The sequence below is a fragment of the Dermacentor variabilis genome, chromosome 5 (genome assembly GCF_050947875.1).
Source record: "Dermacentor variabilis isolate Ectoservices chromosome 5, ASM5094787v1, whole genome shotgun sequence".
Lineage (NCBI taxonomy): Eukaryota > Metazoa > Arthropoda > Arachnida > Ixodida > Ixodidae > Dermacentor > Dermacentor variabilis.
This window is the reverse complement of record NC_134572.1, coordinates 36,578,697-36,722,875: the sequence shown is the minus strand read 5'-3', so window position 1 is coordinate 36,722,875 and position 144,179 is coordinate 36,578,697. Positions and strand designations below refer to the sequence as shown.

General features: G+C 45.5%; 1 protein-coding gene across 1 annotated transcript; it reads left to right on the top strand.

Moving 5' to 3' along the window:
• Nucleotides 1-94,634: 94,634 nt before the first annotated feature.
• On the top strand, nt 94,635-95,753 carry LOC142583499 (neprilysin-1-like). The gene has a single exon (XM_075693986.1). It carries the CDS (start codon nt 94,635-94,637, stop codon nt 95,751-95,753), a length of 1,119 nt encoding a protein of 372 aa, XP_075550101.1.
• The last annotated feature ends 48,426 nt before the right edge of the window (nt 95,754-144,179 follow it).

The following is a 144,179-nucleotide window of genomic DNA, read 5'->3' as shown; positions in this document are numbered from 1 at the left end:
CGTATGAAGCTGATGCGCCGTATGTCGACTGAGACGACTTCAGCGAATCAGAGTGCGCAGGAATCCTTCATGGTTTCTTACGTGCCGCTCTCGACGTCACACAGCATGAACTCCTTTAGCAGGCAGTTTCTAATCGAATATTTTCAAAGTGTGGCCCCTGCCCAAATCAACGTGATCAGGATCAACGCTCGAAAAACATCCTGACAATTGATGTGAAAAATTCCGCAATACTGGAAAAGTTAATGACCATTCCAGGGTTAAGCGCGATCCCCGTCCGCTCCTTTATTACTTACGGGAAGGAGACAATGACTGGTGTGATTTCCGACGTGGAGCTTGACATCAAGCATGCGGACCTCAAGGGTCTTTTGAGGTCATCGGTTCGCATTCTTGAGATTCACCGCTTGGGGTACTCCCGTAGTATCAAGTTAATATTTGCTTCTTCGACATTACCAGTGTCTGTCAAAGTGGGCTACGTGATACAGCGTGTAGGACCATTCGTTCCGAGGCCTGTTCAGTGCCGGAAATGTCTAAAGATAGGACACGTGAGCGCTGTTAGTAGAAGTTAAGCCACCTGCTCGCGTTGCGGCGGAGAACATAATACCACCGACTGTGATGCGTCTTCATTTCAATGTTCCAACTGTACTGGCTCTCACCAAGCGACTTCGAAGGAATGTCCAAAGATGAAAAAAGAAGTTCGTATTCTTCGAAAAATGGCAAGAGACCAATCTTCACGTAAAGAGGCTGCTCAATCTGTTCGCCAAAGTGACCAACGGTGTGCGCTCCAAGTTATCAACTCCCCTGTTGATAACTTGGAGCACTTGTCAACCTATATGCATTCATATGTAACGCGAGAAGATAAATTAATACTAACCGGAGATTTCAACCTGCCAAATATCGATTGGGAAGCTTTTTTTTCGTATTCAATTCAGAGCGCCGAAAATGTTATGACTGATATAGCTTTCAACTTTGATCTACTACAAATTGTGTAGGATTTCACAAGAATTCAAAATGATTCAAGGTCCATTCTTGATTTGTTTTTTGTGAGTGGCGCCATAAAAGACTGCATCTCATGTACAGTAACATCCGGTATTTCTGATCACAAAGCAGTTGTCCTGACGTTGAAGAGTGCTTTAATCAATCGAACCTATAAGTTTCAATCTTTTTTTCAAATTTTTCAAGAGCACAGGATGAATGTATAATAGATGAGATGGCTTTTAACTACAATCACTTTCAAGGCCTTGATTGTAGTGTACATGACCTCTGGCTTTTTTTCAAAGGCCTCATTTTTTATTGTGCGGAACGTTTCATTCCGAAAATAGTGAAGAAGTCCGAGTGCCGTAATCCATGGATTACGCGGGAGACGTTACAGATGAGGCGGAAACTTAAGCGATTAAAGAAAAAATGCCCTATTATAAAGGACGGTGAAGAAATACAAGCCGATATTGATAACTTGTTCGAAAATCTTCACGAAAAGATTGTCAAAGATAAAGAGTATTATCACAGCACATTACTACCACGTTTTATTAGATCATCTCCCGATAAATTCCGCAGGGTTGTGACACCGGCCTCTTCGTCTTCCGACACTTTTTTTTTCTAAACGGTGAACGTGTGCGGAATGAGAAAACTTTGTGTCCTGCTTTTAATAACCATTTTAAGAGTGCCTTCACAAGTGATGATGGCTGTTTGCCATGCTTTTCTGCTGAACTGCCTTCTCTTCCCGACATTGTTATTTCGGAACAGGGTATTCTAAATTTATTGTTAAAGCTTGACATTAAAAAATCTCCAGGGCCAGATGATATTCCGAACCGTTTTCTAAAGCGTTATGCAGAATGGTGTGCAAAATACCTGTACATTCTATTTGCGAGGTCAATCAACGAAGGATCATTACCAGAAGACTGGAAAATTGCTGGAATAAAACCTTTACATAAATCGGGGGATAAATCTCGCATAAAAAATTAGAGACCGATTTCATTAACATCAACCTCTTGCAAGCTCTTAGAACACATAATTCATAAACGTATAACCGGTTTTCTAGATGAACATAACGTTCTTACAAACAAGCATCATGGTTTTAGAAGTGGCCTTTCGACGACTACTCAACTAGTTGAAATCATACATGACTTTGCTAACACTGTAAACAAGGGAAACAAACAGACGCGATATTCATGGTTTTCAGCAAGGCGTTTGATAGGGTGTATCATGTTAAATTGCTTCAAAAGCTAGGAGCTGTGCTTAAATATCATAAAATATTGGCATAGATTAAAGCCTACCTTACAAACCGCCATGAGTTTGTTACTCTAAATAAAACAACCTCTGATACAGCTGCTGTCAATTCTAGCGTCCCACAGGGATCCGTTCTTCGCCCCCTTTTCTTTTTGTTATATATAAATGATATTGTCTCTAACCTCTCTGTTAAAATCAGACTTTACGCTGACGACTGCGTTCTGTACGATGAAATAACAACAGAAGAACACCAACTCAGGTTAGACAGGGACTTTAATAAGGTAGTTGAGTTGTGTAAACAATGGCAAATGTGCATTAATTTCGAAAAGACACTATATATGCGAATAACATTAAAAAAGAAGCCACTGCTATATCGCTATGGCACAGAAAACACTTTTTTTGTCAGAGGTAACACAATATAAGTACCTTGGCTTGTACATAACAAAAGATCTTTCCTAGTCAAAGCACCATGACACAGTAATAGCAAACTGTCGCTGCAAGTTGTTTTTTCTAAGGAGCGTATTAAAATCCTCCGCACCAACAGTACGTCTAACGGCATACAAAACACTTGTCCGCCGAGTTTTAGAATATGCTGTAGTTATATGGGACCCGTTCACCAAAAGCGATATCGGAAAGCTAGAAAACTTACAGAAAAAAGCAGTTCGATTCATCTACAATACATAGGGGCATAGTTCTGCTACTAACCTTTCTTCTCGGAGCGGCTTGTCTTCTATAAGTGATAGAAATCGTGTATGTCGCTTAAAATTCTTTTTTCAATTAATAAGTGGTCACTACAACATTGACACGTCTCAGATTATCACCTATACAACAGGCTACGCTACCAGACAGCAACACTCACAAGCTGTAACTCCATTTACAACACGTGTAAACTGCTTCAAGTATTCCTTTTTGCCTAGAACTATAGTAGATTGGAATAAGCTGGGCGATAAAACTAACACAGGACTCATTATCACTTTTCGAGACATATCTTTAATCAAAAACAATTTTTGCATTTACTGAGATTGTTAGTGATAGCACTGTTTGACTGTATGATTGGAAAAATCGCTGAAATAACGTTGAAGCGCTCGTTTTTTCACTTTCTTTTTCGCTTGTGTTAAGCGCTTATGTGGAGAATGTTTCTGAGTACAGTTCCCCATTTTTGTATTTATTTTGTTTTGCAAACCTACTCGTGTACCGCGCTGATAATATCTTGTTTAAGATCGCAGTATTTATAAATAAAACGCTCGCGAAAGAAGCGCCACAAAGCCATTTCAGAAGAACTACATAGAGCGGTACAGCCGTCACGACCACCTCTGACTGTACGTGCATCGAGGACGGTAACGGTGCCATCTGCTAATTCAAGATCGATGACAGTACGCGACAAACATTCAACTCCACCGTCTGATACATACACGGAATGGCCTTCGCTGCCCTCTAGGCCCACGGCCATGGTAGCGGGCCCTAGTGGTCCTCTGCGCCATGAAGCCAAGAATGATAGGGTCTATGAAACCGGTGGCACTATGGGCAACCAAGGAGATGAACACAATGAGAAGGCGAGCGTACAGGAAATGCTGAAGCACCTGGTGGAGTCAATGCGCGTGATTCTCGGTGGTCTCCAGAATCCGCCCGCTAAAAGTGCCCTGCAGCTGCTCGCCGTGCTGGAGCCGTTTATCACAGCTCTTTACATGCCATAACGCTTTTGTTTGGCGCTTGTGCTGCTCACGCATGGGAGGACCACACACCAGCTTCGTCCAAGTGCCTTGAAGTTCATTTGAATTGCTGACTACTGAATAGATACGGAACCAGATAGTGGCTTCATGAATGAGCTTTCTGAATGTTTATTATCAGAATGTTGAACTTGCTTACACCATTGCGCATCCCTCTTTCTACGTCATCATCATCCCTCATCACACCTTTATGTCCCTGTAACCCCTCCCCCTGTGCAGGGTAGCAGGCTAGAGCGCGTTAGCTCAGGCCGACCTCTCTGCCTTCCTTTAAATAAATTCTCTCTCTCTTCCATTGAATTTGTCCACAATAACTCCATTCGTTTTATATTGCCTAATTGTGACAGAACTGTGAGCATCTCCGCCATGAAAACTTCCCTAGCACTTCCTTCTTTAGCATCTCGCAGTAAAGTTTCTCGTTTAACACTGTTTCACAAGTTGTATCACCAATCTTTCCTACGTGACCAACCACTCGTTCGCCCACAGTACATATCCCGTCGCATCAATCGTCATCACAAAGTAGGTGTTCCCTTAGGCAACACAAAGACCTTCTTGAACTCATTTTTGCCTCGTGCGTCAAAGGAGTGGAACGAACTTCCTGCTGAAATTGTTACTATTAATGATAATCACAAGTTCCATGATGCATTAGCTAACATTGTATAGTTGCGAACTTTATGTTTGCGAACTGTACTGACTCTTTTGTTTCATTCAATTAATTTCGTTCAATTATTTCTGTGTACATCGTATAATTCAGCGCTTCATTTGTATGAATTAACTGTACTGACTTCTTCTTTGTTCAATTCTTTCTTGTATAACAATCCACTCCCCTGTGTAATGCCAATTGGCCCTGAAGGTAAAATAAATAAAAAAATATAACTGACGGGATACGGTCGTCAGATCTCTGACAGCTGAACATTGCAAGTCTGATAATTGTATTTTTCAACGTGACTTCCTTTTTTTTTAACAGCTCGGATAATGTTAGCTGACACAATCTCCGTGCCTGATTTTACGCTTGAAATGTGTGTGCAGGCGTCACGAGAAGCTTTCAAGCATGCATGTCTTCGATACCGAAATAGAAAAAAAAACGCCGCCATTGCTGCTAGCCGGAAATGACGTAGAATACAGAACGTCGAGAACCAACGCGGCTGCTCTGCGGCGCCTGCGATGCGTTGCGAAATCTTTGAGGCAACGGGCTTAGATTTACGTCGCAACCGCTACCCGCAAGCCGCAAGTAACGGCTTCAAAGGTGCTATTTAAAGGATCTTAATAAGGAAGTTGAGCAGTTCCAGCTTTAGAGTTTTACCACAGTTAACTGACTACATTTAGTAAATTACAAGAAAGGTGGTAGTGCATAGTAGATGCTCATTTATAACTAATTTATCAAAAGTGAAATTTTGTTGCAGTTTGCCTGTATAGGAGCCGGTACTATAGGATACGCTCTCTACATGCGACGCAAGTGTCCACGGAAACCTATTGACTGTCGATATCTAATGATCTAACATCGATTAAAGGACAAGTGCCGGAACAAAATGCTATACAATATCAGCTTTGTTCAGGTATTTCTCAGCAAACCAGCCTCAAAGTGCAAAGGTGCACATCTGCTCTTTGTAACAAATCAGTGGGCTATGTTTAGAACTCTCTATGCGCACATTAATTTTTACAGCTTTAGAAGTGTCCACATTCCGGTACCGCTTACCTCGACAACAAGACGTCTTCGCATAGTATGTTTTGCATCTGTAACTTCTCCCTCAGGAGTGTTTTCATAAACTATTATTTTTAATTCACTGTATCATAGCTTTCAGTGGCCTACGCGCCAGAAGCATCATAACGTTTCTACGTATGTGCACGCGCGAGAAACTAGATTCGACATGGGGGGGGGGGGGGGGGGGGGAGTCTAACTTTCAAATCAGGAAATGTTGTGACGCGCTCGACTTCAACGCCACTAGTAACATAGCGGTGAGCTTGACATGAAGTCGCTGGCGGCTGCTAAAACTTTTTTTCGGGACTCCTCAAATATACCATCAGCCTCATAGTATGATGCTGAAGTTTCGTGAATTCATCAAATCTGACGTGAGAGTTATGTACCCACAATTGTCCGGAACCACTTTCTTTCATGTGGCCCTAGGCAGCAAAAAAAATGACACTAATAGATATTTTGGTATTGTGAAGAAGATGCTACTTTTTGTGTTTTGCTTGCGATAGCGCGTTCTGGTTGCCCGGCATTGACATACGCTTCTGAAGAATTGAGGGCTTGCGATTAGCTTCTGCAGCGGTTGGCCGCACAGCTAAACGGCCGAACACAAAACGATCTCCCATTTTGAACTGCGCTTCCAAAAGCGCACTGGGATTAATATCGTTTGTTTCGTTCTTGTTGGCGCAAATTATTCTTCGTGACCCACTACTCCAAGAAGCCGGAAATATCGACAGACGCACACCTTGCGCACTTGCGCATATAGTTGCCGCTCTAAGCAATATTGCAACTGATTGCAGAAAATACAATTTTTGAGGTCGAGGTTCATGATACACCCCTCGAGTCAGCGTATCCTAAAGCAGCGCAGATGAGAAAAACGTGGTAGTAAGACCACGCTGACGATACTGCTACCAAGGACTCGGTGTTACAGTTCATGTGACATCCGCTTCCTCGTGTGGTTGCGCGGCCTGTCGCAAGGGTGACGCATGCCCTGTTATAGTGTTGCTTGAGTACAACTACTTGAAATAACTATGCAGTTACCAGAGCTACGAGGTAGTCATTGACTTGGTGTATCGCAGAGTTAAACAAATGGCATGAGATTACCAACACCGACGAGCGCTAACTTCCAAATGACTTCATTGGTATATTGTGCACGCAAGATATCGAAACCCAAAGGCCGTCACTGTTACTCGTTCTCAGTCATTTCTTTAATTGTGCGCTGCGCTAAGTCAATGAAACACCTATTAGCTCAAGCATGTGTGTACAGCTAGTACATACTAAAAGTGTTTTAACTATTTATCTCATGGGGAAACTGTCGCAGTTCTGCTTTGAGTTCACCCGCAGCGCCTGAAGAGAGAAGTAAATATGCGAAGCTCTACTGAACGAATTCTTGGGGCGGAAATTGCATCAGGCTAATAAGTACTCCTCTGCATTCATTACCAGCAGCACTATATTAGCCAGATGAAGAAGAAGCTAGGCATCTGCACAGCATTTACACGTTGGTAAATAATTGCGCAGAGACGACCTGATTATTGGCGTGCTATACCGGCTACATCGCCGCAATTTTGTCAGCCGACAATTTTTAGACGCTCAAGCTACTCGCCTCCTGGCTAATTATTCAATCTTCCTACGGCGGAGCCATGGAAAAAAAATAAAATAGTGTAGGGGAGGGGATATTCATAAGATAAACGGCAAATTGAGCACCAAATATCAAAATCGTACATCAAGGAAAGAAGGGCGTGTTCTATTTCGGGCATTTTTCGCTGAGTAAGAATGAAAAGAGCTCTTCACCACGTGATTTAGTCACGTGATTTGTTTTCTTCAATAAGACTGAAAGGCAGGGTAGTTGGTTTGACTTCATTGTGGAAAGTTTTGCGCACACTGAACGAAGGCAACAAGGAAAGGACACAAAGACCAGCGCAGTCACAACTGTGCTGGTCTTTGTGTCCTTTTCTTGCTGTCTTCGTTCAGTGTGCGCAAAACTTTCAACAATTAAATTTGTTCCCTTCCTATTTCATGTCACGGGCTACCGACATAACGCGCACAGACCTGCCGCATCAGCGCTGTGCACTTTCCTTTGCAATTCTAGCTTTGTTGCCCCCGTTACGTTCAACGCAACACGAAGCGCACGTCATACATCTTCTAGGAGCATTGACTCGGAATGCACTTATATAGGGGCCACGTTAAGAGTGCTCCAAGTTTTCTTTTTTCATATCTTTATGCGACTACTGACGGCACATCCTTGCATTTCATTTGGTTGCAAGACAGAAGCGTACAGGAAAATCGCTGTGTAATGGCTCTCATTAGAAGGTCCAATTTGACTCAGAGGAGAGCTCCACCTTCGGCTTCCTCTGCGAAATTCCTCGAAATCTGTGCTCGTCGAATTGCACGTGCGGCATCCACGTTTCGTGTTATTGAAGTTGTTGCGGCCCTGAACGACGCGGCGATACTGCGTATCAGGCTTCTGCAATGACGAGGTCACTTTGGCCATTGTGAAAACGCAATCACAAGCAGCATGCGCACCATCGCAACACGGTCACTCCGACAGGGCGGAAGACGATCTTGTCCACTTGAGGAGCAATTGGGACTCGTTTCGCAAGCGAAAACTCAAGCCGCCACGTGACATTGAACGGGCACTAGGCGAGCGGCGCAAAACGCAGCACCTGTGGCAGAATGGAATATGCGCGGAAAAATAGTTTTAAAGAAATAAATACGAAAGGTATCACTAACAATGAAAAGGCCAAAATAATTAACAACTAGGTGTAAATACGACTGTGTTAAAGCGTACTGCTTGTAGTTGCGGAATCAACCAATTATCCCACAAATAAACTTTTGTTACGAAATGACTACGAAGCCACCTAAAATTGAACAAATAAATGCTAGAGGTATAGCGAGAAGTCCAGGGGGTCGTACAGCTCTGTTGTCTCATAAGAATGTCGTTGACTGTCATTACTCACATTCCCTGTCCCCTGTAGTTAACGGAACATCGTTTATAGGTGCTGTGCAACGTATCTTAAGTTTTCTCTTTACCCGTTCGCTGTCGTGCACTTCCTTCGAATCACTCTCGTATCCAAAGAAAAGAAAAGAATTTCGTTACATCTCGCGAGGTGAAAGATCGAAATATTGAAACTGGTTCCGAGATTACTTGTCCCAAGTTAACACACGAGAAATCTCGTGGGTTATCTCTAATCCTCTAATCATTTTCATGTCCGCCATCGCCCTTACTGGAATCCCGAAATCCGTCGCGAGAAATTTCAAAATAAGAAAAAGAATTGCAGTCGATTATCCGGACCTTGTTGGAATTTATATACAGCGAACATTTGTTTAAATGCATAAAGAGTGCTGAAAGCAGTATTAGTTTCTGTGTTATTTTGATGTCAGCACCAGGCCATAGGAAAGGTCCTCGCCCAAATTCCATCATTCAAGTTACAAGCTGTCTAAACGCAGCCCCTTCGCATTTGCTCGAGTGCGCGCATGCCCTCTCGCGCACCCGTGCTGCGCAATGTGACACACGCGGCTATGATGTCAGATGGCCAGTTCGCGTCGGCGGAATAGAAGTTTACGTGCCATTCTGGCCTAATGTAATCCGTTCGGGCAACTTAGGCAGCGCCCTATTCCGGTAGAACACTTCCTATGAAATTTTCACGTACTGAGCGTACTATACATAAGTATGTATAACCTGCATACGCATTTCCATAAGATTGTGAAGCAGCGCAATTTCGACATAAGGCATTTTTATGGTATCAATTGGTAAAACCCCGCTGTCGTATGGATGGAGTGGTAGCTCTACTTTTCTTCAACAGTCCATTGCACAATGTCCCAATGAAACACTACGCCCCAGCAATGAAGTGCTTGATAACTTGGTTGTGTTGAATAAATTTTAATGCTGTTGTGTCAGTAAAGATAGACTGAGTGGTTTTATTAATTGCACTCCATCGTGGATTTTCAAAACAGCCAATTAGTAAAAAGCTATTATGTCCCAATGGTTAGTGCATCGGCCTCATGCGCCGGAGGGCGGGGTTCCATCCTACCATCAAGTACGATATATCTTTTTTTTTTTTTCGTGTGCAATTCGGCATAACTGCAGTGGCAAGGAGCTACGGCAAAGGAAATCAGGGAGGGTTCGCAATTAAAGTTATCGTTCTGCTGTGAAGATTCAAAACTCCAGACGAGCAGACTGCCCGTTGAAGATTCTACCTTTCAGTCCCCCCCCCCACCCCCCGTTGATGCGACCGCATTGAAGAATGCCGCACGTGGAGGGTGAGATAACGAGCAGCTGCTACAACTGTGTGATATCTGCTCGTCTTCAACAGCTGTGTACTGGGTAGAGCTAGTGACAGCGCCTGCTTTGTGTTATATCGTCTTGGTAATTCCCATCTGCGGAAGCCGTCTTGAATTAAGTTCTCCACTCTTCCGTGAAATGACAACTATTGCACGCCCGCGTGTCTGATTCCTTTTCTATATGCGTCTTCTAGTGCTCGCCAGGATAGGTAAGTGGAGGAAAAAAAGCAGTGTCTCTTCACTTCCATTCCGTTTACCCCTTTTATTGCTTTTGGTAAACTTATTCTCATTTTATTTTCCTTTGAAGGCGCCACCCGCTTCTTAATCAACCCCTGTGGTGGGTATATGCCATAGTCTAAAAAACACCATCATCTTCATCACCATCAATTATTTACCGGTGAATGCAACTTCCACAAGCGAATACGACTCACACTTCATTTTTTCTTGAAATTATATTGCTCGCGCACATTTGTGAGTGCTTATTCCATCCAACACCGCGTGAAACCATGCACGGCTTACGGACTGCGCATTATATTTCGCCAGCTATACATCACTGCTTCATACTACTGCAAAATGTCTTTTTTTTATGAGAGAAGAGGAAGGGCGAGGGCGCTATGAGAAGGGTAAAGAATTCCGCGACAAAAGATTTCACTGGATCAAAGAAGAGGTGAAGGAAGGGAGCTTTACGACAGCACTGCAAATCTGCAAATAGTTGTAACAGCAAGAAAACTGTCGTGCGTTTTCCACAACAGCATCGCGCATTTAGTCTTCTGATTCTTTGGTTGCGGCGTAAGTAATTGCATGACTTATGAAATGCTTACCTTTGTTTATGACGTTCTGGCCGTTTACTTAGCCTTAAGTGTATAACAGCCCCGCAAATTCCAGTTGAATAAATATATCGATCTTCCCATTGACATGGTGTATTGAAACAAAGCTATCATTGGACTCTACTAATGACTTCCTTTATAAAGCCGGAGTACTTGTTCTGATAAAGTATAGAAGCGGAACAACCCATGTATTCGACCATCTGGTTGGTTACAATATTCCTGCAAATAATTTTCTAAATAAAAGAGACGCAAAAAAACACATTCGTGACTAAAAAAGAACTCTGCAAGAGCTACCCGCCGTGGTTGCTCAGTGGCTATGGTGTTGGGCTGCTGAGCACGAGGTCGCGGGATCGAATGCCGGCCACGGCGGCCGCATTTCGATGGGGGCGAAATGCGAAAACACCCACCTACTTAGATTTAGGTGCACGTTAAAGAACTACAGGTGGTCGAAATTTCCGGAATCCTCCACTACGGCATGCCTCATAATCAGAAAGTGGTTTTGGCACGTAAAACCCCCTAATTAAGTTAACTCTGAAGAGCTACCATTTCAGAATTAGAACTTAGCACCTAGGTGTTATGAACCCAGTGCTTCGCCACAACATCACATCAGAAGACATCAGTTGCTGGAGATGTTATCATGTGAATCACAACACGCACTTCTGTGTTAATGGTTACTTTTCGCGCATTGACAAGGAAGGGGAGCTTTCCCTCCGCAACTACAAATTTCTATCTCTCTCAACCGGGGACAAGTGCTTCCGGTGCTCGTGGGTTCTTGAACGTTGAAAGAACACTATAAGGACACAACACCTTACTTTTACTCATCGTGGCTAAAACTGTACTCAAGAAGAATTTTTCGTTGTCGTAATTGCTTATGCTTGAGGTATTGTTTGTGTTAGCTGATAACAAAATCAGCCGGCACGCTAGGCCGAATCTTCAGTCGAAGGGAATTATATCAGTTCTAACTCGACACAGGTGGCTGGCGAAGGCGAAAGTCCGTGCAGTTACCCTCAGGGGCCTTTTGGTATTCATATTTAATACAAACCAAACAAGCAGACCCGTATGTAATGCTGCAGCTAAGTTTGGGGCGAGATAATTTTGATCATGCAGCGGCCAATTGCCCGAGGTTTGTTCAAACTATTATATTGACGCCATCTCTAACCTAAAAAAATTATCTTATTTAAACATCCACATACTCACTACCTATAAAAAACTATCAGAAACTGGGTCAATTTATAAGACATAGTACTTTATAAATGAAAAAAAATTAGATACATTAGCATATGCAACCACAAGTGATGAGTTCACCCGTAGGCACTGCAATAAAATTCATGCAGGTAGTCCACCAAGAAAAACACCTTGTCTTTGTTCTCATGTGGATGACATTCATGAAGTTAATGGTGAAACACCTCATGACATTCCGGATAAATCACCACACAAAAAGTATGCTTAGTTTCCTGCCAATTAAGAGAAACCTGTGAGAAGTATAAAGTGATTGCCTGTTGTGAAGCTAATGCGGAAACACGTCTTGATTTACCCATGATGCACCACACATACAGACTGATTAGTTCACGACCAAGAAAAGCTTGTGAGTATTCTCAAATGAGGGACTGTTGTGAAACTAATGCTGCAATGCTACATGCATTGATTCCCTGGTGTATTTCTGATTAATCATAAGGAGAGAATTATGAACTAACCAGAAATTCACAAACTATTTTCATGAGCGCAGACACTGGGAGTGGTGGCATCCTTGCACGAATTTTGGAGGTCACTGCAGGCAACATTGAAACACACGACGACGACGTTAGGTGCGTCTCGAAACAGTTTTTCTTGAGATGATGTCTTTCTCACATTTTCTTTTTTTGTGTGTGTGTGCATGTCTCTTCATAGAGTAGGTTTCTCTTAAGTTTCCTCCTGCCATGCAATTCTTATCATACTCTCCTAAGCGAGTAGGTGCTATAATTAAGGGTCATCATCATTATTACCATCTCTGTCATAATCAAGATTGCCGTGTCTACGGAGAGAGCCTGCCGCAGCGAGTGATTTGACAGCCGGAAGAACCACTGAAGTCTACTTGCTTCTCGCCATCCCTATCTTGCATTTCGCAGCGTCAAGCCTGCGAAGAGAGGATTATGGCAACAGAAGGTAAGGAACCGGCACAATTGTACCGCTTAAAATCCGCACGAATACCCTACCTTCAACATTCTAGCAAATGAAGGCCAGGTCATTCGCCGACATATGACTATATACTTTGGGCAAGGCTCCTATTGAAGACCCAGCCACAACAGCCCGTTAAAAGGGCCCGACGTTGACCAGAACCAAAAGCAGCGGCCGCAAGAATGACGGCTAGGAGGCCGCGCGGTTATATGAACTTAGTTTGACCTCTGTCCTCGCCTGACCCGGTTTGCCTTGCTCGTTTGTGTTATGTTTATTTTCATTTTTCTTGCCGCTCTGCGGACTGCGTCCGTATCCTTTTTTCGTCTCCCTTTTATTTACTGCTTACGTCGTTTGTGATCCGCGCTGTGTCGGACATAGCAGCGATGGAGCCAGGAGGCCGAGAAAGGCCATCCATCTTTTCTCGCTGCCACCTTGTGCCAAGAAGATGTGGCCAAGCGCGAAGCCGGTATGGATTACATGGCAATATGATTGTGTCACACGAGACCCCGAGGTTGACGCCGGTGGCACGTCCCAGAGGGCGCTGCTCTGTACGTGGTTCCCCTGAACGAATAAAGGCACTGGCAGCTTGGGGACGCAATATATTCGTCGTACGTCCTTTCTAGCTTTTTGTTTTCTTTGCGCCCCTTCCTTGTGTGAAAGCACAGAAACTGCTCCGTGTTGTGCACTCAATGCTTGGACGTGGCGGTCAGTGATGTCGCTAGAATGATAGGTTAATCCGTATTGATGGAGTGATTAATTGAATGTCTACGGGGCGCGCCTTTGCCCGTGTGCCGCAAGCACTGGACGATGTTGTCGCCACTTAGTTCCTAACTTGTGATTTTCATTTATCACTACCACATACCTCTGTTTCTCTTTTATTTGCCCGCTTATTGCAACATGCCAGGAAAATATTGCCCAATGAAAAAATAATTATTGTTATCGACTCGCGTTTTGTGTCACTGACTAGTGTTACGTCGTTACATTCCTGATACCACCTTTCACCCACTAAATGTTAAAAAAAAAAAGTAATCGTGAAAGGAAAGCAAATATCGGTTGAACTCGGTGCGCTGAAACCAGGCATGGCGTCGCGTACCTCCGCTGCCGCTCAGCGGCTGCAGTCGCAACGCCTTCGAAGCGAACTCTCGGCAAACGCTGCTCCCCCGAGCAGCCGTCAGAACCCGGGCGGTGAGAAGTAGCGCAGCACAAGAGTACCGACGACGCATAATTGAATTAGCTCTTCACTGTTCAGCGCCTCAGCAGTTAGGAAGTGTTGCGCCCATGGCACGATCCCAGGCATGGCACGTAAGTTGACCTCTCGAGCGGCTAATGCCCGCGTTTGTTCGCCGTAAATTTAATTAGGTTTACTTGTTAACGGCTGTCCGCGATCGGGCGGCGTTGGTCTGCTACTGCTCGCGTTTTTTTCCTAGAGACCTTCGTTGTCATGGTTACAACGAATAATGGATAAATACTTAGAGAGCGGTTGCTTCTAAAGAGCAATATGCGACACATTAAAAACAAGGGAAATCTTAAGAATGTGAGGAAGACGCCAGAAGATATTTCTTTTTTAGTCTCACGCCCAGCATTGAAGTCATCAGAAAGTAAAACTTCTAAGAACGTTCTGAATGGTAACAACGGTTGCACAGAAGTCCGAGCAGTGGTCCTGAACAGAAAGCCAAAGAAGGATATCGATAAAAGTTAAGGGGAGCACAAAACAAACTTCGGGGTACATTTCGTTGGCTACATTGCTTGAACAAAGAAAAACAAAAAAGTTCAACGTAGGTTGCATGTTCATCTGAAATAACTTCAGAAAAATGTCACAGGAACAGAAAGCAACAAAGATTAGAACATTACCCCGATAGTTCTACACTGTAAAACCTTTTACATCATTAAGGTGAATTGCCGCATAAAGTGTTCTTGACACGCGCTTACTTTTGTTAGCTTTTGTTTTTCAACTGTGGCGTAACAGTGAAGAAAAAAACCATACTGCACCCTTAAGGCGTTTAAACTTATACGGATGGCATATTTCGCGGGCTACGCTTGACAAGAATGCAACGACGTAGATGTTTGTTATTTTGGCAATGTAGTAAAGGTGACGATGATTAAGCAATGTGCATGTCAGCAATATGCATGTATCCAATATTATAAAATAATTTTTACAAACTTCCGTGTTCAGAAGGACGTGCTCAATTAGGAAGCCGCACAGGTTGGCTGGTGGCGTAACAGTAGCTCGCGTATTCACCAAATATAGAAAAATATAACCACTACAACATGATTAATCATGTATTGGGGTTCAATCAGCTCTTGCTTACATCAAAATTTCCTAATGATCAGCGCATTTTCTTTCCTTTTCGTTTCTGCAACATAATGCTCTCACACGCTGTCTACGTGTACAAAAGAAAAAAAAACATTCAGCGAGTTATGTGTCTGTGTTTCCATTGTGGATGCTACATGTATAAATTGATTGGTATAACCAGCAACTTGCAAGTACTTTACAATAGAATAAACGTCACTTCAGGTACGATCGCTGCCTAGAACAGGTTACCTGTGGGCACGCTACCACGCAGCGGGAAAGAAGGTAAAATAATAATACTTGCTGGTTATTTTAAAAATTCAGGAGCCTTCTTAGCACAAACGCCGACACAACCAGTGCTCCTATAGCACTCTGTGAAGTGCAACGTAGCATGAAACAACAACAACAAAAAAGCGCGATTATGGAAGGCTCCAAGCACTGATCTTTTTTCTTAGTGGCTTGGAAAACGGAAGGAAACAGACACACGTGTAGATATTATTGGATAAAAAATGCGCCTAATAGACACGTGCGCTGGAAAACATCGTCAATCTTCGTGTATATGCTCTCGACACTTTTTTTTGTCTTTACATGGGAGGGCCTTGAAGAACAAATGCGCACTGAATCCACTGTTGAAGCAATATATCTTCTGCTCCGAAACCGTCATTCTCCGCACTCTTGTCGGCATTTTGTTGTTTAATTCGGGGCGCTCTCATGAGTACGCCGAAGTGCTTCAAGAGCGAGGCATTTATTTACGACTGCGGGATAATAACGATTAAGGATAAGAAAGACAGCAAACACATCGTCTCCTTTGTACTTAAAATGTTGAACGGTAGACAGCTGTTATATCGCATTTTGTTAGAGCACTTGTGCTCTTCAAATGATGGAGATAGCGCACGCTTGCTTTGTGAAGACACTCACGCCGTAATTCATAACCTTTCTTCTGCGGTCATTCCAGAATAAAGGGCACTGCTCCCCAACGGTGACTCTTAAAGCGAAACTTTCTTTGCCTACTCTCCCGGGTTGCTGCTGCTGCATGGTTGCTGCTGCTGTCTATACTGTCTGCTCCTGGGTTGATCGGTACCTCGGCGATTATATTTGTATATACATATACGAAGTTTACGCGTGTGTCAAGAGCTAGCACCAGCTAACGTACTTATATAAAGCTTGTAAGTTGAATGACGAAGTATTCCGAGTAAGCGCACCTTTGTTTCGCGTAGTAAAAAAAGCAATAACTTTCTCTATATTATTTAACGCTGTAATGTCCGCTCATAGGTATCCCTAAAGCACATTGATCCCTTAGTAGAATATTGCATTAAAGTCAACGGATTCTATCATTCGCTTGATCTCCTTTGATTTATTCATTCGGTATTTGCCACTAGATATATGGCAACTCATGACAAAATGTTCTAATTTAATATGTGCCATTCTGGCGAAAAAAATGAACACAATTCTTAAATGTAGCATGACATGCGTCGTACTTCTCTGTTCATAAACTTGGAATCACCATTCGTCCATCGAAAAGCGCCACACATCACCTTCGTCATCGTGACATCTCTGCGTAGACGTTTCACACTGTGCGTTCCCTTCATTTCGTGTGCGCACTTCGGCGTAGTTTTTCAGCGGTATAAGGCATATGCATAAGAAACTGCATGGGAACAAGCTTGTTACCTATGTTGTGAATCAGCATGAACATTCCATAAAGTTGCATGCTGCATAGTATGAAAGTAAACACAATTGCCCGCATCGCCGTTTGCTGAATTGGATTTAATGCACATCACTTGACTAAAGGCTCGCTTAACATAGATTCCAATATCGGCGTTGGATCTGCACAATGTTTTGGGTCTAAATAGAACTAGTGTCATTTAATTAACTGATAGGAATCTTAAGCTGAAGAGCTTCCACAAATTTTAGCACCGTGACTCTTTTATTGTCCCACCTGTGCTCCTAGTGAGTCTGAGAACTGGCTAACCTCCCTGTCTTTCCGGTATTCCTGCTTCCTTCCACCTGTGCTCTATTTCTCTCGCTTATGTGACAACGGCGAAGTACACTTATATAAGATTTCAAATGAGGGAACTTTAAAAATTCAGAGCAGCCTGCATGTAGCTAAAAAATGCTTAATATGTCCAAATTCTTCTAAGATAATGTGCTGCGACAACTTTAGACCCTCCTATTGCATGAGTACACGTGCCTTCACATGGGCGCTTGTGCGCGCATTCGTGCATGTGCGTGTGGAAGTGCGATCGGGCTTGAGTGAGTGTGTATGCGCGTCTATGTGGTGATCGCGGTGTCCTTGAAATTGACGTCTTCTAATTTTCCAGGCGCACGAAGTTAATGATAAACCAAGCATTAGCTTCACCTCCTATATTAAGCTAGCTTGTTTGGTTGAGGCAAGAATTTAAATGTCTCAGATTATCTGACGAATCTGTAGGATGCAATAGGTGCAACAATGGTCGAAATAACAGAGCTTTTACTTCGTAAGCGCTGTTTTTTATTGGCCGACCGCTTTCTTTTTACTGGTATCTGCCCTTGCGAACACGTCTAGCGTAAAGGGTAAAATAGCTTGCTATGCTGACATTTATTGCGAAAACGGGCTCAGACCTACATATGAGTGCATAAAATATTTGTTTAATTTCTTTTTAAATTTATTTCGTTGTAACATTACAAACCGAAGTACACAAACAATTTTCTTTCTCTTACGGTCATTCTCACTGCAACTTTCGTTCTTGCAGCTGATGTTCATTCATATGCAAAATAGGCAGCAGCACCGAACACGTTGAAATTGCCCCACTTCCCGAACAATGCAGTAACCGAGTGCGACCAAGATTTTCGTTCGTAAAAAGGGTTTGTCCTTGGTTGACAGCATTCGCAAATATTATATACTTTCCACTTGGTAATTGGCATGTGCCTTGTTCCTTCGAAGTTCTCCGTGGCTTAGAAACTCTTCTGTGCAGCGCAATTGTGAGAGTTGTGCTGCCAGGCCATGTTAGCATACGTTGACGAAATTTGCGGACGACGAATACATTACGAATGAGGATAAACAGCATCTACCTGCGATTCAGGTTGTAAAATGCATTCCTTACACGCTGCCTGAAGGTTCTTGTGTGTAAAAATGCATCCAGGTGCACAGAATCTACATGTAGCAAGTGATAAAGTAAATTGCTTGAGGAGAAACCGGCAACATAATGGTTGCCACCGTTTCTCATTTCATCTAAATAGTCCTGCAAGTCGACCGGACAAACAGTTCACTAAAATTGGTCGAGTTCCGTGAAATGAATCAACATGGTTGGAGCAGGCCCATTTTTTTGTCAGATTGTACACATCCAAGAGACCGAGAGTATAATTTTTTTTTATTTGACTTCATCCGCGGAGTAAGTTCGGTCCAGTTCGATAACCTCCAGCTGCAATTGACAGGAGAACGAGGACAGCGTTATTATCCCAACAGCACCTAAAATCAGCGTCAGAAAACACTGTTAAAATTGCGTGCAAGGTCTCAGGCAGCCATAGGCAAGAAATTTGAAAAAAGAAAATGGTGTGCTTGCTTTCAAGCATTGCAAATACGGATGCAATTTGTTTGTGACAATCCGGACTTGGCGTATTTTTTCTCCTTCTGTACTAATTGACGTCATCCGGTGCTTGTTATTCTTCAAATAGAAAATCCTTCACAGATGTAGGCCAATTTGACAACTGATATCTCATGGCTTGGAAGTACTAGGGATCCGTTTGCAAGCTCACGGCTTCGCTTGAACACAGCAACTTCTACTGCGCACGAGTGCGGTTATGTCGGGCTGTTTATGCCATGAAGCTTCTGCGGCAAAGTTTGTTCTGCCTCCCAAAGATGCCACGATGTGGCGCAGTGTCGTTTAGAAGCCACTCAGCCGTCGGCGGAGGAGGCTAGCTTCCATATGCACGCGTATTCCAGCGAGCTGAGCAACATTACTTACTGCAGTGCCGTAGGAGAACGGAAAAGAAGTGGTACATTTATCTGAATGGACACTAACCGCACAATTTGTTAAGTTACTAACTGCTATAACCACAATAAGTACTTAAGTTTTGTTAATCTTTATAGCATCTATGTTGTGTTGGGGAACACTTGCTGTTCACGATAACTTGCTCGGTTTCTCAAGGAATACACATGTTACGTCGCTGTTGATAGTAATTACTAACTCGACTGGAAGTTTCGCACTTGGTGTACTTCCAACAGTTTGCTTTAAATGATTGTGAAATTAGTGGTATTCGCGTGAGTGCGCCGCTTTTATTGCGCCTTTTCCAGCACTGCATTTGGAAACATTGCGCAGCTGGCTCGAATACGCGTGCAAGTTAGTCTCATTCGCCGATGACCCAGCGTCCTCCAAACGACGCTGCCCCAAGTCGAGGCTGCCTAGGGCGGCAAGTCAAGCTCTCCTAGTTTAGAAAAAGTTTATTTCAACAAACGATGATGCGAACATTTTGAGTCACAATGACGGCACAGTACCACGAGGACGCTAACGCATACAAAGCACTGAGCATTGTTTGTTGAATAAAAGTTTGTCGACTTGGAAGTAACGGCTTTCAAATGGGCTGCGTCGCAGCATCATTGCATCAGCTTTCACTGCCCTAGCCGTACGAGCTCCTCACTCCAACGCGAAGCAGGTTTAGTGGGACGTGAGAAACAAAAAGTATGTGTTATGGCTTTAAACAAAGGCAAGCATATAGGCTGTTGTCTATCCAAACTAGACATACGCAGGCAACATTTATTATACTTTTACGATGGCCTGCGTTTATTTGAAGGTGAATTGATGGAAACAGGAAAAAGGGTTGCCGCGCTTACACTGAGCCGGTTCAAAGATAAGCACACTTGGCCTCCCTCTTCTTGATGTAGCTCTATAGCGACGCCCTGCTCCCGTCGCAAACGAATCCATATGGGCGAGTAACTGCTACGTGCACTCAGTGTCACGGGAATGACAGCGCTTCTGGCGGGCGACGTGAACGATTTGCGCCTTCTTGGAACGGTAGCCACGAGACACGAGACGTGCGTTCGCGTAGGTTACAACGCTTAAGCAATCGGTGATGAGGAAACGGGCGTACCGAGCCAGAAGCTTCTGGCACAGACCACGCTTACGAAGACATGTCCAAAGCCGTACTGTGCCAGCCTTGTCGTACGACAAATCCTTATGCCGTGAATTATAGTTGCGCTCCAGGCACGCCAACATATGTAGCCTCGCTATGTGATGAGCTTCCTCAGCGCAAAGTAGGCAAATAATGCTAGTCGTATTAAAAGTATGCTGATCTAATGTGCATGTCGGAATTCTTGTGAAGCGAAGCTTCAGTCAAGCAGTGTGCGTTGAATCATGTACAAATAATGACAAAGCATACAATTGTTGTTACTTTCATTCTGTACATTTTGTTTTTCACCCGATGCATTGTCAACGTTGGTCTTACGTAATGGTCACGACTCTGATTTCCTGCAATCTTTACGCTCCTTGCACTGCATGTTCACCCCCCCCCCCCCCAAGCTGTGCCGAAATTTAAAAAAAAAAGCAAATCAGACTGATGCACAGTGTGAGGCGTCTGTGCAGTGATGTCACGAGGACGGAGACGATGTATGACGTTTGTCGAGCGAAGAATGTGATGGCAGGTGTATGCACAGTGGAGTACGACACATACATAGCTACATTTAAGGATTGTGCACCCCTTGCATCATAGTGGCACATGTCCATTCTACAGGACTGGCCAACAATGGGCACACACCCAAAGCTTGACGCGCAAATTGAAAGAATAAGTGAAATAAAGTCTAGCAAATTGACGAATTCATTAAATATATTTCGCTATTCGATTAAAATGTGCGCTTACTCGCCCTGCTTTGTCACTCAGCACACAGGGATGTTTAGAGCCCATTTGTTGCTACTAGCATTAGGCGCACATATGAACTTCGCATGTACCCGCCGTGGTTGCTCAGTGGCTATGGTGTTGGGCTGCTGAGCACGAGGTCGCGGGATCGAATCCTGGCCATGGCGGCCGCATTTCGATGGGGGCGAAATGCGAAAACACCCGTGTGCTTAGATTTAGGTGCACGTTAAAGAACCCCAGGTGGTCAAAATATCCGGAGTCCTCCACTACGGCGTGCCTCATAATCAGAAAGTGGTTTTGGCACGTAAAACCCCAAATATTATTATTAACTTCGCATGTATATATTGACAAATGTAATCGCCGAGGTACCGGCCATCGCAGCAGCAGACAGCAGCATCCACTCCAAAGTCGGGAGGGTGGGCAAAGAAAGCTTCAGCTTTAAAAGCCACCGTTGTACAGCAGGGCCTCTCGACTACGGAATGACCACAGACGAAAGGTCATGGATGATGACGTGCGTGCTTTCGCAAGGCAAGCGATTGTCAGCGCCGTCATTAAACGCGCACGTGGGCTCTAACAAAATTAGATACAACAGCCTGTTACGTTTCAACATTGCAAGTGCACAGGAAACATTGTATTGGATGTAGTTCTCATTTTTGACTCTTTAATATCTAGGAAAAAATCTGATAAAATGTCTCGCTCATGAAACAATGCGGCGTACTCGTAAGGAAGCCGCGAATCAAGTAAAATCTTGACCAACCCACATAATATGATGCGTTTTAAACAAAACACTGATTGCTCCAACCACCGTTTCTAGGCGCAGTTTTTTTTCAAGCCTTTTTCCTATAAACATGAAGAAATGGCAAAAGCAATTATGTGAAGATTGACCATGTCTCCCACCACACGTGTCCTTTAGGCGCATTTCTTGAAATTCAATAATGCCTACACGTGTACGACGACACAATGAGAAATGCAACAATTGCGCTCTTGGCCTAGACTGCTTACAAACTTCGTGTAGAATAAAAGGCACCGTAAATAACCATTCCAAACGAAATAATAAAAAATCGGCTGCCTATATGAAAGACACCTAATGAACTAAAGTATTTATGAATTCGACCCTCGGAAACAAATAACCCAGTCGGCAAAGTGTGCTTTAGACTAAGTATGTATATGGCTTCGGCATGTTCATACCTAATCTTAGTCATATATTTCGTATAATTCTCTCCGTGCTACCGCAGGCCACTTAGAAAATTGAATACACGCGTAACTGTATTTCGGTAGTTGTTGGTCTCTAGCGCCGTTTACTCATCTTTCTGACATGATAATTGTGCTTGAAGCTATTATCATAACAGCAGCAGCGATTTAAGAACATATGTGGTGACATGGTTTCTACAGTTCACATATACAAAATGTAAATGTTCAAGCAAAAAGAGATGCATAAATTTTAGATGTGTTTTGGCAGGTCTGCACGTGTGTTGGCAGGTGGACAGCTGGCTCTTTATGCCACGTTAAAAGCACAACATACACGAACATCGCGAATACGGATTCAAGACAATGGAATATGTTCACTACAACAAAACGTTTATGGCTCTAAAGCTTTTTGTAGACTAGCCTATTTTAATAAAAACGACTAGACAGTACGACTGCCTCAAAAGGGATTACTAAGACTTGCGTACACTAACATGTACATCTGCATTCACAACTGGTCGTTATCCTTTCGCGTAAAGGTGGGTGTCACTTCAGCCCAAGTTAACCTCCGTTACTAGCTCTTTATTACTTCCTCTTTCTCTCTCTCTGTCTCTGAGAAATGATCTAGGTAAAGGCAACAGACACGGGCCTGAAGTCAGCAATGGAAACAATGTTGTATGTGCTGTACTAGAAGACTTAGTTGCATGCCTTATTTTGCAAACTGGCACGTAGCACCGAAGCCGCAAAGCTCTTAGTTCATAGCTGTTCATCATTTGACAACTAATGCTGTTACTATGTATACTCACTATTGCGATTAACCGACGCCTGTAAATACTAGCAGTCCACTTAAGTGTACATAGTATTTGGGGATACAGGCCATATATGGCTGCTTGCCAGGGCGTTGTAGCCTTCCTTATTAGAACAAAGATTTTAATTTTTTTACCTGGCATTTCAGCAAACAAATGAGCGTGAGGAGACACATGCAGACGGTCCTATGCACGCATAACGAATTCATACAATTTATAGTGTCTGACTGAAAGTGTCCCGTAGCCCTAATTACATACTTAAGAAAGACTTGTTTGATGGACATGTGGTGAAACACCGCATTCGGTATGGGATCTCTTCGGGGCATTCTTCTGTATACACAATTTTTTGTAATTCATTTTATGCCTAAATAAAACCACTTCTGACTCTGACCGTGATATTGTAAGAGACGCTCGGGCAGTGCAGTTGCTGACCTTGATCACGAGGGTAAACCCGCCTGTTGTTAAAGCTCACCATAGCTCCCCCCCCCCCCCTGTTTAAAAACCAGAAAGAGTATCACTGCGCGCAGTACGCGGATTATATGCTTCACGACAGGCAGGCTTTCCCTTGCAACTCAAGGTACAAGCCATGACTCAATAGTAACGCAGCCTTTGGAGACAGGCCTTATGATGGGCATGTTGCTTTGTTCGTACTTTCAGGGACGGTAAATGTGAGAAGTACATGTGGCGCTTTTCCAACTGAGTCTTTCTAGAGATAAGCCTATCGAATGCTTTCACAGGTTATAATGCATGACAGATATAGAAAATGAAGACGTGTAGCAATCTAATAAGTCTGTCTCGCACCTGAGTATACATCTGATGCCATCGCACCTCTGTACTGCAACTAAATCAGTGCATTGGAGAAAGACCGACGTCGTCGCAATTCAGGGCGAGCTTTCTTTTGTCTCAGATACTGGAGCGTCGATTTTCTGCAGCTGAAACATTGCTATTGAGTGTCATCAAAGTGGAAACGCGAATAATAATAATAATAATAATAATAATAATAAAATGCGTTCATTAGAGTGCCCAGGAACAGCCTCGAGGGCCTTGGTGCTGGCGCACTCGGCAAACAATGCACAGGAAAAAACATTGCAAACTCACACATACACATATACACGCACGCACACATAAGCGACATGAGAGTTTTCGTTCAGCTATTGAAATTCCTCTTCAACTCCTGTCAGGAAAATATTTAAGTTAGGCATGAAAATATCCAGGCATTCCAAGGGGTAGTTAGATGTCGCCTCCGCTCTAAACAGAGGGCCACAAAATTCTGAAGGCTGAAAGGCACGCTGTTTCTTTGTGCCTTTCTGCGCAATGTAAAAGCACATATTAGAAAGCAAGTGCGAGCAGCAGGTCCTTTCATGTATTAATTTGTGATGAAAAAGAACGTCCAATTCGTTGCGTCTACAAGTGAGAGTAAGTAACGTGACTGTCTGCGTTCGCTCTATGGATATGGAAGGCTCCTGATAGAATCGGTGTTTAAATATAGATGTGAACTTGTTTTAAACATCTTCAAGAAGTTGTTGAGTGTGGGGCGAGAAACTCATAGAGCTATCGAAGTACACGGCAATATATTTTGTTCCGTGAGCTCTTGGTAGGGGAAAGGCTTTAACGCTATAGGGAAATTAAATCCTGTTTGACTTCCTCGTGAAGCTGAGAGAGAGAGAGAGAGAGAGAGAAACTTTATTGCAGTTGTAAAGATTTGAAGGAGGTGTGGTCGGAGCCTCTCAGTCCAGGGCCCCACTGGCCTCTGCCGCCTGCCTGACCTGGCTAATTAATGACTTTTGTCCTGCCAGGTCGGAGCGGGCGAGCTGTGCCTCCCACTGCTCCATTGTCCTACTGGTATTTGGCCTGTGAGGGTGCTTAGTGCACTCCCAGGTTATGTGTATTAAGGTAGGTATGCCACCGCACCAAGGACAGTTGGCCCTATAACGAGTGGGATACATGGCGTTTACCAATTTTAAATGAGGGAACACCCCACTCTGTATTGTACGCCAATCGGCGGCCTCTTCCCCGTCAAGTTGTGGGTGAGGCGGCGGGTATTTTCTGCGGACTCCACGCTGATGAGCAAGGATGTCTTTAGCATTTAAATTGGTGGAATTTTGTGAGTGATAGTGCGGGTGGTTGGGGTTAGAAGAGGACGCCGTCGCTCGGTTAGTGAACCCTCGAGCTAACACGTTAGCCTTTTCGTTCCCCTGTACCCCCGCGTGGCGCGGGCACCAGAGTAGGCGATGATGGTGGTTGAAGGATTTGGGGATTATCGCGAGGCTAGCCGCAGTCACGTGCCCCTTGAGAAACATGCGACATGTCTCCTGGGAGTCCGTGACCACGACCGAGTCCCTTTGAGAACGCTCCGCGTGAGTGAGTGCGATCGCCACTGCTAATATTTCAGCTGAGGTGGGAGATCCCGCCGTGGCCGACGCGATAATTAGCTTTTGGCTGATAGCGTTCACGACTGCCAGGGCGTACCTCCTTTGGTAGCGCTGCCCGGTCGCCTCTGCATACAGAGCTGCGTCCGTGTAGTACGTGTTGTACCTATGGTTATTAGAGTACGCTGATTGAATGTGTTGTGCGCGTGCTTTGCGCCTTTCTTTGTTGTACTAGGGATGCATATTCTTTGGAATTGGGGCTACTGTAATTTTGGATCTCATCGAAGGAGGGAGAGGTACGGCCTGCTCTGTGAGATAAATGGGGTATGCTGGGATATTGAATCTAGCCAATATTGCCCTACCAGTTTTTGTGAAGCTGAGGCGCTCCCTCTGTCGCATCAGGGTGGCTTGCCTCAGTTCGTCGAAAGTATTGTGCACTCCCAAAGCTAACATGCGCTCCGTTGAAGTACATTTAGGCAGGCCCAGAGCAGCTTTGAAAGCGGTTCGGATTATTGTGTTAGCCTGCTTTTCCTCCTCCCTATTCAAGATTTGGTACGGTAAGCCATACGTTATTCGACTAACCACTAAGGCCTGTACGAGCCTTAGGGTATCTTCTTCTCGCATTCCCGCTTTTCGATACGGCACGCGACGTATCATTTGAGCTATGTTGTTGGCTGTGGATTTGAGGGTCTTGAGTGTCTGTAGTGCTCTCCCGTCGCTCTGAAGCCACAAACTCAGGACTCGCATCGTGGGTACCTCTCGGACTGATTGGCCCTCAACCACGATGTTAATCGATCCTCTGGATTTGTAGCCTTTCGCGTGTATCCGGATAACCTCAGATTTTTCGGGTGCGCACTTCAGGCCACTCCATCTAGAAAATTTCTCCACCGCTAACACTGCGCTATGGAGCGTATATTCCTTATCCCCTAGTGAACCTCTGTTCCTCCACAGCGTGATGTCGTCTGCGTAGAGCGTGTAACCTAGTTCGGGTATCCGATCCAGATCGCGCGCGAGGCGACACATCGCCATGTTGAAGAGAAGAGGAGATAATATAGCCCCTTGAGGTGTTCCTTTGTCAGGCATTTTAAATAAATCCAAAGTGATTTGGCCAATACTGATGCTCGACTCGCGGTTGGAAAGAAACGCTCTTAAGGAATTGTATGTGCGCTCACCACAACCCGCGAGTTCGAGTTCCTCCAATATTGCGGCGTGAGAGACGTTGTCGAAGGCTCCTTTGAGGTCTAGTGCTAGGACTAGTCTCTCGTCGCCGTACGGTATATTAGTTGGAATTTCGTCTCTAAGTAGGAGGAACGCGTCCTGGCAAGGTAAACCCGAGCGAAATCCTATCATGGAGTCCGGGAACCAGCTCCGCTCTTCCAGGTATCGCTGCAATCTGCTATGGATAAACCTTTCATAGAGCTTACCTAGGCAGGACGTGAGCGACACCGGCCGTAGTGTATCAATCGAGGGATTCTTTTTTGGTTTGGGGATCATGATTATTTTAGCCAATTTCCACTCTTGGGGCAAATCTCCTTTGGCCCAGCACTCACTATTAAAAATCTTTGTGATTTTCGCTAGGGCTACCGAATCCATATTTCGAATCATTGCATTTGTGATCGAGTCTGGGCCCGGTGCCGAGTTTTTAACTGCGGATTGTGCCGCCTCATACACTTCCGCGTACGTTATATCTTCGTCTAATTTAGGGTTCGCCTCCCCCGCGTATTGTCACCTCGCGTACGACGATGCGGAGGCAGATGAGGGTCCTATGTACTTTTTCTGAAGCGCATGGACGAGATCTTGGTCTGTACCCTCGAAGTTGTCTGCTATAATTTGGAGCTTCTTGTTATTCTCAGTACGCGTGCTCATCGGGTCTAGCATGCTTCGTAGTATTCGCCACGTACTGGTCATTCCAAGAGTTCCTGATAGGGTTCCACAGAACGTCGCCCACTCGTTTTTAGCGAGCTCGTTGGAGTGGCCTTGGGCTTGCTATGCCAAGAGAGTGATGCGTTGTCTCAGGTGTGACCTCTTGGCCAGTTTCCGCCTCTCTTCCCATAGGCTGACCAGGTGAGAGTCTATCACCGGCACCTCCGCTGTACGCTCAATCACTTTAGCGGTGTCCCCGTGTGCTCGTCGAAGGAATTCAGTCCATTCTCGTATGTTGGTCGGGGCTGTATCCGACTCCTCCAGCGCTCTCTGCAGTTTTCTATAACGAGGCCAGTCAGTTAATTTAGTCATTCCTATTGTTCTCGGTATGTTGGGCGTGGAGAGCGCTACTCGGATTATGTCGTGATCGCTTCCCAAATTTTCGTCAAAGGAAACCCATTGTGCGTCTCTGATGTTAATTGTAAAGGCACGGTCGGGCGCCGTGTCTCTGCTGACGCTGTTACCCGTGCGCGTCGGTTTGCCGATCTGATTGATTGCCCGTAAGCGAAAGTTGTCAGCTTCACGCGTCGCCCAATGGGTTCCTACTCGAGCGCGTGAAGCTGACAACTTTCGCTTTTGATGCATTTATGACCAGCTTGTTTTCAGCGCACCATGACGCAAAATTTGCAATGTCCTTCTGAAGAGCGGCGCAATCATTAAATTGTTTTACTGCTTGAAAAAGTTACGCGTCATCAGCACATAACAAAATTGAAGAATTGTAAATGACTGCCATGAAGTCATTAATAAACAGCGAGAAAAGAAGAGGCCCAGGACAGGCACTTGAGGAACTTCACTTGTAACCGCATAAAGTTATGGCGACTGACCATTTACGCTAACGTAGCAGTATCGGTCGCGTAGGTAGCTTCTTATCAGCGATGTGACAGAGTGGTTCAGATCAAGTTGTGTTAGTTTTTGAAGGAGTATTTTGTAACATACAACATCAAATGTCTTAGTGATGTCAAAATAAGTTACATCCAGCTGTCTTTTCTTATGCACTGCTGAGAAGCATGCATCATGAAGCTAAAGAGGTTGGTATTTGTGAAGAGCCCCGATATGAATCCATGCTGCTGAGGAATGATAGTATTTTCAACAGAGGATGAAATTATTGAGTGCAGAGTGAACTTGATTTATTTAAATGCTGTGCATAGGAGAGAAATAGGCCTGTAGGTCTTCGCAGCAGTTTTTTCCCTGACTTAAAGACGGGAATGACCAGCGCTATTTTCCAAGCCTTTGGGAATGTGTTCGTCCTTAAAGCAGAATTAAATATACAAGTAAGCTATAATAATAATAATAATAATATTAATATTAATAATAATAATAGTAATAATACGCTAGCAATATTGAGAAAGTTTCCCCGCAAATTAGTATAAAATCGACAAAAATTCTGCCTAATCTGCCGCTTCCTAATCAGTTATCATGACTACTAAACTTTCGGCGTCGTAGAAATTGAAGGGACGCTTGATGATTTTTTTTTCTAAGGCGAAAGCCTTCCTAGGCCCATGACAAAGTTTGTGTCAGCCGACCTGACAGCCGGAGTGCCTGCCGAAGCGTCATCATGCCATATGAAGACAGATTAAAGATAGATTAAAGAATTAAACATGATCGACAGTGACAGTTAGTGAACGATAACGTTATAACAGAGATTAATAGAGGTTAATATTGACTAGTAATTAATAAAACGACTACTAATGACTTGTGATGGCTTCTAACGACAACGAAATTTTGAATATGTCTAAGGACGGCTTGTAATGACCTCAACTGATTTAAAATTACTAAGAAATGCTTAGTAATGACCAGTAATGAATAATAATGACTGAAATGACTTGTAATGAGTACTAATGACTATGAAATGACCAATATGACTAAAGACAACTTGTAAGAACTACAATTCATTAGAAATGACTAAAAATACTTAGTAATGACTAGCAATGACAAATAATAATTGAAATGACTTGTAATGACTACTAATGACTATGATATGACCAACATCTCTAACGACGGCTTGTAATGACCACAATTGATTGCAAATGACTAAAATGCTTAGTAGTGAGCAGTAATGACTAAAAGAAAGAAGAGAAAGACAGGAGGCAAAGAGCCGACCGGTAAGAGGAGGAAGAGTAGGCATTCGCCGTTCACCTCTTAAGAAAGATCTTATGAGACCCTGTAATTTTTTCCTGTAGTTTATAGCTTGTTCTCAGATCGAGACAGAAAGTGTTCGAAAAAGGGGAACTGACATTCCTAGTGACGCGGTGTTTCTATTTAGTGTCTTCTAATGGATGTTTTGCATAAGACAGGGAATGCTTGAAGTGAAAGGAGCGCTGTGCTCATTCGGTTTACGTTGGTTGTGTTCCAAGAGCTGTTACCCCGCTATCTATGTTAATATTTACTAAATATTACGATGGTTAAAGTTATTTTATTAAAGTTCAGCTCGAAGGTCTATTAGGTGTGTTAGGAAAAGTTAGGGCAGTATAAGAACCGACCTAGCGGCTCCGGCTTCTTGGCAAAAGCCAAGATCGAGTCTAGGATGACCCTGTCACAGTTCGGATGCTTGTCTTGTCTATGCCTTGTATGACGTAGGTAGACTTTATGTAGGCGCTGCTTTAGAATAATGACATCTCCAAGAGCGCTGTTGCTGTTTACCACCATATGGGACGGACCGCCATTTGATATTCAATTCGTATAGATGGCAAATGTAATTTCGCGTTGTTTTGTTACCCTCTGTCATGTGCCAATAATGGCTCAAGATTAATCAAATTTCTTCACTTCAATTAAATTGCAGTGCGCGAAGGAAACCTCATTACCCGTTCGATATATACGTTGGCTTTATCTTTCATTTGAAGGCATGAACTTATGTCTTTACGTTTGTATGATGCACGAAACATTGAAAGCAACGAATTCATTTGGTATGGTGGTAGGCAGAGTTACTGTGTAGGCTCAATTTAGGGACTAAAGGAAGCCTATACAATGTGGTGGGCCGTGATGACAAAGGACAGATCTGGTGGGAACGGGGGAAGAAGAAGAATAAAGAGATTGTGCTTTGGTTCTGTGCACGCTTGTCGTGGAATGTTACATTGACGCAGTCTACGACAGGATAGAAGCCTATATTATGAGGATAACACTGAGTATAGCCAGAGACGCGCAACATCAGCAGTATTTTTCAACGTGTGAAGTGGATGAAGACGTCAAGTATGATTTGCCCGAAAACATCACGGCTCCCAAGCTTCGTGAGTTCTTCGCCCAAAAGGCTGGGAAGACGCTGCAGGAGATTGATGTTCAAGTTTCAGTGAAGATAAGAACGAAGCACTCCGAATTTCAAGAACACATCATGACGCCGCTGGTCCAGCTGACTGCAAGAACAGCACCGAGCAAGACCGATTCTTCCATGGACTCGTGCCTGCTAGAAATGCTTCGCCTGCAGTAGCAACACACCGAGCGACAGCAGCAACTCACGGAAAACTTTCTGACTGTTATTCAATCCCAACAACGACAAAACAAGCAGATGGTAAAGCCCGACTTCTTTGATGGAGAGAGCTCAAGTGCAGAGACTCGGATCCAGTTCTACGAACAAACGTGTGAGGAGAACTCACTGCGATCGCATCAGGAACATGCGTCAGTTTCTCAGCAAACTTCCCAAACAGTGGTATAACATCCATAACGCTGGCCATATGACGGATACATGGAAGCAGTGGAGAAGCATGACCTGCTTGTTTCTTTTTGTAAAACTGTGCCCCCCTACTTTGGTCTCACTGAGACTGACAGTATTGCAAATAAATAAATAAATAAACTGTCGAAAGGGCTACATGGAGGTCTCGCGATCTCGAAAATCTTCATGGCCGAAATCGAGCCGTCAACCTAATATCCACTAGCAGCAATGACGCTGAACCAGTAGCCTCTCACTCAGAGGAAGTGCAACCGAAAAACTAATAAAAGAGGGTGTCCAGTCCCACCTGACGACAACAATTAAGACTGTTTTTCTAACCGCCCTTAGCCTTGTCTCTATTACACTCAATATCAATGGAAATGATGTTGATGCATTGGTTGATAGGGGTGCCTCTGTATCTGTCATAAATGAGGCTCTTGTTAAAAGTGACGAAATAATTAGAGGAAAACTGGTGCAGGTACAGAGCTTTGATGGGACGAGACAAATATATGATGAATGGGCGAAAGCAAATGTCTCTTATCAATGCCGGAGGGCTAATATCGACGCCCTTGTCGTGAAGGGATGTGACTATAAATTGTTACTTTCGAGTCCAGATATGAAGACACTGAAGTTAAACATTTGTTGGAATAATAAAGTAACTGCCGTGCAAGAGACGTGCGCGTCCTTGAAGGTCGCGGACCGCCTTGTTAAATGTGAAAAAGACGTTCGTGAAAATTTCCCTGAACTTATCTGTCTAGGGAACTATCCACTGGCTACAACAATATTTACTGTTCCCTTTAAGCTGAGAGATATTACGCCGATCAGAAAAAAAGCCTTACAGTATGTCACGCGAAAAGAAACTTTGGTTGAAAAATGAGATCCAGAATATCCTAGATGCTGGAATAATATGGCCATCGGTGGCGACGTTCGCCTCACCTATTACTCTGGCTCCGAAAGAATACGGATCTCTGCGACTGCGTACTGACTACCGCATCTTGAATAGGCCAAGGGACATTTTTTTTCTTTTCCAATGCCAACGATCAACGAGATAATTGAAGAAACCTGAAGCTGCAAATATTCTTCCGTATAGACCTCTGCAAAGGATTTTGGCAGATTCCGCTTGAAGAGGAATATAAAATCTATGCAGCCTTTGTCACTCCATTTGATGTGTGCGAATATAATCGCTTGCCTTTTGGATGAAAAAGCAAAGCAGCATGGTTCCATAAGATGATGAATAGTGTTCTTAAGCCATTTCTCAGATTATTCTGTAATGTGTGTGCAGGCGACATCATAGTCTACTCCAAGGATGAAACATCACACGCCGAACACTTCATATCTCTTTTGATGGCATCAAGTAACGCCAAACATAAAGTGAATTTTAAGAAAAGTAAGTTTTTTAAACGCAAAATTACATTTCTTGGTCGCATTTTGGACGGATTCACAAAGAGCACGAAAGCGGAGTCCGTGGAATGTGTACGACAGATGAAGAAGCCAGGCAATGTACACGCAGCCAGAGTTTTTCTTGCAGGATATTTTAGAATTTACGTAAAGGATTTTGCAGCACGAGATAAACCATTGAACAACCTACTCTGTAAAAACACAGATTTCATTTGGACTGAAGAATGTGAGAAGGTGTGCAGAGATTTGGTATTAGCAATATCATCAGACCCGGTCCTCACAATACCGGACTTCACGGTTCCATTTGAACTTACAGCGGATGCATCCAACTACGGAGCAGGCGGTGTACTGTACCAACAAAGAAGCACAAATGGCAGCGAAAGAGGAAGACAAGTGGTTGGATATTACTCTTATACTTTCACAAAACCAGAACAAAACTACAGCACAACTGAAAAGGAGGCATTGGCTGCTGGGATAGCGATGAAGTACTTTCGATCGTACCTAGAAGGCACGAAATTCAAACTGTTCACTGACCATCAGGCGCTTACTCATTTGCTAAATGGTAGTCAACCAATAAGGTGGATTGCTCGCTGGATCAGTGAAATTCAACAGTTTGATTTTGAGGTGGCACACAGGAGCGGACAAGATTTGTCACATCCTGAAGTACTTTCTCGACTTCCAATTGTTAGTAACTGTGGGAACGAGGAAAGCGTGAACTCACTTATAATGTGGGAAGGCACAGAACAGCTGATGTACTTCGACGGATAGTTTCACGTACCGGACACATTGAAAACAAAAGTTATCGACCTCTATCACGACAATCCAGAGTCAAGAGGGCATGACGGCTTCTGACGAACAAACTATAAAATGAGGAGAAGAACAAAGCAAAATATAAGCAGAAGACAGACAGCATGAGCTTTCCACCTCATTCATATGGTACATTTGAATGAGGTGGAAATGAGGTGCCATACATGTTGATTTCGATCAACTGTTTCGCTGAACTGAAGAAAAAAAAAGCGAAGGAGTGACGAAAACACAGCCCTTTATAGTGTGCATTGATGAAGGCTCAAGGATGCTAGCAGCCAAGCCAAGAAAATAAAATGCTAATGCTGTCATATCTCTCTCGAATAAAGACGTGATTAAAGGATTGAAATGTATCGTATCCGATAATGGCCCTGCATTCAAGAGTCAGGCATTTGCAAGGTGGGAAAACGACAAACATTACCCTGAAGTTCAGAGCGCCATACGATCCATCAGCTAATGGACTAACAGAGCGAGTTATGTGAGATATAAAACAATATATAAGTATGTACCCAGGATTCCCAGGAGGGTGGAACTGCTGTCCACAAGCAGCTGTGTCGCACCACAATAGATCTCCTACGAGCACTCTCGGATGTAGTCCTCAATACGCCGCCTTTAAGGAGTCTGCCTGTTTGCCTGCGGACGTTACACTTGGCATAACAGAGAAGCTTAACTTGAAGGAAACGAAGAAGCGTTCAGAACAGCAAAGGAACCACAGGGAAGCGATGAAGAAAGCATTTGGCAAACGTCATAACACAAATATTCCCTAAACTGCATTAGGTGATATGGTTCTGGTGCGGAAAGGATATGGCAGTCCTAACACAAAACTTTTGGGTCCGTTTGAAGTGGTAAAATTGGCTACAAAAGAAGGAGTACTCAAGACCATCGGCTGCACGACGGAAAACGGTGCGATGGAAATGGCAGCCATTGCCAACCTAATCCCTTATTCACAGCGTATGGATGAAACAAAGCCCAGGAGAGTGTAGTGGGCCGTGTTGAAAAAGGACAGTTGGTGGGAACGGGGGGAAGAAGAAGAAAAAGAACAAGAAGAAGAAAGCGATCATGCTTTGGTCCTGTGCACGCTTGTCGTGGAATGTTACATACAATTACTCAAGTAACACGCGCTTGGTAACGCCGTCTCGTATCAAGAACGTGAAGTGCATTACGCGCTGTTCTTACATATGCATTTGCACGTAAGATCAATGTTGTGTTGAGATTGTTCGGTAATAAGGAATGCCGTTTAGCTATAAGGTAAATGCAGTTATTCACAGTCACCCGAAAAAGTTTACGAGACGCGGGATTTGCGAAAGAGCGAAATTTCTGCGAAGTCTGTGCACGTAGCCTCTAATTAAAAGTTTTGATCCGTAGCAGTTTTAGCGAACTCCACAGTGATCCATTAAATTAGAAGCGTTACGTTATAACAGAGCAGAAATCCACATTTGTCGTGAAACCCGTGCCCCGTAAACTTTTGCGGGTGACTGTACATATTGAACTTATTATATTATTTGGTGGTTGGGGGTGCAGCAGTTTCTCAAGAAGTGTGGTTACTTGGACAGAACTAACTATCGCGGTTGCTGTAGCTTGTTTGATTGGCCTGTTGACGTATCGCCACCCTGGTGGGCTTCGCATTCTAGCAGTCGCAGCGCCATTTAATGCACGTTCAAGTTCGAAAAGAAAGCACGAATATCTATCGCTCAGTACTTTATTCAATGGCTGAGATAATGCGTCGTTCCTATCCCAATAACGAAGTCTCAGTTTCATTTCACAGCCAAAGCAACCTCGTCCTCATGATGAGAGACCGTAAACAAAACACACATAAAAATAGTGACGTATGTATTCTTTGGACGTGATTGAAGCATTAATGCGATTAGCAATATTTCTTATTATGGCTATATAAGTGATGATAAGTTCTGTATGTTACTATTATGATTATAAAAGCATATTGTGATGATCATAATGATGTAAGTAACGAGAAAGAAAAAGAGTAGTGATATGTACAAGTGCAGAGTGTTTAGGAGCTTGACGAGGCACGTAGAGTGGCCAGGTTCCTCTCTCACTCTTGTCTCTATTTATTTTACTTTATCTTTTTATGGAGATGGGCCCAAGTTGGTCTATTCCCAAATTATCCATTCAGGCACGCACCGAGTGGCACATACTCAGTGACCCAAGTTGGTGTGGAAGAGGTTAGAACCGGACGCCATGCCGAGAAAGGCGTGAAGTTCTCAAAGAATGTTAATCGCATCAAAGACACGTGTATGTCGATTTCGGCGCACTTTAAGTGACAGGTGTCCAAACTTCCCTCTAAAACTTCAACTACTCTGTCTCACACCTCGGAGGCTCCTCTTCAAAATAAAATCCCATCAGACAACGAAATTACCGGTCAACATTTTAATCTCGCGCCATTAAACACGCTGGTAACGCTCACTTTCACCAACGCAGGCGCAAGCAGTACGCTGCAAAATTTGTACGACTTCGCCATGGCTTTATTCGCCCTTTATTCCCTCGGCTTACATTTTGTTGTATGACAGGGTGCGGAGTTTTACGACCATGTCGAGCGCTCTGTTGGTCTCTCGTTCCCGTTCCTCGTCATTTTGTTGACTTAAAAAAGGAAAACGCAACTTGCAGCGGAGAGTGAAACAACTGTCAGAAAACAAAAGGCAAGGAAGCGGATATTCTGTTTACTTGCTATGCTACCCTGTTTGCAGTGAACTTAGACTGGGTGGGAGGTGGGAGCCGCGATAAAGGGAAGAAGTAGGTAAGGAGGGGGGGTTTGGGAGAAAAGGGTGTCGCAGGGAGGGTTACTGTTCGAAGGAGGAAGAGAAGGTCAGGGGGGATCCATGGGTCTTGCCATGCAGCAGAAGCTCGGCTGCCCCCGCCGTTAGATTTTATTGCACCTCGCGAAACAACGCTGAGGCAGGAACAGGGAATTAAAGTTGATAGCGCACGGCTGCGAGCCTGGATAACCTGATTTTACGGCCTGGTTCCAGATGTCCCCATAATACCGTACACTGGAACTGCATTAAGGTTGTTATTCTTTGGGGAGTGGCGCGGGACATTCCCGCCGAGAACCCGCAGTCATTTGTCAGAGGTACGACCAGTGCCTTCCGCATGAACAAAACTTTCCACCAGCGCCTTTTTCCTTTCTTTCTTTCTCGCACCATGGCGTGAGTCCCTAGTACCTATAGGGTCCACGAAATCACTGCCCTCTGAGTGGTTCTAAGCCATCCTCAGCAAAGTCCAACAGTAGACCTAAGGCCCTCAGGTCGGTCGTTTACGAGAAACGGTTACGTAAGACGTGTCTTCGCGGGAAAACTCTTTCAGGAATCGATACAAACTCGTTCCGTACAAGTTGTCGAACACTGAGTTAATGCTTTAAAATACTCGTTTAGCTGTAAGCGAAACAGTCTAACTTATAAGGGAGGGTAAGTTTGGAGGGAACGGAAAGACCAGGCCGCTTCTGACTCTGTACACAGCAACGGTCTCAAACACGGGTAAAGCATACGGCCCAGCATGCTGTAGTGGGGTGGCCGGAGTTGTTTTCTTGATGCTTCGCTTCGCTTTAACATTGCATAACACCCTCGTTGACACTTGCTGTCTTATTGAAGAACTACGATGCCACCCACGGAACCGCATACGCCACCTAATACGCGAATGAACTTTAGAAGAATATATATAGCTCCTGTGCACTCAGGTTTACCGCAGGTCATAGTATGTTGCCGTTAATTCATATCATAGAGGTAACCTAAAAATTTGGTTCATCAGCACATTTGTATATGTAAAAGCAGTCTGCTGAACTGCTATAAAGGCTCTGCTGCGTCATGTGACAGGTGGGATTATGCAGCAGATAGTGACTAAGCTACTCAGTGCGCTGTGAGACATTGTATGTCTGTGTACCTGGCACTAACGCTGTGTGTGACTATGTGACGCATCGATAGACTGTGTAACATAGCCCCCAAAGATAGGCTTATTTTGTTCATTCTTTCCCTCAGTTCATTTGTTTTTGTTTTGCCACATCTTTCGCGCCCTTTTGTCATTCCGCAGCCAGCCAGACACGTCCTCTAGTTAAGCTCCTTGTCCATCCTTTAGAGTTCTCTCTCTCTCTCTCTCTTCCGAAACCGCTACTTGAAAAACAAGTGTTCGTACACATTTTCTTTATCTTCTCTTGTTTTATCAACAGCTTTTCTTCCCTTACCCCATCGACCTGTGCAGCGTAGCCAATCAGACCAAAACTCTAGTTAACCTCTATGTGTTTCACCTCTTGTTGTTTCTCTCCTTCTATCTAGTTTTCGTCTAGATCTAGATCTCGTATAATGTAATCTTGGGTCGACCTAATGGTGTCAACAGTCTTGCAGGCATCGTTTATGCACGCCGCTACAAATTAACGAAACCGAAGCGGTAGTCAGCGCTGAGGTGGAATACTCTGATGTTATGAACTTTTATACGTGTCTTTTCTGCCATTACCAATTTCAGAAACAAATAATTTCATACTGTTATTTTTTCTTAAGCTTCTACTGCATGTGTGGCAACCGTAGAAAAAAACATTAAAAAGCGACCCCTACATTATCGTCCTCTCTATGGATGCTCTATAGGGCCCACGGACTCATTCACCTGCTCGTTAGAGGTTAATTATCACTGAACACATTACCGGACGCGAAAGCGGGCTCAGCCTGTTCGTAAATGAGGCCAGTAATGATGGCGGTTCCAGTTTGTTCTGTGAATATTAGACGGAACATAGTGAGAATTGTTCTTCTCGGACATACCGTAACTTTCGTACGTTTTTTTTTCTTTACTTTCGTGGACATGTATGAACATGAGAGACAGCCCCTTGCTTCCTTGCACCGTTGGTATGAAACGTAGTTAGTGCAGTAGTGGCTTGTGCATTTGCCCTAGTCAAACTATGCACGTTTCTTTTTTTTTTCATTCGAGACAAATGTGTTCGCGTAATGCGCCGTCTATCTCATAACATCGCCATAGCCGTAATTGCCTATAAACGCTACCAGGGAAGAGAGAAACATGATTAGGCGGGTATTTATACAGTCCATGCCCCACCTGCCCTAAGGCGCTGTTGCGGAGTTTGTCCTACCGACTTAATTTTCGGAAAGCCAGCAGTCACCGCTACATGTAAGCGGTTTCTTTTTCTTGTTTCTGAGTTACATGTGCACGTTTCATTTCTTCGTCGTATTTTGCTGGAGTGGTTTTCACTCCACAGCTCACTCCATATACCACTACAGCCACGTCCGCTCTCATTAACAATTTCGGACACACCTGGGTAAACTTATTGCCTCATTGGTCTCGTGGTAGTCCAACTCGTCATAAGTAATGACTGCTCTCTTATACTTGTTTCAATTTCTGAAGATTAGGTGCCTTTCTCATTCTTTAATGTTCAGCACACATGTCGTCTGCGGCTCCTGCAGCTGTGGAGTGAAAACCGGGCACCTCTTGTGTTTTTCTAGGTCGACCACCATCTTATTAAGAATGTACTAAACCGAATGAATTCTAGATGGCATGAGAGATAAGGATTGTCAGACTACACAGTACGGTGAGTGGCTGGCTCAGAAAGCAATGCCGGAATCAAGAAACCTCCGCAATCATTCGGCCACAACGATAGGCTGTACGCGGAATCAAGGCACTCAGGTGCTCGCGCATAGAAAGTGCGCTATCTATCTATCTATCTATCTATCTATCTATCTATCTATCTATCTATCTATATATATATATATATATATATATATATATATATATATATGTGTGTGTGTGTGTGTGTGTGTGTGTGTGTGTGTGTGTGCGTGTTCCTTTAAAGGGGCCCCGAACCACCCTTATAGTCCGCGGGTAGCATGCGCTGCTGTGCACATCTCAGAAAAGTTTTGCTGTCGTATGCAGTACGTGGGGCTCGCGACCGGATCGCGAAGTCTCCTTTCTCTGAAACACTCTCTTTTCAACAGAAGGCCCTGTCCTCACTCTCTTCCAGACGCACTTTTTCGTCATTCCTTTAGAAGGCTGCTATTGGCCAATAGTTGACATCGTTCAGAGACCTGGATTGGGAAGAATCGGGGATAAGAGTTAATGGAGAATACCTTAGTAACTTGCGATTCGCGGATGATATTGCCTTGCTTAGTAACTCAGGGGACCAATTGCAATGCATGCTCACTGATCTGGAGAGGCAAATCAGAAGGGTGGGTCTAAAAATTAATCTGCAGAAAGCTAAAGTAATGTTTAACAGTAGAACAGCAGTTTACGATAGGTAGTGAGGCACTGGAAGTGGTACGGGAATACATCTACTTAGGGCAGGTAGTGACCGCGGATCCGGATCATGAGAATGAAATAATCAGAAAAATAAGAATAGGGCTGGGGTGCGTTTGGCAGGCATTCTGAGATCATGAACAGCAGGTTGCCATTATCCCTCAAGAGAAAATTGCATAACAGCTTACCAGTACGCACGTATGGGGCAGAAACCTGGAGGCTTACGAAAAGGGTTCTACTTAAATTGAGGACGACGCAACGAGCTATGGAAAGAAGAATGATGGGTGTAACGTTAAGGGATAAGAAAAGAGCAAATTGGGTGAGAGAACAAACGCGAGTTAATGACATCTTAGTTGAAATCAGGAAAAAGAAATGGGCATGGGCAGGACATGTAATGAGGAAGGAAGATAACCGATGGTCATTAATGGTTACGGACTGGATTCCAAGAGAAGGGAAGAGTAGCAGAGGTGGCAGAAAGTTAGGTGGGTGGAGGAGATTAAGAAGTTTGCAAGGACGACATGGCCACAATTAGCACATGACCGGGGTAGTTGGAGAAGTATGGTAGAGCCCTTTGCCCTGCAGTGGGCGTAACCAGGCTGCTGCTGCTGCTGCTGCTGCTGCTGCTGCTGCTGCTGCTGCTGCTGTTGATGATGATGATGATGATGATGATGATGATGATGATGATGATGATGATGATGATGATGGTGGTGGTGGTGGTGGTGGTGGTGGTGGTGGTGGTGGTGGTGGTGGTGGTGGTGGTGGTGGTGGTGGTGGTGATGATGATGATGACGACGACGGCGACGACATGGAGCTGCGGTCGGCTACATGGCGTAGATGCCGCGGCCGCCGCTGGGTGACGCCACGATCGAGTACACTGGCTAAGCGCTCTGCGGCTCGCTGAGGACAACCTCGTTTGGCTTATGTTTAGCGCGTCGTAGGCACCAAAGGCAGAAGTCGCGGCGTCTACGTTAACATCTAAAATGAAATTTGAACTGCGCGCCACGGTCACACATAGAAGGCGGAGCGTTGTGGGCACGCCCCGCTGCACTGTAGCATTCACAGTGCAAGACACTCACGAAGGAACCGGAGCACAACGGAGGCCGTGTTTGATTTCCAGCAACTCTGCTGCTGCCGAACGCATTGAAGTACTTTTTGCGGCAAAGTATTCCTGAAATAGGCTATTTTCAGTTCAAATGTCTTTCTCCACTTGGACAAAAAGTTGTTTAGGGCCCCTTTAATGCAAAGCATTTCCCGAGTCCAGCCTCTTTAAGGCGGACCAGCATATCTCGCCGTTGTCTTGGGTCCATCCCGGTTATAGTGAAGCCTAAGATTATGTTCCACAGGGGCGATTGGGTACGTGAACTGGGCACAGTCGGTATTTGCCGCTGGGGTGAGTAGGTTTGTGCCACAGGTTATGTGCACTCAGTTTGTGCACTGGATATGTGCACTGGGCCCACTGGGTATGTGCCAAAGTGGTTTAGTTTGCTTTCATCGTATATCTTGCCGTTACAAACATTTTGTCTTACTTATCAGAAATATAAGCACTACAGTACATAACCTGCACATTAACCGTTCGGTACACAACATTTACGTTATTCATACAACCCTTCTCTACAAATAATGAATTCTTCGCATTACGTAGACGTCAATTATAGTTGAGTCTGCCATTTTATTCATCTCATTGTTCCTCTTCTGTGTGTGTGAGTTGGAAATCAGATACATTTATGTGTCAGCTCCCGACTGCTAATTTTTCTCTGATTCATTTGTATGGGTTGTATGTAATTTGATTAGTTCGTTCCAGGGAGGTTAATCATATATGACAATCTATTTTATGTTTGTGCTACGTGGATGCTCGGCTTGAGTGCTGCCATGGAAAGAACAGTTCTGATTTGTTACAGTTTTCTTAATTACGTCAGGGGCACAACAGTTTCACTCAAATGATTACTTGCGCTTAGGACAACAGAAGCCAAGGGAAGATGGTAGGGATTCATATTACTAAAAGGCATACCTTTTAAAAGCATGTATTCGTAGCGTTTACTCACTCAAAGAGGACGAATAAAATATTGCTGTCCCCGCTAATGCGCCAGTAATGTTCGTCTTGCACGCTACAACACACCTACTAACCCTAACTGCTCTCCAATGTTGCGTAACTAACTCAAGTGCGACAGTGCGCGCCATGGCACTGAAAGTGCGAGTTATGCCTTCCGAAACCCAATGGCGCAAGTACGTCTCTTCGACAGGGGCGGAAACTGCTTCACGTTCTAACGGTGGCGTGTAGGTCACGCCCAAATGGCCTACTTGAAACCAGCGACGCTTGAGGGACAGCCTCCACAAGGGCATCTCGTTCTGCCGTTCGAGCCCCATTATCGCTGCGGGGGTTAAGCCAAGCTTCGTCTGATCCTGCTGGCTGTCTCTGCAAAGGGCATGGGGGAGAGTATTGCGGCGAGAACGAAGCATGGATAGGAGGGCAGTTGTAACGAGGAACGGTTCTTTCGCTTTTTCTCTCTTTCTCTCTCTGCCTGTCCGGTGAGCTGTTTTCCTCTGAACAGGATTGATGCCAAAACTTTGGTCTGCCCCCGGGATTCGCCGTGAATAGCCCGAAGGGGAACGAGACAGCATAGCAAAAAAAAATAATAAAGAGGAAAGGGGAACGAAACCGTCCACTAATTGGGTTCGCGGCTGCGTCGCCCCTCGGGAGTGACTGTGCGCGTCTTTTCTTCCCGAGAAACAACGGAATATTTACTCGTTAGCTACAGAGAAACGACCCGGACGGGAGCCCTTGAGTCATTCGCTGCGGCGCTTTGGCTTTCCGTTAGCGGCCGGCCCATATCTCTTAGTCCAAGTGCGTGGACACGCGCTATCTACAATGAAGGGAGCATTTGGCCTGCAACGGCCGCGAAGTTATCTTTGTCGACTGGTGCATTTGCTTGCTGCAGGAGGTTTTGACCTCTGCGATCAATTTCGTGTTTAACTGCTATCATGAAGGTGTTTAATGTGGTACTACACCACCGGCTTAGCCCCATTTGAGCACTGTTTGACATTCGGTAGCTGTGACATTTAATATGCACCGACAAAACAGAGTACTTGCAGCGGTACTGATAGCAACCACATCGCGTTTTCTCGTTGATACTATTAGGATCAGCCGACACTGATGCACAGAAAATAGGAAAAAGATGGTAGTTTATTGCAGTTAGCTTAAAAATGGAGGGGCAAAATTAAAATAAAGAGTAGACGTCGCTAAGAAGAAGCAAAGTTTTCAATAACTTTGTTGCTTTGCCATGAAGAGCGGTAGCGTTTTGCCAGAATACGCGTATATGCCTTCATTAAACGGAAAATAGGGCGTGCAAAACATGTGCACAAGAGGAACGACTTGGACAGCACAAACGCTGGATATACTTCTTCTGCCATATGGGATTTGCTTGACTTAACTTCCTACCAACTTGCTCGTCTTCCTGTCGTTCTAAGATATCGGCTATCTGCGATTAACGAATGTCGTATCGGGCGGTAAGACAGTGCTGCTAATTAGTTTGCACTAAATGCACCTAGAGGGAAATGATTAAGGAGATGCAGCAGCAAGCTAAAACGATGGCCTTGAAAATTATTTAAATAAATTGTGACAACAACCAGTGAATGAAATGATAACAGAAATGAAAGTTAGCAGTGCCATCCTTCGAATAATATAATATCGATATATCCAGTTTAGTCAGTCAAAATAAATATAGAGAATTATGTAATTCTGGACTTTTCAGCGTCATATTATACAGTGTTTTGTTTATATTTTTAGTGAACTTACGTCTCTAGCAGTGCAACAATGATAAACTTTTTGTGCCCCATCACTGAAACTTAACTTTAGAGAACTCTCCGTGCAGTTATTGCTTCCTTTTTTTCGTGTAGTGTAAAACAGCTCGGAATGTACTTGACGAATCATCGCTTGGTCGCCATGCGCGGCTTCTTCCGGATAATGCCCTTCAGAAGCCCTTGTCATTCAATTGCCTTCTTTCTCTTCATTATGTAGCATCTACAGTTACTCTTTGCATTCTTATGCGTGTCAGAGCAAAGATACAAACCAGAGCAATTACATGCCCCGTACCTCTATAAACAATCTATATTTAAGAAAATAAATTAACTACATAGAGGCAAAACATGAAGACCAACAAGAAGCTCGAAAAGAAAAGAGAACCCGCACAAGGAGCGATGGGAGGGAAAATTATTGGCATCGTCCGAAAGGACAAAGCGATCGCAATTTGGGTTGAAAAACGAACACAACGAAAGCACATCGTACCTGAGATAAAACCGAAGACGGGAAACTCATCAGTGCACGTAGAAGAGGACAACCGGGGTAGTCTTTTCGATTGATTGGATCTGAACTAAGCAACGGTTAACGTCGTCCGGGGTGAAAAATGATCAAGCGCTAGAAGAAGTCAAGCAAATTGGGGTGTGTAGGATTGCGTAAAGCAGTGATTACTGTGGAACTTTCTCAAACAGTCATATTCCTGTAGTGTAAACGCAGTGCTACCCATATAGCGCCATTTCCCGAAAGATCTAGGAAGCTTCAGATTCGTTTAGTCGAGAAAGTGCGTTTCTAGCTGATTTGTAATTTAAAAAATCATTCTATTGTTAAGCTAAAGCGACAGCAAAAACGTAAAAAGAAGACGAGAAAGTGCGCTTGCGAAGTAAGATTCCCAACCCTGGTTCTGGTCAAGTAGCTGGCGGTTTTCTTTTAATCTGTGTCTTTTAAGTAATTGTTTTTGACCTCTTGTTTCAATATCAGTTAACCTTCCAGAGTAATTTCCTATTCCTTTGCAATGCCACTCTCATCGCCAGGCCAGGAGGCTTCCTCCTGGCCGGCTTCTGTTCCTAACTCTGATTTGCCGGTGGAGCTTTTCTTACGCAGTGGGACGAGCAGCGTACCTGTGGCTTTGGTTCCGAACGATGGTGGAGTGATTCGCATGATGAATCCCAAAGCAATTCAAACCGAACTCCGGATGACCTCGGCCAATTTTCAACAAATCACCGAGGTTCGACAGTTTGGCCGAGGGGGACATTCTTTGCTGCTCGTCAGACCAGGCTTGTGTTCAAGATTTACTGAAGGGCGATGTTTTTGCGACATATCCGGTGAGCATTTTCATTCCTTATCACGTTGCATGTACCAAAAGCCTAGTGCGCGGTGTCGACATAAGTCTATGTCCGGCAGAAATTTTGGAAATGTTTTCCGCGGCAGGCGTGCTTTCTGCGTATAGTTGCAGCCGTGTCCTTGATAATAAGCGCATGCCCACAAAACAGTCAAAGCTACTTTTGCTGGAATGAACTCCATAAAAGGCTGCAGGTCTAACACACGATGTCGAATTTATGGAGAAGGCCATTATTCAAATGACTGTTCTTCCCGAAATGAGTCCTGCTGCCTTTGCAGTGGTCCCCACCCCGCAGATGAACTTAATTGCCCAGCAAGGTCAAAAGAAGTGCAAATCCTCGAAATAATTAATAGATGTCGATGCTCTCATCATTAGGCCAGTGGAAAAATTCAGTGCGAGACTCAAGGATATGCAGGTATAACGGCCTGTCAAACACTGCGTATGGAAAACTCAATCTCTGAGGCTGTGGCAGCTTCCGTAGAAAAGGCGTTGGAGAAAGCAATGGAGCGTATCATGACAAATCTCACCAACTCCCTTGTTCAGGTGCTGTCCTCACAACTAACTCCGTGGCTTCAACTAACTAATAAAGCCAATATTGAGGATCCGGTGTCGGGTCTACCATGGAGTCCACCTATTGAAATATTGACCGCGCAGCCATTCACAAATAACGATTCAACAAAGCCGTCAACTTCTGAGAAAGTCGACCAAATCTGTCTCTCCGACACAGATGGGATGGAAAATCAAGATGTAGATATGAACCCCCGATCTCTTAAACGGACAAGGTCACCAACAGAGAAAAAATCTAGCTCTCCCACCAACTCCAAGGCAAAAAGCACGTTAGAGAGATTCCGACTAAGAAGAACTTCTTGAAAGAGAACGTTTTAGAACAAGCAGTCTCTGCTGCTCGAATTTATTCACCATAAGAACTTTAACAGTAATTCCGTGGAACTGTCGTTCCATACATTCGGCTGCAACAAATTTATTATATCTTATTTGTATATATTCTCCAGATATGATCATCATCAAATATCTGTCATAGAGCTACTATAGCATACCAGATAATGTCCCCAGACTATGAAATCTTAGCACTGGATATAATACTACCTAGTTGCACACCTTTTTCTATAATTCACACGTACTTTCGCGCTGGAGTGCAAGATACCCGCTATCTAGATAACTCTATTGCTCGCAGTCAGAAGAACATCATACTAGTGGGATAGTTTAATTATCATCATGTATCGTGGGGTTTCCGAACGGACACTTGTGGCAAACGCTTGTGGGGTCGGCTCTTAACGAATCATATCTCTTGCCTAAATTCGAGGGCACATACTTGCGTTCGGCGTCAGTCGCGATCTGCCCTAAATTTTACGTTTGCTACCTTGAGCATGACTGTCACTTCCAGGAAGACTGTAGATTCTAGAACTAACAGTGATCACCTTCCTATAAGTTTTGAACTGCTTACCCCGTTAATTAGTTTAGATAATAATATGTGCACGTTTGTTAACTACGAAAAATTAAAAATGCTTTAAAATCAGCTTTGCAAGCCCAGGAGGGCATGGAGAAGGATATTAAAGCAATGAGCCTATGTTCAATTCTAAAACCATCATGAAAAAAGCTCAATTTGCTGTGCAATCTACTATTGGTGGATCATATTGTCTCTGGTGGAATTCTGACTGCGAGCGAGATTTTAGACGTAGGAAAGCTGCGTGGAAAAGCTTTTATACAACCAATCTCCTGCTAATTGGGCTGCTTATACACATATAGCTACCACAATTAAACGAACAGTCTCAAAAGCTAAGGAGGATTATGATTCCAGGCAATACACATACCTTTCGAAGTCTAGCAATAAAAACGCCCTGTTTGAATTTCTTCGATCTCGCAAAGCTCTACCGGCGCCCGTGAACGTCGAATTTGTCGTTCTATCAACAAAGCAATTGTCAGAATCACTTGAGAAAATTTCTCAAGGACTTGCGCGACGTTTCACACATAAATGGCCGATAGGACTAAAGAAACCTCCCTTGGTAGACGACTTTGTAACAGTAACAGCGACAGAGCTTGAAGGCATTATTAGTTCGTTACCGGCGTCAGCCCCCGGTTCATAAGAAATTACAACAAGAATGCTAAAAGTCTTATTTGATTATGCGCCTCAGGGCCTTCCAAACATAATAAATTTCTCTCACAAGAATTAATGGGTTCCAAGAGAGTGGAGAGTAGCTAAAATTATTCCACTATTAAAGAAAAAATAATCTGGACTTGACTTAGAATACATAATACGAATTACTCTTACCTCAAATGTCGTCAAATTAATAGAAAGAATTTTTCATGGCCGTATAACAAAACTTATGCAGGATGATACCCTTCTAAGTCCTTGTCAAGTTGGATTTCGTCCGGGCCACTCCATATGGTGCGCCCATGTGGATTTAGAGAGCCGCATTAAACTTGCTCGCGCAAACGAGAGTACGCAGCTTTGGTGACGCTAGATGTATCGAAAGCATACGACTCTGTTGAACATTGTATTCTATTCGATAAGCTTCAGCCTACACATTTCCCAAAATATATGACCGCTTGGATCTATGAATTTATAAGAGATAGAGAGTTTTAATGTTACCAACACGGTATTTCTACGTCTAAACGCAAGCAGACAACAGGTGTACCACCCGGTTCCGTTATTTCCGGTATATTATTTAACATTTTGCTAAGCACAATTCCTTTGTCTCCAGAAGTACATGTTTATGTTTATGCGGACGATATCGCATTTTTTTATATCCGAAAATCATACACAGTCACTACAACAGTCGTTGCAAAATTACTTAGGAATGCTGGAGACATGGTTAGAGGGGTTATTTATGTCATTAAATATTATCAAAAGTACGGTCTTAGTATTCTCATTAACTGCACAGGTACATATAGCTTTACAATACCGACATGAAATCATTCCTCAAGTTGACGAAGTCAAGTACCTTGGTGTTATTTACAATGGCAAACTCACCTGGCGCAGGCAGATTGAACATATTAAAACAAAGGCAGAACGAGCCGTAGCTATACTCAACCGGCTCAGCCACGGCCACTCTGGACTACGCAGGGACACCTTGCTAATGATTTATAAAATGTATGTTCGACCCATATTAGAATTCGGCTGTGCGATATTTCCCGGGGGCGCCGCCTACAAAACCTCTCAAACATTTAGAAAGAGAAGCTGTACGGTCATGCCTCGGGCTACCTAGCTTTGTTGCCAACACTATATCAGGAAGCTCATATACCCACCCTAGATTGCAGATTCCGCATGCTTAAGTTTCAGTCATTTTTAAATATTTATGACATTTTAAGAAGACGCACGCAATATCCATTTATCACTGAACCGTCTGAGTTTTTCCAAGTATCCTGGTCGAGATTCCACCGTCCTCAGTTAATATTTGTGCAAGCACAGTTACAAAAATTGGATGTGTCCATACACCAAGTTTGCCATTCAAATGATGTCTTACCAGACCTCAAAGTCAAGTTCGAGGACATATTTCTAAATCATGCTAAACTATTACCAAGGCGAGATTTAATAAATAACTTACACGGCCACCCACACCAGCTAACCACTGACAATGTAATAGCTACTGATGCTTCTGTGTTCAATGAGAAGGCAGGAGTGGGGATCTTCTCTGAATCTCTTCAATGGTCTTACTCCCTTCGCCTTCCCGACTTCACACCTATATTTCAAGCAGAATTATTAACGATTATATTAGAATTACGAAAACTCCCCCAAAATGACCCATTAGCTGTTATTGCGGCCGACTCGCTATCTGTATGTACATCACTAAGGGCATCTTTAAATTCAAGAATTCAAAGAACATTTCGTTCGATGGTATCTCCGTACTTATGAAAAGTATGTTTCCTTTGGGTACCGGGACATCATGGGTTGCACTTAAATGAAATGACTGATTCACTCGCGCGAGCATCCCTCAACGGCCCTATCCCATCTGTTTTGCTGACAGCAGCTTATGTCACCGCGGCTAGGTACAGAAATTTCTCAAAACTCTGCAATATCCATGCTAACACCGTCTTCTGAATTTCACCATCTTGGCTTCCCACGGAATAATAATTGGTGTCCTTCAAGGCAATTGGAGGGGGGGGATGCAAATGAGAGAAAGGCAGGGAGGTTAACCAGACTTAAAACCTCCGGTTTGCTACCCTGCACTAGGGGAAGGGAAAGGGGAAGTAAAGACGGAAAGAAGAGCGTGACAAAAATAAAAGCGTGAGAAAAAAAATATGAAAAGGGATGAAATGGGGTCCTTATAGTCTTTCTAATAGGCCACTGTCACGTAGAAAAGTCAACAAAGCCTTGACCGACTTTTGCTGCGACGACAGTTCACGTCGGCATTCCAAAACTGACTGTTCTGAAAGTGGCCTGTCGTCAAGGCGTGCCAACGTGGTCGCTAGTGACAGCCAGTGCGCGCTGTATTGAGGACAGTGGCAGAGCACGTGTTCGATGGTCTCCTCGCCGCCGCAGTGTCTGCAAGCCGCGCTGTCGTCCATACCGACTCGGAAGGCGAAGGATCTTGTGTAGGCGACACCAAGCCACAGTCGGCAAAGTACTGCTGTTTCTAGTCGAGAGAGTCCAGATGGGGGTCGAAGTCGAAGGGATGGGTCCAGTCGGTGTGGACGTGTATGCTGTAAGCTTGGTGTGTTCCATAAAGTTTTGATGGATTCATTTGCAAGCACACGAATTTTCGTTGCAGCGTCTGTTCTTGAGAATGGAATGGAGTCTTGGAAGCCCTCCTCATGTGCAGATCGTGCTGCTGCGTCGGCAAGTTCATTGCCCATTATGCCACAGTGGCTTGGAATCCACTGCAACGTGATGTCGTGTCCTTGCTCGACGAGGTGGTGAAGCAGCAGTCTGATTTCTAGAACTAGTTGTTCGTGGGGTCCTCGGCGTAAGGCAGAAACCAAACAATGAAGTGCAGCCTTGGAGTCAGTGAACACGCTCCATTTCTTGGGTAGTTCTTCAGAAATTACACGAAGTGCGCAACGAATAGCAGCAAGCTCCGCGGCAGTCGATGTAGTCTGGTGAGAGAGTCGAATCTTTATGGTGGAAGGTTTTGCAGGAAAGATCACCGATCCTGCAGACCCATTCACCGTGGTTGAAGCGTCAGTATACAGATGATGATGATCGTTGTACGTCTCGTACAGCAAGAGCAGTGAAAGCTGCTTGAGTGCTGGAGACGAGAGTTGGGCTTTTGTTCGTATGCCTGGTACGACAAGTCGAACCTTTGCTTGAGCCAAGCACCATGGTGGAAACGGAACTCTCGCTGGAGCTGTATAACCTGATGGAAGGTACGCACGATAGGGCAGGACAGTTTCACAAAAGGAAGCACGTGGTCGATCCTCTGGCAGTGAGCCTAGATGATGGGCAGGGGCTCGAGCAAGGTGTCTTACGTGTGCTCTGAGTGCTTCCATGACTATATGGGTCTTGGCTGGGAAATCGTGTGCAATCGCAATGGTTTCAGCCGTTGAGGAACACCGCGGCAAGCCAAGACACACTCTTAGCGCCTGGGCCTGGACGCTTTCGAGTGTACGGATATTACTTCTGCAGGTGTTGGTCAGCACAGGCAAGCTGTATCGCAAATACCCAAGAAAGAGCGTCCTGTACAGTTGCATCATTGCATGTACTGAAGTACCCCAGACATTTCCTCCAAGAAACTTAAACACATTAGAGATATCCGTCAGGCGCTTCTTTAGGTAGGCCACATGAGGACTCCAGCAGAGGTCGCGATCAATGATTACTCCTAAGAATCGGTGCGTCCTGACATAAGGAATGTTTTGACCGTCGATAGAGACATCGTATGATCTCATTGGCTTCCAGCTAAACGCGACCAATGCGCATTTTTCTGGCGAGATCTTGAGGCCTTGTTCATTTAAGTAGGCCGATGTTGACGTGGCAGCTTTTTGAAGCCTGGCGCGTACTTGCGGCCGTGTCACACCAGATGCCCACACGCAGATGTCATCGGCATACATTGAAATTTTAACTGTGTTCGGAAGTCGTTCCACGAGACCAATGAGTACAAGGTTGAAAAGCGTTGGACTCAAGACACCACCTTGTGGAGCTCCATGGTGCGTATAATATTCCGAGGTTGGGCCAGCTTCAGTGTTAGGAAATAGAGACCGCCTATGTAAATAACTGCGAGTCCAACGATATAATGGACCGCCTAGGCCCACCGATTCCAATGCTTCAAGTATGGCGTCATGAAGAACGTTGTCGTAGGCTCCCTTTATATCTAAGAACATTGCGACAGATAATCTCTTACACGTCTTTTGGTGTTGAACATAGGTTACCAGATCGATAACGTTGTCGATAGAACATCGGTGACGTCGAAAACCAGCCATGGCGTCCGGGTAGATTTCGTAATGTTCAAGATACCACTCAAGTCTGGCGAGGATCATTCGCTCCATTACCTTCCCAACGCAACTTGCCAGCGCAATCGGTCGGTATGAAGTAATCTCTAAGGGAGACTTGCCAGGCTTAAGAAGCGGTACCAGGCGGCTGAGCTTCCAATCTTGAGGAACTTTGCCCTCTTGCCAGGACTGGTTATAGATATGAAGGAGTGCACTTCGTGCCCGTTCACCAAGTTGACATAGCATGTGGTAAGATATGTCATCCGGACCAGGCGACGACGACCGATTACAGAAGGCGAGCGCCGCGTCAAGCTCTTGCGTCGTGAAAGGCAGATCCATGCGTGAATCGCGTGAATCTGGAATACGGTTCAATGTAAGCGAACCTGTGCGAGTTGGCTGGCCCGCAATCATAGCACAGAAGTCTTCCGCCACATCAATGTCTTGTCGGCGCTGGAATAGTGCTAGGGCCTTAAACGGGAAACGCTGTTCCGGAACAGAACGTAGACCTCGCACAGTTCTCGATATTTGAGATAGCGGTTTGCGGGGATCTAGCGACGCACAAAATTTCGACCAACGCTGAGCCTCTAGTTTATCCATGCGCCGTTGTATCTTCTTTTGCATTCGCCTGGCTGTTCTGAGATCCTGAATTGACTTAGTGCGTCGATATCTCCTTTCGGCACGACGGCGAATCGCACGAAGCCGCTCCAATTCCAGGTCGAATTCAGAATACCTTGGAGAACACGTAAGTGTGCGCGTGGCCGTCTGTGCCGTTTTCTTAATAGCTTGTTGAAGTCCACAAGAGAGGCCTTTGTGACAAGCGTCCTCAATCTGGGATTTAAAGACAGACCAATCTATTCTTCGTATCGTGGTGAACGTATACGTGTTAGACATTCCCTTGATCTTGAGGTAGGTGGGGATGTGGTCACTTCCGTGCGTTTCAATGTCCAAAAACCACTTAACATGTGTGGCGAGGCGGTGGGAGACGAAAGTCAAATCGAGGCAGCTGCTGTATGTTACTCCCCGCAGAAATGTTGGACTCGCGTCATTCAGCAGGTAGAGACCATTGTTGGAAGCTAAGGAAGCTAGTCGTCTTCCCGTCGCGTTAACCTTTGAGCTTCCCCAAATGGTATGGTGAGCGTTGAAATCCCCAGTGATAATCCATGGACCAGGTTGTGTTTTCAAGATGTCTTCTAGTCTTTTGGTGTCAAATCGACTTGATGGAGACAGATACACCCCCAAGAGTGCAAAGGTGACTTTCCTATTTTTAACAGTCATGCACACATACTGATTGTCGTCATGATGTTGCACCGGTTGGACGACGTAAGTGAGTTCACGGCGAATGAACACGACCACCTTGCTACTTTTGATGTCGCTCGATGAGAATATTGTCTCGTAGCCGGATAGTCTCATTGGATGGGATAATCTTGGTTCACAGATGACAATGATTGGAAAGCGGTTAGTGAGAACAAATTGACGAAAATCGGCGATGCGAGATCTTAGACCTCTCGCGTTCCACTGAAGGATCGACGCTTCTCTGACCTCCTTACGAAATGACTTGTGATTGTCAGTCATGGCTTCACTCAAGGCTTGCTAGGACGGGGCTCAGCGCGTCGAGCACTTGTAGTCCACTACGAGCAGATGGAGTGTCAATGCTTGTCAACATGGCCCTGATGACATTCACAATGGATCGCAGCACCGGGATCATTTGGAAGTCGACTGTTGAAGCCTCACCGACAGAAGCGGGCTTCGGTGGGATGATCAAGCGTGTAGGCTCCTTAGAAGGCTGAGAGATTGCAAGCGCCGGCCACTCCTCCACGGGGGCAGCAGTTCCCCTCTGAGGCCTCCTTGTGCTCTCGGGCGTTCCATATGAAGATGATGACGTTGGCGCAAGCGGCGCACGAGCGCCACCCTGTCTTGAGCGTTTCCGTCGATGACGACGTCGACGCCGGATCTTTTCTGAGGCTTCTCTATGGGTTGAGTTATCCCTCACCATTTGCTTCAGAACTTCGAACTCTTTTTTGATTCTTGGGCATTCTTTAGACGTCGCTTCATGGGTGCCTTCACAGGTGCCACACCTTAAGTTTGTGGCACGGCAGACATCTACCGTGTGTGACTCCGCGCACCGGGGGCATATTGGGGAGTTTGTGCAGGCGCCCTTAACATGTCCGATCTTAAAGCACTTGTGGCATTGAAGCGGCTTTGGGATAAACCGTCGTACGACATGTCGGAAGTGACCGACCTTTACGTGCGAAGGGATGGAATCCCCCTTGAACACAATCTTCACACAACGGCTGTTGCCAAGTCGGCATACGTGCGTGATGACCATTCCTTCGTATGCCGGTTTGATCAGAATTGGCAGGTCCGAGTTCGAAATAGCCAAGTCAACATCGTAGATCACACCTGCAGTGCAGGCCCCATCCATAGGTATGACCGATCGTACTTTTATGTTGCCCAAATCTGTTATCTGTCGTAGCGTCTCCAGCGTGGTTCCACGGGTTGTGTCGACAGCTAGAACATTCTTTCGTGTGTTCAGCCGGACTTCCTTGATTTCGTTTGGCGCCTTTCCCTCAAGAAAAACAGAGAGAGCTTGCCTGTTCAATACTCGAAGGTTGACAGAAGAATCCACTGGCATGAAGAGGATGGTGTGCGGCCAGCGTTCACTACCTGCCTGCATGGTTGACGTACTCGCTGGTGACGACGCCTTGATAAGCCTCCTTTTAGCCCTTCGGCTCCTCACCGACACGAAGCTGTCATCAGATGAGTCCTCACCTGTGATTGGCAATTGGAAGTTTCCTTTACACAATTGAGATGTCGTGTACCTCCTCTAAATTTTTACTTACACACGTCTCGTCTCGCAATGTCCCCTCTATGTTCTTTTTGCAGGGCACCTGAAACTATGGAAAATTATTTTCCCTCGTGCCGCCACTTTCTAAGGCAAAGAAAAGTATTAGAATACTCATTTACCAAACTTGGGCTATCGCTAACCTCGCCAACCATTCTTTCCTTTGGGGCGACTTCACTGGGATCCAGCCACAGGGGTGCTTTTCTTGCTGTTTACAATTCTATTAGAGAGACAAAAAGAGTACCTTGCTGAATTCCTCAAAAATTATCAATAATTTCTATTATTTCATTTCATTACGTTAACTTATTTTATCAAAATTCTTAACACTATTTCATTACACTTTTAAATTACAGTTCTCTCATCCCACGCTTCACTATTCAAATATAGTTTCGCCTTACTTCTAAGCATACGGAAAACCGCCTGCTTCTTGGCCAATCGCCCATAGTGTACGCGCCACTATTGAGGATACAAGACAAGACAAGACATGTCCCCTTTGTCGTATACGACACATTCGTATGACGTCAATCGTAGCTGATCTTGGACCGGCCCCGGGACGCCAACACACGGAGCTTAGCTATGCGGCGTGCTTCCTCAGCGCGGCCAGAGTGTGTGGGCAATAAAAGAGTTCGCGTGAGTACACCGGGGCTTCCATCGTCACTGATCGCCTAAGAGATGTGACACATTCGATTGCTCGTCTCGTGCCTATTGGCAAGCGTTCTAAGAGGACGTAGCTTCTTCATGTCCCCCGCCTGGACCGCTGTCATCCCCATGACTCTGAGTGCACGTAACAGTTACACGCCCAGCGGGCCTCGTCTTTTAAGGAAGGAGTGTTACGCTAAAGCGAAAGCAAGGACGGAAGAAGAGCACGAAGCTCGCTTGTCTTTTTGCTCGGTGTCGGCGTAGCAACCCTTCTGCCCTTTTCATCTATTCATGTTTAAATAAATGCACCCCATCGTAATATGGATTTTTGCTCATTCAAGACATTATAAAAAACGTTTCACTCGATCTTTTAAATAATTTTTGCGGAATGCTCGCGGGAGAAACTACCGAGCTTATTTGCACAACCCGTGTTTGATAATGTGCACGTTGGGATAAAATATGTAAACATACGACGCTTTCGGCCAAGTTAGGTTTGTAGGACATGAACTTCGGTACAAGCAATCAAAACACAATTTGCTGGCGACGAAAACATATGTAAATCTTAATATACAGGGTGTCCCAGCCAACTTTAGCCAGAGTTCGAAAATATGTGAATGCCACGTAATTCGACAGAAGCGAAGGTAATGTTGTTTGCGTCTCTTGGAGATACTAAAATTAATCTTAATTAATTAATCAACATCACAAATATTATAATTCGGTGAAAAGTGTCAATGACAAAATTTTAATGTCTACATAAAAGTGTTTTTCCAAGCGTGAAAGAAGCCCGCGAATACACGCAAAGTGCATCGAGCGGCCAGTCGGGCGGCAATTTTGCGTGCATTTGCGGGATTCTTTCACGCTCGGCAGAACACTTCATAGCACGCACTGAGCAAAAGAAAGCTGTATCGGGGGTTTTTCATGTCGCTCTAGAATATTGTCATTGACACTTCTCACCGAATTATATTATTTGAAAATTTGATTAAAAAATTAAGGTTAATTATTTAATCAGGCACAATGAAAAAAAAATTAATAGAGTATCTCCAAGCGACGGCAAACAACATTACCTTGGTTCTGTTCAACTACGTGGCATTCGCATATTCTTAAATGGTGGCTAAAGTTAGCTGGGAGGCCCTGTACGCACATCGTGCACGTTAACTTGTAGTATGTGTGCCGTGTTTATTACAAAAGTTATTAATTGGCTTATTGAATTATGCCTTCAACCAACATGTCATCGTAATTTTCTCCACCAATTTACAGCGAGATAATAAAATGACCAACGTCTATGTCATTTTAAATGTTTCTTTAGCGCAATCTTTGCGAAAGCTCTTTGTAAACCTGTATATAATGTCGAACATAGTTTCATTATTCGACGCTTTTGCCAGTGCTTCAACGATTAACAACTTGCTTTTACATTGAGACGTTTTCTCTGAAGTAGAACAATGCCAAAATGTCTTAGTCGTCTTTTGTCATCATGATCATCAGCCTGGCTACGCCCACTGCAGGGAAAGGCTTATCCCACACTTCCCTAACTACCCCCGTCATGTGCCAATTTTGGCCATGTTGTCCCTGCAAAGTTCTTAATCTCATCCGCCCATCTAACCTTGTGCCGCCCCCTGCAACGCTTCCATTCTCTTGAAATCCGCCCGTAACCCTTAATGGCCATCGGTTATCTTCCTTCCTCATTACATGTCCTGTCCATGCCCATTTCTTTTTGCTGATTTCAAGTAAGATGTCATTAACTCGCGTTTGTTCCCTCCCCAAATCGGATCTGTTCTTATCCCCCCCCCTTAACGTTACACCCATCATTCTTCTTTCCATAGCTCGTTGCGTCGTCATCAATTTAGGTAGAACCCTTTTCGTAAGCCCCCAGTTTTCTGCGCCGTAGGTGAGTGCTGGTAAGACACAGCTGTTATACACATCTTTCTTGGGGGATAATGGCAACCTGCTGTTCATGATCTGAGAATGCCTGCCAAACGCCCCCCAGCCCATTTTTGCTCTTCTGATTATTTCAGCCTCATGATCCGGATCCGCGATCACTACCTGCACTAAGTAGATGTATTCCCTTACCACTTCCAATGCCTCGCTACCTATCGTAAACTGCTGCTGTCTTCCGAGACTGTTAAACATTACTTTAGTTTCCTGAAGATTAATTTTTACACCCACCCTTCAGCTTTCCCTCTGCAGGTCAGTGAGCATGCATTGCAATTAGTCCCCTGAATTACAAAGCAAGGCAATATCATCAGCGAATCGCGAGTTACTAAGGTATTCTCCACTAACTCTTATCCCCAATTCTTCCAAATCCATATCTCTGAAAACCTCCTGTAAACACGCCATGGATAGCATTGGAGAGATCGTATCGCCCTGCCTGACGCCTTTCTTTATTGGGATTTTGTTGCTTTCTTTATGAAGGACTACGGTGGCTGTGGAGCCGCTATAGATATCTTTCAGTATCTTTACATGCGGCTCGTCTACACCTTGATTCCGCAATGCCTCCATGACTGCTGTGGTTTCGATTGAATCAAACGCTTTCTCGTAAACAACGAAAGCTATATATAAGGGTTGGTTATATTCCGCACATTTCACAATCACCGTATTGATAGTGCAAATATAGTCCATTGTTGAGTACCCTTTACAAAATCCTGCCTGGTCCTCTGCTTGGCAGAAGTCTAAGGTGTTCTAGATTCTATTTGCGATTACCTTGGTAAATACTTTGTAGGCATCGGACAGTAAGCTGACTGGGCTATAATTTTTCAAGTCTTTGGCGTCCCCTTTCATATGGATTAAGAGTATGTTAACGTTCTTCCAAGATTCTGGTACGCTCGAGGTCATGAGGCATTGCGTATATAAGATGTCCAGTTTTTCTAGAATAATCTGCCTACCATCCGTGAACACATCTTCTGTTGCCTGATCCTCCCCAGCTGCCTTCCCCCTTTGCGTAGCTCCTAAGGCTTTCTTTACTTCTTCTGGCGTTACCTGTGGGATTTCGAATTCCTCTAGGCTATTCTCTCTTCCACTATCGTCGTGGGTGCCACTGGTACTGTATAAATCTCTATAGAACTCCTCAGCCACTTGAACTATCTTATTCATATTAGTAATGATATTGCCGGCTTTGTCTTTTAACGCATACATCTGATTCCTGCCTATTCCTAGTTTCTTCTTGACTACGTTTAGTCTTCCTCCGTTCCTGAGAGCAGGTTCAATTCTTTCCATATTATACTTCCTTATGTCAGCTGTCTTACGCTTGTTGATTAACTTGGAAAGTTCTGCCACATCTATTCTAGCTGTAGGATTAGAGGCTTTCATACATTGGCGTTTCTTAATCAGATTCTTGGCTCATTGGCTATAATTGACCAGATCATTGGCTATCAGATCCGATAGCTTACCGGTATCCTGTCTAACGAATTTACCGTCGGCTTCTATTGCACACTCCTTAATGATGCCCATAAGATTGTCGTTCATTGCTTCACTAAGGTCCTAAGGTCCTCTTCACTAAGGTCCTCTTCCTGAGTTAAAGCCGAATACTTGTTCTGTAGCTTGATCCGGAATTCCTCTATTTTCCCTCTTACCGCTAACTTATTGATCGGCTCCTTATGCAACAGTTTCTTCCGTTCTCTCCTGAAGTCTAGGCTAATTCGATATCTTACCATCCCATGGTCGCTGCAGCGCACCTTGCCGAGCACGTCCCCACTCGTATGACGCCAGGGTTAGCGCAGAGTACGAAGTCAATTTCATTTCTAGTATCGCCCTTCGGGCTCCTCCAAGTACACGTTCGTTTACCCCGCTTGCGGAAGAAGGTATTCATTATCCGCAAATTATTCCGTTGTGCAAACTCTAATAATAACTCTCCCCTGCTATTCCTATAACCTATGCCATACTACCCCATTGACTTGTCGCCAGCCTGCTTCTTGTCTACCCTGGCATTGAAGTCGCCCATCAGTAAGGTGTATTTTATTTGGCTTTACCCATCGCCGATTCCAGGTCTTCAAAGAAGCTTTCGACTTTCTGGCCATCATGACTGGATGTACGCGTGTAGACCTGTACGAACTTCGATTTGTACCTCTTATTGAGTTTCACAACAAGACCTGCCACCCTCTTGTAAACGCTATAGAATTCCTTTATGTTACCAGATATATCCTTATTAATCAGGAATCCAGCTGCTAGCTCTCGTCTATTCGCTAAGCCACGATTGCACAGGACGTGCGCGCTTTTTAGCACTGTATATGCTTGATTGGTCCTCCTAATATCACTAAGCCCTATTATATCCAATTTAATGCCCGCTAATTCCTCCAATAGCACTGCTAGACTCGCCTCACTAGATAACGTTCTAGCGTTAAACGTTGTCAGGTTCACATTCTAATGGCGGCCTTTCGGATACAGAGATTCTTGGCACCTTCTGCTGCGTCACAGGTCCGACCACCGCCGTGGTCAGTTGCTTCGCAGCTGCTGGGAACTGAGGGCCGGGGTTTTGATTGTTGTATTCCGTATTTTTGTGACTGCATTTAACTATTTTGATGTATTCCAGCGTTCACTTGATTTTAGTTATTGTTATATTGTGCTGTCGTAAATTGCGCACACGCTGTTTGATTGCTTTTGCCTTGTAAAGCGTTTTGGGACACGCCAAGCTACCTATGTAACTTTTAGGCCAAAATGATAACCCATCGTGGGTACTAGAAAATAAATTTGATTTGATTAGAAAAGTAGTCGTAACACTTCATACTTAATTAGGTTGTCATAATAGTGAGAATGATATTTCTTATGACAGGCTTTCGGCACACCTTTTTTTAACACTAAATATGCGAATTTACGACGCTTCGAGAAATAAATGTAATGGAACGTTATTGCGATATTTGAACAAAGCTGAATAAAAATAGATAACGGATTTCAGGGAAAAGATCCAACGAAGGTTCTTCATAGCTAATGCACTCGTATAACGACGTACAACAGTATTCACCAGGATGTTAACAATTATGTTTCAACGGCAGCCTTAAATTGTCGATGACTTCGTGCGTCCTCAAATCGGAAAGCCAACTCTTGTATGCAAGCATCCTTCCCTCACTATTATGAATGCTTGTTTCATCCCTACCCGAAGTGGCGACATAATGTAAGTGGCATTCACCTTCTCAGTATAAGCCCACATTTCTATTCCCCGTCTCATTTCAATGGAAGTAGATGCAAGATTGGACGTGTACTGGGTTTTGCGAGCGCAATGGCTTAAAGTCTGAGTTAGGGGTTTTAACGTCACAAAGCAGGTCATGAACAATAAAAGGCATCATTGGCTTAGGAATAAATTATACACCTGGAGTAGTTAACTGTGCATCCAAAGCACGGTACAGGAGCATTTATAATTGTTGTTATTCTGCTCCCATAGAAATGCGGTGGCAGCAGCCAATAATCAACCACCCGTGGTCAGGAGCTGACCAGAAAAGAGGGACGGCCACTAAACCGCCGGGGTAAAGCATCCCCATTACCAGAGTTAATCGCAAATCTCCCAATACGGGCTTTTCCCGCTGGTCGTGGGTGTTTAAATCAGCGTGCTAACTACTAATTGTCAGCGTGCTAACAACTTAGTCGATGCGCCTGTCACAATGAAAGCTTCAGAAAAACTTATCTGTATCGACGCGCATACGAAATCTGAAGTTATTTGTTTTGAAGGAAATAAGCAGACAGGGCGCAACACTAGTAATGGGATAACTGGTTTTATAAATAAAGGCTTCCTGCTTTTTAACTTGTCTTACGGACAGGATGTGGAAGTAACTGAAGTTTTTTTGTGCACATTTTTTTTTTTCAGTAGCCACAACTTGACTTGGCTGAATTGGTTCATCTTGATATCAAAGAGAAGCCACGCGAAGCAACGAGAACAACACAGTAAATAAGCAGAACTGGACCAGGACCCGAATTCATGAAAAGCTCTTAGGTGAGAATTCTTCGTAAGAACTTCCAGCCGATACTGATGCTGATGGTAACCATATTATTAAGGAAGGCGGCAAGCCGACGACAAGGAGCACTTACCAAATAAAATGTTTGTGAATACGACCCCACAGCTATGGAGCGCTGGTCTTATTTTGTTGTGTTATCCTCGTCAATGCTGCTCTACTTCACTCTTGACAGTTTCGATTATTAGGAAGCTGCACGCATTTAGATACGTGACGCCTGTCTCCATCGCATTTAACTTATTTACCTTATGGAGTTTTATGCGCGACAACCACGATCTGATTTTGAGGCATGCCGTAGTGGGGTGCTCCGGAAATTTGAATCAACTGGGCTCCCTTTAAGGTGCCCCTAAATCTAAGTACATCGGTGTTTTCGCATTTCGCCCCTATAGAAATGCTGGCGTCGTGGCCGGGATTCGATCCCGCAACCTCGTGCTTAGAAGCCCAACACCACAGACACTAAGCAACCACTGCGGTTTTCATTTAACTTGCACGCTACTATGTGCATAGAATCAAGCGCACCCGTTTTCTCAGCGTCGCACTGTCACCGCCCCACAATCAAACTATTGTTTCATTACCCACGCAGACGACCCAAATATGAATAACGGCTCCATGGCTCCTTTCCGCCTCAGATATTTAACTCGTATTATTGATGCCCTTTTGTCTGTGCCTGAAGAGCTACTAGAAATCTCGCTTTATATTATTACATTTGTTTATTCCGTCGTTAATTTACATATTTTGATCGTGACTTTGTTTTGCGATGTGTTAGTTCTGGGACGAAAACTTGAATAATGGGAACGCTCAGTTTCCCGAAAAAAAATAAAGAGAAAGCGCGAATAGCTGTAGCTGTATAATAAACTGGAGCTGTATAATAAAGGAAATAAAGAAAGCAGCTCCTGGCGTCATTTACGCGACATTACGCGATTTTTCTTCCAGCGAGCCTCGGCGTTAATATATTTTATCGATTTCCAGCAGCTCACCGTTGAAACGAAACTTGTTTTCCTCGCGCAGACGCGTCGCCTAAGTTTCCTCGTTTGCTAGTTTTGCTTCCGCGGAGGCACCAGCTGCATCACTGCTTGCCAACGCCCCCGCCTCGCACGGCGTCGTCGCCTTTAGCCGTGGCACAGCCATGATTGAGCTGCTGGCAACCTGCTGCGTCCGAGGCTGGAATGAGTTCGCGTGCAGTCTCCGCCGAGAGCGAGTGTGATCAATGCGACGCACGTGTCCCATCCCCGACGCCGTCGGCTGCTATAGTTAGCGCGTTTCCTGTGTACCGCGCCTCCTCTTCATCCGCCTACTCAACCACCTCTCTCTGAATACGACACTCCTCGTTCTCCTTTCATTCCTTAACACCAGAAGTGCTGCCGCTTGCCTGAACTCCATCGTCAAACGACACGCTCACCAGCAGGAGCACGCACGCGCGCGACGGCTGAACTCCAAACAGAAAAAAGAAAGAAACCTACGAACATCAGCCAGAAATGGGACGGCCTGGCTCTCCGTCAATACGGTCCCTCTCGAGTGAATAATGAAAAGACTCCATGCAACGGGACGCGCCAGAAAATGACTGTAAATCGACCCATAAGAAGCCCGGGAAATGCACAAGAAAACGAAAGCATGCATGCGGTGAAGATCTCAACGCAATGGAAGAGGATTGGCGGAAAGCGAAAGAAGAGACAATTGAGTCGAAGATTTATACGCAGAAGTGCCAAACACGAATAAAACGTGGAACAGAGGCAACGCCGAGGAAAATGATCGTAAGGCAGCGAGAATGCAAATGGCATTCGGACTTTATAGGTCAACGTACGGGCTGTAGTTATCGAGTGCGCGAGAGTGGTTGCTGATGCCTTTCATTGGTTGAACTTCTCCGAAGTAACCGGTCGTCTTTTGGCTTCCCGGAAGAAAGGGGTCGTTAAAACTCACGCGTCGGCCTTTCGACTGCGTTCGTGACTCGTTCAATGAGTCTCTGACGTGTGTTGCTTTTCAAATGCTTCTCAACGCTTCACGCTTCCAAGAAAACTGTACTCCTCCTTGAATTACTGTTAGTTCTGTCCATTTCACTGCGCTGCGAAAGTTATTTTTTGGGTGACAGTAAATTCAGCAGCTTCGTTTCGCGGTACATGTGCCAAAGAAGCAAGAATCATTGCGAGATCTAAAATAGGAGGAAGGAATACATGTGTTCATTCAGGAAGAGTTCAAGTGTTAAGATTTCAAAAACGGCGTCCTACGCACAGTTTATACTTGTGCATTCATGCACAGAAAAACCTGGTAGAGTTACGTAGAGGCAGTCCTCCATATATACATAAAGTGTTCGCGTATGTGCAAGAGCGCGTGTGCGCATTTTACATGAACTAGCACACCGAAAATGAATGTTAGCTTCAGCGTGGCCAAAAAGCGGCCTTTGTATGCACGCCTACCCAACATGTTTGTGTAGCTTACTAAAAGCTTTGATCAAAGGTATTCTGTCCCAAATGAAAGACCTAGCGAAAATGAGCACGCTTCCACGGCTATCTTCGTTTTACCGGCGATTCCAGCGTCTCTACAGTGGGCAGATAGGTGCGCTAACAGCATTTTCTGCCCCCTCCCCAACTCCTCTATGTATCGTGCGCTGAGTGGGCGGCAGAATGAGAGCAATAACGATATCAGCATCCATTTAGGTAGGAATCATATGACAAATGACGCGCTCAGACATGCAATTTACTACGTGGGTGGACCTAAAAGCCATCCTATCTTTACCCCCTTGTGAACACATCGAAACCAGTCTGGCGGCTGCTCGGTAGCCTGGATGGCCGCGCAGTAATGGAGGAAGGTAGACAGCAGCGCCGACTCTCTTGAAAACGAACCAGCGACGCGTCGCGCCTAGCATTTCTCCTCGCCTCCTCGCTTCCTCGTGCCTTTGTTGCGTGCTCTCTCCCATTTGTAGTTTGGCCAGCTGTAAGCGCTACCTTTAAGCGCTATATAACCGTACGGACAGCAAACGAAATAAATGCTAACAGTTCTCGAAGATAAAGGGTGCCCGTCTGCCTATCGGACCATGCCATTGTTGTCTATCTCGGCAGCCTTCTCAGCCAACTCTCCTCGTTAATCTGTAATTTAAAGCTGGTAAAAGGTGACATAATTCTATTACCGGCGTGTTAGATATCGTGTATTTACCGGTACTCCCAGAGAGCACAGAGAGCACACCGCGGGGTTGTTCCTCCACGCATCTTGCTGCCTTTTCCTCGTTTGTAGAGTTAGAAACACCAACCAACTAAATTGGCCGAGGTAGCTAAAGGAAAATATTGCTTTAACACGCACCAGAAATAAGGGTGAGCCTGGTAAAAGCCACATCAGGTGGGGCTCTGTGTTGCATGTCTTGACTGCAGAGGGTACCACTGCGTAGAGCGTGCGTCTGTTGCTGCACATATTCTGTAGGGTTCTTTTTCTAGTTTGCAAGGATCATCTTAGCGTTGTTCAGGCGTTCCGCAGCTGGTACTCCAGTTTTCTTAAAGTTTTGAGGAGTACTGGAGGCGTTCTTTTCTAATATCCCATGAGAATGTTTAGGCGTATCGAGATGTATTGGGTCTATAAGTGCTGTACGTGGTAGTTGACCTAAGGTCATCAAAAACTACCGAAGTTTTGCACTTATTAAAGACTCGTTTGCTCTACGCTAAGGCATAAGTTCTTAACCTAGAAGGGCAGCTTCTGTCTTTTCATATACAGTTCGGTCAGTGAGGAGGTAATGACTCTCAAAGGCCCAAGCTGCCGCTAATCCGGCCGCTGATTATTTTACTGCTCGGACGGTGAAAATGCGGATTCTCAATGAAGAGCTCGCCCCGATCTCCACTTTATAGGTGACTATTTTCGACTTACCTCCTTACTCGCTGGCGTACGGTGAACAAATATATATATTCGACGAAGATATACAAAGCAATATAACGCCTCTTGATAAGCTCTATTTTTATCGCGGAAACAAGAACAAAAGACAAGTACCATACACGTCGGCCAGCTACAAACCTAACGACTTCGTCAGATACTCAGAACTCTAAGACTACAAGAACGACATATAGTGACACCTTCTGTGTCACTCGGCATATTGTTTTATGAGATGTATCCTTATGAGCTATAAATAGCGCAGAAGGAAGTTCCTGAGAAACAGTCGACACAAAATACTAACCAACAAATGCATTTTATTCCTGAAACGAGGGCGCCAGTGGAGCGAACACGCTTCATATATTCCCTGTTTAGACCGATTAGACAAATAATAATGATAGCGCGCTGTAAATACAAAATGAGAAATAAAGAAGAAGCTTCCGGAAACTTCAAAGAACACATACGATGGGCTCGGTAAGTATTACAATGTATGAGCTATTAACTTTTTTGTTAGTTTAATTCTGGAGTTTTATGCACCAGAAACACGATCCGATTATGAGGCACGCCGCCGTGGGGTGCTCCGGATTCGATTCGACCAGCTGGGGTTTAACGTGCACGCAATGCAAGGCACGCAGGCGTTTCTGCATTTCACTCCCATTGAAATTCGGAACTTCTTTGCTAAGAAACGGCAACACACCATATTAACATCCTTAGGCCTCTCACTTCTTCTCAGTGTTTTTGTTACAAAATATGGTCTTCGCGGGATTTAAATTTCAAGCAAACATTCTTTTTATTATTTAACGGCCTGCGCTGTCTCCGGCCAAGAAATCCACTGCATCAGCGTGGGAGTGCGGGAAGAAATGGGAGTGTTGGAAACACCCAATTTCCTGTCACTAGAACGACTAGAACGCAAAAGGAAAAAGACAAAGACGTGTGTCATTCTAAGTTTTAAAACTAGACCAGCCTAGCACGCAGACGAGGAGCTGTTTCTTGAAAGTCAAGCACAAAGACAAAACAAAAAACGCAACTACGACAATACTCTTTCTCGATTTTTTTTTCCCAGAGCTTCCAAAAGAGAAGAAGGAAGAGACAGAGAAAAATTGGGGGAAAAACCGACAGAATGAGAGCGCAGGAAATAGAGCGTAAGGGACGCGCACTGAGGCATGGAATGGTCAATGGCTGTGGGCGTGCGAGCGCGCAAGATCGAACTCGAAAATGGGTGAAAACTCTTTGCCGCAGCGCCACTTGATTTGTGCGTGCCTGGCGTGGTCGGTGGCAAAATAGCGTGACCTCGGCGGCGTCAACCAATTCGGCGCTGGCAATGAGTTCGGAAATGGCTATAGGGAAGCGCCATGCCACAGCGGGAAATTGAAACGGGAAAATTGGGAACCTTCGAAAAATGTGGAGCCAAAAAAGAAAGGGAAAGGGAGTAAGCCAAAGGATGCTCCAGCGACTCACCGCACTTACAAGCAAAGACCCTCTGCTTGCAAAAAAGGTTGGATGTGATGCCGTTCCGCCGTGTAGATTTAGCCTGGACGCCCTATGAATGAGCGCCTGTTTAATGTTGCGAGTGCGTCTCACCTCCTATAAGAGTATCCGTATGAAAATGCGAACGTAAATCTAAGTGCTGCTATCTATATTCGTAAACGGTTCCATATTAACTTGTGCACACCTCTTACAGACCAAAGTAACTGGAACTGTTCCGCTTCATAGATTATCGGTTCTTTACACGCCCACTGAATCTTCGGCAAGTGCGAACGATTTTATGCGCATTGCCTAGCTTGCTGCTTATATTTCTAGAGGGCGTACATAAGTGACTTTTCCTCATTTTCAATGCCTGAAACAGCGTGTGTATGGTGTTTCTACGCTATCTGATTTATTGTGGCAGATATAAGGAGAGAACTTGCTTCATTTCGCTCAGGGAAGTAGTGGTAGCAAAGGGGGTAAAAAAGCTTGCGTAGCATCTCCCTATTTTCCTGAATAATTTAAAGGTTGTTACCGTCCTCCATGCGATTATATTGGAAGCACTGCTTATACTTCCCATATTTGCGGGCATCTCATTTCGCCCTTACCTTTTAGATTTTCGTTGCCCTGATACTCGATGCATAAGTATGCTGCTAGAATGACTTCACTCTGACGGTCCTCGCGAAATGCACCACAATGAGCCAAGTCATTTCAAACCGAAATCGTGCGTGTTTACCCGCGTCTTTCTTTCATAAGATTACCACGACGTTAAGCAGTGCTGTATATTTGCATCAGAAAGAATAAACGGAAGGGACGCGGCTATTTAGTGCTATGCCAGCCTGCCAGACTACTCCATATGGGAAGAATGTTAAACGATATTATTAGCACAGTACAGGTCACAGACACTAAACACGCGATAACAGGCAACGCACAAACTAATTAGAGCATCTCATTGAGACAACTGTCTCAATGTCTCTTAAGAAGCTTAGAGGTTGTGTGGGAAGCACACGCAGTGTGGAACGTAGTGTGGAACGCACAGGCAACTCTAGTCTATGGGTCAAGCGCGTGTCGCAGCTTAAGGCATGAAAGTCTTCGATGTAAATTCTATACGGACATTATTAGCAGAAGCTTGATGTGGGCGAGTTGGTTCAACATACTTGAAGAAAAGCCTGCCCGTCGTACACGTTCTTTTAGTCCGCATCTTTTTAGGGCCCTTTTCTTTTCTTCAAGGGCATTATTAGGACGGTTCTTTTCAACGTGAATATTTGCATCGTATAGCCAATCACCGCTATTTGTTACTGCTGTTCTAAGACTCAAGTTTTTCTATTCACAGATAGCTTTTATGGGTTATTTCATAGATCAGGTAGGCATACGGTGTTGAAAACAGCTAATTTCATCGGTGCGCTGAAAAAAGAAGAAAGAATTCGCATGCGACCAGAGTACATAGTCATACATACGATGCATGCCCTTCACGAGTGCTAGCCACTCGACAACGTCCTGGGTCAAAATTACTAAGTTCTTTATTGCGTGAAAATAAGCAACAACGTAGGCAAAAATGGCTTATGTTGGTGGATTCACCATCCCGGCGTCATCTTGTTTTATTGGCATAGCAACGATATGGACAATCCAAGCACACTTTCGCCGTCGTCGTCCGGCAACATGTCTACGCAGATGGTTCGGTGAAACTCACCAGCTCTGCTGCTGCAGACTTCCATCCCCGCAAAATCTGAAGAAATCAAATTAAAAACTTCATGTGTGACCATATCGACGGAGGCAGAACTCGCGGCACTCCGTGCTGCACTTGATTTCATTAAGCAGGAACCACCGCAACAATGGACAGTCTTTAGTGACTCGAAGGCAGCCCTTCAGTACATACAAAGCCCAATGCGCCACGGACCCAATGAACAACTGGCCTCACTAATTCGACACATATATAATCACAGCCATGACAAGGGACACAGCATAATCTTTCAATGGCTTCCAGGACATTGTAGCATCAGTGGGAACGACCACGCCGACAAAGCCGCCGGATCTGCGCATGATGGTGGTCAACGAGTCGTCATTCCGCTTTCGCAAACAGACGCTGCGGCTGGGCTGCGATTAATGCCCGTGATTGTACTTTGCCCCTGCCGGTCTGTAACGTTTTCACGATGTGTCGTTTACGCTCGTTGTCTCCGGACATACGGATGCACCTCCCGCTTGGGTTAGCACGACGTGAACAGACCATGCTGTACCGTCTGTGACTAGGCGTTGCCTTTACGAACCCATATGCTTTCCTTATTGGAATGGCCAACGGCCCCATGTGCAACACATGCAACAGCGAAGAGACGCTCACAAACATTATCTGTGTCTGCCCGCGATATAGTGGCCAGAGACAACTGATGTGCAGAGTACTGGACCAGTTGGACAATCGTCCACTTTCAGAACTGAAAGCTTTAGGTCAGTGCTCTGAAAGAACATCCGCGTTGAAGGCCTTACTCGCGTTATTAAAATTCCACCACCGGCCAAGCAACTCGATAAAACGCAAGCGGTCGCGTTTCGGCGGCTTCAGACAAACACATACCCACAACCAAAGTACATTAACAAAATCACAGGGGGCAAGGAAAGCGACCAATGTAGGCTCTGTTCAGAAACAGGAACACCCACACACATAATGTGGGAATGCACCTCACTCCCGTCTTCTCATCCCCCGTCAGCAGCGAGACTGACTGGACAGCCTGGCTCAGTTCCGGGGACGTCGACCGACAGCTTGAACTGGTGGACTGGGCGGAGAAGGCCAAGCAGGCCCAGAGCCTTACTTGAGCCCAATTCCTCAGCCACGTCCTCCTTTACCGTTCGCCCTTTCAATAAAGTTTATCACCACCAAGAGAGAGAGAGAGAGAGGAGAGTTCAGGAAAGGCAGGGATGTTAACCAGTCAATAGTCTGGTTGGCTACCCTACACTGGGGGATGGGAGAAGGGGAAGAGAAAGAAGGGAGAGAGAAGGTGTAGGTACGTGTACGGACAGCACTTCAGTTAGAGTCGCTCGAGCAAACCAGAAGTTCTGAGAAAACACAAAAGTGCCTTCACTGCCTTCTGAGCCGATGATCGGTCGGGACGGTGCTCTAATATGGTCTGTTCACTCAGAGGACGATTATCGAGTGTCCTCAATGTGTTGGACAAAGACTGTCTTTGCGCTTGAAATTGAGGACAATGGCACAATAAGTGGTCAATGTTCTCCTCGCATCCGCAAACATCACATGCAGGAGTATTAGTCATTCCAATTAGTGCTGAGTAGGCATTCGTGAAGGCAACTCCAAGCCATAACCGGCACAGAAGAGACGCTTCACGTCGGTGTAGACCCGCTGGAGGTTTGAGTTGAAGTGACGGGTTTAGTCTTTGCAGTCTTGTGCGCCTTGTATGTGCGGTGTTCCACTCTGCCAAGGAGATCGTGCGTGCTAGAATGCCAAGTTGCCTCGCGGCGTCGGTCCTTGAGAGAGGAATGGGGACGCAGCGGTCTTCTTGGTTCGACGTCCGAGCTGCCTTATCGGCGTCATCATTTCCAATGATACCGCAATGACCTGGTATCCACTGAAAAGAGATATCATGGCCTTTTTCTATTAAGTGATGAGCAAGTTCCACGATTTCGCACGTGAGCTGATCGTGAGTTCCATGTCGGAGAAACGACTGCACACATTGCAAGGCCGGCCTTGACTCGCAGAAGACCGCCCATTTTCTAGGACTTTCAGCATTTATTACTTGAAGCGCGTCGCGGAGAGCCGCGAGCTCTGCAGCTGAAGACGTAGTGACATGGGAAGTCTTGAACCGCGTGGTTATTCTCATTGCTGGTATAACTAGAGCGCCGCCGGAACTGGTTGATGTAGTTGATCCATCAGTGTAGACGTGTGTGCAGTCGCTGTATTTCTCGTACAAGAGAAGTAAAGTTAGTTGCTTGAGCGCTGATGATGGCAAGTCCGACTTTTTCTGAAGGCCTGGGATTGTAAGGTTCACTTGAGTACGGCGCATACACCATGGAGGACTGGAAGGCCTTGCCGCAGGTGTGTAACCTGACCTAAAAGAGGCACGGTGCGCGAAGACAGTCGCACTGAATGTCGTGTGGGGCCTATCTACTGGGAGACTTGCTAGGTGGTGGGTAGGGGTCCGGGCAACGTGTCGTATGTGCACACGCATTGTTTCAATGATAATGTGCGTTTTAATAGTGAAATCTTGAGCGACTGCAATAACCTCAGTCGTTGACGCACTCCGCGGTAGACCGAGACAGATCTTGAGGGCTTGGGCTTGGATGCTTTGAATTATATTCAGGTTAGTTCTGCAGGCGTTGGACATGACCGGTAGGCTGTACCGTAGGAATCCAATAAAGAGGACCCTGTACAGTTGCAGCATAGAGTGTATTGGTACTCCCCAGGTCTTTCCTGCAAGGAACTTAAACATATGACAAATTCCTGTCAGGCGCTTTTTCACATAATTCACATGAGGGGTCCAGGAGAGATTTTTATCAAGGACCACTCCCAAAAATCTGTGACTCGTGTTGTACGAGATCATGTGTCTGTCGACGGATATCACGTATGGAGACATTGATTTCCTGGTAAATGCCACCGCTGCGCACTTTTCGTATGATATACGAAGTCCTTGTTCTCTAAGGTAGGAGGACGTTAAAGTGGCTGACTTTTGAAGCCGCGCGCGAAGCTGCAGTCGCGTCACAGCTGACGTCCAAATGCAAATGTCGTCGGCGTAGATGGATAGCCTAACGGTGCCTGGCAGGATGTCGGTGAGTCCAATGAGTGTTAGACTGAAGAGCGTTGGGCTGAGTACTCCGCCCTGAGGCACCCCTCGGTTACTGTAATGCTGCGAGGTCGGGCCATCCTCGGTAAGTACGAAAAAGGATCTCTTATGTAGATAGCTACTTATCCAGAGATAGACTTTGCCGCCAAGTCCTATTGCCTCTAACGCGTTGAAAATCGCTTCGTGCGTTACGTTATCGTACGCTCCTTTAACATCCAGAAACAGGGCAGCAGATAATCTTTTGCAGGACTTCTGGTGCTCGACGTACGTCACTAAGTCGATAACGTTGTCTATGGAAGAACGGCCACGCCTGAAGCCGGCCACTGCATCTGGATATACCTGGTAATGTTCGAGGTACCATTCTAGCCGTGCTAGAACCATCCTCTCCATTAGTTTTCCGATGCAACTGGCAAGCGCAATTGGTCGGTATGATGCAATGTCTACAGGCGACTTGCCAGGCTTGAGTAGTGGAATTAGGCGACTGGTCTTCCATTCCTGGGGAACCGTACCTGTCTGCCAGGAGCTGTTGAACAAGAGCAGGAGCACTTTTCGAGCGTCTTCGCCAAGATTACATAGGGCACGGTAGGTTATACCGTCGGGTCCTGGTGAAGATGAACGCTTGCACAAGGCCAGTGCAGCTTCGAGCTCGTCCATGGAGAAAGGACTATCCATGCGGGGGTCGCGTGAAACCGGTGAGTGGTGGAGCGGCGATGTTCCAGCGGAACTAGTTTCGCCAGCAATCCTCCTGCAGAAAGCTTCCGCTACGTCAATCTCGCTGCATTGTTGGTGAAGGGCCAAAGACTTAAAAGGGTGGCGCTGCTGTGGGGTTCCACGGAGACCACGAACAGTTCTCCATATGTGAGACAAAGGTTTTCGTGGATCCAAAGATTCGCAGAATGATCTCCATCTTTGCGATGCGAGTTTGTCCATGCGACGCTGAATCTTCTTTTGAGTTCTTCTGACCAACCTCAAGTCATGTACAGACTTCGTGCGCCTGTATCTTCGCTCTGCACGACGACGAATTGCACGAAGCTTCTCTAGCTCGATGTCGTATTCGGTGCGTGTATACGTTCTCAGAAGCGAATTTTTCGCAACCTCTAGGGCACCTTTTATGATGTCCTCTAGGCTAGAGGATAAGTCATCACGACAGCCGTCTTCGACAATTGACTTGAACATTGGCCAGTCGATACATTGTGTGACGCCGGTTAACCTGGAGTCCGTCAACCCTTCAACCCTAAGATAAGTGGGTAGGTGGTCACTTCCCCGCGTTTTAATATCCGGAAACCACCTGACCTTTCTAGTGAAAGAGCGTGAAACAAAGGTCAGGTCCAGGCAGCTACAGTAGGCAGTTCCACGCAGGAAGGTGGGGCTTCCATCATTTAACAAGCACAGTTCTTGTTCGGAGGCAAATGACACTAATTTTCTGCCTCTCGAGTTTATCTTAGAACTTCCCCAGATATGGTGGTGGGCATTAAAATCTCCAGTAATCACCAAAGGCTGCGGAGTCGCCGTCGTGATTCGCCGTAATCTCTCGCAGTCCAGCCGACTTGAGGGCGATATGTAGGCTCCAATTAATGTGAAAGTGAGCTTGCCTTTCTTTACTGTCAGACATACGTATTGGTTTTCTTGGTCAGGCGACACTGGGTGATGGACATACGTAAGATCACGTCGCATAAATACGATGATCTTGCTGCATTCTCCGTGGGTGGCGGACATGAAACACTCATACCCGGACAGTCTGATGTTATCTGATAAGGGCTCGCAGATGACGATGATTGGGAACTTATTCGTGAACACAAACTGTCGAAAGTCCGACATGCGTGACTTCAGTCCTCTAGCGTTCCACTGAAATATCGACGCGTTTCGGACTTCGTCACGAAACGACGGCTTCTGGAGAGCCATGATTTTAACCAAGAGCTGCAAGTACTGGACTCAAAGTGTCCAGCACCTGTAGTGCGCTTTGCGCAGACGTAGACTTCATGTTGGTAAGTATAACGCGAATGGCATTCATGAGCGACCGCAGAATGTTGATGACCTGGAGATCATCAGTCAGCGTCGCTTCAACAGGTGCAGAAGCCGTCGAAGTCGGTGCGTTTTGAGGTAACTTAGCAGGGAGTTGTGCGCTCGGTAGCTCAGGCCATTCTTCAGGACGGGCGAGCCTCCCCGCTTTGTTTGCTTTCCTTGTATCTGTCTTGGTGGCGCAGTGCGGTGATGCGGCAGTCCGTCTGACGGTAGCTGGTGTGTACCTATCTGCAGTTTCGGAATTTCGCGAACGTTTTCGGTGGCGATGCCGACGTCGCCGAACAGCGGTAGCAGCCTCTCGATGCGTCGAATTGTCCCGCACCATTCGTTTTAGAATGGTGAATTCCGTCCGCATCCGCGGGCAATCCTTTGATGAGGCCTTGTGAGGACCACTGCAGTTAGGGCAGTTTAGAACATGTGCGTTGCAGGCGTCTTCTGAATGAGACTCAGAGCACCGCGGGCACACGACGTTGTTCACACAGACACCCTTCACGTGGCCAATCTTGTAACACTTGAAACACTGGAGGGGCTTCGGTACGAATGGTCGTACTGGATGGCGGACATGTCCTACTTTGACGTGGGAAGGAAGGCTGTCTCCTTCAAACAAAATCTTCACACAGCGTGTGTTTCCCAATCTGGAAATCCTTGTAATGATATTGCCTTCTGTCGTTGGCTTTATCAGCGTTGGGAAGTCGTCATTAGAAATGGCAACGTCGACGTCGTAAATGACGCCCGCAGTACCATCGCCGCCTGTGGGGATAATTGATCGCACCTTTACATTGTCGATATCAGTTATATTACGTAGGTGTTGTAGGGCGCTGCGATGTAAAACATCAACTGCCAGGACATTCTTCCGCGAGTTTATTCGCACGTCTTTAATCTCATTTGGTGCGATTCTCTCAAGTAAGCAAGAGAGGACCTGCCTGTTGAGGAGCCGCAAATTGGTCGCCGGATCCACGGGCATGAAGAGCACAGTGTGCGGCCAGCGCAGCGGTGCACTCTTCACGGTAGAAGCACTGGGCGATGAAGATGCCTGCAGTAGTCTTCTTTTCGCTGATCTACTCATCACGACCTGGAAGTCATCGTCCGATGAGTCGTAGCTGTCCGAACATATCTCAGTGGCCTCGCTGTCTGTGTCGCCTGACGCACTTCCACGTTTCCTGGACGCTACCCGACCTGACGGCTGCACATCAGGAAAGTCCTCGGAGATTTCTTCATCCATTGCCGCAGGGAGGGAGCGGCAGCTCCCAGAAATGCAGGAAAACAAAGCGAAAAAGCGGAGACAAACGTAGAAGCGTTCTATCAAAGAATCAAAGTTCCTGCAGTCTACGGGGCTTCACGATAGACTTTAAGAACACCGCCCCCTACCGCTCTATAGTGTACGCGCTTTGTTAGTGCTCGTCTCGCTTTCTATCTCCCCCTTCCACTCTCTTTCTCTTTTTATCCCCCTTATTCCGCCCGTGCAGGGTAGCCAACCGGAACCATCTCTGGTTAACCTCCCTGCCTTTATCTGCATTCTCTCTCTCTCGCCGTCGTCGTCGTCGCCGGGGGCATAAAGTTTCTTACATAAATTTATACAGCGCCGGAGGCAAGTCCGGCGCTGCGATCTTTCAGCCACCATGAGAATAATGGGTAATATATGGATTTGTCTGATCTGTGTGCTTGCGAATATATATAGACCATTTCGATGTTTGCAAAAATAGGCCCTGGACGGCTTCCAGCTTTGTTCAATGACTTAGTCCGCTTAATCTAACGAGCAAGAAAAGCATTGACGAATACATCGATTAGCAGGCGGGCGTTAAAATCTAAGCCCGCAGATTTTCAACACTTTTCTTCTGTACATAACGACAATTTTACAAGTCAAGATTGCCGTAAGTTATATGAGAAATTTTGTGTATTAATGCGTATGCCGTAATGCGTATGTCTTTTATCGCAAAACTTAAAAATAGACTTTTCGCACAGTGGAGGAACGTAAAAACAGGCTTTGTTTTCCGGCGCAACATACTGGTAAGGCCCGGCACCTTGGGGCCGCTCTCTCGCTGCTGTGATCGCGCGAATGAAGCCGTCTCTCTCTCTCTCTCTCTATATATATATATATATATATATATATATACACACGTGGTGTCCCGAACGATTAAGCACAGCCATCCCAGCGTCAACAAACCGAATATACCAAGGCGAGAGTGACGCGGTCCGGCAGACGTGCCGTGGCTGTAGGTTGTCTGGCAATTATACATCGACATGCTGGACATCTTTCATCTAGCTGCACAGCCACTTCAGTATTATGAAGATTCTAGGGTCCGGGTGCCGCACCCTCGGCCCCGACTTCTACGAGGAGTTGCGGGCGGCCGTCCTTGCTCACTATGACACCTCGAGCGCTCAGTCATTGCATCGAACTGATTGCATACATGCATCCATGTCTCGGCAGCCGGTGGCGTTTATTATCTGTGGCATGCTTTTATACAGTCGGGTCGTGCACAGCGTCGCCAGCTTTCTACACGTTACACGCTTTTTTTTTAAGCAGAAAACATTGTTATTGACAATTTGACAAATAATGAACCAATTGGAAAGTCAATTGGTTCGGTGAAACCATTCATTGTAGTTCAGCCGGCAGGGTGGTCGTCTCTCCATTCTCGACCTGCGCACCATGGGGCTCGGGCTGGTAGAGCGGGCGCGGGCAGCCTACTCGTCTGGAGACTGTGGCGGCGCCCGTAGAGTTGCTGGCACCACTTCCTCCCTTGAGCACGCTGGGCTGTTGGATTCGGGAGGCGAGCCCCAAGCAGTTTCACTTCTTTCCAATGGCGTGCCCACCGACGTCGCACTACATTCTGAAGGCGATCCCACAGACGTTGCACTGCTTTCCGATGGCGAACCCACCGAGCACGTGTCTTGTTCGTCAAAAGGTTCTGCTGTTCACCTAAGGTCTCGACGGTTTCTTCGAAGCAATCTTCCCTCTTCTGTGAGAACCAAGTACCGCCGCATGAGTTTCTCAGCATTCGCACGCACTGGCGCGCCGTGCATATCGAAGGCCACGCGCAGGCTTCGAGGCGGCGGCGCTAGATGGCGAATGTTTTTAGGGAAGCGCGTAATAGGATTGCCGCTGGAGTACACGCCTCGTACATAACAGAGTTTGACGATGGCAATACGTTGCGTCACTGCATTAATTCAATGCTAACGCATAACCGTCTACAGCCAACGCGAGGTGGGTTCAGCTGCGTTTTCTTCAACTTTCCTGGCATCCACAGGCAAATAACAATTGTCATAGTGAAACAGGCAATCGCCCTGCTCGCCGCATGCGCGGTGGCTTTACCAGGTAGGCGCCTTTGCCACTGGCCTCTCTTTCGCTTCCTCCCAGCTGCTTAGAATAACGCTGCAACATTCTTTTTGCATAAATGTATTCACTCCGTCGCCTGAACCAGCAGACCTCTGCTCTACAGCAGGTGGCGCTTGTTTTCGATCCCTGCTGCCACCACAGTCCTAGTGGCAGTCTAGGTGCTTGATCTTTACATATCACAGGGTAATATTCATCATCATCTGTCAGAAATAAGTTCTTGGTTGCAAGAAGTTTTTTGAGTTCATAACCTGCAGCTGTCACTTTAAGGCTAGGTTGGATTATATCTAAACCTTTTTCAACACAAACGCTGTAAGTTGTTTTATAGCACTGGCGGTTTTGCAAGACAACGGGCTCTCTTCGAGAGGCAATGATTGGGAGAAGTTTGTAAACTTTTCACTTTTGCATATCTACAATCCCCTTTGTCTGCTAGCTGCTTACTTAACATCTTTCATATCGAGCACACCGTCTCCTATGGATATGTCCCAGCCTATTCGCACTGCGAAAAATCTGCCTTGCAGAGTGCTCTCTCTTTCTCTCCTCGCTCTCTTTTTATCCGTAAATCCCCTTCCTCCAGTGCCGGTCACCCAACCGGACGTGCGTCTGGTTAACCTCACTGCGTTTCCTGTGCTTCTCTCTCTCTCGGCCTTGCAGGGCTGAAGAGCTCAGTGGGTATGTTAAGCGACGGGTTCTTTTTAAGAGGGACCCATGCCCACCGTAAACCCCTGTATTTTTAAGAGGGGCCCATGCCCACCGTAAACCCCTACGTGACAGCTTGCTGCTAAACCTTTTGAAGAGCGGATCACATAACCTAATCTAGGCAGCTGGCCGGAAGCACTACAGTGGTTTACTTTAATTATTGGTAGTCTCTAATTAACGACTTTTCTCTCTCTTCCATACATATATATAATTTTTGTATTGGTAATTTTTCATTTTACATACATTTTTGTGGGCTTAAGAGGGATAGGACAAATACATAGGTCGACCCTTCTCTGGTTTCATGCGTATATGTAAATGCCAATTCACCGCAGCCCTTTAAGGGCCAAAATGTGAATAAAGACGTGTGAGCAACAACAACCTACGACATTATACACGGCCCTGGGATGCTGGGTGTGAGCACTGATACACACGAATACAGCGAATCACTTGCCACGCTTGCGAGACTGAACTACCCGTTGTATGTATGCAAAGTATATCAGACCTACTTCTACGCATCGCAAGCTGCTTTGCATTGCACGCGTGCTGCTACCTACCCTCACTAAACAAACTATCTTCGCAAGGAACTTTCGAGCACAGCAGGATGGTTCCTCGCAATCGCTCGTTTCTTCGTTGGCGCAGGCGGGCGAGATTAGCTTCTCCCGAACAGAATTTCGAGAGAAGGCGCGCTCTCGCATCTTCGTCTCCAAGAAAGCGGGCCTCCACTGCCGCAGTTTTCCATCTCCGGGCGCACTGGTCAGCTGCTGAAGGCGTTGTCTTTAGCTAATTAAGCGGGCGCCATTCGAACTAGGCGCCCGCTTGCCTAATGCTGCGGCATTTCGCTCCTTTCTCTCTCTTTTGACCTCCTTATCCTACGCCCCGTGCTCGGTGGGTTACGCGCGGCGTCACGCTGCCGTCCGTTCGCCCATTCGCTCCTAATGAATCGAGAGCGGAACCCGCAGCCGGCGCGTGGCCGGGGCTTCGCTCAATTTAGCAGGAAAAGGGTGTGCGCACCCACGGCGCTGGCGCGCCTGGCGAGCTGCCGCGCGCGGTGCAGTCGCGGAGGGACGTCACCGTCGGCCCGTCCGTTGGGGCGAACGTCGGCCGTTGCGCGCGCGCGCCGATACACAGTACTTCCGGCACCGGCTGCATATCGGCAACGCGTGTAAGTTCCGCGGTGACAGTTTTCGCAAGCTTGTCGCAAACGCCGGCTATTAACTTCTGGCTATCCTTTCACAGAAGCCCGGACGTAGACAACGGGGGCTGTAGCATGGCGGTGTTAACGCGAACGACGCGATGTCACAACAACAATGCACAAACATTTGGCTTTGCTCCCGTTCTCCCTATTCCTCCTACTCGTGAATCTCCACCTAAATAGGGTGTGACGGCCTAGTCGTTGAGCGCGTATTGTACCACTTTTTTTTTTCCCGCCAACTCCTCTATAGGTAGAGAAAACGCTGCAACTATACCCTGCGTGGAACGTCCCAGAAGGAACAAAAAATACGATGAGAAGAATGCTTCGTGATCCATCGGAATCTTGGCACTGCTTTCTTATCAAAAAGCGTAAAGTAATAAATATTTTCGAAAGAGAGCGAAACGAAAAGGGAGAGGCATATGCTTTTTTTGGATTGTCATATCGTCAACGTGCTTATTTTGACATGAAGGCGGCACGGCTTCGCACTTCTGCGTGCCGTTTTCTCTTTCCTTCTTTCTTTCTTTCTTTCTTTCTTTCTTTCTTTCTTTCTTTCTTTCTTTCTTTCTTTCTTTCTTTCTTTCTTTCTTTCTTTTTAAATGTGTAAGCATATAAACCCGTCCGTCCGTCTGCCACGTAAGACGATCGTTTTCAAGATAGGGCCCGCAGCAGCGAGAGAACTGACATTCTTGCTGCCTCTCGTTTCAACGCGAACTGAGCAGCGAGAACACAGCGCACACGAAGCTATCAGCACTCCGGGCACTGGGTCGCCATCGCAGATGGCTTTCAAGATAGGAGCCACGCGACCACGCTATACGCAGCCATCGAAGCACGATTGATCACGGTTGACAATGGTTCAACGCGGATGGATAAGGCGCTGAAGAACGATAACGGATTATAATGATTGGAATGTCATGAGCGCACCTGGCGCCGGCTCCTGCAGTAGTTTGCTTGCGTCATCAATTCACCTTGCGCGGCCGTCCGCTGCAGTTGATGCTGCCGCAGCGATATCGTTATACGGATCGGATCAAGTTTCTTAACATTGATAATCACACCGGGATGCGTGGAGATCATCAAATGGCACAATGCTTACGCATAATTAGACAACTACGGGATGAATTGCTGCGTGAACTTTTCGTAATATCGCTTTTCTTTTCAGCAACGAAAAATTCACTATACCTAATTCTGAATCGCTGTCATTCGCATAAAATTAAATAAAAAGTAGAACTGTTTCAAGAATGACTTTCCGTCACACCACTGACACCAGGGATGATTACTGCAAGGTCTGTGATAAAGAAGAGCTATCTGAAATTAAATTCGTACTCTATGAGGAGTGCTTTCGCGAAAACGAGGCATGACATCATTTCTCAAAACAACGCGGAGTGGTGGAATCGTCTCTCAAAATTACCTAAGTGCATGTCGCAACAGGTTTATCTTACACGCTGCGTGGTGCTCAAGAGACCGGGCGCCGAATTCAGTGCCCACTTGCAACCGTGATAAACCAACAGTCCAAAAAACTCCAAAAAGTCATTTTCAATTCCCTAAGCTTTTCGACCATAATAAATGTCTTTGCAGCTTTCCCGCATTCATAACTGTATGTTCGCTGTCGCAGTTAAGCGTTTCTCATTTTTATGAGCCGCAACGACGTGGGAAAGGCTAGTGAGCCTTTCAAGTAGTTCTCAGAGTTATAAGGCTTGAAATTTTTTGTTGAAAACAGATACTTATTAGAAGTGGTAATTCCTCTATGAAAATGCCTTGTCTCCGTTTCGATTCGCTAAGCTTCTCGACCATAATAAATATCTTTGCCGCTTTGCTCGCTTTGATAACTGTATGTTCGCTGTCGCAGCTAAGAGTTGCATCGCAATGCAATGGCGGCTAAGTTATCGTGGCAGATGAGAGAAGTTTTTAGTGCAGATAATGCATACCCCCGCGCATTGCGCGAAGTGCGAAGGGAATTAAGCAAGATGGCTTCTCCTTAAAAGCCTTCTTATCGTGAAGAAAACAGATACGAAAAGCGTTTAAAATTCTATAGAACCTACCTCATGATGGCTGTCGACAGTAATGCATTTAACATTGAATCAATATAGCCATACAACGTATCGCCACCTTCGTTGCGAGTTATGTATCAGGAGTGTAAAAAAGTTCGACTCCTCTTTCTCGCTTTCCCAAGAACACTCGGCGCCATCTGGTGCCACCGCCGCGAAGCCTGCGCGTGGTCTCCTAAATGCAAGGCGCGAACGCTGAGAAAAGCATCACGTGGCAACCAGGCTTTTGTCGCGCGCTTCTCTCTGGACACGTTGCGTCATCTATTGGCGCTGACGAGAAGTTCGCGCGTGGTCTCCGAGTTGAGAAGCAAAGCGCGCCGGTTCCTGCAAATGCTGGGAATTGTTCCCTCGCTTGCCGCACACTCGGCGGCACATACTCAGAGACCCAAGTTGGCGAGCGGTTAATTGAAAAGCGGCGCATACCCAGTGCTTTTCTATCGCAGCCTGCTAAAGCGCCGTGTTGCTGTCCTTAAGGAACCCTTGTGACGTAGGTTCAATTCCAATCAGCCTAGAATAAATTTCATAAATTTTTGTCGTCATTGTAGAGCGGCACATTCCGCAGTGGCACATTCCTATAGTTACCCAAGTTAGCGTCAAAGACCTTCACTGAAGAGCGGCACAGAGCTCTACTGGCACACACCCAGTAAGCCAACTTGGCATCAAAGAGGTTGATTGGAGCGTAGCGCAGACCGGCTGACCCATACGCAGCTCTCCAAGTCGGCGTCAAAGAGTTTCTTCGAATAGTGGCACCTGCAGGGTGCCGCGTGTACAGTGATAGATGGCGTGAAGAAGGTTCATTGAAGAGCGACACATATGTACACATTGCCACACACTCAGTGACCCAAGTTGGCCCGACGGTTGGTTTCGATGCCTGTTCCTTTGGCACAACAGTCCGATGCACTATCCATTCGACCACGGACTGCTCTGTGATCCAGGTAGGAGGGAGAACTGTTAGATACAAACATACATCGATCATTAGGCGGATACTTGGCCCCAGAAAGTACACGAAGTAGCCTAAGATACCAACGCATTAAAAAAAAAAAGAAAGCTTGATGGAGATGCAGACGCTGCTGACACCTTTGAAACCATTTTAACTTCCCACAAAAACCATCCTTTTTACAACAATGTGTAAAAACTACAGTAATAACAACATTTTAAATAAAATATTACTGCGACAAAATGAAATGCAACTTTCGGCTTTTTATACGCGAAGACACGTCCTCGAGCCCCGTTTGCTGCAGCTTTGTGGCACCGCAGTTTCCTTCACGAGGGTCACTCGTCCGCTGTGAAAACACGACATGCCTTGAGAGAGACGTCTGTGCCACTGGCAGAGGGTGCCTCGGGGTGATACGCGCGAGCCGGGGCGACGTTTGGCAGATGACCCGAGCTAGTCTAATTAGTCGATTTGCAGCCCGGCTCTGCCCGGCATCCACTGCGTCTACATTCCTGAAGGCGCCACCTTGGAAAGGGTTAAGCTGCAGCCCCTCTTTCACGCCTATTTCCGGAACTTCAGCTCGGGGGCATACACGAAGGGCGTGCTCTAGTCTTTCAGTCTCTGTTGTTAAGAACACAATCTGACAAAAAAAAGTTCGCTATGTAAATATAAAGTTTGATCACCGCAATAGATGTTTGCGTACCGGCTGCTAATGTACCGCGATAGATGATTGTTTGTTTGTATGCTTGTTTCCTTGCATATTGACTTTGTTCATTGTGTGGGCTTGCCGGTTCGCCTTCATTATTGCCATTTTTAGTGCGTTCGCTTCCTTTTTTTGTTCGCGCTTAGGTTCCCCGTAAGCCCTAAGTAAAAGCCGAGAAGCACATACTCTTAGGCGCCCCTTTTCCTCGCTAGTAAGGAGTTTGTCATTTCGTTCCTGACTTGCTTAGTCACAGGGCGTACTATAGATGATTGCAAGCGGGAAATATATGATTGTCCAGCATAACTCCAAATGCAAGCAAAATTGGCCCACGACTGGCCGCTCGAGGCGTTATGCGTGCATTGGCGGGCTTCTTTCACGCTCGGAAAAACGCTTATGTAGCACGCATCGAGCAACAGAGAGCTATATGGGGAGTTTTTCACATTGCTCTACAATTTCCTACTTGACACTTTTCATCTAATTATAATATTTGAGAAGTTGATTAATTAAGTAAGAATAATCATCCGATTAGGGGGAATGAAAAAAAAAATAATCTGAGTATCTCTAAGCGACGGCAAACAGCATTACATTGGTTCTGTCTAGCTACGTGGCATTTGCACAATTCGAACGTTTGGCTCAAGTTACGTGCAACACCCTGTGTACACACTATAGCGCCTCGGCTGAGCTGATGTGTGCATGCAGTGGAGCGGTCATTGTGGGGCATGCTCATTCTGGACAATTGGCCAAGAACTGGCACAAAGTCAGTCGCACAATATCAGAGGCAAAAATCAAATAAGATAAAGTAAATCAAATAACGCGTTAAATATAATTCACCACTCCATAAACAGATGCGTGTGCATTAGAGATGGCTGTGAGTCGACATTATACAGTGTGTGCCAGCTAACTTTATCAAGAGTTTAAAGATATGCAACTGCCACCTATATAGCTATAGACAGAACCAAGGTAACGTTGTTTGCCGTCGCTTGGAGATATTCAAGCTATTCTTTTTCATTCCGCCTAATTAGATAACTAGTTTTAATTAAGCAACGTCTCAAATATTATAATTTTATTAAAAGTGTCAGTGAGAAAATTGTAGACCAACATGAAGAACTCCCTATACAGTTTTCTGTTTCTCAATACGTGCTACATAAAATTGTTTTTCCGAGCCTGAAAGAAGTTTTTGTTTTTCAGATCACATGAACGGTTGTTCGTCGAGTGGGCATAGCGAGCTCATTAGTGGTGCGTTGATACTAAACTCATTTCTAAAAAAAAATAACGTTTGCAAAATATAATCTAATCTGGCTTACGCTACGATTTCTATAGTCACACGGCTAGCATTCTTAGACCCCAGACTCCTTTAGACTACAAACGTTCAAAGAAAACAGGCTCGGCGGTATACAGAAAACAATATTCCATTCGGGAAAAAAACCTGATTTACAAGAATGCGCGTTACGTTCTACACAGGCCACGTCGTCCTTGAAATTGCTTTTTAGTTGGGCAAAATAGCGGCACTGCAGGTATCTCTCCTGAAAAAAAAAAAACGCTGTTACGGCTTGTCTAGACTGCCATCGGCTTGTTCTGGCGAACAGTGGCGCCTCTGCTTGGGCCGCGACAGCTTGCTTCGACATCCTATGACGTCATGCGAATAATCGCTTATGAGACGCTATGCTTACATTTCTTTGCCTTCGGTCTTACGAAATAACTTCAACTGGCTCTACCTGCTATAAGAATACCTGGTATGCTAAGCAATATATAAGGAAAAGAAGTACTGCGCGAGAAGGAGGCGAAAAATAACTCGAGCAGGAGTAGGGGGGGGGGGGGGGGGGATATCGTGAGTCATCCATGCAGTGAAGCGATGCTGATAGAGCGGGCAAAGTGGAAACCGTCGTTTCTGAGACATCAAATTACTTTTCTACTCGTGCACGTGTGTATTCGGCGACAGCTCGACTAAAACCTCAGGAAAAAATACATATTCTGATATTTCTTCTGAGAAGCAAGATAAGTTAAACGCACTCATTTCATATGCGCAGATGTAAACAAAACTAATCAACTTAATTCCGGCATGTACTAGCACACAATCAGGGCAGAGAAGCTTTTACACGCCTTTCGACGGAATCGTACCAGCAGTATGAGGTTATTCGCCAGTTTGTAGTTGTTTGATGTATTATCACTGTTTATTAAAGTGTAACAAATGACGCGCGATAAACATTCTAAACGTATTCGGGTCTCATATTGGGCGGTGCCGTGTAGCAAACTGACACTGGGTAATATAGCTGCGAGCTGTTTTCAACAACGCTGTCTCTCCTTATATATATATATATATATATATATATATATATATATATATATATATATATATATAACGAGAGAGACATAGAAACACAGATGGAAAGACAGAAATATATCCACGATTTTATAGCTATCATGATTATCCGTGCCTTATGACCGCGGTGCCATAACGCAGATGCTGTTGAGAGAACCGCACTACGCCGTCTCTCGGCAATCTCCGGCTAATCACCAAGAGCAAGGTTCTGCAGGAGGCCTGATTCCCATGTTCCGCGAATTTGGGCACAGAAAGGACCTAAAGTGGGCGCACGAATGCTTGTAAATTCAAACAAGGTTACGCGGCTAGGGCTCGGCACTTTAAGCAGTAGCCGTCAGAAGAGCGTGCTCCATGTGCTTAGCATGACTTCTTTCTTTCTTTCTTTCTTCCTTCCTTTCTTTCTTTCTTTCCTTCCTTCTTTCAATTTTTCTTTTCCTGTGTTTTCTTTAATTTTTTTACATCCAAGCACCGGCCTCAGCGAGTTTCAAGGAGACAACGAAACTTATCCACGCGCAATTCAACCAGTGTGGCGAGCGTAGGCACTGTCAACACTAACGCGCAATCTTAAATGTTAAATGGTTTTGCCAAGCAATGTTCAAGTGAGCGGAGAAGGAGGATGTTCGCCTGGGGCCAGCACCATAGTCCTTTTCTCACATCAATTCTTGCATCAACGCGCGCGTCCACCGGTCACCAATAAAAGCGTCGCAGGGTTCGGGTCATATGCGTTGTTTCTAAACGCCCGCCGTGAACATGTGTGTGTGGCGGAGCATCTGTTAGGCTAGTAACCCTTGAACAGCATCTGATTATGCGCCACGAGTTTTCGCTGCGGGAGACGTACCTGCTAGGAGCGATAAGTAAGCCTAGGTGGGCTCGATTAGGGGGGCACGCGAGTAACGGCAGCCCTAAACACTAGACATCTGGCGCCGCCCCATTCCTGTATACTTTCTTTTTTATCTACTAGGCTTTATTATTTGCTCGTAATAAAGGTAGTCGCTTCGCCTGTATAGGGACGATCGTTTTCAGTTCAGCGCAGCTGTAAACTGCCCAAGAAAGCGCCTAAAAGCAACGACAACGACGGACGACGTCGTATCAGAAGCACTAACGACCATGTTTGATCGCACATACGCGCCGGCTCCCACGCATCTCGAAAAGATCCCTCGTGTGCTCGGCCCCCTTCCTTCAATGCTTTACGCCAACACCTCGCTCCCCTCGCCATCCCCTACTTCCCACCGCGATGCAGCCGGCGATCTAGGTGCAAAAACGCTGACGCCCGCTATTTCCTCGTAAACAGTGCTCACATATGCAGCCGGACGTGTCTGCAGCGCGAGCTGGCTGGAGGTCCGCGCTGCCTAATGGTCAAGCGATATGAGGCCCTTCCCGGGCGCTTCGCGTGCGCGTAGCGTGGAGCTGCTTTTCGCCATAGCGATTAAGGGAGAAAAAAAAAACACGGAGGGCCACGAAGGACACGGTGCTTATGCACGTACGCGTGTGAATCGCAATCGACTGGCAAGCCCACCACTCAGGTACGGGAGCCTGCCGCGCCATAGGCTGCACACTGACGCGTGCGGAAACGCTGACGCGGGTGAGACAGCCGACGCCGTGCGCGGCACGAGATATGCCGGTCTACCTGCTTATACAGCCGGAAAGGTCGTTGCACCTGCCCGCAGTGAACTGCGATCGTAAAGGTTGCCCGTGGGAACGTCTGTGCGCTGGAGGGTCGCTTCGATTAAATGTTGGTGGAATAGACGCGCCCGGGGTTCGCACGCTGTTACCTACCGTCAACGACAACTTGGAGCTCAGCTGCGATCCTGCTACTCCTCGCTGAATTCCAAGAGCAGTCCACTGCGACAGCTTTAAAGTTAAACGTTGTTGTTCTCCGTGTTTGATTACCCAGACAGCCACAGTCGAAGGGTTGCAAACCATCTGTTGGGACTCACACAATTTAGCGAAGTACTCAATATTCTTCGCTTATTGATTAGTTATGCCTGCTGCTCCTTTTAAATAATGACTTGTTGAGATGCTACGTTATCTATCGGCGAATTTCCCCTTCAAGCTTCAACTATTGACTTTTAAATCATAGCTCACGCTTTTGCGCTAATAAATAATTGTGCAAATTAAATTCACATTTTGGATCTTGACAAGCGAGGCTTTGGTGAAGTAGTCAAAGAAATGCCACGCAACTGATTATATTCTGCACAGTGTATCGCATTATAGCGATTACCTGCCTGCCAGTGAAGGCGGTAAGATGCGGAGAATTCCACCGCGTGAATTACGTGACAGCGCATCATACTGTCCCCAGGATTGGCACCTTTTTGCCGTGACACTCTATCAGCGCGCAAACTACAGCGGGCCGGTCCTGGAGATAGTGCAACAGATGAGCGCAACTACAAACCCTAGAAAAGTAGACATAGAAAGTTTTGTTTCATTAAAGGAATTGTTCTCTTGATGTTGGTTGTAATGAGGATATTCGTTTCATATAGGTATCATTTGTTATATCATTGAGTAACTTCATAGAAAACAAGGCCAGCACTCAGTACACCTCTAAGGGTAGTAAAAATGGTAGCGCTGTCTTGTGTGGGAGCTAATTAGCAAGACACTAGCAACGCCCAGCAGCCATGTTCAGGAAAGTCCGGGAGCGTTCACTAAGAAAGCTTCACTTAATAAAATCAAGTGTTTGAGGTGTTTGCGTTTATTAGTTAGAATTATGGAAGACGGATTATTCGTAATACTGCGTAACGCTCGAAATAATGGTTATTTGTAGCATCTATGAATTTTTTTCCCACTCCACTCTGCTGCCCACTTCGCACAAACAACCAAGGCGCATTTTCCTTGGCCGAAGCAAACACGTACACAATGTGTCCCAGCAATCATGCGCAACGTTTTGAAATAAAGCAATGCCTTCTATGCGGATGAAACCAACAGCGTGTTGCTAACCGCAGCATGAAGTGTCCAACATTTTTGTATACTTCATAACTGAATAGCTTGTATTAAATAGCCAACTTTTTAAATTAATACAAACACCGCAAATTTGTTAAGGCAATGTTTAGACAACCTTTGAAACATAAATTTTAATCCTTAGCAACGCGCTATATCTCACGTAACTCCTTTTCGCACGTTAAAAAAGAAAAGGCGCACAAGAAATGCGAAATGCGAAGGTTGTGGGTTCGGTTCCCATCTGCGGCAAGTCGTTTTTTCATCCACTTTAATTTCCATTAATTTATCGTTTCTTTATTTCATTTATTAATCACAAGTAATTTCCCCTGTGTTGTCCTTGGTGTCCGTGTTTGTTGGCTTCTCGTGATATGACTAATAAAAATCGGGCCCCTCGGTTAACCCCCTTTCTTCTCGTTTATATATATATATATATATATATATATATATATATATATATATATATATATATATATATATATATATATATATATATACGCACACACACATATATACCTCTGCAGGAAAGGGGTGGTTTTAACTTTGAATGCAAATGCATGCGTTTGTGCGCGACCACTTCGATGCCTCGGACAATATCACTGCCTACAATTTCGATATGAACTGCGACACCGTGTCCCTGGACTGTGAAAAGCCGACGCTGAAGCCTAACGCCTTCACAGGGATTTTTGAAGGCCTTCCATCGTATCTCACGAAACCCGAACCTGGCTCCTGCTCATCGACCGTTCGACCCTCATGCAAACGACCACGTGAGTCGTCGGGTACGATTGAAACGCGCCGATTTTTTTTCTTTGAAAATTGTCTTGAGTAGGAAAAAAACTGCGGCATTGGTGCTGCGTCTACTTGTGTTCGCTTAAGAGTTGATTTATCATGTGTTATGAAATGGTTATATTTTACGCTTTCTTGCGTACAGAAACAATCGATTATGCATTCTGTATTTATTTCCATTCGCTTTCTGGCGCTTCGGGCGCCCATTGCATATCTCCCGTTTTGATGTTCTTTCTTTATGCTTTTTGTATCGGTGCATTGCTTTTAACAAACTTCTTGCTTTGTGAATCGTGGAGCATTCGTGACCGGACGCACCTTTTTGTTGTCTGTATGTGAATTATTTCACATAGTAAACAAATGCTCATGCTTCTATAATGTTTTCACCAACGCGTTTTATTTCTTTTTCTGATTCAATTCTAAAACTATATATATTTTATTTTTCGACCACCGTAAAACTACCAGGACTGGTGATTAGATTATTTTAACCTCTTGCAAATAGTTGCGCATTAAGAACCAAGATACGTCATCTCGTCGTTTCTGCGTCGTAACCACGAGCAACGTGAATGAGTGCTGGGTTTACTGACGCTTCTCAACGAGTGCTGGCTGAGAGAATTGCCTAATTACACATGCAGTTTCAACTGTTATGGTCCTAACACTTCACGTTCGCCCTAATCCTATACTAAACGCCTCACCGAATACATTTAGTTGTGAGGTTTTTCTTAGATTTATCCCACCTAAATCTTGTTCAGAAATGGCATCGCTTTGCCGAGAAATCTGAAGCGCACGGAGCAGCCTAGTTTCCTTTTCTTTGTAATTAAACCAAGTCATTATTATGGAAGCAGCCTTTGTTATAATTATTTCATTGTTTTGACCTCATGATAAGTTACTGCTCACGGTTTAACAGACAGTGAACAGCTGTGCTCTGCGAACTACCTAGCGCAACCGAGAGTTCACGCTTACATAAAGGTGAGTGGGGGTGAAACATCGCAGATGTTTGCCTCTGTATACAAGTGGCACCACTGGCGTTTTGTTACGAATGCGTGGTGTTCAATTTCAGGCACATGTTAAAAAACGGAACCTATCGAAGCGTTCAGGCGAACGGAGCTGAGAAGGAAACCTGGACCATGGCGGCCGCATTTCGATGGGGGCAAAATGCAAAAACACACGTTTATTTAGATTTGTGTGCGTGTTAAAGGACCCCAGGTGGTCAAAATTAATGCGGAGTCCCCCACCGTGTCCCATAATCATATCGTGGTTTCGGCACGTAAAATCCCAGAATTTCTTTCCCCTAAGGTACGGTGGCAAGCTGCATGTTATGAGCAGCTATATTTTTCCCCAGGCGCTCATTTCATGCCAAAAGACGCGCTCAGGCAGTTATTGATGCGTGCGGAATATTAAAATTAGTTACGTGAAAAAAGGAGTGGTTGCAGAAGCTTAGAATACCGAGGCTGCCCCACACAGAACTACGGCGGTAGCGGTGTTCGCAAGCCCTCTCATGCAGAGACGCCTCTAGCGGTGGACGCTGGCTTTATATGAAACTGCGGCGGCAGTTTCGCGACCAGAGAAAACCTAGTAGGACTCTACTGATAATGACATTGGGCTGCGTAGAGATGAGCAAGTTGCAGAATGCTTACGCATACTTAGACAACTACCAGAGGAGTTTCCGCGTAATTTTTTTTCTCTTCAATAACGTTATGTTCTTGCTTACTCTCTATTATCGGAAATGGAGAGTCATTGAAGAAATAGTTGATATGTGGAAGCTCATTTGCGGATGTTATTACTAAGGCCCCGTGGCCACATATTAATGAACAGACTGGTGCTGGTCAAATATATGGAGCTAGGCACCAGCGATCTCCGTCAAACAGTCCCAAGGAAACAGCCTGTGAAACCAACGCGCTGATTGGACTCCTGGGTCTACGATGTACAATTTTCAGTCGTCATGGCCACCCATGATAGCTGGCTTGTCCAAGGCTGGAGACGACCCAAACCCGCTCCAAAACAAACAATTTGCTTTATAATTTCTGTCGTTTGCTTCTGATATACGTCCACGAAACTAAGTGCATCTCTACGCAGAGCGACATGCGGCTACTCGCTTAGCATATTGACCATTATAGATTTTCAAAAAACCGTTTTATAAATTTTTTAAGCCACACAAAACTACCTTCCATTGAACGCCAAATTCCGGAATTACTAAGATTGGTATTATGGCAGACTGCGTAATTTTGTCGTCGTCATCGGCGCCATCGTCGTCGTCGTCGCGAATGTTCGTGGCGCATACACAAAGTGGATTGTTGGCCAATAGCCACGTGATTAAGAAAAACTTACAAGAAGGGAATTAAGAAATCGGAAATTGCCAATTACGGATAATAAAATAGTTTCCCGGAAAAGGCAGAAAGGAAAAATACCAACGCAAAACGCAGAATTAAAATAAATGGAGAACCAGTTTGTCAAGGTAATCTATTGGATTCAGTAAGATAATTTCGGACTGCCAAGCAAAGATTTCTGTTGCTAAGCACAAAAATAAAGGCTCCTTCCCGGCCAAACACGAACGCAACACATTCCAAACATGATGATAATGAGGATGATGATGATGAGGAGGAGGAGAAGGAGGAGGAGGATGATGATGATGACGCGCTTTCAAAACTTGGTATGTACCCATAAGGGGGATGGGTGAGCCAAATATTGGGTGGGTATACACTGGGTAGTAAGAAAACTGAACTTGAATATACTGCTTGTAACTTCGCATTAATACCACCACAAACAGGTATAAATTATGTTGTCTTTTGCATCATGGTGCTCTTCTGAATATTTGTGATAAACGTACCTTAACAACTTACTTATCTCAGCGGATGGAAACGCGCCCTCAGAGAAAGGATTAAGGACGAGGACGAAGAAGTGCTTTTCCCGTGGTTTTCTCCGTAACGCCACAAGTGAGGAGCAATCAAGCAAGCAATTCGAGACCAGTGTAACAGTTTCCTTAACCTGCCCAACTGCACGATTGCCGAATGATGAAGGAATGAGGCTCCAAAGGAGCCCGCCTATTACGTTTTCCAAGAAGAGACGGCGGAGGTTGCGATCTCGCTTTCAATCGTCCAGAGAAGCCGAAGACGAGCCGTGGCAGAAGTGGAGTACCGAGTCCGCTGACAGTATCGCGGACGCCGAGTTGACAGCCAACGAGATCGCGGTTATGAGCAACGAAATTGGGAAGATTTTGTCGGAAGCAGGATTGCCCACAAAGGTCGCTCAGCCCAACGATGTTGACGTCCAGTCGGCGCCGTCCCTGCTGCTCGCGACAGAACTGGCACCGAACAAGGAACAGAAACTTAAGCAGACGAAAGTGCGCGCACTGCAGACTTCGCAAAAATCTCCCAACTACGACGCGTTGCGCACGCCACAGCCTCCGCTCCGTGGAAGCCAGCAACGAACTGCGCTAGCGCTCTATGGGAAACCATCGGAGCGCTTACAGCCCGTCCAAGCAACAGTACTCAGGGACGACCTAGACCCAACCCTTGCTTACAGGCACTTCAGTAGCACCGAGGCATCCATGCAGCAAGAACCGGGGCCCTCAGGCGTCGCAGAAAACTTCGCAGCGAGGGTTGGAACATCTTCTACCGGAAGACAATTCGCCCCGACGAGCGAATTACGGGAATCGCCCACTTACCGCAATAACGTGCTACATCCTCCCGTCGCTACTGCCGTTCCTGTTGCGACTGTTGCTGGAAATCGTGGATGCCCCTGGTGCCCGAGTGAATTCATGCCAACGGCTCCCATTTTGCAGAATACTGGGCTAGTATGCGACGAATGCAAATTTACCTGCACGGGCTGCGGAAGGCGTTCCCCCGAGGTAAAGTTCACAACTTACTGCGTGAATTGCAGGAGACCTATTCGCCCTCTCAAAGAAACATGCCGGATCTGCCAAGACGAGTACGTTCACCGATTTCACGACCAAGATGACCCCTACTGCAACTGCCAGCGGGCAGACGCGCCGAAACCGCGGCTGAGCAGTGAAAGCTCGAAAAAGGACAATGGAAAGGTGTCGTTCGTTTACGCTACACGCGAGCGCACTGATTCTTCACGCCGTCCTCCACGAAAACAAAACACGGGAGACAGCCGCCCAAGCGCAAGGCAAGTCTGGACAGCAAGCAACACCACAATACCTGATGGCTGGGAAAGCGATTCCTCCGACGTAACAGGCTTGGATGAAAGACGCCCAAGAAGCACGACTCCCTCGGTTCGCGTGTCAGATACAGCTGAATGTGTGCCCCTGTATGTTACAGCTGACGCTCAAGCTACCTTTAATTGGCCGCCGTCACTTTCACAGAGCTCAGTCAACGGTGGGGAACAGCACGGGTGTCCTGCTTGCGGATTCCCAGAATATCAGAATGCTCGTGTCACTAGCGCTTCTTATGTCTGCCCTCCTAAACCAAACAACTGCTGCTGCTGCTTCGAAGTTCCATACAACACAGCTATTATGCCTCCTCGTCAAGTTCCACTGACAAACATCTGCAGAGACCACCCTCCCATTTTATATCAGCAGCCGTCCTTAATCCCATTTTGTGCTTCCACCATTCACCGTGAAGAGACTTGGACAGAAGGCAACACTGTACGAAGAATAGTTGTAGAACAGACTGAGCAGCCTGGGTGTCTGCAACCGAACATGAGGCAACTTTCATCCGCTACGGCACCGCTAGCCTCTGCACAGAGTTACACGTCGATGACGACGGAGCCATCTACTGTACTAGCAACGTCCACGCCTTCTGCAGGATCGTGGGGAAGGACACTGGACTTCAGTCCTCTCGTAATGTCACGTCAATATTCCTATGCAACATGTGTTCCTCAGAACAGCGCCCGAGACATAATGTGGTCCACGACAGCGCTCGGGGGTGCGTTCAGCTCTACCAGCACTGGTCTCCATGAGAAGTCGAAACCTGCCTCTCAGACAGCATCAAGAAAACCAAGCAGCAAGGAACTTGAAAGAAGACGCTCCAGTTCGTCTGCACCGTGCATGAGAAAGTCCAGCTTTAGAGAACCTGAAAAATCACTGACTTTTCCTACAGCCAATGATCTAAAAAAATTCAGTGTGGAAGAATCCGGACAGCGTTCTCCGTTTGTTTTCTCTGTAGGTCGAAGAAAATCTAGCATAAAAGCTAGTGCAAGGCGGCGTTCATCTATAGCGATCGCCGAATCACAAAATGTTGACCACCAAGAGGCCAATCGGCGTCCTTCCCTTTCTTCAAGCTCGAAGAAGCCAAGGCTCAACGGCGCAGAGAGACGTCTATCGCTGGAATCTGCCGCTACCAGCCGGAAAACTTCAAGACAATGTGCTTCTAATGATATGTCTAACGTAAGCAATAACACGATGTTAGCTTCAGGAGCGCGAATGGAACGCTGCCGTGCGTCAATGTGTGTAGGCACTGAAGCGCCTGTACTCGCCGACGTCGCAGTTCAAGCCACGGAGAAGCCTGTCACTAGAACTTCGAAGGAAAGCGACACACGTGTCATAACTTTTTCCTTAAGTAAAGCGTCCTCGATGCTTGCCTCCAAAGCTTTTCCTAAAAAGGAAATGGAATCAAAAATCAGCAAGGACACATTATCAATGCGTAGCTACCAGAGCGTCCCCATGAATGAAAAAACTTCACGTTCAAGTAAGGGCGAGCCGGTATCAAATCGAAAGAGAAGTGAACAGTCTGTTTATAACTATGACATGGCATCAGAGAACAGAGAAGAGAAAATCGCTAATATTAGGGACGATGGTGAGCGATCATTTTCCGATCGCAAAAGTGAGCACAAGGCAACATCAAAAGGAGGCGAGTATGGTACCCACAGGGCCCCTAACGAAAGCAGCGCTAACGAAAATGGCCCTGTCATAGTGGATGAGCGCGAAGGTGTCGAAGGATCCGAGCATTCAGCAGCCGCATCACTTCCCCAAGAGCCCGAACATATCGAAGGATCTGAGCATTCAGACGGAAAAGATTCTGCCCACGAGCAACAGGATGAATCAGGAGAAGATGAAGCGGCTAATCTCCCTCCCCCTGCTGGGCCTCTAATGCATTCAGGTAAAGACATTGAATACGACCATAAGATAGCTGAGCAACCCTTAGAAGAGCTTATGACCAGCACGAGGTCATTATATCCAGAAAGCCGCGTTGTAATAGCTCTGGCCATGTTATGTGTTCTTTGGGTGATAGCTATCATAGTGCTGACGACTACGGGCCACACTCACGTACTGTCATTCCCTAGTGATACGACGCACGACTACATTCCAATGACGACTGAATCAAGAGCTAGCACACGTTATCAACCCCCGACACAGAAAACGACGAAGCAAGCTATCAACGCCAGTCCAACCACAACAGGAAGTAGAGTGTACACATGTTCAACACCCTACTGCGAAAGCGAAGGTGCGTTTATCAAGTCGCTTCTCAGTAGTCAAAACCAACCTTGTGACAATTTTTACGACTACGTTTGTGACATTTGGAAAGCCAATGCACGCCCCAACGTAGGAATGGGATTTGGCGCGGCGGTTTCCAGGGATACATTTATCGAGGAAAAAATGGAGAGCGACGTTGCACAGTACTTTAAGGCTGACAGCCCAGACGTGCTGCTAGCGCTGCAGCTTTTCAATGCCTGCGTACGGAGCTCTAACCTACAAGGAACGGAAGTCAAAATGGCATTGAAAGACATATTTAAAGAATTTCTTACTGCAGCTTGGCCAATCACTCAGACGAACACTGCTTTCAGCATATCACATGTCTGGTCACTAGCGGGAACACTGTACCGGCAGTTTGGCATCGATGCATTTCTCGGCATTTCCATAGGAAGGCACCAAAGCAAGCAGCCTGTGGTTGTCTTAGAACCACCTAGAATGTTATTTTTAAAGAATTACGAAATCTACAGCATGATTGTTGCTATGTTCCAGGACGCGATACGAGAAGCCCTTGGGCTTACTTCGTCACAGAACAACGCTCAAGTCGCCAACGATGTGTATAGTGTTTTCCGTGACCTTTCTCAAAGACAACCAACAGAAGATGAATTCAACTTCAAAATAGCAAGACTGCGCGACATTCCTAAGGGCTTTCATACGTTCATGTCGGCAGTTTTCGAACGCAAGTTGAGCTCACAGGCGACAATAGTTGTACGCAGTCCTGAGTTTATGCTCAGCCAGCTTGATAATCATGTAAAATCCAACGACGTACCAAGCCTAATAAACTACTTGGGATTCCGATTAATCATTCGAATAGCCCCTTTTCTTCCCACAAGCGGCTTCGAAAACCTGAAGATGTTATTCAGCGTTGAAGCTACGGGACGTGTGCGGGCTTTGCCGCTCCACCAAGACATTATGTGCCTTCGGGCCGTGGAGGCGGCGCTTCCTGTCTGCGTCGTCAAGGCTCAAGTTAAAGTGCACTTGGCCACGGGAAACGACCTGAACAATCGCGTCTGGCTTTCTCAGATAGAGAACAGCTTTTTCCGAAACTCGGCGCGACTTTCCTGGGTTGATGACCTCACGTACATGATAATCCGCTTCAAACTGGCCAACACCAAGCTGGCTCGCTTCTTTCCGGGCTGGTCTTTGGGGGCCAACGAGTGCAACGGTAGCATCAGCGACTACGGGAGCGATGTAGTGCACGTCTACCGTGACCTATCGAAGCGCGCCATGGGGACCAAGCTGAGGCAGATTGACGCCCACTTAGCACCTCGAGAGCCGGGATCACCTTTCGACACACGCAGTCGATACAGCTGGGCCCAGCAGACAGTCTACGTGCCCCTGGGGATAATTAACAGTTCGGTGCCCAGCAACGCTACGCTTTTTGCCTTCCACCTCTCCAGGATAGCCGTACGTTTCTTTCACAGCTTGACACCGCTATTATGGCAAGAACAGACGTCACTGGGCACGTCGTACAATCTGCAGTACACGAGTCGCTCACAGGCTCTCTTTCACGAGCTATTAAACTGCTTGTCCAGTGACTTTGCCGCCGTCTTGCGCGAGACACGAGCCGAATTTGACTTGGACCCCGACGACGCTCGCTACGCGTTGCTCGCGCAGACGGCTGCCGTGGCTGTCGCATTCGTCACTTTCCGCGAACTTTTGCATGTTGAGCGCATTTGGAAGCTGAGCTTTCGGCTAAGCACGTTGCCAGACTTTTCCTCCGACCAGCTCTTCTTCGTATGGTACGCGCTCGACAACTGTGAAAACAGTGATCCCGCGTATCAAATCCGTCAGTACGAGACATGGAAGCGGTTGCCCCCTGATCTTGCCGTCAACTTCCCGCTCCGTCACCTGCCTCGTTCCTTTGGAGAAGCATTCGGCTGCCAACCCGGTAGCTTCATGAGACCATTGCGGCACTCGGGGACCTGCAATCTTTTCAATGGCACGCTAAATGATCATGTGGTACCTTGAAATGTATAAAGTATTAATTTTGAGACTGTGCAAGGTTTTGGTATTTGTACATCAGTTTCTTTTTCTTATGATGACGAGCGCTTTCTGCTAATTGATATTGAGCTGTTTGAATGGCATCACCTAAGCCCTCGAAGAAATACGTATAACAGTTTCGCAAATGCATTCTCAAATCAACGGCAGTACAAGCCATACTCCTCGGTTATTATTGCATAGTATCTATTAGGCTGGAAAATGAAGGCGTAACTTTGGTCACTTCTTTCTTTTGTATTTGCCTATGTGTAAGTCCGCTTTAACGGTAATTCATTATGATTTGCCGCGAAACATAATATTCAACTCTTTAAGTAGCGACGAGCGGCACATCTTTCTTTTTCATGGTTTTTTTTACAGGTGATAATTACTTGTACTGGTCCCACCGTCCTGACTTTTAAACCGTTCGAGGATTACCACCCCTCAGGAATCGTTAGATCTTTCTCCGCTGCTGTAGACATTGCGTTACGGGCCTGTGGTGCAAAAAATCATGAGCCATTCCACTCTGTGAACGCGGATGACCAACGAAACTGTGTACCACACGACGCAGTTATTTTTTTTTACCCATGGTATGGTATGATGAACTTTATTTAATGTCCTGAAGATCAACCTTTAGGTTGACGCAGGCGGCTCCCACGTCGGGACAGTAAGGTTTAACCTTACCGCCGTATCGTGGGCCTTCTGGACGGCCTGTACTTAATCGGAAAGAACTCCACTGTGTAGGACTCGCTGCCACCAGTCTCTCCCTTTGTCACAGTCTGTGAAAGTCACAGGACACTGCCAAAGCATGTGATCCAGAGTAATGATGCCATTACACTTCTCACAATTGATTTGTACCTCTCTTTCAGGATATAGCTTATTAATAAAGTTTGGACTTGGATAAGTTCTTGTCTGCAACAATCTTAGAGTCACTGCTTGAGCTCTATTGAGCTTAGCGTGTGGCACTGGGAATTCCCTTCTGTTCATGCAGTAATGCCTCGTGATTTCATTTGGTCCCTATTCTCCTCCTGTATATTATTAAGGTCCTGGTCGCGTAGTGCACGGATAGTAAGTCCTCGTGCAGTTGCGTTAGCCATCTCGTTTAAATTCTTCCGAGATGGAACGACAGACCCCATGTGCGCAGGAAACCAGCGAATTTCGATCCCTTGGCTGTCCAACTCACTGATCAGCTGGGCAGCCCTTTTGGTTACAAAGCCATTGGTAAAGTGTCTAATAGCCATCTTAGAGTCACTGTAAATCTTCGTCCACTTATCATGATATTAAATTTATTTTTGCAAGTTGGCGGAGTGCTAGAAGCCTCCTGCACCTCCGCCAGGGTTCAAACCGAAATTGCACTATATCCTGGGTCGGCCCACGGTTTTGGCACCCGCTGAAGAAAAATGTACGCGAGAAATTTGTCCGTCTCGTCAGACAATGACTAACTCATACTCCCTTTAGCAATGGCCTATACCCGTGTAAGTAAGCAAAAAAAAAAGATATCTACCTGAGACTCTACTGATCTTGAAAATGGTGCCTATTGATGAGAATGCATATCCAAGTGATAAGACGTATAACCTGAGGCTCTACTGATCTTGAAAATGGTGCCTATGAATAACTAATCTACTGAAAAGGAATATCGAAGTGAGGAGACGTATAAGCTATTTGCATAGAATGAAGCGATTTTGCATCAGATTTGGGAGCTAAGTTTTTACACACGCAGATTTGCGCGATGCTGTTTACGCGATGCCGTAAACAGCATCGCTGTAAAACTGAGTTCGTCTGATTGAAATGAGGATCTGATTCCGTCTTCTTATTACACAGATTCTTATTTTTCATTAATTTTGAAAGTAGCTAGATTCACAAGACAATTATAGCTACACAAGAGTGTACTGTTTATTTTTCATCTTTTTATATATATTGAAACCGCAGTTTAATTATTACACATAAGCGGTGTCTAGAAACATGTTTTCCTCAAATATGTGCTCTCATCGTGGTAAGCCTGTATAGACGCGTTTTCCAGCAAATATTGTGTATTGCCATCGGTCCAGCGTGAAAAGCTCCACCGTGCGAGTTAAAATTTCCTTCAAGGAGGTTATAAAGGCGCGTTTCCGCGTCTTCCTTCGATTGTGAGGTCGGTAAGAGGATGGGCATTAACCGGTTTGGTTGAAAAGAACGCGAAATAGGCCTACGCTTACTGTTGAGATTAAGTTGTTCAAAAGGAAAACTAGTGTGACGAATCCTGCGCCATTATTTACGATTGCCTGTATGGATGGCACAAATTTCCTTTATTTCTTTTGTCAGGCGTGCTCCTTCGTTTTCAGAACTGACACTCAAATATGGTTCTCGATAACGCACATGTAAGAAGAAAAGAAAGAAGTGGCTCGACGCGGATGAAACTCGTTGAAAGCCCATTCCTCTTCTGGCAATGGGAACCAGAACATGGCCATGCTTTCACTGTTAGCCATCCACCGAGGTCTAGGGCAGACAGATGACAGTCGCAACCGGCTTATTCGGCCTCAATTCACAACGTTTCTCTCTCTCTCTCTCTCTCTCTCTCTCTCTCTTACTTTGCTTACTTCCTAGACAGAGGCATATGTGGAGAGCAAGGCAACCATGTCTAAGCACGTACTCTATTGTACCGGTATCTTGCTTTTATTTGAGCCACGTTTTCTTTCGTATCATTCCTGATGCCTCTTCCTTCACACATTCAGGAAGCAAGAAGCCACGTTCTTATACGGTGAACGGGCTATACATTTCTTTCTTCTCGACTTTTATGTGGTCACGAAATTTCTGTCCCTTAAGATTAATCATTTGACTGCGTTCTAACTTACTTTTTGTTTTGTTTTTTGTCCTTCTTAGAATCGACGTGCGTGCTCATATTCGAGAGATGTGCGCGGACCCACTCTCTTTTCATTCGGCAAGTCGCTCTTCTCAGCTTACCAAGTAAGATAAATTAGACGTTATTCGTTTCCTTTGTGTTTCAAATTAATAACGAGCCACCACTATTTCAAGAATGAACGTTGGGTGACGACATGCCGAGACCCAGGGAGGTTATTGTATCGATTATAATTATATTTTAGTTGTAGAACAATGGAGAGGTAGTCTTAGTTCTAGCCCGCTATCACAAAATCCCATGCTCGTTACTTAGGCAAGAACAGGCTATGACGTAGCGATGCTGAGCTCGAGCTCGCGGTTCCCAGCAGGAGCGGCTGAATTTTGATGTGGACAAAATGCGAAAGCGCTCGTGTACATAGCCGGTTCATATGCACGTTAATGAAACCTAAATAATCAAAATTAATCCGGAGTCCTCCACCATACTGCGTGCTCTTAATCATATCGTGGTTTTGGAATGTAAAACCACACAATTAAAGTGTGCGTGTGTGCGTGCGTGCGTGCGTGCGTGCGTGCGTGCGTGCGTGTGCGTGTGTGTGTGTGTGTGTGTGTGTGTGTGTGTGTGTGTGTGTGTGTGCGTGCGTGCGTGCGTGCGTGCGTGCGTGCGTGCGTGCGTGCGTGCGTGCGTGCGTGTGTGTGTGTGTGTGTGTGTGCGTGCGTGCGTGCGTGCGTGCGTGCGTGCGTGCGTGCGTGCGTGCGTGCGTGCGTGCGTGCGTGCGTGCGTGCGTGCGTGCGTGCGTGCGTGCGTGCGTGCGTGTGCGCGCACACGCACACACTGCACGCCTGCTTTTCAGGTCTGTCAAAGATGTTCAACCGCTCACGCTGACAAATTTCCTGTTAGCGATATTGAAGGAATTCCATCATAATAGGCTCCCCTGAAGAGCCGGGCTTATCAAAGAAAATATACAAGTGGGGACATTCTTCTTTTGACGTGACAGAAGAAGTGAGGCATGTAGGCCGTGTATAAGCGTAGACAATGGAGGAGCGTGTCGTACGTGCGGTCAAACTTTTGGTTCGGCGAGAACCACAGGAATAAATTGACTCTGCGCACACGAGTAGATTTAGCCTGTTCGTCGAAAAGTATGTCCTTGCAAATTTTCTGCCACGAGCGTTCGAAGAACATTTTTGGCACCTGCAGCGGGAAATTTTAATTAATTCCGGTTTTTAACGGGCCAGAACTACGTTGTGATCATGAGGCCCGCCGTAGTGGGGGACTCCAGATTAATTTTGACCACCTGGGGTTCTTTTACGTGCACCCAGTTCAGGGTACACGGGCGTCTTTGCCTTTCGCCCCACATCAAAATGCGGCCGCCGCGGCCGGGATTTGAACGCGCGACCTCGTTATCAGCAGCGTAACACCAGAGCCACCGAGCCACTACGGAGGATCATGCGGCGAACTGTAACAGGTGTGAGGGTGCTTATTGATGCGTGTGCTTCAGTAAGTAATCTGTCTGTCACCTCATTTCCAACGATACTAACGACGTTCTCTAGCCAGTGAAAATCAACAAAATAAGCAGCCAGAGAAGTGATACTGAATGTTTTCATAATCTCATAGGTCGTCGAGTCATCTACATGAGAATAAAATTCTTCCATCACTTCTAGGGCTCCTCGATTCTAGCAGTAAAATCACCAATTTTAAGCCGAAATTGTTGTTGTTGTTGTTGTTGTTGTTGTTGTTGTTGTTGTTGTTGTTGTTGTTGTTGTTGTTGTTGTTGTTGTTGTTGTTGTTGTTGTTGTTGTTGTTGTTGTTGTTGTTGTTGTTGTTGTTGTTGTTGTTGTTGTTGTTGTTGTTGTTGTTGTTGTTGTTGTTGTTGTTGTTGTTGTTGTTGTTGTTGTTGTTGTTGTTGTTGTTGTTGTTGTTGTTGTTGTTGTTGTTGTTGTTGGCAAAAAAAATACCACAGAATTTTAAAAAACACTGCGCATCCTATAACGCAAGTCATAATCTTCCGTGTCGCAATCTTCAATCTCTCATCGAGGGGAAAACGTAGATAACAATTGCGTCCACTGAGACCGCAAAATATGACCTTTCACATGGAATACAAACGCTGAAAAAGACGCGTGTTGATGATAAGTGTGTCAAAGACTGTAGGAATGAACATGGAGGCAAATGCACAAAGCGTTACGACTGTAACACATCTCCGTCATTGGTCGGTCACCTTTGTGATATATCTCAAATATTGCGACTTGGCGGCGTCTGCTCTTACGAATCACTCTAGCGTACGAACGGCTTTGCGAACACCGTTCCAGATTTTGATCACCGCCATAGTGCACATACAGTATAGGCTGAAATATTGAGAATGATTGAAGACAGGAACTTGTACGACTAGTGTCACTGTGCAGAAGCGTCACTGCCGTGTCGGTCAGCGACAGCGAAGCAGCACAGCGGTGCGCATTGGCCAGCCTCCATGACATAACCCTCGCAACTAATCTGGATACCAGACTTCTGCGTCAGTCTCGTAACTATTATTATATCGGGAAAAAAACTATCGCAGTGGCATAGCAAGGATTTGGCTGGCAACAACACTATCTGGGACACAGCGCGTGCTTTCATTACAATGAAAACCGCACAAGAAATTTAAGAGAAAGAAGACAAGAGCGAAATAAATAAAAGACAGAAACGAACTAAAGGCAGTCACGTCCTGCATCATACAGCGCTTGCAAGAACAAAATGACGCAAACGTCACCTAGTGCACGCTTCCATGTAGCCACTAGAAGTCGCGCCTATTCACACATGCCAGCACAATTGTTCGCGAGGGCTCATCGAGTACCCAGAAAACTTGCATTAGTAGAAAAAACTTCGATGTTTCTCGATGCAACTATGCGACCAAGAGGTGCGAACAGCGCGCCTCCTTTGGCGAGCCTATTTTTTTATATTCCTGTGATTTTTCTCTTCATTGCTTGCCTGTCGCTACTAAAGTGCATGCACGGGTACTGACACAGTCTTGATGCATGACGTCCTTTCTTTGAACGACGCCTTCAGTTCCGGTTCTTAGAATACAGCGTATGAATACAGAAAGAGGTTCTTTCTGCCAACAGAAGTTTTCCATTACCCAGTACTGGTACAGCGTGAAGATGTGAAGCGTGGACTGCCGGCGTCTCCTGCTACGCCTTGCCCGTAATTTCCGTAGTATACGACAACACTCTCTATTCATAACGTTCTATTCAGTGGACATACAATAGAATAGTTTTGACTTTCTTTCATGGGTCAAGTCATCAGTATATTTATTAAGTTGTGTTGAAAATAAATAATGAACTTTCACACAAGAGATTGAGCTTTCTCTATTCTCTTTCTTGACATTTCCTTGCTATCTACAGTCACTCCAGGTATTTTTCTTGTACCAGGTATGTGTCCCTTGTGATATCGCGAGCTACACGCCACGATTCTTGCTCTTTCCAGCCTCAGACTGGGCCCAGCATATAGCAGTTTCCCTTTAGGTAAGCGTCACAGTTCGTTCCTATCCAGGGCCGTGATGCGGTATGTAGACTGTGTATTGCGGTAGATTGTTTCCCCTGCATGTCAGTTGAGCGAGTGAGCAAATACTAACCCATACACTAGGTTGGAGTGCTAGGCTCGACTGACGCACCCTAATCTAGCCCGAAACTCTTCAAAAATGATCGTACGAACAAACCAGCTTGCCATCGTTTAGTGGATTGCTCGTGGAAGAGAACTAAACACACGGCTTTCTCCGCCATGTCGTTTTCGGCGTTCTAAGTTCACTGAAAATTTCGGCAACATGGTGGCCACATCGTCGTATAGCGCTGAACGTAACACTGGACGAGGGACTACGAACTGTTCTGGCGTTGCGCCGCAAAGCATGCCTGAGGTCACCGCATCAAATCCCGACCACGGCGGCCGCATTTCGAGGGGGCGAAGGGCAAAAACGCTTGTGTACCGTGCATTTGGTGCACGTTAAAAAACACCAGGTAGTCAAAATTGATATGGTGTCCCCCACTACGGCGTGCCTGATAATCAGATAGTGGTTTTGGCACTTAAAACGACGGAATTTATTTAGTTATTTATTTATTTATTTAGTTATTTAGTTAGTTATTTAGTTATTTAGCTAGTTAGTTATTTAGTTATTTAGTTATTTAGTTAGTTAGTTAATTAGTTAGTTAGTTAGTTAGTTAGTTAGTTAGTTAGTTAGTTAGTTAGTTAGTTAGTTAGTTAGTTAGTTAGTTAGTTAGTTAGTTAGTTAGTTAGTTAGTTAGTTAGTTAGTTAGTTAGTTAGTTAGTTAGTTAGTTAGTTAGTTATAAAGGCAAGAACAATAAATGCGCTTAATTTCCACTTCGTCGCGTTTTGTTCGGTGCTATAAAACTGTAGATGATATTGTAGATGATCCTATCTTCGTATCACACAGATATGGCATACCTTTTCTTTAGGTGCCACCTAAATGCACCAAATGAAGGGGAAGGTAGTCAGAAATCTCCCTCTCTCTCCTGCTAATTGCCACTATCGGCGAACCCTGCTGCCCGAAGTGTGGTTCTCTAAAATCCGTTTCAGTCCTCCATCGCAGCTTCAATTTACTTGCTTTCCTCGGCCAGGGATGCATCGCCACATATCACACTCACGCGTTACATAGGTGTGTTTTTACCATTGCTAGCACACGACGAAGCCTCGGAATTACCGCTCGAAAGGTAACGAGGTCACCGCTCTATTTCTGGATGCAAAACAGTCATATTTAGCAAGATCTCGGAACATCTCGGGAGCGCTACACAGCTACCGTAGGACGTTCATTAAGCAGTCTAACTCGTCTCGTTAACCACCGCAGATTCTTTTCTTGCTTCCTTTCCTATCAAGGTATCTTGCTTAAATTTTGGCGGCTCGCTTGCACAAGCAAAACTGCAATCATTTTCTACCCTTGTTATTACTTCCTGGATGCTCAGCGCCGTTATTTGTTTTCTTTAGCGATTGCTTGTGACCTCTGGGAGGTCATTAGTGCCTGCGAAGTCTTTCGTTGATATTCACGTGCACACAGCCTTCCATAACCCTCTTCAATAACGCTATTTTTGCTTATAGATTGCTTCTTTTACTGTCTCTCTGATATCGCTGATGCTCGTAGGCATAAAACGCTTTACCGCTTGAGGGGGCCACTCTTCACTAAGGCAAAAAAAAGTAAAGGTTTGATAATGATAGCCGAGTATTAGACTACTACACGATGTAAAGTTGCCTATTATCAGCCGCATAAATTGCAGTAAACCTTCGCTTACTAACTAAATTACCAAGCATAGTGTCGCTCGACTTCCGGCAAACACAAACAGATCTGGCTTGATCACCGCGAACGCGTGCTGTCACTGCGCGAGAGTGAAGAGCGCAAACACAGGGAACAGAAGACTTTGTGCTGTTTATCGGTTGATCGCGGCTGCAAAACTTGAAATGGCGAGACCTCCACCACTAGCCGCGCTCGAAGACACCGCACATGCAACCACCAGCCATTCCGTCTCACTTAATTTTTGCATTCGCCGGATATTACCTCCAAGACAGGGAGCACGGTTAGCGTACGCCTCCTGCTGCGCGAGCAGCCATGCGGTGACATGGCCAGGTTGAAGCAGAAAAGCGCACTTATCTCTCTGTCTCCTCCGCCCCCCCCCCTCGCGCCCGTCTCCCCGACTTGTGTGATCTTGATCACGTGACCTCCAACACTGGGTGCTCGGGAAGATGTCGCGCATCAAACCACCATCTTTCTCTGCTCGCCCTTGCACGCTCACGAATTTGCCGTAAATTTGGCCTCAAGCCTAAAGATATGAACACGCAAGTTGCCCAGGAGTGACAGAGTATGTAAGTGCGACCGAACGAGGACGTAGAAAGAAACAGATACACAGAGATAGCGCTGTCTCTGTGTATCTGTTACTTCCTACTTCTTCGTTCAGTCACGCTTCCACACTCTATCATGTATTCAAACCAACTAGCCCGCCAACGTGTTTTAACCAAGCCCAGGAGTGTCGGCTTATATAGTACCAAAAACAGAAGTAGGCCATGACGTCATTCTACTCTTTAGTAATCTACTATAGATATTTCAATATTCTCTGGCGTTCCCTACCCCCTCCTGTCACTTTTTTATTTCTTCTATTGTTTTGTTTCTTATGCTTTGTTTTCGCGTGCTTTCTCTCTTTCTCCGCTATTCTTTCCGTCTTCCTGTACTTACCCATTGCACACTGTAGAGTAGCACACCAGAAATCTCACGTCCGGTTGACCACCCTGCCACATTTCTCTTACTCCGTCTCTCTCTCTATCCCTCTCTCAGATAGCCTTAGAAGCAGACCGAACTTAAAGCACAGAAAGGCATTTACATTATTATTTTTGTTATTTGGCATTTTTGTAGCCTAATATAACAAACTCGTACACAGAGCTCACAGTAACAATAAATGTTTTAACAAGTTTCTGCACAATATTCGACCTTCATAATGCCATGCTAGTTTCATTTCACGTTTCTGCTTTCGTGCAAGAACGTGCTCGTAATGTGAGATGACGCATGATTTTTGAACATAATGGCACTTTCCAGGAAGACTGGCCCGACAATTATCACTTTACAGCCTCGCTAACAGCCTACTGGGATACGTTTTAGAATTTACGTCCTCACTAAGAGCGAATCTGGAAGATTTGATTTTGTGTATAAGCACAAACCAGTCGCATGAGGTCATCATTGGATTCGACGAGCCCCGTCCTCACTATTTTCTATCACCGCTACCGAACTGCACCTTAGTTTAGGGAGCTTGCCTGAAGTAGTCACTAGCTTTAAGTAATTAACGTTCATGCATTTTGGTCACCACTTATAGTTCATTTAACACACATGCGCAGGCGCAATTCCAGGACTATACCGTTCAAAATATGTTTTGTAGTAATTATACACCAATAATTACGTAAGCGTTGTGCAACAGGCAAGATTAATATGCGCTTTCCAACGGCTTTTTCTTGCGGACCATGCAACCACCCCCACCTCGATTCATGCGTTGAGTTTTACTTGTAATGACGTTACAAACAGGGCACACTTCTCGCTTTATTTTTCACTTTTCTGTCATTTTCATTATGTCGTCACGTGTCCTTTCGGGCAATGAATGTATTTAGCGTAGGTGAATGAAACAATTTTAGCAGTAAGTCTATTTTCTTATCTAGCGGTTTTGTTGCCTACTAGAAACAAATTCAATGTGTTCCAAAGAAGCTGCGCTTCCCGTAGTCCAGGGCCAATATTCACTTCGCGCACAGTGGCGGTGCTCTGTTCAAACGCCCTGGCGTAATCTCAAAACATGCAAGTTCTGTAGCCCGTATAGTTTCTACAGAAGGCTGGAGCATTGCGATAGCAGTAGTAAAACAACGTATCAAGCGTACTCATGTCGTGGTCGCAGAGGATTACATTCCTCCTTTGCTTCTTGCAGCGAACCTTTAAGTGCAACTAAAAGCACTCAGAAACGTTAAACATGCATTTTCCCGCGGTCCTGGAAAAACTAGATTTATTCACCACTTTTGTATATAGAGTAAATAGAAAGAAAGGATATTAAAGGAGACATGTGGGCAAATATTGGTGGGAGTCGGTTTATTAAAGCGACCCTCACCAGGCCCCACAGCAAATTTTGGTTACACACGGGAAGTTATTGCGTGCATTTTAGGGGGCCTTCTACCGCAAGGATTTTTTTTTCATATTGGCTCATTAGTTGAAGGGCTAGAAATATTTGAACTGCCCTTTCAGGAGGTGAGCTTCACCACCAACATATACACTCTCTCTACTTACCCCCGTCTAGGCTCTGCACGCGAAATTCCTTCCCTACGTTCTCCCATACCGGCGCAGGAAGATCGCGTGGCGCATACTTCATGGGCCCCGCCTTCTCTCCCTCTCTCTCTCTATCGCGCGCGTGCGAGCGCGTATTTGCAGCGCGATGCACTTTCAGTGATTTCGCGCGCGAGCTGTTGCGCTTGTCTCGTTACGCGCAGCGTAATATTTTGCGCGCTGTACACGAGAACACCTAACTAGCACTACAAGTCAGTTCCACAGGAACACTCACGCAGATGGATGCGGAACAAAGAACACGGTCGCGCGCTGGAACCCGATAGAAAGTGGCATATAGTTTTGCTTTCTGCGCACGTGGTTAGGGGCGCATGTTGTGGAAGATGTACGATGAAATTTTAAACAGTGCAAGTTATTTATAGCTTTTGTAAGAAATTACTCAAATTAGTGTTCCGAAGCATTACAAGCGTAATTGTCAAATCGCGTACAACGTTCACCAAATGTCCTGAAAAAAACTAAACGTGTCCCGTAATTAACATACTCAGAGAATAGGACGTGCGCGTATGTCGGGGCGCGTCAGTTATTTACATACCTTGCAAAAAAAAAACATCCTTAAGCAAAGGCTTCAAAGCATTCTACAACACTTATGCACAATATTTTCCTAAGTCCTAAGAGAATTGTATGTGACACCGAATTCACATTCGGCGGAAATTGGGACTTGTTTGAGGTAATGTGTGGAGAAAGTGTTCGTGGCCTAATTATGAGTGTTGCAGATAACTACTGCATACCCGCTTTCTCCTTTTTTCTGTGCGTTCGAGAAGACACGTAGCAAGTTTCTCTTGTGCAATGGGGGAAATAAACGAGGCACCTTGTTTGTATACGATGAAAATGGGAACAGGTTATCGACGACGTTTAGACTAAGTTCAAAGCGGGGCGGGTAACTACGGTCTTAGCGGTAAATTACGATTGTAAGGGCCCCAAAGCGTTTTAACTGTGTTTTATGAGCAGCAGAGAATTTAGCCCGCTGAAGTTGGATGCCATAACTTCCACCGCGATCAAATTTGGTCAGAACGGGAAGGCGATTATGCGTGTTATGCATCCAAGATATGTGTAGGCGTTATACGAAATGCGCGCACTGTTTGGCTGTTGTCCTCGGAGAAATGAGAGTGCCTGCCTTATCCAACTATATATGTGGGTTATTATTTCGGTCGCCGTATTAACCCGCACGTGGGCAAATACGGTGGTATGAGCGTGGTACGTATGCTTTGCCGTTGGCCTTAGAGAAGGAAATGTAACACTGAGCTAAGATTTGCACAAAACGAGGTCCATGTCATGAATTATATGCGGGTGGCGTTTTGAAGAGTGCTGCTTAATTCAAGGCACGCGAGTGAAATTATTAAGCCCTATGTTCGGAAGAAACAGCTTCACCGAAAATTGGACTGTGATTCTGCAAGATCGCAAAATTCTGTCGTTGGTTCTTTTCTTCCTTTTTTATGTTGTGATTGTTTTATCTTGAACGGATGACGTCTACAAGTAAATGGTGATAACGATCTCCTTCTTCTATTCGGGAAAGGCGGGACATCAAGAACGAAGCCGCCAGATTACGCATGTAATCCAGTGGTATCCGTTCATCTCTTTGTTAACCTATGCGAACACTTCTTTCTAGCAACTATGTTCCTTGCTTCTCGGCACCCGGGCCGTTAGCCCCGCAGTGTACCTCGCTTACCTCTTTCCTTTTATTAAGCACGGCATTTACGGCAGCGTTCCATATTAAGGGTCACCTGCAACGAAATTTCACGTTGGCTAAATTGGTAATATATGAGAAGTATATACATATGCTACAAAAGCAGTCTTCGCAAAGCAACAGTTTTGGTAATCGTTTCATTTTCTCATTAGGAGCTTTAAATATCAGCTATGCAGACGGCAAGTGAATTTCTGGTTAGGGGATATGACGTAATCACTACAGAATGTCGCCTCTGACAATTTGCAAAGCACCGTGGATACCACCGGGCGCTGTCTAATCTCCATGGTTAGGCTTCACGTCCGTTGAACGGTAATGAGGCGTTTTTCTGTCGTTCCGCTTTGTAGCGACCATCCGTCACTATACGTTGTCCCCGCTTTGGGGAAATTCACTTACTTTGCATGGCCTTCACGTGGGAGTCATGACACCTGCTCTTTCTGCTTATGGTAGACGCGTCGACCACGGCAGTGGGTGCAGTACTACAGCAGCACGATGGCACAGACTGGAGGCCGCTGGGATCCTTCTGAATGCGCCTCGAACTCACAGAAGCTCGCTACAGCACCTTCGGGAGGGCGATATTGACCATCTATTGCGCTGTCAAGCATTTTCGTTTATTTTTTTTTTTGAAGGCTATAGCTTTTACATTCTGACCGACCACAAGCCGTTAACCTTCGGTTTCAAGAACAACTGTTCCTCGTAGTCAGAACGTCAGCTTCGGCAACTTTCCTTTATCTCCAAATTTTATACGTACATCCGCCATTCTCTGGGAGCGAAAATCAGGCAGCAGACGCACTATCGCGGATCGGAGCTGTGCGTGCTGGCCCTGTGGATTTCTAAACTCTAGCCTCAGCAAAACTCAGCAAAACGACCCCGAGCTGCACCAATTGCGGGAAAAAGGCTCATCGGAGGTGCCACTTCCCTACACAAAACATTGGTCATGTGCGACACATCGCAAACAGCTCCTCGCCCGTTCGTACCCCATCAGTTTCGGCAGCCAGTATTCGATTCACTTCCCGGGCTAAGCCATCCCGGCATCAGAGTGACACAGAGGCTTATGACAGACTGCCTCGCTAGCTGTTCGAAGCTGGGCAAGAAGGTTCCAGGCCTGTCAAGTCGTGAAAGTGACCCGGCACACGCGTTCAGCAGTGCAGCCGTTTTGGCCACCAGAGAGCCGTTTTGATCACGTGCATTTAGACTTGGTGAGGCCTCTTGCGCCCTGCCAAGGTTTCAGGTACATCTTCACATGTGTCGACCGGTACTCAAGGTGGCCTGAGGCGACGTCTCTAGATGACGTTACGGCCGAAACAGCGGCGGAAGCATTTGCTGCTACGTAGGTGTCGCGGTACGGTTGTCCTTTGTGCATAATTACTAACCAAGGCCGATAATTCCAAAGCTCGTTTTTTTTTCTGTCCTGGCGAGATTGCTCAGCACGCGCCTTCATAACACCACGACTTACCACCCACAGAACAACGGCATGGTCGAGCGTCTCCACCGACAATTGAAGGCGCGCCGACACCACGCTCGACAGACAGCACTGGGTGAAAAGGCTACCCCTTGTACTGCAGGGGCTGCGAACAACAATCAAGGATGATCTCAGAGTCATCGCAGCCGAGATGCTCTATGGATCGCCAGTCTGCGTTCCAGGCCAGTGTTTCGGCGCCCAGCAAGGCACTCCACCAGCGGCCGTGCAACACTTAGAGAGGCTACATTCCTGGCTCAACCAGCTTCGACCTACACCCGCACGTATCGCCCGCGGGCAGCCCGTGGGGCAGCCTCGGGCTGCGCGGGTACCCTTCACGGGGGGTTACTGTCCCCTGCTCTTTCTTGGAAGTGAGGTGGCTGCCCGACAGGGGCGCCACCACAGCCACTAGGCAAACCTGTTTTATTGCGGAATAAAGCCAGCCGACTCTCGGTTCTCAACTTGTCAAAACGTGTATTACTTGCCTCCGCTAAACCGCTCTCACAACAGTTTCTTATAGTGCCGTTATGAAAAGTTTATACTTCTGTGAGCCTTCGTGACGCATCCACTCCCATTTTAAACCTAAAATTTTGCACCAAGACTGACCTAGATCTACACTACCTGAAGGTAGGCTTTTTACGCGAATCAAAATTCCGTTACAGTTGGCCTTTAAACCTAAATTACCCTATAAATTTCATTGATTTAGCTTGCAGACAAAACGTACAAAACATGCCAAATAGACAAACAGTAAGTGTAGCGGGCGCATATATCGAGAACGCATGCAAATACCTTACTCTGTTCAAATTAGAGCGGTACACTAGTCTCGATTTGGGTCTTCAGCACCACCGATGATAACGTACCCGCTATACCGAGTAAATGCCACAAATAAACTTATTCCGGGGCACAACTGATCGCTGGAACGTGAAGGCGGGTCGTGCGCAACGGACAATTGTTTATCTACCTTTACCTCATTTTATCTATTTTTTTTCAATATGTTGCACGTTGCCTGTTATGTGTGGTAGGGAGCACAGCAAAGATAAATACGCTCATGATCACGACGGGATAAAAAGGAATCGTTGCCGCTGGACGCATAAAGAAGCCGATGACTGCTGTTAAGTATGCGGTCGCGGTGCTATAGGGAACCACGTGACGGCGATCACTAGCAGCAATGCACCGTGGTGTTACTTCAAGAAGCGCCTCTTATTGTCTTTTGCTCCCGGGTATGGGACAGGTGGTCTTTCATCTCACTTTCTCTCTTTCGAAGATTACGGATAAATTGTGGCGTTGCACTTTCTTCGCTTGCAACAGGCTAGGGACCGTTCCGCGTAATTAGGGCTAAATCACAGAATTATAAGAGATTTGTTGGTTGAGGCCTGTAATTTCTGAGCCCCGCCTTTACCTTGCTTTGTTAGTCTTCCCTTACTTTTTTTTTCCTTTCTCATCGTCCTAAAGAGGTGGTAATACCAGAATGCTCGAAGCCACTGGCCAGCACATTGAACAGCTTGACACCCACATGTGACGTTAATGCTCTCAGTGGACAGTGAATGGCCGGGTCAATAGCCGCGCAGGTTGTCTACCCCGACCACTACTGCCAGAAATTTTCATTAAGAGAATAAAATTCAAATTGAATTTTGTCCTCGTCTTCCCCCTTCGTGCTCTTCCTTTTCCCTGTTCCCACTTTCCTCTTCTTTACAGTGTAGCTGTGAGAATATTGGCCTGGGTCACATTTGAGTTCGGCGAAAGCATTGCAATAATTTCAGTGCATAGCTTGTATTCTGACTTAGCTTGTTATTTAGGTAATAACGCATCGTCTTTTTTTACCTATTTTAAGTGGTGTCCCACAAGCGAGCGTATTAGGCCTGGTATTTATTGACCTCTATATTAATGACATAGTTAATATTGATCACATCATAAAATTTGTTGTATACGCGGACGACACCAGTATGCTATCAAGCCCAGACGCAAGCGAAATAATTACTGGGTGCAATACGTTACTACAACAATTATTTTTTCTCCAATAAATTTTTAATAACGATTAACACAAAGAAATCAAAAGCTATCATTTTCCGAGCCATAAATAAAACATCATTCTAACACACCAACTTGTGCATGCCGGTCAGGAAATCTATACTGACAGTGAACACAAAATTTTTGGTGTCACCTTTTCTTCTCACCTGAGTTGGGATCAGCATGTCATAAATGTGTGTAAAAAAAGCTGCTTCTAGAACTCGCTGTCGACGTCTCCCGGCGCATGTTAAGATACAGGTGTATCATGCCCTTTTTACACCAAACCTAAATTATTGCAATCTAGTGTGGACGACTATGACTAAAGCAAACATTGCAAAACTTCAGGTTCTACAAAACAAGATTATTCGCCATATAACTAATCTCGATTATGTGTCGTCAACTAAATAAGTACCGTATTTCCACTGTTGAACAAATGTATGCGTTTCGTATTTTGCGTTCCTTTTATTTCGCTTCCGATGTTTTTAAGCAGTTTTTAACAAATATTGAATGCTTAACGCCCAGGGTTCTTACCCCATGTTCTAGAACCAGTGATATCTGGTATGTTCCAAAGTTTCAAAATAATTATAAACACCAGACATTGAACTATAACTTACCAACCATACTTTACCACTACAGGCACGCCATAAATTTGTCGTTGCATGAACTACCCATGTACTTTCTAAACACAGGGTAATAGTATAGCTCCCTTCATCTTCTATCATACTTGAAGTGTTTTCGGCCTGTTGCTTTCATGTTGTACTAAAAGTGTTTTGCTAAAGTCTAAACACAACGAGAAGCAATGTACGTAACGGTCAGTTTATTTGTTCGTGTTTTTTTAATTTATGTACAATAAAGTCTGTCGCTCTTGCCATCTACCTTGTAGGGATTTTCCGACCTCGTCAAGCTGGTGAGAGCAGCCGGCAGACCACTCCAGAAAGCATTTCTTTCTATCCTCACTTTTTGGAAAACAAAGCAAATTCAATTGAAGTGAATTGAATTTAATTGAATACTATACCGTAGTTGCTATATACTTCTCTTTCAGAGGGACATCTACGTGTGAAATTTGTGGATCGCTTGAACATACATCGAATTCGTTGCAACAGACTATCTTTCCCGAAGTGATTCGTTTCGACTGTTTAATTAGTTAAACTTTGAAGTTTTAAGGACAAAATGCACCATCTGATAATGAGTCACGCCATAGCGGGGGACTCCAGGTTAATTTTGACAACCTGGTTTTTTTTTTTTTTAACGGGCACCCAATGGACGGTTCAAGGGCGTTCTTGCATTTCGCCCCCATCGGAATGCGGCAACCGCTGCCGGGATTTCATCCCGCGACATCGGGCTTAGCAGCGCAACACCAATGCCACTACGACACCGCGTCGGGTTTCTTCTTTTTAAAACGAGGGGGCTTGAAAGTACAGAACAGCTCTACGGGAACCCGGCTTGAGCGCCATTACCACACGTTTCACATGCGCGCTGCAAACAAACGAATACAGGAGCAATTCAATATTTTTGTGTGGAAATAATTTATTCCTACTGACGCCTCCCGTCCACTAGTACTCTTGGGCAAGGGTTTTATATACTTACGGTAATAATCGATTTTCATTAGTCAGCTTCGCCGCAGTATGGTTGTGTTATGCGCTAAAATATACAAAATATCTTGCGGTGAAGCATATGTACCACGCAGTCAAGCGTACAAAGATTGGATGAGGGTACGGTTCGCGGGGCCTTGTACGTGTTTCTTAACTATGCGCACGCGAACGCGTCACTTCCGGTCACAGTACACGCACTGAGATGTCTGCTAAGTGTGCTGACAGGCGTTCAGAGCAGTCTGTCACGTGATTGTGGCAATTTAAGCTGTTGTTTTGTACCCCTTGCGAGCGCTTTATATAAGATCGCAAAAAGGGCTAGTATACGTTCCTAGTATACGCACCGCAATTCACCGACGTATATGGGGCTGGAGAATTGCCGTACCTCCTCATGTAAGACTCGTCGTCATGTAAGGACCATGCCTTCACTATAGAGTGTGCAAATCTGGAAGAAATTTTCACTAAGCGTGACGCGCATGCCCGCGCACCGGTTAATTTCCCTAAGCCGCTACTAGACGGCACTAGTTTTCCCTGTGACGATGTCATCAGCATCCTCACCGTACCCTCCACTCGGTACCAAACAACAACATCAATAGCCAACTCTCGCGAAACGGTGCTGGTTAGAGCTAGACAGTGGCTGTGGCATGCCGTTGCGGCAGGTTCGTCCTCAAAGTGTTTGTACCAGTTTGTTTGCATCGGCTATAGGGCGTGGTATCACATGCACGGGCTGGGCTGACGGCTCTGTGCATACACCGAAGCTTAGGTCTGCGGACGATCAGCCGGTAACTGCGAAGAGCGCCTACCGATTCGTGTGTGCGCCTACTGAACGCAACGGCGTAAGCTCGCATGCGGGCATATAGCCAATAACGCTTCAAATTAAGCTTGTGCAGCACAGCCTAAACTGACAGTGTCGTGGAGCGAAGTCCGCGTACGTGTTATCCGCGCTTCCCGACGACGCGCGACGCACGTCGGGCTCTGCGACAGGCGAGCAGGAAACGCACCCGCAGCCTCGGGCATCACGAAACGTCAAGTACAATTTGTTTCAATGGAGCGCAACCCTAAGCAAAAGCTTGTAAACAGATTTTCTGCTGCACTGGCACTCTAAAAAACGTCGCAGTTTCGCCCGAAAGGCGAAGCACCTATTGCGATAGCAAAATAGTAGATAGCTGTACAATGTAAGGATAGTAGTTTTAGCGCTCGTATAAACTTATCAACATTACAGTACTACTGAAATAGGTTTATCAGCGCAAATTTTGTCTGCTCTTCATTTTTTTCTTGAGCACGACTCAAGTTGCGTGCAGGTAAACAGGCTCAGTACTTTCTTAGCATTGAAGCTAAAAGTACATTTTTTTGTGACATCCTTGTGCGGCCCGCCAGGCTTACGGAGCACATGCGACATGCGTTTGCTAACCGAAACTAACGCGTGTATGCCATTAATTTACACAGATTATCTCTCTAGACACGGACTCGTTCTGCACATCACGCACATACGAGATTCACGCGAAAGCCATTGTTTCTTCTTTGTGTGTGCCTGTGAATACGTGGCGTGAATTCACTTGCGCTGCACGGCCACTTCGCTGCAGGTACTTGTCTCTCCGTCGTTCCCCGAGTTACTCTGCAATATACGCGAGCATATCGGAATAGAGGAAACGAAATGACTCGACATGCCCATCCGTTCACCAGCGCCGTGGCGCCATCGGCTTTGCGCCGGTCTGCTCCCCATCATTCTTCCATCTGTCTTCATTTTTGTCAAAAGATATGACTGCCATATTTCTGGGTAATCTTCAGGGAGCGCTCGTGCGACTGAAGTTCAGGGCTGCATTTAACGACCGCAGTGTTCACTCTTTTTTTTTTGTTTAATCTTCTCTCTCATTCACCTTCATTTCTCTAAAAAAGCGTTTCACGTCGTGTTTGCTGGAGAGAATATTTTCTTTTTTAATTCCCTCGAAACTGGCTCGTATAGCATAATGATAAGTATGGAAAAATGTGCCGGCCGTGGTGACTGGGCGCGCGCGCCGCGCCTCCCGACTAATTAATTTTCTCCCGGCTCATTAATTGCCGATACACGCCATGGCTGCGTTCCTCGCAGGCTACTTCTACTACACTGTGGACTGCCGAAGAATTATCGTTGAAAGCCATCTTTCTAGTAACGCAATTATTCTGTTTCTTCACCCCTGTTTTTGGTCGTTTCTTCAATACTTGGACCTTCATTTGTCCTCTAGCTTCTGCTGTTGTCGCTGTTCTCCTCGTCGGTAGCTTCCACGTGCTTGCGCTTCCTCTACAGCTACTCGCAGTTTCGGCCGTTTCCTTGTGTTTCTTTCCTAGCAACCAATATTGCACCAAACACGACCAGCTGCTTTTACACGAGAACAACTCGACTCGGTACTCGCGCCATTTTCTTTTTTCTTTCCCTTGTAATATTGCGAAAGGTGTCGTTAGCACGACGACAGATAAGGAAGGACGTGCCAGTAACCACTTATATTTCGGCGGTTATGAGCATTACGTTTTTTTTTTTATCGAAAAGAGCTTCATTTAAAGTGTCGTGTAAGTACATATTATAAAAAAAAAAGAATTGCATAAAGCATCCATTCGTCTATTTCAGCGATTCTGGTGCCACAAGAAGAAGTCGGCGGTATTTTCATGCTTCAATAAATCCCTTAATAGTTCGCGTCAACCAAGGAGGGACTTTTTCATAGTCTTAGAGCACATAATAGCACGCCACTGTCACGCACGCCACTATAGCACGCGGGCGTGCGTGAGTGTTTGCGTGCCTGTTTGCGTGTGAGAAAGGGGGCGTGAATAGGGGATGTATGAAAGACCTCTCATTTTCTTCTCTCAGCCTAAAGACCCGAAAATCTTATGAATATACGTCCTCGCAATGTAAGAGCTCCATGTGTGGCCAAATGATGAGGCTTGAGGCTGTGTATACGGGTGCGGGCTTGCGGTTCGGTGCTTAACGTTGACGGGAACTGAACATAGTCCGTTGCACAACTCCTCCACGTGGCTGTCGTCATGTACTCAAGAAACTGAGCGAGATCCTGAGAAATCAATAAGAAAGCAAGCAAGAACACAGGCGCTAGACAGCAACTTCTTTTTCAAAGTTGAGCCAGCTGCGACCGCGAGCGTACTTCGATATTCCAAATATATTAAAGTCCCCAGCGGCGTTGTGGCATAGTTAGGGAGATACAGTCTGCCTGCGAAATAAAATTAACCAATCCTTCTTTTTTCAAGCTTTCAAAAGAACGCAGTTACAGCGGTCTTCAGAATTTTCTTTTTATTGACCTGCTTAAGAGAACTTGTACGCTTAAAACTGTCACATCTCTTGCGGGAAACTTTTAATGAAATACCTTTTTCTTTGCATTAGTTGTGTATGAAGGCAGATGGGCAACGTTCGCAAAATTGCGACCGTCTGACATGAGCAAAAGAAAAGAGCAAAATGGAAGAAAAATTAACCAAGCGAAGCTGGCATAGAATATTGTAGCTTTCACCACTACATAACCAGAAGGTTCTTTTGTTTATTAAGTTCATTTGACTGAGCTGTGTGTTTATAGATCCCACTTGGGGCGGTACCGTATTGAGAAATAAAATCATTATGCAATTGGCAATGCATGCGCGCGCTTCAGCGCCGTTGAAATGTCAAAAACAAATCTTGTATGTATCGGCAGAACTTTCTTAGTTGCTTCGCCAGTTAGAGTTTACCGTAAGTTAGTTACTAGTCAAATACACCTTCGCAATTTTCCGCACTACAAGATGAGAACGACCATAGTTTAATGTAACAGGCCGGCTGCCTATGGACATCCATTTTATTTGTGAACGCGGCCGACATATAAACCGTACAGGTTCTTGATGTGCCTCAAGTGGATCCCCTCACAGTACCTATGCGTCCATTTACGACATCCTACGACTATGCTGTTTCATAACATAAATGGCTGCTATGATGTACCTGCTGCGATTGTTGTATTGCCGGATGTAAGTTTGTAGAAATAAAGTTCCATGTAGGAATTCTTTTATGGTCGTGCTTTTGTTTCACAAGCCAGCAATTAGTGACGCAGAGAATACACAGAGTTATTCTGCCGGGAGCCTACACAACACCCATGCTTGAAGACACCAGGCGTAAACTTCATTTCATAAGAGCCCTAACTTGAGCCTAGAACTATGCTTGAACCTCTATCTACTTAGATTAAGTATATACTTCACATCCTTATTTTTTTTCGCTATCTCAAATATCTTCCATGCCATGACACTGTATTTCATTCCGTCGTAGATACTTCTTTACAAATAATAAATACAGCTTAAGATTTCTGTCGGCATGAACGTTCAGATTTGCGATCACCCTGATGCGTTTATGCAAAATTTTGTTATATGTGGTATGCCTACAAATTCAAGGACGCGCGGTTTATTGCACCTTGCGGTCGAACTCAGTACGGTTCTCAGCTAAGTGTACATGTTACGCAGCTATTTTCATTAACTGTTTCCCTTTTGTGTATATGGTCTCTAATGACATGCATGCGATGCCTGTCTTACGCCACTTCAACTTCTAAAAAATTCGTCCTTTTACCTTTTATGTAATATTACACTATTCCCACGTTATACTAGTTAAATTCGTAACAACTTAACCCGTCCCATAATAACAGCAATCATACTATTAGCGAAGGCAGCCCGCCAATTAGAAAGTACTGTTACGAACAAAGAGCCATTCAAGTTCAGCCCATGTTTAATCTTTGGCAACCTGGGGCCCGTATAACGTAGAACTATTCCAATCTCCTGACGTCTAATTGCGTAGCCGCCAACGCAAGCATCGGGTGGTAACCCGCAGCGTTGTTGGAACTGCCCAATAAAGCGATCTCCTCGTTTATAGGAGGTAACTTCTGTTTGCTTACGAAGTGGATAGTATTGCCTGCATTTATCAGTTTTTCTTATGTGATTGGCTGATAAGAGGTGAAGCACACACGAGGGGAGAGGATTTCAATGTGACCAAGCTAGCAAAGTAGATAACCAGATGAGGAAGGTGGTGCCGGCGTCTGCAATTGGTCCGTTTCCCCTTGGTTAATTGCCGTGGCTAATCGAAGATCGCGACGGCGTGTAACGGAAACGTAAAAATGCCCCTAAAACAGATCCTCGGTGAAGGTAAGTTGGCAAGGCGATGTGGTATACCTGGCCGAAAGATATGCGCAACGTTATACCAGCACGCAAAAAAAATTATTACAAGCAAATAAATTCATTCTCACCGGCACCTCCGACTACATCCAGTGCCAGAGAAATTCTCAGGCAGCTGTCTTCCATTTTCTTCAGAACAGGGCAGTCCCGGCTATTAAAGAAAAATCAGTTTTATTCAGCATATTAGTGCATCTTTAATGCGTGCACGTAAATCTGACATGGTAAGATGTCGCAGTTTTGTGACATCGCGTCACAGACAGGCATATTCGGCCTAACTTGGGAGAATATTTGCCAATAGCGATGGGCTAGAAGACGTAGAATCAGAAATGTTTATTTTTCTTTTGTTTGGTCGCATCATTCGCAGTCAGCGCGTACACGTCACATTGGACGGGGAGTTCTTGAAGTTTTCGAGTTGGTTGTAGAAATGTTCGATTGCAGAAACGAAATAGAAACAGTTTGTAATAGCTTTGCGTTGTAGGCCCTTGCAGTGATCAAAGCAAGTGTTATTTGTTTTGTGGCTGCGACTAGACTTGCTATCTTGGGGCCCTATAACGTAAAACTATTCCAATATGTTTCTATTCCAATCTCCTGACGTCAAATTTGCGTAACTACCGACGCAAGCACCGGGCGGTCACCCGCAGGGTCGTCTGAACAGACCAATCAAACGCTCTCCTCGTTCACAGGAGGTCACGTTTGTTTGCTTGAAAAACGAATAACAATGCCTACACTGAGCGGTTTGTCGTATCTAATTCGCTGACGAGAGGCGAGGAGAACGCTCAAGTGGAGAGGGATTCACTGGGGCAGAGCCAGTGCACTGAAAATCGATAACCGGATGAAGAGGGTGGTGTCGGCGTCTGCAATTGGTCGGCTTTCCCTTACTTAGCTTGCTGTGGCTGGTCGAAAATCGCGGCGGCATGCAACGGAAGCTTAAGAATGACGCTAAATCTGACCCTCAGCAAAGAAGAGTTGGCAGAATGAGGTGGTAAACGTGCCGAAAGTGCTCGAGAACGTTACACGGCCACGCAAGAAGTTTTATTATACGAAAATACACCCATGCTCTCCGGCAGGTGCGAGTAGCCAGCGTCTCAGCGATTGGCGGCAGCCATCTTTTATTCCTTTCGGAACGGGGCAGCCTGGGGCTATTCCGAAGAAATTTCAGTTTTGTTCGGCATATTAATGCATCTTTATCGCGTACACGTCACTTTGACGCGGTGGGTTTGTGCGGTTTTGTGACGTCGCGTGAAAGGCAGGTGAAGTGGGTGCAGCCCGAAAACTTTTTATCAATAGCCGGGGGCTAATGGCGAAAAGGGGTCGAATAAAAAATAACTGTTTTTCTTTTTTCTGTCAAATCATGCATAATCAGTGTGTACACATCATATCAGATGGGGAAGTATCGCGGTTTTCGTGACGTCGCGTGACAGACAGGTGAAGTGAGGGTGGTAGAAAAAAGTTTTTGACCAATCGTTGAGGGCTGATAGCAGAATTGGAATAGAAAAGTTTTGAATAGTTTTACGTTATAGCGCCCTTGATTGCAACAAGACATTCGCCTCCTATTGGAGCTTACCTTGTATTTGTCATAGCCTCATTTATGTATAGAAGCCAAAAGGCGGAAAAAGTGCGAATAAAATTGGCAGTGCGTCGATTGTTTAGACCCGATTGGCGACTGAAATGCTATTAGCAATCCATTTGATGCTTAATGCGTTACCTGTATATATATATGAAGTAATGGTCATTATGAAGGCAGCACATACCTGCTGACACCTGCGCCGTGACCCAAGTTGGCATCAAGAAAGGTTTATCGAAGGGCGCCACAAACCCAGTGGCAACAAGCGCGTACACCGGCACGTTCGCGGGCTCACACGCAGAGAAGCTCATGGGCGCGCGCGCACATACAACAGAACGCACAAGCGGACACGCTACGCAAATATAGACAGGACACAAAGGGGCACATAAGGACAGCACACATAAAGGCAGCATTGATCATCACCTTTCTTGGTGATTCAACTCGTTCGACAGAAAGTATTACGGTGCAACAGTACGAGCATTACCTGACCTGCCGTATAGCGCAGCATGTATTCGTACGGCATGCAACCCTCTTATCGGAAACAAACGACTTCCCGAAACATTCCGCACGTGCCATGAGAGTCGCCTCCTGCGGGCTCTGGCCATATGCAGCCTTTTTATAACTCCTGAGAAGCTTTCAGGACCGCGAAACGACCCTGGTTTCAATAGCGCCTCGTGTAACGAAGACCTCTCGAACACGGCCCGTCGAAACCACTGTCCCAGAGGACAGGCAGCCGTCCAGAGGGGAACGAGGAATAAACTAACAGATTCCAACGGAGCCTCGAAGCTTTGGACACGACAAAAGGAAGCGGTCAACAATGAAACCTCCCCCTCAGCACTCCTGTCTAAGTCAACAATGCGGTCTGTCCGTGTCACGGGCAGCCAGCCAACAACAGAACAAATACATCGTCCAGGCCACGCCGGCGTTTCGACAAAATATAACGCAAAGGTAACACCAGGCGCCCCTTCAAGCTTGGCACGCCTACTTCTCCTCTCGCGGTCATCGTTCAGTTTTCTTTTCTTTTAAATTCGGTGTTATTCTGCAATATTTACAACATTTTCGACGCCTTCCAATGTGGGAGCGTAGCTGTTCTCGCGATTCACGAAGAAGCAAAAGGAAAGTCAGAGAAACTCGGATGGGAGCTCGCAAGAAACGAAAGATGCCAGTATGTCGTCTCGCCGCACGTCAGGACGAGAGAAATGGCAAGGCCTGCTATACGGGGAGCGCATGCCTCCGACGGGCGCGCCCCCTTTCTCCTTTGGCGGTTTGGCAAAATTGAATCGTAGTGGAAAATAAAGCACCTTCGCGACACGGCCCTCGCGACGCGTCTCGAAGACGTTCGTGGCGTGCCTTCATTCATGTTTCTTTTTTCGACCCAATAGGCAAGACCCCAGTTCTTCGGGCTTCTTGCTTTGTTTACTGAATTCCTTTGCCTCCATTGTTAATGCGGTTCAAGGCGTCCTGGCATGAGTGGAAAGGTCGACATTCTCTCGGTGTGCGACATCATTGTCACACGTGCACTGTTTTCTATGCCGAAAAGAAAACGAATGGGAGAAAGAAAAAAGAACAAGGACTGGTGGGGCAAGATAATTAGGTAGCCCCTAATTGGTCCCTGTGATATTAGACGATGCGAGCGGTTCGGTGAGGTTCCATGTGGGGCTCAATTAGGGTGCTGTCATCGCGCGCGATGTGTATATAGAAAGCGTGTATGAAAAGCAGCGAACTGGCAAACTGCTTTAACAGCATCCCGTGTCGACTCGGCTTTCACTAGCTGCGAACAGATACCGGGAGTCATGACTATGTTGCAACGACCACAGGAAATACGCTAAGCGCAAGGATGTTTCTCTGTTCTCTCCCTAGCTTCGGGTGCGCATTTCTTTATTGAACGAATTATGGTACTCAGATTACAGAGAAATTGTATGAAAGTCTTCTCTTGGTGGACTGCGTCAGTGTAGTTCTTTAACAGAATCCGCAACGACACAGTAAAAGAAATAAAGAAATGCAACATTTATGTTCCCAGGTGCACATGCGCGCAGTGCAAGCAAGGTGTTGAGAATCCCTCATACTGAGTTATTAAAACTTATGAAATATGATACGCATTTTATCGCGAAGGTAAGTTGAAATCTCGAACAATAGTGCCGTAGTCGCTCCCTCATTTTTGCGAACACGCGTGGCGTCGAACACTTTATAGACTGTCTCGTCATACTCGTGAAATATAAACTGCAAGACCAGACTTTTACACTGTTCAAGGTACGCGAGAAAAGGAAAGGGTTCGTTTTATCTGGCCGACAGTTCATGCGTAAATTGTTTAATAGGGTGTGTGCGTTGACGTACGAGGTAGCCATAGTGCTGCACAACCAGCGTGGTGAAAGGATGAGTGTTATCTCGATCGTATTATCTACAGCATTACTGTTTAAACTGCAGACAGGACAACACCATGGGGTGCGTCATCTCACTTCATGTGGATACTCCCTATATACGAACAGACAAATGCTGCTGTTGTCCATCACAGCCTATTGCCAAGTATGAGGAAAAAACACTACATTAATTCAGTCTTCACGATGTGCCGAGGCACTCATCTACGTTCCCACAGCGAGGAGTAAATTGCCGGAAATGGTTGTTTTTCTTTCTTTTTTAAGAATAGGCGGACAAAAAAAACTAGAGAAAAGTTTGAAAGTACTGGACTCGCAAAGCTAGGAATAGCAGCTATAGTGGGTGACCAGCCTCACTACAGCTATATCGACACTCCAGGCGCATTTCCTTCGACGCCGTCGGCTTCAGCGTCGTCGTGATGCTCCCTATAAAGTACAAGGGCAATAGCGTCGTTGCCACACGCGTCTCGCAGCTTTGTGCACGTCGTGTTCTTGCTGATTAGTTCGTGTTGAAGCGACAGACAGCACGAAGGTCAATTCGCTCGCTGCTGCTGCCGCTCTTCCTCAAGCTAGCGTTTTGACAGCGAGTGTCCGCGCTGATCAAGTGCGATGTGTTTATGTTTGCCTGTGCGCGAGTGACACCATGCCTGTTAAATTATTTAGTAAGCGAATGTTTACGAGTTTATAAGCCCGACACAGCTACCATCGTTACTTCGTACAGCTGTCTACTAATTTGCTGTCGCAATCGATGCTTCGCCTTTCGGGCGAAACTGCGACATGTTTCAGTACGAGATCTGCTCACAAAGCCGCACAGCCTCTGTCGTATATGTCTCATCGATCTGAAACATAGTTCCCGAGAGACACCGATTTGAAAGTAGTTCGCTTGGGCCATGACGTCACAAAAATAAGGGAGCGTAATTGACCGGCGCATCTACACAATTTTTGTGCGAGTGGGACAGCAGTGTATTCACACGACAATTTTAGATTGTCACTGATTACAAGCGTGTTGGATGTGCATGTGTCGCGAAGCCTTTCGTGGCCTGCACCTTTTCCTACATATATACCATAGAGGCGACGAGGCACAGTAAAACGTCAGATTTCTGTATGCCACAAGGAATAATCCTGCTCGACAAGGACGTGCATAGAAGTTGTGGGAGCGAAATATACCACATTTTCAACGTAAAATGGTTTTAAAAAAGTAATGTAATAAATGGTAATGGCGCTACAAGAAGAGAGAGAAAGAGAGAGAGAGAGAGGAATATATGAAGGCAGGGATGTTTACCAGTCAATGGTCTGGTTGGCTACCCTACGCTGGAGGAAGTGAGAAGGGGAAGAGAGAGAAGGGAGAGAGAAGGTGTAGATACGTGTACGGACGGTACTTGAGTTAAAGCCACTCTCGCAAGCCAGAGGTTCTGAGAAAGCACAAAAGTGCCTTCACTGCCTTCTGAGCCGATGATCAGTGGGGATGGTGCTCCAGTACTGTCTGTTCACTAAGAGGACGATCATCGAATTTCCTGAATGCGTTGGACAAAGATAGTCTTTGAGCTTGAAATTGCAGGGCAATGGCACAATACACCCGCCGTGGTTGCTCAGTGGCTATGGTGTTAGGCTGCTGAGCACGAGGTCGCGGGATCGAATCCCGGCCACGGCGGCCGCATTCCGATGGGGGCGAAATGCGAAAACACCCGTGTGCTTAGATTTAGGTGCACGTTAAAGAACCCCAGGTGGTCAAAATTTCCGGAGTCCTCCACTACGGCGTGCCTGATAATCAGAAAGTGGTTTTGGCACGTAAAACCCCATAATTTAATTTAATGGCACAATAAGTAATGTTCTCCTCGTATCAACAAACATCACCTGTAGGACTATTAGCCATTCCAATTAGTGCTGATTAGGCACTCGTGAAGGCAACTCCAAGCCACAACCGACACAGAAGAGATGCTTCGCGTCGGTGCAGACCGGTTGGAGGTCTGAGTTGAAGTGACGGGTTTAGTCTGTGCAGTCTTGTGCACCTTGGATCTGTGGTATTCCACTCTGCTAAGGAGATCTTGCGAGCTAGATTGCGAAGTTGTCTCGCGGCGTCGGTCCTTGAGAAAGGAATGGGGACGCAGCGGTCTTCTTGGGTTGACGTCCGAGCTGCCCTATCTGCCTCATCATTTCCTATGATACCCCAATGACCTGGTATCCACTGAAAATATATATTATGGCCTTTTTCTCCTAAGTGATGGTCAAGTTCCACGATTTCACACGTGAGCTCATTGTGAGTTCCATGTCGGAGAAACGACTGCACACATTGCAAGGGCGGCTTTGAATCGCAGAAGACTGCCCATTTCCTATCGCTTTCAGCACTTATCACATGAAGCGCGTTGCGGAGAGCCGCGCGCTCTGCAGCTGTAGACGTAGCGACATGGGAAGTCTTGAATCGCTGCGTTATTCTCATTGTTGTTATAACTACAGCGCCACCGGAACTGGTTGACGTAGTTCATCCATCAGTATAGATGTGTGTGCAGTCACTGTATTTCTCGTACAAAAGAAGTAAAGTTAGTTGCTTGAGTGCTGATGGCGGCAAGTCCGACTTTTTCCTGAAGTCCTGGAATTCTAAGGTTTACTTGAGTACGGCGCACGCACCATGGAGGAATGGAAGGTCTTGCCGCAGATGTGTAACCTGACCTGAGAGAAGCACGGTGCTCGCAGACAGTAGCACTGAATGTCGTGTGGGGCCTATCTACTGGGAGACTTGCTAGGTGGTGGGTAGGAGTCTGGGCGAAGTGTCTTATGTGCACACGCATTGTTTCAATGCTAATGTGCGTTCTAAGAGTGGAATCTTGAGCGCCTGCAATAACTTCAGTCGTTGACGCACTCCGCGGTAGGCCAAGGAATATTTTGAGGACTTGGCGTTGGATGTTTTGGATTATATTCATGTTTGTTCTGCAGGTGTTGGACATGACCGGTAGGCTGTACCGCAGAAAAAGAAAAATAAACATGAGGCGTAAGCACAGGATTCATAATTGGCAGTGATTCCTAAAATGATAGGAATATACAGCTGTCACACTTATACACAGCTGTGAGACTTATAGCCACACCACCAGGAGTATCGAAGGATAAATAAATTGGTGAGTATAATTTGGGTCAGTAAATATTAAAATACAATGTACCAATGAAATCACGTTGAAATTAAATATAGAATAGAAAAGAATAGAATAGAATAGCTTTATTTCCATCTACTTGATGGAGGAGGCTGCAAGTAAAAGCTGCTCCAGTAGATGCAGCTTGACGAGGCCCGCAGCCCCCTTACAGAATTTACGGCAACAGCATACATGAAAACACATATGTATCATATATATATATATATATATATATATATATACTCTCATGAACCCACATACTCGCATATACACATGCACACCCATATTCATACAGAGCCACTGGTGACTAACTCAAAAATACTCAGCGTAGCTTGTGTGGTTCTCGTGGTGAATACACATGAAACAAGAAGACGCCGCTGAACATTATATACACACACATGCATTCATACACCCGTATATGCATACACACTCGTATGCATACCTACATATATACACACACATATACAGAAGCATATATGCACACTTTATATACATACTTAACCAGTAATTTAAAAATCCTGAACATAGAAGTCTCTCAGTTGTTGGCCCGTTATTTGGGTGATATCAACGCCTAGATTATTATATTTATTTAGAAGCCCTGTCATTGTGTATGACAGCATTTCCCTTAAATAATTTGTTCTGGGTGTGACCCCCGCCATATCTCTTTATGACGGGTAACATAAAATTTATCATTGAGTTCAAGGCTACAAAGTTCTCGTAGAAAGGAGCAGTTCAGTTTTACTTCCCGCCTAAATGCAGTTGTTAACTTGTACTGGTATAACTTTAACACAGAAATTATGTTGGCTTCCTGAATTAAGTTTACAGTATGGGAGTTGTAGGGGACATTAAAGAGCAGCCGAACAAACTTCTTTTGCAAGACAAGTAGTTTATGCAAATTAACAAAGGCAGTTGTACACCACACAAATAAGCAATAACAGAGGTGCGAATAAAAAGGGAGTTTCAAATGAGAAGTTTACCTTTAAACGGCAATAGTGATTTACATTTCCACGTCATGCCAATGACCTCAGATAATTGGATTGTGACTGCGTCTATGTGTTCGCCCCAAAGCATATTACTCGAAAACGTTACGCCGAGAGTTCTCATACTAGTAACCATTTCTATCGTTTTTGCCCGTACATAATGTTAATATTTGAATTCACTGCCTTATTTTTAGGCCTAAAGAGCACAGCTTTGTTTTTGTTTGTATTTATTTCTAATTGGTTCATTATTGACCAGTCCCTCAGCATAGAGAGCATGAGGTTCGTTTCATACTCTATATCTGTACAGTTTGTTCCTGAAGCAAATATACTGGCCTCATCAGCATACAAGACATATTTCGCGTTTAGGTAATTATTCGTTACATCATTGATATAGGCGTTAAAAAGAAGGGGCCCCAAAACACTTCCCTGCGGAACTCCTTTTGAAATAGGCTGCATACTTGAGCAATGCATATCTATCTGAACAAATTGATGTCTGCTTGCTAGGTAAGATTAAATTAGTGCTAAAGAATGACCTCGAATGCCATAGCTATGAAGTTTTTCAATCAATGTTAAATGGTGAATATTATCAAATGCTTTGCTAAAATCCACATAGACGCCAAGCACAAGTCTTCTTTCTTCGAACTGGGATAAGGTGAATTCCTTTTGTTCCAACAGTGCATATTCGGTGGACTTAAGCTTTCTGAAGCCGAATTGGGCAGGTGATATTATATTGTTCTTCTCGAAAAAATTATTAAATTGGCGATGTAAGATTTTTTCCAGGCCTTTAGAAAAGATAGGCAATATGGATATAGGCCTATAATTTTGGATATCGTTTCTGTCTCCCTTTTTAAATAAAACACTCACTTTAGCGATTTGCATTCTTTTCGAAAAAGTTCTACTGGACAAACATAAATAATAATATATGTAAGGTACGGTGTGACAATATCTAACACATGCTTTATGCCTTCAAAATCACACGAGGAACTATTTCACAGTGACGTGAAAGCAGAGAAAACTTTATGTTCAGAGACAGGCTTAAGAAATAATGAGAAGGGGCTAGCAACAGGCTTCAACTTAAACAATGTCCTAGATGAACTGTTTTGATTGTTGCTAACAAAGTGAGCATTAAACATAGTGGCGAGAGGGATGCCAGATATCTCATTGCCATTTATGTTCAGTTTTTCTATACGAGAATGCGATTTATTACGATTAAGGACAGTATTTAACCTTTTCCATACGAAGTCAGGTTTTGGTGCAGAGCACTCGAATTTAGACTGAATGTGTCGCATTCTACTTAGTTTTATTTCTTTATTCAGTTTATTTCGATAAGTTTTGAATTGTTTCCGTGTATTTGGGTTCTTATTTTGAATAAATTTATGATACAGCTCGTTTTTGTGGTGTATTTTTGCAAATAGTTCAGGCGTTATCCAAGGTTTACGAATTTTTTTACCTAAGGTAATTCTTTTTTCGGGAAAGTGGTACTTGTATACACCAGAAATTATATCTATGAACTTTGTTCCACAATATCTATGAATATGTTCCACACTTCTGTCGGTTCTATTTTTTCTATTGGCAACCGTTTCTCATCGTTCTGTCTTTCGCCCGTACTCGAGTAGGTGAAGAAAAAGAAATCTCAAAAGAAAAAAGAAAGATTGGAAGAGACCGAGAAGAGAAGATGCCTTTGATCGAAACGAGATTTAGTCCCGCTTCCAAATCCGTGCTCGCAAGAAAATGTCAGCTGAAAAACCTTGGGGTATGCACTGGCACAAATCTCGCCGGCAAAATGTGTTTGCATTCTATCTTCCTCGGTATATTTGATGAAGAGTACTGGGATTGCATTTTTTATCTGCCTCTACGTGTCTTCTTTTGGGAGACTATCATATACCCGCTGTTTCACAAGTTAACATGCACAGACCAAAATGATGCCAAGGTGCAGCTGTATGCATAATATAGATTTGCTCGGTTTCATATGCTCTACCGGCACTGACAGTCTGTAGATACCTGCTGCTACGAAGCAGAGAGGCATGAACGCAAGTTGCAACCTGCATACGGATACGGTGTCAGTGCGCACGTTAAAGTGAACATTGAGTCATAGGGGCACGATGAAGCTCGCCTCAAGGGTCGTCATATGGGCGTTGCAGTGATTACCGTGACCGAGTCTCGATGAACAAAGGCGTCTCCAAATCGAAACCTCCAATATATCGGTGACGTCTCTACGCAGTGTTTTAGTTGCTTTTCATGCTAGAATTAAGACCCAGTGCGTCCTATCGCCACACCTAGGTTTCGCCTTCAATGATATAAAACTCCCCTCAAGTCACTTGCGTGCGAACCAGGAGACACTTAAGAAGCACGGGAAAGATTGTGGGTCGTAATGGGCCATGAATACACACGTGAGAAAAGCAAAAAGATGCCAGCCGTTACGTACCTCAGAAGGTTATCTCAAAGTGTCAAGACTAAGAATTCGGGGCTCGTTTCATTCTTATCATTGCAACATTCTCGTTGTTTCCGCACTTCTGGACCCCCGGCGAAGAGTCGCTTCGAAAGCGGCACCGCGTAAGCGCGTAGAGACGAGATGGCGGAGAAATTTGTGCGCACTGAGAAAGTCACACACATATATATATACAACCAATTGCGGCAGCTAATGTTTCCGCCTGCGGTCTTCCGATAAGGTGACCCCCTTTCCTTCTGTCGTTGTGCCGCTCACAACCTACTCCTGCTTCGCCTTTCTTCGATCGACTGCTTTCCTTCGGACGCCACCGTACGTCCATCGATTTTAAGTTTCTCTCACTGCCTTTTTAGTGCCGTCGTCGCACTTTTCTTCACGCAATAGACCACCACACCTTCGCTCTTCCTGTTACCTGTCAGGGAGCACTCATGTCCTCTCTTACTTTTCTTTACTCTATAATTTAAAACGTTTAGTAATCGATTTCCGTGATGGCGCTTGGATGTTTTCAAAGTAGAATACCCTGTTTCTTGCGCTACAATCAATTGCTGTTCATTCAATGCAGTGGAATTTCGTACTGACCTTAACTGAAAAAATAACATCTTTAGTCGTTCGCTCAAGCTGTTCTTTCACAATATATCAGGTATGTCGCATGCACGGCGCTCTCGCAACAGGAGTGCTTTTTTTCATTCATTAGAACTTGATATATAATAAAAATATGGTAATGAAGTGCTTGAGGCCCGCGGGAACCCCTCAAAAACTGAAGATAGCAGATGAAAAATCACCCCCCAAGCACTCCGCACGGATGGTTAACCAGCGAAGCTGAAACGTGCGGCGCTGGTGTTTATCATTGGGTCAATCCCGATGTTCATTAAACGACGGCTTGGCAGGCTGCCAGATCATCGGTACGCAGCTGCCACCCTGCGCTCGGCTGAACGAGCCTGCTCGTGTGCCCGGGCTGCGCCATCGGCACGGTGTAGACTAGCTCGTTCCCGGTTCTGCTCGCGGCGTTGCTGAATGGGTAGGCCACGCGTCTCCTACCCATTTCAGAGCCGTACAGAATCTGCTGCGCGCACGCTCGGCTGCGACGGAGAGCAATGACGTCACTCTGGCGCAGCCAATAGCGCGTCTCTCTTTCTCTAGTTTCTTTTTTTTTTTTATTTAACGCATGCGCATGGGGTTACGCCCAACCCTTTCTCTGTTTACAAACATAGGCACTGGAAGACGTCCGGTTTTGCTCACTGACAGGATCCCGCTAAATGCAGCGTGGAAGAAAAACATTGGCGGCGACATCGAGTAGTAGTGCGTTAAAATCTAAGCCCGTTTACATTTTCAACACACTTGCTCTGTAAATAACGGCAATTTGTCAAATCAAGGTTGCCGTAAGTTACACAAAAATTTTTCATATATTAGTCTTGCGGTATAATGCGCATGTCTGTTATCTAAAAACTTAAAAATAGACTTTGTGCACAGTAGAACTTAAAACGCGCTTTGTGTTCCGGTGCAGTAAAATGGTAAGACCCGTGACCGGAAGTTTCTTGGGGCCGCGCTCTCGTTGCTCTTATCGCACGAGCGAAACCGTCTTATATACAGACGATTCAGACAACACGGAAGAGGACAAGGAATAACTGTGGGAGGCCATTATGTCTTGCCCAGGGCTGGATGACCAGCGAAAGTTGGTGGACCGGGCCAGGGTGGCAGCGAGAGCCCACGGATTCCTGGAATAAGGAAGCCGCCCGCCTTAGAGCGAGGAGCGATCTCTTTCTCCCTGTTGCTATCGTTCACAAATGTATGTTTACCTCTCTCTCATTTCTGGAGCCAAAAAGAAAAGAAAAACACTCGTGGAACAGGAATATGTGCACTGTGCCGCTAAATTTGACACTGCGTCCTTTTCACGTCATAATTTTGTGCGCTTGGTACATGAACATGTACGAAGAGGCATCGGTGCACCTTGGCAACTGTATTTCTACCCGTCTTGTCCTACACCATTTGTAATCATGAAACTCGCGCAAAACACGAAAAAAAGAAAACAATTCGCGACGCATTAATCTTTTGAAGATGATTGGTGGCATTATTGTGATTAGCAATATTTCTTATAATCAGTCTGTAATTAAGCTTTCATACGTTGTATATCTTATGATGATTGTTAAAGTGATTATTTTGATTATTTTAATGACGGAAGCAATGAGGCAAATACAAAGCTGTGATATGTACAACTGCAGAGTGTTTGTTGAAAACCTTGACGAGCGTCCAGGCTCCTCTATCGCGCTTGCCTTCTTTATTTCATTGAAGTTGGGTGCATACCCAGCCGCATATACCTGGTGACGTACTTGGTGAGGGAGGGCGGCACATACGAAGAGGCGCGTACCCAGTGAAACATTCCCTGTGGCGCATATCCAATTGTTCATGTTGTTCATTCCTGAACTGCCTATTCGGATGCTTACCCAGCAGCACATACCGAGTGACCCGAGTTGGCGGTAAAGAGGTTAGGCACAGGCAGGCATAGAAAATAAGTAGCTCAAGTAGCCAAACAAAGATGATCGCATTAAAACCTGCCTGTTTGTAAAATTTTTTTCGCAATATGAATTCAGCAAATCGCTTTTCCGCTCGATCGCTCACTCGCAAATTCCGTCGTTGTTTCAGTACACAAATGGTGCGCGCGTGCGGATTTATACTTGGAAATGACAGTAAAAAAAGTCTCTATTTTATCAAAAGCAGCCCACGTCACATTCTCGCCGTGGCCAGTTCCCCCGACAGTAGGTCAAAGTAGACATTTTAATTCATTCATTAAAAATTTAGGTCAAATCTAGTGGTAACACGTGCCAAAAAACCGATATGATTACGAGGCACGCCGTAGTGGGGGACGCCATATTAATATTGACACGTGTACATATCTTTATCGGGCGACCACATCTGGCCGCCTAACAAACGTTATCGCGCAGCGCAGGACGCGCCTGCATGTAAAAGAAGTTTCTGGAATGTTATCGATGTTTCCGTCCACTGTCTTTCACCGCAACTTGTGTAATCTGATTGCATGTATGCGCGACGCGAATAGTGCAGAACTTTGTGGAAGACACGCGGGTCCCAGTGGTTAATCTGGAACATTCGACGACTGATCTATAAAAGCCGACGCGCTTGACCCGCTGATCAGATTCTCGGCGATCGCCGACCGTGTTCGCCGCTATCGTTGTGCTATGTGTGTAGCCTGTTTTGTGGGCACAGGTTCGCCCAATAAAAGTTAGTTTTGTCGTTCACAGTATTGCTACTGTGTTCTTCAACGTCACCACCACGTGACAATATCTACCACCTGGAGCTCTTCACCATGCACCCAATGCACAGTGCATGGGCACTTTTGCAGTTCGCCCTCATCTAAATGCGGCTGCCGCGGCCGGGAGTGGATCCCGCGACCTCGGTCTTAGCAGCGCCCCACTAAAGTCACTACGCCACCACGGCAGGTCATTCAATATGCGTCGACAAAATTATCTCAAACGAGGTTTTAAAAAGGTGGTCTGCGCAATGACGGCGCGCCTTAAAGAGCTTTTCTTATGAAACTGGCACTATTTGCATTAACAGACCGCCGACCATATATACGTAACATCCCAAATCATCCGTTCTACTCCAGTCCTCAGTGGTACGATGCAATTCAAGTTCATCCGTAATGAGACGACGACACTGTTCTCAAGCTCGCACGTGCAAAGGAGCCGTATTGCAGACATTGTTGCGTGCTTTCGAAAGGCACGAGTTACGATACATAAAATTTTGCGGCGTTGAGTTTTATTTGAAGCAATTTTATCGCTGCTGACTTACAGTGCTTCGCTACGACGGAAAACGAAATTGACGCTAATAAAGCGCAATCTTTAAGGCCCTTCCGGAGTAATGCTTTCCGCTGCAACAAGCGTCATGACAAAAAAATAAGGTAGACCCCGTTTGCGAAATATCAACGCGCGCCTCTTTCACGCCAAACTGCATTGTGCCGTTATTGAAAGAGTTTCGCGACCACATTAAAACTTACGATAACCGGTAATATACACCGGATGTTTCCTAATCTCGGCCCATATGAGGCAGCTGCAGCGTTAAATGAGTAAGGAAGGATGTGCTTTTCCGTTCACTGTGCGGAAGTTTCAATTACCAAACAGCCCATTATGTAATGTACAACGCACCGCATGACGATGCCGTGCGCTGACGTCGCCCAGAGTTTTATATTGTCAAACTGTTTCAAGCGTTGCATTCCGCTTATCGCTGTGTTCGGCCGTCTACCCTTCATAACGCTGGCAGAACGAACTTTGTTAACGCTTCAAAGTGGCGAAATTTGATGCCAGGGTCATGACTAGCGTACCCAAATATAAGAAACCAGGAAAACAAGCATAAGGGAAGTTCCGCAGAGTGAATCGTTCGACGGAAATTTCTGTGCTCGGACATCATAATGAAGAGAGAGACATAGAAAGGAAAGGCAGAGCGGGCAACCATGGTCGCACCCGGTCGGCTACCCTACACGCGTGGGTAATGGAAAAGGGGGAAGGAAGGTAAGAATAAATGGAGTTTTCCCGTGCTTGCCAATGTCAAAGCTTGGCGAAAAGAACGGGAGACATTTTGGAAGTCATGGGACTTTCATGGTTACACTCCTAAAAGGGAGCTTCTATACTGTCATTACGAATCTGCATAGAACCCGAGAAGTTACTCCTTTCTTTGAATCGTTTGAATTGGAAAGGAGCTCCTGAGATTCTGTACGGCTGTGTGCTTCGGTCGTCGACATTATACAAAGTGTAAGATAATCAAAGAGAAGTCTAACCTTAGTTCGCCGTCTCTATCTTCAATAAAATGCTTCCTGAATAACTTTTAAACTTTGATAACCTTTCTGCCTCAATTTTGCCTCCCATTTCTGCCTCGATTTTATTAAAGCTTGCACGTCTGCAAGAAAATCTTAATGACTAGCCCGTGCCCGCTGCGTTTCTCATTGCGAATGTCTCATTTCCAGTTAGCAGCTACTTTGCGAACTAAAGTGCTGCCTGCTTTTTTATCACAATTGCCGGTCCTTGCTGTAAAATAAGATGAGCCAGCAGTGGTTGACCAAGGCATTGATTCGGGTTAGTTTGATTGTCATACTTCGAGCCTTAATAGCGCTAAAAAGACAGCGACAGACAAAAAAAAAGAGAACGCACGACGCTAACTTCCGACTGTTTTGACAAGGCACACCTCATTTGTGAACTTTCTGCACATATCCACAAAGGTGTGATTTTATCTAAATAATGGTACGTGTATATGATCTTTAAGATAAGCCAATTCCTTAGCACTGTATACCTATCACTGTCTCATAAAAAAATTGGTTTACTTAAAAGGTCGTGTAAGTATACCATCATTTACACGAAGTCACGCCTTTATGGGCATGCGTGGAAAGTCCATAAGTAGAAATGTGCCTTTCCGAAATAAACAGTTGGAAGTTAGCGCCATGTGTTGTCGTTTCTATGACTGTCGCCATCATTTTAGCGCTATTGAGGTTCCCACTACAGAAGTGATTGGTTCTGCAGATCTAAATGCCAGTTAAATTGAACGTCTTAATTAAAGTACGTAACATAGCTACGCATTTATATATCTATTGTATTGCACCTATGAATCTATGTCCAGTAATGACATCCCAGAGGAAATGAATGCCCTTCGTACGCTCTGGTTTAATTACCGAATGAAAATGAGTATGCACTGTTCTCGGAGTCCCGTTATTTTATTTGTAGTTTTATACCTACGAAATAGTGCCAGAGCTCTCTAACTAAATGGCTGATTTTAAAAAATGATTTCGCCATCCCACCAAGACACTCCTATCAAGAAGGCAACGATCGAGGCAGACCAAAGCACATCCCGAGAACATACTCTTCGGGCAGCCTCACCAGTAGTAACGGACTCTCCAGAGGAACTCGCACCGCGCCGATACACAGGCGTGCTAGCACACAACAGACTCGGGAGAAGAATCTATACTACGCCACACCCGAAACTCTCGAAAGAGGATGCAGTAAGTTAGAGACAACTACAAACCAACACTTTCCCACGCGGAACGAAACAAAACATTTCAGGGAGGGGGCGTTCGGCCGCTGCGTATGGCACGACCACTACTAACCGTTGCTTCGTATAGCTGTCTAGTAATTTTCTATCGCAATCGATGCTTCGCCTTTCGGGCAAAACTGCGACTTTTTATGGTGATAGCACATTGCGACGCAGATGCTTCCTTCACTATTCACTTCCACGAAGCACCGCAATCTGTTACAACGTCATTTGGTCATGCGCAACTACTCCTTTTAGCTGACTTTAACTTTCCTGGTATAACAAGGTCCGAACCAGCCATAACGCTGTCTAAAAATAACCTCGAATGTAATTTTCTTAACACATATCTCTCCTTTGGTTTGACACAGTTAGTATCTAACCCAACGCGAAAAAACGAACAGTGCTCTAACGTACTCGACTTTATCTTAACATCCCATTCCGACAGTGTTTCTTCTGTAACACAACTACCAGAACAAGGTGATCACTCAGTACTGCGTGCAGAATTATTCTGGCAGCTACCTCAGCGGAAAAAAAAAAAAAAAAAAAATAATAATAATAATAATAATAATAATAATAATAATAATAATAATACAAATAATAACGCTTTACGATAAAAGTGAGTACATCAGTGTTAACAATGCACTTACTGAGTTTTACAACTGGTGTATTATAGATTTCCCGAAGCGCATAGTAGACACCAACTGGATGCTTTTTAAAGATAAAATGATCGAACTAACTGAGACTTACATAGCAACGAACACCTTAACTGGGCTACCTTCGTCCCCATCATTCACGAACACATTAAAATGACTAAACAATAAAAAGAAAAGATTATTTCGCTAAGCCAAACATTCTGAAGCCTCTCCTGTCTGGGAAAAATATCAGGCCAGTGAAAAGCTGTTTGGTGCTTTAGCCGCAACAGCTAAACAAACCTTTACTCAACAACACTCCCTAGCATGCCGCAAAACAATTCCAAACAATTCTCGAACTACGTTAACCCAAATAACCATAAACCATTATTATTGTATGATGACCACAATGACCATGCTCCTGACCATAAAGCATCTGAAGTACTAAACACTGTCTTCTCTTCCGTGTTCACTTCTGAACCTAACAGCGACCTCTCAGACTGTCAATACCTCAACCACACAACCATGCCAGACATAACCCTCGAGGCATATGGCAACACCAAATAAAATCCCTCAAATGAACATCCTCGGTCGGCATCGATGGAATCAATTCCAAAATGCTTAAGAACAGTGCGCACACTTCTAGTGTATTTTTGTGTCATCTCTTTCAGCAATCATTATTATCTGGAGTGGTGTCGCAAGACTGGAAAATAGGCAAGATAATTCCAGTACCAAAAAAACAAGGATCGTAGTCATCGTTCCCTAATTACCGTCCAATTTCTCTCACGAGTGTTTGTTCCAAACTAATTGAGCATATAATTTATTCTCACATTGTAAAGTGTCTAACATCCGCTAATTTTTTCAATCCTAATCAAGGTAGTTTTCAGAAAGCCATGTCCTGCGAGGCTCAACTAGCTTTCTTCTTTAATGGCATCAGCTCACGTTTTGATCAAACCATACCTATAGATGCCCTCTTCCTAGATTTACGAAAGGCTTTCGACAACGTTCCTCATGAACGGCTCTTCCTAAAACTATCACATCTTAATCTTAACCCTTGTATACGCAGCTTTCTGACTAACCATCAATAGTTCCTTCGTGCTAACCAATGCTCGTCCACATTACCACCCGTTACCTCCGACGTGCCGCAAGGCACTGTCCTGGGAATACTACTCTTCTTAATATACATTGACGACTTACCTAGAGGTTGTTCTTCGAAAAATTCGTTTATTTGCTGATGGTTGCGTAACCTATCATCCTATCACTAACGACGCTGATTCTCGTGCTCTATAGCTTGACTAAACGTTTGTGGACACCGTGGCATGGCCATGACAATGTCGCCTCAAGTGCCATTGTTTGTGCAGATTCTGCTTGGGAGCTGCTTCCTCGATCACAGATCCGTGGCATGGGCCAATGGCGGGCACCGCTCCGTGCATTCGCCGCTGGTCCCAGCAGCCGTCTTCACGGCGCAAGCTCCGTTTTTGGCATGCCGTGGTTGAATGCGCACGTGGACAGCATCTACTGCCTACCAACTGCGAGCACCTTGACGTCACCTGGACGATACCGACTTACCAGGCTCTTTGGCTTAAGATAGGCAGCGCCAGCAACGGTCTTCAGTGGACGCAGTGGCACGGCTCTGACGATGTCGCCTCTCGTACAATTGTTCGAGCAGTTTCTTGCCAGCTTTCTGGATTCCTCGGCGCATCGCCATGGACAGCGTGGTGGTCCGGAATGCGTCAACCGATGTAAACCAACTTGCCGATCACCGTTGATGCCTGCAGATTGCCCTTCCTGTCTTTCTGCCGAGTGATAATCTAGTCTTGTCCACTGCGCCTGCGCTGTTCTCAAGCGTCTATGCTGACTCTTCACCAGGTCAACAAATCATTGTCAAGGCCAACTTTGTGACGTCATCAGCACTGGATATAAAAGACCCCCAGCCACAGTGCAGCTTCAGTGGGCGAGGCAGCTGCAGTTCAATCAGTTCAATGCTCACGCGGTGCTTCTTTATCGTGCAGGTACGTTACATAGACAACGCTCATTGTATCCATTCAGATAACTGTCACTTGCTGCTGTTTACTTTCCCACAAACCGTTGTATCTTTATTTGTTTCTGTTTATGCTCGGCTTGTGCATTGTGTGAGTTGCTTAAGTAGAGACGTTCAGCTAACCCCGGGACCAAGGGGACGTAAAGGTACTTCTGGTGGAAATTCTGGCACTGGCTCTGGAACAACTGTGCTGTTACCGAGTGGAGATGTGGGCGGTTCCGATACCGACTCGGCATCCACTGACAGTGAACTTTCCGTTTCTGCCATATTTTCCAGACTGCTCGTTGGACAAAATAAAATAGCACAGGCTATTGCTGAACTTCGCTCTTCTGTCAATTCGCGCTTCTAAGATGTTGAATTGCGTCTTAACGCTCTTGAGTCATCCAGTACTGCATCTAGTGCACCTGAAAAAATCGTGGGTACGACGCCCGTCGCACATTTCACGTACTGTCTAGTGTGCTTTTTCTGGCATCCTGACTGTTTGTCAACGCAGCTGTATTTTGACGGATCTTCTTGGCATCACCACAGTGGCAGCTGCGCTTGCAGATGTGACTGAACCATCGATGTAAACTTGTACGCGGCCACTGTGCAGCTCATGTAAAAGTTCCGATGTGGCCTGCTTAAGGGCAAACGACGGCATGTTGGCTTTCTTCATGATTCCTGGGATGGTGAGGCGTATGTCCGGTCTGTGCAGGCACCATAAAGGTGAGGATGGTCTTGCTGCAGGCATGTAGTTCGATGGCAATGAGGTGCGATTGGCATCAATTACACGACTGAAAGTTGTGTGTGGCCTTGCTGCGGGTAGAGCGGCAAGATGGTGAGAAGGTAATCGGGCAACGTGCCGAATATGCACCCTGAGAGCGTCGGTTGCCAAGTACGTTGATATTGGATGATCCAGGGACGTGTCTCGGTCTTCCAAGGTATGCGTCTACAGCGGCAACGATTGTCGTAGCTCTGTGGTATAAGTGCACGTATAGTATATGAGCTATATGGTGAGGAGAGTAGACGTAAGTTTGTGATGGAGTCACGGAATAAGCGTATCTAGCTGGTCCATCTTCTCAGTTCTCAGCAGTTATTGAGCAGCAAGCAACAGACTGGGTGTTGAGAAAGGCAACACTGGATAGCTCCGGAGAAATTTGGCCACATTGTGTCATTTAGTGTACCCCGAAATCAAAGTGCCCGACCATCGTATTTCTCAGCCTCTACTGTAATGCATGGTTTGAAAATTGTTACAGCGCTAACACATGCATCCACAAAGTAACAAGGACAAGACACAGGCGCTGAACAGCGCTGTAACAATTTTCAAATCAAGTATGCACCAACTCGCCCAGAAAGAAGTTTTAATGAAATACTGTAATGCGGTTGTGGTAGCAGAAAATAGAACCCATGAACTCTTGCTTAGCAGCGGGCACACCAGAGCCGCAGGACCACCAAGGAGGTTCTTACTCATTTATACGCCCACAAATGTCCTCACTAAATGTACTTTGAATAAGACCACTTTCTTTTCTTGGCTACCTTTTCTTTATTCGTATCGTTTCTCCAATCCGTTGCCCTCCACAGTGATAATTGTGTCTCTAGCCAGACTACGCACGACAAACGCTCAGCGCAAGAGGCGCCAGCAATGACGAGACAACATTGCAAACTCAGCACCGCCACTATTCTCTCTCTCTTTCTTTTTCGACCGCAACGGACGCTGTCGACGCGAACCGTTCGCGCTAGCCGAGAAGATCAATACGCTGGTGAAAGCGGAAAGATTTACCGCGGGCTCTTAAAGGAGCCAATCCACCTAAGTGGTTCGTGCTGGTCGGCTATATAGGCGCAGTCCCGCTGGCGAAAGGATATCTTGGTTTCTTTTCTTTCTTTTTCTTCTTGTTCTTCTTCTTCTTCTTCTCCGTCATGCTTTATGTGATCGTGCACGGGTGCGCATGCTCACGCTAAACAGGGCACAAACCACGAACATGACGCAACCTGCCCTGTCCACTCTGTGTTCACTGAGGCCCACTTTCGAGTGAGCTTTTTGTTGCGCAATCTCCGAGACAATGCGAAGAAGAGTTCCCGACCGAGCATCTTCCGTGATTGGCAGCTTGTGATTGGCTGCGCTTGAAGCTCTAGCCTGGTCTTACATGATTCCAAGGAGACCACAGCCTCATGTGTCTGTTTTATCGAAAATTTTTAGCTTGAGGCTCCGGATATCATTAGAGCGTGAGGCTATGAGCCACTGCATCTCGCTTCATATAAGTAATGTGGAGAAGCCAACACTAGTCTATGTCTACAGCCAAAACAAAAAGAAATTACTCAGAACGTCAATAAGTATTACCTACAGTAACTATAACTAACGATAACCATTACGCGAGAACTTTAACAACAAATAATTGTAGGGTATGAAATAATACGTGTGTATAGATAGCGTAAAAAATTACATGCAAGGTTATTGTACAGCATTCTGTATGTTTAAACGATTACATTGGCATCTTTGATTTCAGGTACGAGCAGTTGTTATGGAAGCGCCGCGAAATGGGACCCTGAACATTTAAGTTTGCTGTAATTAAAGTGCCGAGGATAACAGAAACCACTCGACAGCAAGTTGCGTTAATGCCCTAATCGTTAATTTAGGGACCTACCCACACAAAAGGAGCCAAGAGTAGAATGTTATTACGATACCATCGACAGAAGCTCAAGAGACGAGCTGCCACGAGAAAGACAATTGGCTCAATTGTTTTACGCGAGGTATTATAGTCTGAACTGTGCCAGTGCAGTTTTGTGAAGTGGGTTACGGGTGCTACGACTGGCGTGTAGCACTATTATACCCGGCGTTCTTTCACGAATAATAATGCTTCACCGGCATGCGTGCAGCTATGCAAGGCCCTTCACGCTGCATCGTCGCTTTCTCGGGACCAGGGAGCTGGCGACTAAATCAGCGTAACCAAAGCTGACGCCTGGACTAGACGGGACCTGACATAGAACGTGGCGCGCAAACAGAAGAGCTCACCGCAGGCGACAAAGGCCGCCGCCCTTGGCGGAGGCAACAACTGCCATAAATACTACTTTACCGTAACCTGACCCTGACAAGCGGACCGTCACGAATGGCCCACTAATTGATAAAAGGGGTCAGTGCCGAGGACTTGATTGGGAATGACTTCGACATCACGTTCTGAGCTTGCCACGTCGTTGCCTTGTATGCGGAGGGCGTTCGTGCAACATTGGAGGCGAGGCCTGGCCGAATGATGCGACCTCGTGGGCGGGATTTTGCGAACGGTTCAAAGATTGTGGTTGACCGAGAAGGAAAACAGCGAATTCCCCCGACGAGAGAAGGGGGGAAAAGGAAGTGCATAAAAAGTGGACCTTGAGTGTTGTGGCTGTGTGCTCCGACTCGTGGTCATGCTCCTACTAATACTCGTTCTCCTGCTAGTACATGAAAAGTCTCATCGTGTAAATTTTTAAGTAAACCCTTTTTCTCATCTCTTGGACGCCGCCTCGGACCTCTCGATCGCCCAGCAGCTGGCATATTATCAGCCACGGAACCGTAATGGCCGCTCAGACGCCGAATCGCGACAACTGTATGACAGCATTGAGATAGGCTACCCTGGGTCCCAACAACTGGTTGACAGCTTTGGAATACGCTACCTTGGGTCCCCAACACGCGCTTCAATACTCGTTCTTCTAGTCAAGGAATTGCACCTCAACAAACAATACACAAGTCCCGCAGTTTCCAAAGCTAAACAATGTCAAGCCGTAACAGATATTGTTAACAGTTACGCCTCGTTGCAGACGAACTAGCTATATTTATCAATCCAGGCAGTCTCGTTATTTGCAAAAGGCAGGATTGCAGCTTAGCGCGCCAACCCGTACGCAGGAAAGCGCTAACGTAGATACTTTTCTGCCTGTTTCGCAACGTTTCAACTGAGAACAATGCAATATATCCGATTGGCGCACCACACCGCCCCCGTTGAGGCATCACTCGCTTAGCCGACAGCCTTTGCCCGTTTACCGCCTTCACTACACGCTGAAATTAATTAGGGGCTCATGTCGGCGTTTAACTGATCAGCGGTTCCGGTACGGCAGGCATTGCTCCCCTACGAGTTCTACGCTCCACTCGCCTCGCAAGACAGGTTGTGGCAAATTCATCGAGATGCAATATAACCTGGCGTTATTTGAACACGCTGGCGCAATAGCCATGGACGTGATTTAAGCATCCCAACTCGGCGATTTTTTTTCTTTGTCACTTTGCGCAACGTATGCAAGGACGAAACCCTATTTTCAGAGTCCCATTATTTTCGGGGCGTGGGCGTTCTCGCTTTAATCTCGAACGTGGCCGCCTTTCTCCTACGCAGGAATTAGTTATTCCTTTCCACACTAATGCAAACTAGGCCGGTAGGCAAACAAAGGCAAGCCATATCTATGCAAGACGGTTTGGCGGCTCGGGCCGTTACAATGGCCGCATGACTCGTTTTGAGAGCGTCTGAAAACATGGGGCCTCTCCATGCGGTGTCGTCCGTCTTCCACCACCATTTAGCGTCGCTACCTTGTTACCGCGCAAAGCGGACAAAAGCCCCTTACGCATCCGACTCTCGTCTAAAACGTTTGCGCAACTACGTCTTGATTTGCACGGCTCCTGATTGCACGCGGCGATACGAAGCAGCACAACGTTACACCCGTCGAGCACCCCTCGTTCTTGATTGACGCTTGTGTCAACAGATTGCACTCGAAGCACTAGGGAGGAGGGCGGGAGATGGAAGGGAAGGGGCGCAGCAAGGGTACTCTCTGCAAATGGTTAGCGGGCGAGGCTGCCTAGATTATCTGTGACACGCATATTTGCAATGCGAAGTCTGCTGATTTGAAATGTTCTCACGGCCGATCAAGCAGAACCTGTGCGGGGACAATTTCTTCATGCCGCGACTAATTTGACTTTTCCCTACGTGCCTGTGTCGTTTTTTGAAGCCTCGGAGAAACGCCTATAAGTGATTCTGAAAGCTATGGCAATGCGACTGCTGAGAGAAAGACATTTGTCTGCTCCGGCATGAAGCAGCCAAGAAGCAAGGAACTTGCCGTGCGCGGAACTCAGAGGGATGACACGTAGTCTAACCAAACACAGCAAGAGAAGCACAAGGTGTTAGCAGGCAACTTGCGTTCTCTCTGAATTTGCAAGTGGCAACATTATGCTTCCCGTTACAGGGAAATCAACAAGTGCAGTTGTTCGTCTCACCCGAAACGAAAGCGCGAATTTTTTCACACTGGCAAAGAGTACATAGAATAAATGGTTTGACTTTCGGGTCCTCTTTTTGAAAGCAACGAACACAAAATAACATTGCATGTTTTCACAGCAATCAGATGTGAAGAACTTCAGCTTGCTTTTAAACAATCGTCTGGCGCGCATCGCTGCTCCTGTTTGGTGCAGCTGCTTCTCTCTCACGCAGATACATGTTGGGGCTAGGTTTGACTCACGAGTCTTCTTTTTGAAATCAACGAATATAATTTTGCATTACATAATTTCGGAAGAAGTGGTGAATAACTCAAGCTCGTTTTTGATTCGTTGTCCCGAATGTATTGCTGCTAACTTCTGTTTGGTACAGCTGTTTCTCTCTCAGGCGGATACATGCTTCAGAAGAAAAAAAAGTATTTGTCTCCATATATATTTGCATAATTTCGCCCGCGCGTACGTGGGTGTGCGGCTGTGTCTGGCTCGCTGCAGAAAAGCACACATACGATCATAAAGACAGCGGTGTGGGAGTAAAATGAAACGGGTGTCGATGATAATCTCGGTGAACTTAACATAAAAAGTGGAACTGGGGAGATCTCAATTGGCAGTTCATACAAGCAGAACGGATAAATGACGGTTATACTAGAACAAACAAAACAGGTCCGATGGAAGGGAAGCGATGACCACGGCAGCGGAGAGCTAGGCAAGCTGAAGAGATTAGCAAATTTCCCGTTAGTGGGTGGACTCCGTTTGCACAAGAGAATTGTAATTCGAGATCATTGGAACAAACATTTGATTCATAGGGGACTTGACTCAGACGATGATCACCAAGGAGAATATTATTTTTACCCATGATCTTTCGTTGTACGATATATTTCATGCGTCAATGAAAAGCTTCCATAACCATTAAAAATGGCCACCATGTTGCACGCTCTTATTCTGTAATATCCTCATTAGGACCACCTAAGAATCTCACGCTGCAGTAGCGAGACCATTATCAGTAAATATCAGTGTACAAACGAATCATTCGCCCATCTACCCAGACTTTTACGCTATTGTTGTATTTCGCCACGTTCAGGTAAATTTCGAATACCTCTTTACATGATCAACTGTGTACCAATACAATATTCTACGTCATGCGGTTCGCAAAGTTATCACAAAGCCGCATGAAGTGGTTGAGCTAGTATTCGATAGGAAACGCTCCAAAATACGACCTGCTCAAACACCGCCATGCCGTATTTCCAAAACACAGGTGTGCGTTTTTTTTAAATCATTACCTTATTATCTCATTCTCTTACCTTGTTATCATTACCTTATCTTATTATCATTAAGATTTCTTTTTATTTTATTTTTATTTTACACAAAAATGTGGTGCTGACTCGGAAGTTATTCTGAGGCTCGTACTCTGATCAGTGCTCATTGCAATGAGGATTCCTCACCCAGATCGACAATGACCGTCAACCAGAACACCCCTTCGC

Coding starts and splice junctions, on each gene's coding strand:
- LOC142583499 (XM_075693986.1), top strand. CDS start 94,635: ATGTTATTCAGCGTTGAAGCTACGGGACGTGTGCGGGCTTTGCCGCTC.